Genomic DNA, 126,546 nt, shown 5'->3' with positions numbered 1-126,546 from the left:
ACAAACATACGCGCCCCAGCTGGGCGCAGCCATACTGGCGTGGGCAACTCCCCCGCGGGCTGGAGCGTGGGCCGTTTGTGGAACGCGCGGACTACGTTTCCCAGGATGCCCCGCGGGAGCGCCGGGCCGCCGCGCGGGGCCTTATGGGCAATGTAGTTCCAAAATAGTCGATCGGCGTGGTTAATTTACAAGTTACCTGATGGTTGGAAACTGTAGGGCTTCAAGTTTGCCACGCTCTTCCGAAGACATTTCCCAAACGTGTCTCCAGTGAAAAATGTTCTGCGTAACCTGTGCACCATCTTCAGTGTTTATTTTGTCTGCACCAACTCTAAGTAGCATACACAGGAATACATAAAAACCTTAAAGATGTCCTCTCGCCCCCTTGGACACGTTTAGTGGACTATTTCAATGGCCTGTTTAGGCTCTACCACTGGCCTCTCCCCTGTCTAGTCCAGCTTCCATCCAAGAATGGATGAGAAAGAGGGAGAACAGCGTTTTTACTTCAGCGAAAGGTTTAAGAGATTAAGAGCAGCTATAGTGATCGATGAAATTGCAAGGCAGGTGTCAAAGTGAACCCTCGGGGATTTGTACTTGGAACATTTTAGGGAGATTCGTGTGGCTGCGCTGTTCAGGAAGTGTTGACAGGGAAAGAACTGGAGACAGAGGACCAGCTAGGAGGCTAAGGTTTAGATTAGGAAACCACAGTGGGAATGGCTGTTCCCAGTTAACAGTCATCACTGGGCTACCTTGGCAGCCTCCTCTTCATGATGCTCCGCGGCATTCTGTCCTGCCCTTTGAATATTTCTCCCTTGCCTGCTGTGCTTCATGCCCCTCTTCCTAAAAGTAGATATTCTTCAAACTTCCATTCCCTGACCAAGAATGAATGCCAGAAGATTAGCTCCAGGAAGACACAGGCTCTCCGTTCTGCAGAACTGTATCCCAGCCACCTCAACAGTTCCTGGCTCATTAAAGGCTTTTAATAAATATTTGTTGAATGAATGAATGAATGAATGAATGGCCTGTTAAAACCACCATCCTTCTCCTCGTCCAGCATCAAAGTCTTGTAGCTGTATTTGAAATTTCATCTTTTTGTCCATGAAGTGTGACTCAAAGTATTGCCTGGACAATGCTTCTTTCATTTCTACAGCTCCTTCTCTGCCCATCAGACTCTCGCTGAGCCTCACCTGCATTAGGCCAACAGCCTTTTCAGTGGACTCCCATTTTATCCATACCATCCTACATGTCACTCACTACAAGATCCACTTTGAGGTCACATTTTTTTTTTTTTACCAAGAAGCTCAGTGTTTTCCCAGTGTCTTCTGTAGAAACTCCTCATTTTGATATTCTTAGTCCACTGTGGTCCCAACACACTTCACTCTGTATTTCTCACCACTCACCTGTTTCCTAGCTAAAGTGTTTCCAGGGGTGCTCTCTGCCTTCCTGCTTCAGTGACTGTTTCATGTTGTCCTCTCTGTGAGGGATATCTGTCCTCCCAGATCCTCCCTTCACTGCCTTCAATGAAAGCCATCTCAAACTCTAACTCATCCATAAAGGTTTTCTAGATCTCTAAACAAGATCTGACCTTTTCTTTCATTAAGCCTTCAGGATTATGTGTAACTCTCTTATAACCCATGAATCTGGCAATCACATCTGATCATTTTGTCAGTATCTCCAAGTCAGGGGTCATACCTTTATCTGCCCTGTCGTCTCTACAGCAGTTAACACTAAAAATATGAGTTACATTATCATTAATAACACCAATATGTGGCTTTGTAGTTTATGGTGAAATTTTAGAATTTTTTAAAAGGATGTATTTATTTATTTGAGAGAGAGAGAGAGCATGCACGTGTGAGTGGGAGGAGGGGCAGAGGGAGAGGGAGAGAATTTTCAAGCAGACTCCCTATGGAGCTGGGAGCCCAATCCTGGGCTTGATCCTAGGACCCTGAGATCATGACGTGAGCTGAAATCAAGATTGGATGCTTAACTGACTGAGCCACCCAGGTGCCCCTTTATGGTGAAATTTTAAGTCCTTTATTTGCTCCCCAGAAAATTGGAGTTGAACCTATAAAACTATTGACCAGACACTGCGCTCATTAAGGTTTCACACAGGTTTTCAGCCTTGTGAGGGGCTGCGCAAGAAAAGTTAACGATGTTTTTAAAAAGTTGTGAGCATTTATATTGCAGATGGTTTCTAAGCACTATCTCATTTAATTCTCATAACAATGCCTCATGGTGGGAACTGGTATCATTCCCATTTTATAGATGAGGAGACTGAGGTTCTGGGAGGTATGTAATTCCTACAAAGTTACACAGAATCTCCAACCAAGATTTGAGTCCTCGGGATCTGTCTCTAGGGCTTGCACTCTTAATCACTGATTCTACCTTGGGAGCACTGCTACCAGCCTGTTCAATATGCTTCTCTCTTTCTTCTTTACTAACAGACCCCAATTTTATAGGGGGCACGATTTCCCTCTCTGAGTGGTCACTGACACAGTTCTAGCCAATGAATAATAATGATAGCTAACCCTTACATAGGGCCGTGGGCATGCCAGGCAGGAAATGTGTCTATATACTGTTAGCCTTAAAGATAAAAACTCTCAGTTATTTTACTAGCAAAAATAGGTTTATTTGGGAATAGCAGAAAATTATATTCTATTCCGGACATGGAAGCTATGGCAAAACCATAGGCAAGTTCAGAGAACAAAAGAGAAGAATGGTGCTTTCATAGGGGGAAGGGGGTTGTTGGAAGGGGCTGTTATAAACAAAAAGTCCACTAGAATAAACTGGAGGTTCTAAGTGCCGTGGTTTTTCATTGGCTGAGTTGTGGCAGCCCCTCATTGGCTGGGCTGTTGCTGGGCAAGGAGACAATCCTTCCTCCTCCTGCGGGTAGTAGAGCATAGGCATCTTCCTGTTGGGAATGCAAGGTACTGTCTCTTCCTGTTGGGGTCTGCAATTGCAGACGTGGGGTAGGGTGGGAGAGCTCCCCCTTCTGGCCAACCGACTGCATTTTATTTTATTTTATTTTTTAAAAAGATTTACTTATTTGAGAAAGATAGAGCATGAGCAGGAGGGGTAAAGGGAGAACAAGAGAGAATCCAAAGCCAACTCCGTGCTCAACATGGAGCCTGAGTTGGGGCACCATCTCAGGACCCTAAAATCATGACCAGAGCTGAAACCAAGAGTCTGACAGTTAACCGACTATGCAACCCAGGCAGCCCAACCAACTCCTTTTAAATGAGGTTTTCTTTATTGTTTCACAATATGAATTTATCTAATTAAGTGTCCACAACAATCCTGTGAGGTGTTATAATAGCAGAAGCCATTCTTTGGGGCTTCCAGGAAAATTCTTTGAAAAGAGACTCTAGTTGTTTTGCCCTTACCCCTCCTTCTCTTACCCTAGAGATGTAGACACGATGGCTAGGGCTCTGGCAGCCACTAAAAGCATGAGGATGCAGATCACTCCATAAAGAGAGAAGGAATCTAGACTGCTGATGACATTATAAAGCTGTCCTATCAGTCCTTGAGTATTTACCTCTTGATTTCTTTTCTGCAAGAGAAAAAGTATGCCTTCATTTAAGTTACCGTGTGGTGGTGTCTCTGGCGTTCAAAGCTGAATAAAATTCCTAACTGGGACACAAGGCTTCAGGAGGGCAAAGTGAGTAGAGAAGAGCAAGAGATAAAAACTAAAAATATGACATGTCATTAGAGTGATATTCTTTCCTTGCGTGTGTAACTTGTATAAAAGTTAAGCAGGACAAATCCAGTGATGCAGGAAGTTTTAATCCCTGAGAGATGTGGATGCAGTTTACTAAACCACCACTTCCGAGTAATGGGGAGAAACTCAGCAGGCAATACTCACCAGGATCTAATTTTCTCCTGATTAAAATTCAGGATCAGGCTACTGGGTGGCTCAGTGGGTTAAGCATCAACCTTCAGCTTGTAAAGGAATATTATTCAGCCTTTAAAATGCTGATACATGCTATCAAATGGACACAAAAGGACAAATACTGTATGATCCACTTATATAAGGTACCTAGATTAGGCAAATTGATAGAGACATAAAATAGAATGTTGGTTTCCAGGGACTAGGGGGAAGGGGGAATGGAGAGTTAATGTTTAATGGGTTGCACAATGTGAATGTACTTAATGTCACTGGATTGAACACTTAAAAACAGTTAAAATGTTAATCTTATGCAATGTACATTTTACCACACTAAATCAAAAAAATTTTAAATTATTTTTAAATCAAATATAATGTATTTTGTGCAACTATAATCACTATCCATCTCCAGAAGTCTTTCATCTTGCAAAACTGAAACTCTATACCCGTTAAATAATAATTAACCATGACCCCCTACCCCCAGCCCTGGCAATCACCATTCTACTTTTTTAAAAATATCCCCTTTACCCCAATGCTCATGCTTACCATAACCATTATTTTTGTCACTATGAGTTCTTAAAAAAAATTTTTTTTATTGTTATGTTAATCACCATACATTACATCATTAGTTTTTGATGTAGTGTTCCATGATTCATTGTTTGTGCATAACACCCAGTGCTCCATGCAGAATGTGCCCTCTTTAATACCCATCACCAGGCTAACCCATCCTCCCACCCCCCTCCCCTCTAGAACCCTCAGTTTGTATTTCAGAGTCCATCATCTCTAATGGTTCGTCTCCCCCTCCGATTTCCCCCCCTTCATTCTTCCCCTCCTGCTATCTTCTTTTTTTTTCTTAACATATATTGCATTATTTGTTTCAGAGATACAGATCTGTGATTCAACAGTCTTGCACAATTCACAGCACTCACCATAGCACATAACCCTCCCCAGTGTCTATCACCCAGCCACCCCATCCCTCCCACCCCCCACCACTCTAGCAACCCTCAGTTTGTTTCCTGAGATTAAGAATTCCTCATATCAGTGAGATCATATGATACATGTCTTTCTCTGATTGACGTATTTCGCTCAGCATAACACCCTCCAGTTCCATCCACGTCATTGCAAATGGCAAGATCTCATTCCTTTTGATGGCTGCATAATATTCCACTGTATATATATATATATATATATATATATATATATATATATATATATACACCACACCTTCTTAATCCATTCATCTGTTGATGGATATCTTGGCTCTTTCCACAGTTTGGTATTGTGGACATTGCTGCTATAAACATCAGGGTGCATGTACCCCTTTGGATCCCTCCATTTGTATCTTTGGGGTAAATACCCAGTAGTGCAATTGCTGGATCGTATGGTAGCTCTATTTTCAACTTTTTGAGGAACCTCCATACTGTTTTCCAGAGTGGTCGCACCAGCTTCCATTCCCACCAACAGTGTAGGAGGGTTCCCCTTTCTCTGCATCTCCACCAACATCTGTCGTTTCCTGACTTGTTAATTTTAGCCATTCTGACTGGTGTGAGGTGGTATCTCATTGAGGTTTTGATTTGGATTTCCCTGATGCCAAGCGATGTTGAGCACTTTTTCATGTGTCTATGGGCCATTTGGATGCCTTCTTTGGAAAAATGTCTGTTCATGTCTTCTGCCCATTTCTTGACTGGATTATTTGTTCTTTGGGTGTTGAGTTTGATAAGTTCTTTATAAATTTTGGATACTAGCCCTTTATCTGATATGTCATTTGCAAATATCTTCTCCCATTCTGTTGGTTGTCTTTTGGTTTTGTTGACTGTTTCCTCTGCTTTGCAAAAGCTTTTTATCTTGATGAAGTCCCAATAGTTCATTTTTGCCCTTGCTTCCCTTGCCTTTGGCGATGTTTCTAGGAAGAAGTTGCTGTGGCTGAGGTCAAAGAGGTTGCTGCCTGTGTTCTCCTTTAGGATTTTGATGGACTCCTGTCTCACATTTAGGTCTTTCAACCATTTTGAGTCTATTTTTGTGTGTGGTGTAAGGAAATGGTCCAGTTTCATTCTTCTGCATGTGGCTGTCCAATTTTCCCAACACCATTTGTTGAAGAGACTGTCTTTTTTCCATTGGACATTCTTTCCTGCTTTGTTGAAGATTAGTTGGCCATAGAGTTGAGGGTCCATTTCTGGGCTCTCTATTCTGTTCCATTGATCTATGTGTCTGTTTTTGTGCCAGTACCATACTGTCTTGATGATGACAGCTTTGTAATAGAGCTGGAAGTCCGGAATTGTGATGCCGCCAGCTTTGCTTTTCTTTTTCAACATTCCTCTGGCTATTCGGGGTCTTTTCTGGTTCCAGACAAATTTTAGGATTATTTGTTCCATTTCTTTGAAAAAAGTGGATGGTATATTGATAGGGATTGCATTGAATGTGTAGATTGCTCTAGGTAGCATTGACATCTTCACAATATTTGTTCTTCCAATCCATGAGCATGGAACGTTTTTCCATCTCTTTGTGTCTTCCTCAATTTCTTTCATGAGTATTTTATAGTTTTCTGAGTACAGATCCTTTGTCTCTTTGGTTAGATTTATTCCTAGGTATCTTATGGTTTTGGGTGCAATTGTAAATGGGATCGACTCCTTAATTTCTCTTTCTTCTGTCTTGTTGTTGGTGTATAAGAATGCCACTGACTTCTGTGCATTGATTTTATATCTTGCCACTTTACTGAATTCCTGTATAAGTTCTAGCAGTTTTGGGGTGGAGTCTTTTGAGTTTTCCACATAAAGTATCATATCATCTGCAAACAGTGAGAGTTTGACTTCTTCTTTGCCAATTTGGATGCCTTTTATTTCTTTTTGTTGTCTGATTGCTGTGGCTAGGACTTCTAATACTATGTTGAATAGCAGTGGTGATGGTGGACATTCCTGCCACATTCCTGACCTTAGGGGGAAAGCTATCAGTTTTTCCCCATTGAGAATGATATTCGCTGTAGGTTTTTCATAGATGGCTTTTATGACATTGAGGTGTGTACCCTCTATCCCTATACTCTGAAGAGTTTTGACCAAGAAAGGATGCTGTACTTTGTCAAATGCTTTTTCTGCATCTATTGAGAGGATCATATGATTCTTGTTCTTTCTTTTGTTAATGTATTGTATCACGTTGATTGATTTGCGGATGTTGAACCAAACTTGCAGCCCAGGGATAAATCCCACTTGGTTGTGGTGAATAATCCTTTTAATGTACTGTTGGATCCTATTGGCTAGTATTTTGGTGAGAATTTTTGCATCCATGTTCATCAAGGATATTGGTCTGTAATTCTCCTTTTTGATGGGGTCTTTGTCTGGTTTGGGGATCAAGGTAATGGTGGCCTCATAAAATGAGTTTGGAAGTTTTCCTTCCATTTCTATTTTTTGGAACAGTTTCAGAAGAATAGGTATTAATTCTTCTTGAAATGTTTGGTAGAATTCCCCTGGGAAGCCATCTGGCCCTGGGCTTTTGTTTCTTGGGAGATTTTTGATGACTGCTTCAATTTCCTTAGTGGTTATAGGTCTGTTCAGGTTTTCTATTTCTTCCTGGTTCAGTTTTGGTAGTTGATACATCTCTAGGAATGCATCCATTTCTTCCAGGTTATCTAATTTGCTGGCATAGAGTTGCTCATAATGTGTTCTTATATTGTTTGTATTTCTTTGGTGTTGGTTGTGATCTCTCCTCTTTCATTCATGATTTTGTTGATTTGGGTCATTTCTCTTTTCTTTTTGATAAGTCTGGCCAGGGGTTTATTAATCTTGTTAATTCTTTCAAAGAACCAGCTCCTAGTTTCGTTGATCTGTTCTACTGTTCTTTTGGTTTCTATTTCATTGATTTCTGCTCTGATCTTTATTATTTCTCTTCTCCTGCTGGGTTTAGGCTTTATTTGCTGTTTTTTCCCTAGCTCCTTTAGGTGTAGGGTTAGGTTGTGTATTTGAGACCTTTCTTGTTTCTTGAGAAAGGCTTGTATTGCTATATACTTTCCTCTTAGGACTGCCTTTGCTGCATCCCAAAGATTTTGAACAGTTGTGTTTTCATTTCATTGGTTTCCATGAATTTTTTAAATTCTTCTTTAATTTCCTGGTTGACCCATTCATTCTTTAGTAGGATGCTCTTTAGCCTCCATGTATTTGAGTTCTTTCCGACTTTCCTCTTGTGATTGAGTTCTAGTTTCAAAGCATTGTGGTCTGAAAATAGGCAGGGAATGATCCCAATCTTTTGGTACCGGTTGAGACCTGATTTGTGACCTAGGATGTGATCTATTCTGGAGAATGTTCCATGGGCACTAGAGAAGAATGTGTATTACGTTGCTTTGGGATGGAAAGTTCTGAATATGTCTGTGAAGTCCATTTGGTCCAGTGTGTCATTTAAAGTCTTTATTTCCTTGTTGATCTTTTGCTTAGATGATCTGTCCATTTCAGTGAGGGGGGTGTTAAAGTCCCCCACTATTATTGTATTGTTGTCGATTTGTTTCTTTGCTTTTGTTATTAATTGCCTTATATAATTGGCTGCTCCCATGTTAGGGGCATAGATATTTACAATTGTTAGATCTTCTTGTTGGATAGACTCTTTAAGTAGGATATAATGTCCTTCCTCATCTCTTATTACGGTCTTTGGTTTAAAATCTAATTTGTCTGATATAAGGATTGCCACCCCAGCTTTCTTTTGATGTCCATTAGCATAGTAAATGGTTTTCCACCCCCTCACTTTCAATCTGGGGGTGTCTTTGGGTCTAAAATGAGTCTCTTGCAGACAGCATATTGATGGGTCTTGTTTTTTAATCCAATCTGATAGCCTGTGTCTTTTGATTGGGGCATTTAGCCCATTTACATTCAGGGTAACTATTGAAAGATAGGAATTTAGTGCCATTGTATTGCTTGTAAGGTGACTGTTACTGTATATTGTTTGTGTTCCTTTCTGGTCTATGTTGCTTTTAGGCTCTCTCTTTGCTTAGAGGATCCCTTTCAATATTTCTTGTAGGGCTGTTTTCGTGTTTGCAAATTCCTTTAGTTTTTGTTTGTCCTGGAAGCTTTTTATCTCTCCTTCTATTTTCAATGACAGCCTAGCTGGATATAGTATTCTTGGCTGCATATTTTTCTTGTTTAGTGCTCTGAATATATCACACCAGTCCTTTCTGGCCTGTCAGGTCTCTGTGGATAGGTCTGTTGCCAATCTAATGTTTCTACCATTGTAGGTTACATATCTCTTCTCCCGAGCTGCTTTCAGGATTTTCTCTTTGTCTCTGAGACTCGTAAGTTTTACTATTAGATGTTGGGGTGTTGACCTATTTTTATTGATTTTGAGAGGGGTTCTCTGTGCCTCCTGGATTTTGATGCCTGTTTCCTTCCCCAAATTAGGGAAGTTCTCTGCTATAATTTTCTCCAATCTACCTTCTGCCCCTCTCTCTCTTTCTTCTTCTTCTGGGATCCCAATTATTCTAATGTTGTTTCATCTTATGGTATCGCTTATCTCTCGAATTCTGCTCTCATGATCCGGTAGTTGTTTATCTCTTTTTTTCTCAGCTTCTTTATTTTCCATCATTTGGTCTTTTATATCACTGATTCTCTCTTCTGCCTCATTTATCCTAGCAGTTAGTGCCCCCCTTTTTGATTGTACCTCATTAATAGCCTTTTTGATTTCAACTTGGTTAGATTTTAGTTCTTTTATTTCTCCAGAAAGGTTTTCTCTAATAATGTCCATGCTTTTTTCAAGCCCAGCTAGTATCTTTAAAATCATCATTCTGAACTCTAGGTCTGACATTGTACTAATGTCCGTATTGAGTAGGTCCCTGGCAGTTGGTACTGCCTCTTGTTCTTTTTGTTGAGGTGATTTTTTCCGTCTTGTCATTTTGTGCAGAGGAGAATAGATGAATGAGAGAACAAAATGCTAACAGGGTAACGATGTCCCCAGAAAATATACTCTAAACAAATCACTTTCCAGAAAGTGGTCGCTTTTCTGTTCAGAGAGTTGTTGCTATTCTTTTCTTCGATCTCCTGTTGAGTTCATAGGTGTTCAGAGTGGCTTGATCCCTATCCAGCTGAATTCCTGAGACCAGATGAAATCCAGGTCTACTCCTCCACAATCTTGCTCTGCCCCCTTTTCCCAGCCTTCTTGCTGAACAACACAAAGACCAGAGCAAGGCTCTGCTAGGAAGGGCCCAGGCCAAGGTCCTCAGCAGAATGGGGGTCTGGTGTGAAGCAGCTGAGGTCTGTAGCACATCTCGCTTCTCCCACCTCCACATACTTGCTTAAGCCTTTCTGCCTCCCAATGTATTGCTCTTAGAAAGGACCTGCTTAGCTTCTGCCTGCTCTGGAGGGGTGGACCTGTTCTGTGCTCACTTTGTAACCATCTTGGGGTCTTATTGCTATCTAGATGGACACAAACCAGGATGCTGCCCCCCTCCAGACTCTGATCATTGTAAGTGGGGAATCTTGCTGGTGTCCCTCCCTGGAGGAGGTTGCAATGAATTTGCATCTTGGCTGCGTTCCTGGGGATGTGCTTGGGATGGTGCCTTCTGTGCCATTCCTCAGGCTTCTTCTCCTTTCCTAGGTCCCAGCATGCCTCTTGAGCCAACAGGCATGGGTTATGACAAGACCTTTTGTGACAGTTCAGTTGTACGTGACTATCTGTGGGCAAGTCTGTTCTAGCCATGCCAGGAACCACCTTTCACTTAGACAGCCTGTTTCCACATCTATCATCCTCTTGGACCTCCCTCGGTCATGTGGTAGGATAAATATGACCCTCTCTCTGGGTCTCAGTTGAGAAACCAGTCAGGAGATGGGTCATGCCCCAGGCTGACAGGGAGCAGGGCTGGAAGTGGGTGCCAAGCTGTCCAAATCCTGCTCCAGGGCCCTCACCACCTGCTGGCTACACTTAGACTTCTCAGATCTTAACTTCCTAAAAGGCAAGTGACCCATCACATGCTCATAATGCCATTGACCAGTTTCTTCTCAAAAAAGAGCACATGGTTCCTTAAATTTCATATGTGAATTCTCACAACTTGGAAAGAATCCTGAAAATGAAATGTAGGAGGGAGGTGCCTGGGCGGCTCAGTTGGTTAAGCGTCTGACTCTTGGTTTCAGCTCAGGTCTTGATCTCAGGGTGGTGAGTTCAAGCCCTGTGATGGGCTCCATGCTGGGCATGGAGTCTGCTTAAAAAAAGAAAAAAAAGAAAAAAAAGGAAAAAAAGAAATGTAGGAAAAAAACAGGTAAACCAAAGTCTCATTCATTAATCAGCAAACATTTGTGGAGAGCCTACTGTATGCTCGGCGTTCTTCTAGACACAGGACATACAGCAGAGAACAAAACAAATATTGTTCCTGCCCTCAGGGTGCTCCCATTCTAGTCAGGAGAGACGCATAAGTAAACAATAGGTTAGGTAGTGATGAATGAAACAGAGAAATATAAGGAGGGTGAAGGGCTTTCTAGTGTTGGGCTGGGTTATTTAATAATGAGCTCACCGGAGAAGGTCTCTTGGACATGACACTGACCAAAGCCGACATGAAGGGAGAGAGTGAACCATGTGGATATGGAGGACAGGGAAGAGGTGATCTCTTGGCTTGTATCATTAACTAGGGCAAGGGCCTACACAAACTCAAATATGTACTATTTAGGCCTTTCCAGAAAAAAAAAAAATTTGCCATCCCCTGATCTGGAGCAGTGATTCTCAAAGTACAGAAACTGAGGGATCCCTGAGACCCTTCCTGGAGTCTCTGAGATCAAATGATTTCATAATAGTGCTAAGACGTTACTTGCTTTTTCCACTTCATCTTCTCACCATGGTACCGTGGAGTTTTCCAAAGGCTCTGTAAGGTGTGGTGTTGGATAGGCTGAGTGCAGAGGCGGGTGGCAGAGTCCTGCTGTCCTCTACCAAGCCAGACAGACGTTCATATCACAAGGGCTTGCTTGCAGAATGTGTAAAACAATGTCACGCTTCTGACCAATTTTTTGTTTCTTTGGGGAAATAGAGTATTTTTTTCACAAAAGACGTCAGTCATGCTAACTTGTCATGGGCTTATTCTTGTTATTGTAAATGAGTGAGGAAGTCTTTTTTTTTTTTTTTAAAGATTTTATTTATTTATTTGACAGAGAGAGACACAGCGAGAGAGGGAACACAAGCAGGGGGAGTGGGAGAGGGAGAAGCAGGCTTCCCGCGGAGCAGGGAGCCTGATGCGGGGCTCGATCCCAGGACCCTGGGATCATGACCTGAGCCGAAGGCAGACACTTAACGACTGAGGCACCCAGGCGCCCCGAGGAAGTCTTTTTTATATGTGTCAGTTTTAGTTTCTGAAAGAGTTCATCTGGATAGACATGGCCCACATAAACAAAAGTTTTGGGGGGGGGGTCTTCCATTGTTGCCAAGAGGGTAAAGGAGTCCTGAGATGGAAACGTTTGAGAACGGCGGGTCTGGAAGGGTCCAGTTCTTGTATTTCCTTCTGAGCTGCAGAAGTTCCCCCAAAATGCCCTTTCTGTAAAGCAGCAAGCCTCAGTTTCTCGCATGTACAAGGATGATCAGACCTGTACTTTGGGGTTTGAATTGTGTGAGATGATAGATGAGCGCTATGGGTTAACTTGTATCCCTGGAAAGATGTGTTGAAGTCCTAATACCCAGGACCTCGGAATGTGACCTTTTTTGGAAATATGTTAGTTAAGGGGAGATCATTGGCGGTGGGCGCTAATCCAGTATGACTGGTGTCCTAATGAATAGGGTAAATTCAGACCCAGACATACACAGGAAGAAGGGTGAACATGAAGGTAGAGACGAAGTGATGCCTGCGTCTAGCTAGTAATGCCAAAGATTGCCAGCAAACCACCAGGAGCTAGGAGAGAGGAACAGATTCTGTCTTGGAGCCTTCAGAAGGACTCAGCCTTGCTGATGCCTTGGTCTCACCCTTCCCGCCTGCAGAACTATGGGAATACATTTCTGTTTGGGCCAGCCAGTGTGTGATACTTTGTTGCAGAGACCCTAGGACGCTAAGACAATGGGAACCTGTTTTGCAAGCCAGAAAGCATTCTACAGGTGTCAAGGCTCCCGATGCTAGAGCCTCCTTCTTATTTTGACTGCTGGTTGGTCAGTTGCTATTGTCAAATGCCTTGTCACGGGACGCATTCCCATGGTTTTATATTTCTACATTTTCTTCCCTTTTAATCTTTCCACCTCCTCTTCTGTCCCCTTGTATTCCTCCTATACTCTTGCGTTGACAGTGTAGAGCTGGATCTTTCAATTGCTGAGACTTTAGGGGCTACTTTCTGACCACCAGAGTGCTCCTTCGTTCATATCACATAGAACCCAGCTGCCTGATGACAGCCAGAGGGAGCCCCTCCAAGGGACCTCTCCTGGGCACCCGCGGATTACAAACTGACTCACTAATTTTCACAGGCCTCCCCCCACCCCTCCGGGGGGTGGTACAGAGGCAACTCCCGTTTGAGAGATGGGGAAGTCAGGCACAGAGCAGTGGGAATGCACAGCTCGACAGGGGTAGGCTGACTCCAAAACTTTTGCTTTTAACCATGGTCAAAGTGGGAATTCTGGTTTTAGAGCATGTATCTTCAGGATTAGATTCCGTCTCTGATAGAACAGAAAGCTCCCCCAAACAGTGGTTGACCCCAGAGAACGGGGGGAGCTAGATCAGACCCCTCTGTGTCCCCTCAGCTTCCTGCAGGCCACTTTTTAATCCAGCTATGGGCTGCGGTAACCGGATCACCAGGAGCTGGAGTAGGCAGCTCCGTTCTCTTGTTTCAAATCTTGAATTTGGCATCTGCTGACACTTCCTCTCGGAGAAAAGTTGAGGAAGCGGAGCAGGGCTAAGAGCAATTCGTCTGTGGACATCATCCCCATGCTGTGGAACCCAGAAAACTCAGGACAGAGGCCTGCCACCAGCCTCCAGGGCCCTCACAAGCTGTCCTCCAAGTGTGACTGGGTTTGGGAAGGGGAGGCTGAATGGTGGAGAGAAAGAGAAAAATAAACCCAGAAGCTCAGGTGAAATCTGGTAAGAGACCTCATTGGTTCAGGTTCACTTGAACCATAAAAATGGTTAAATATTAATTTAGGTTCTTTTAAACCAAGGGGCAAAATTCAGAGCAAGGAGAGGTGAGCAGGGGCTATAAAGAGCACTAGTTTGTTTAGGGAAAAGAGCCAGGAGCCCGTGAGGTTTAGAGAGCCTGAACTGTTTATTCTTGTTGCTACCTGTACTCTCCCCCAGATGGCCTGCCTCCTCCACATGTTTCAGAAAGTTCTCCTCTTAGTGCTCTGGGCGGGGGTTGTAGGTGACAAGCTGCTGGTGGTCCCTCAGGATGGAAGCCACTGGCTCAGTATGAAGGACATAGTTGAGCTCCTCAGTCAGAAGGGGCACAACATTGTGGTGCTGGTACCAGAAGTCAATTTGCTTCTGAAGGAATCCAAGCACTACACAAGAAAAAGCTACCCATTGCCATTCTATCAGAAAGAGCTGGAGAATCGTTACCACTCTTTTGGAAACGATCACTTTGCTGAGACATGGCTCCCGAACGCTGCTCAGATGGAGTACAGGAATAGCATGATGGTTATTGACATGTACTTCACCAACTGCCAGAGCCTCCTGGAGGACCCCGGTCACCCTGAGTGTCCTCAGGGAGAGCAAGTTCGATGCCCTTTTCACAGAACCAGCCCTACCCTGCGGGGTCATCCTGGCCGAGTACCTGGGCCTGCCCTCTGTGTACCTCTTCGGGGGCTTCCCATGCTCCCTGGAGCATATGATGAGCAGGAGCCCAAACCCTGTGTCCCACATTCCCAGATGCTACACTCAGTTCTCAGACCAGATGACGTTCCCCCAACGGGTGGCCAACTACCTCGTTAATTACTTGGAGACCTATCTGTTCTAATGCCTGTATTCAAAGTATGAAGACCTCCCCTCCAATATCCTCAAGAGAGATGTGCACTTACCCACCTTGTATCGGAAGGGCTCCGTTTGGCTGTTAAGATATGACTTTGTGTTTGAGTATCCCAGACCGGTCATGCCCAACATGGTTTTCATTGGAGGGACCAATTGCAAGAAGAAAGGAGTCCTGTCTCAGGGTGGTAGTTTTATTTCTTTTTGATTGCTCTGTTTCTTAATGCACAGACATTGTTCTTACACGCTCAATCTTCCCTCACTCATTGCGCTCTTAGCCAACTGTCACCTGTGAGGGCTTCCTGAAGAAGGGGATGCTGGGCTCAGAGTAGAAGGGTATGGATCTGAGGCTGAGGTTCTGAATGATGCTGAGGCTTTGGGTGAAGACAGGGGGCATGCCTGGCAACAATAGGAGGTATCTTTAGCTAGGTCATCTGGGACAGTTACAGAACATAGAATGAGCCTTAGAAATTTCCAGTCTAAATCGTACAACCACCTGTTGAAGAAACAGATGAAGGCTTGAACAAGAGGATGCATTGCTGAGAGGACAGTCCATGGGGAAACCCATTCTCCCACCTCTGTAACATGCTTTTTTCTGGGCCCACAAAGCAGAGATCATCAAATGGCAGCTAGTGGACCAAATCTGCCCAGAGGCCTGTTTTTTGAATATGGCCCAGAGCTAAGAATGGTTTTTATATTTTTATTTCATTTTTTAATTTTTATTTTATTTGAGAGAGAGGGAGTGAGAGGAGAGAGCAAGTGTGTGGGAGGCGGCGCAGAGAGGGGTAGAGGGAGATGGAGAAGCAGGCTTCCTGTTGAGCAGGGAGCCCAATGTGGGGCTCGATCCCAGAACCCCGGGATCATGACCTGAGCCAAAGGCAGACACTTAACCAACTGAGCCACCCAGTCACCTTGTTTTTATATTTTTAAAGGGGTGTTAAAAACAGCAACCACGAAGAATACGTAGCAGAGATGCATGTGGCCCACTAAGCCTACATATTTACTACCTGACCTTTTATAGAAAAAGTATATTGACCTCTGACCTAAGGCAAATGCTCTTAGATGCCTTCCTGACATATGGGAAGAGAGCCCAGAGCTACTATGGAAAGTTAAAAACTTGTGAGTTCTTTGTTTTTGTTTTAATATTTATACCTTTGAAAGGCTTCAGATCACTTTTCCCAGCAGAATTCTCTTTTTCAATGCATTTTTCATCAGAAAGAAAGCCTCAAATAGGTCCCAGAGACCCTCATCCCTCTTCTTTCACATCTGACAATTTCTTTGTTAGCACGTTGGACAGTTGGTCCTAGCCCTGAGAGCTGGCAGGAGCAGGGGCAATGAGCATAATTGGACTGGGTCCAGGAAGCGTGTGGCACAGAATACAAATCCCACATGCCAGGAAAATTTAACCAAGTAATTAATAAGCAAAAATATTATAAGAAACATTTGGCATAAAAAGGAAAAGAAATCACTTTTTTGGTACCTTTCATCCCGACCATCCTATTTTTGCAAAAAGAATTAGATTTAGTCATATTGCAAAGCAAACTGTAGTGAATGCATTTTTTTGAACATCATGAACTTACATTGGCATCTCAGCTGTTACCCAAATGTCCACCATAGAGAACCTTCTGTATTACACAATATGTAATTATCAACTTGTATTTTTATATTAGGAATTAAAGTGATTAAAGAGTTTTTTGTTGTTGTTGTTAGATGATCAAACGATTTCAACACTGTGGGGAAAAATGTGTACTTGACGTGATGGAAATGTTTTGGAATCATTTAGAGGTGGTCGTTGCATAACACGGTGAATGTACTAAATGCATTTACCGTTCACTTAAAATCGTTAATTGTGTTATGTGACTTCATCTAAAAAGATTACTTAAAAAAGAAGATACATCATAGATCAGGAAAAATAAAGACCTGATGTATAGCTGGAAACAAACCAACAACAACAAAACAAACCCAAACACTCCTTAGGAGGCAAATAACTGGATCAGGCAACACATAGCCCACCATACAAGGGTCCACTAAAAGTTTAGAAACATATTTGACTTCAGAAATAATCCAAGAAGTTCAAATTAATAAACAATGAAATTCGATTTTGCTCATTAAATCAGCAAGCATGTTTTATAGGTAACTATTGGCCTACCTACAAAACAACTATAATTAAGTTTCTTATTACGCTTTTGCTAATGTCCAGAGCCTTTTGAAAACCAGAGCCTGGTGAACACTCCTTGCAATAATGCTATGATTCACAATCTGGGGAGGTGTGCTTATTCTCAGGGTCACCTGTGTGCTGCCAGGCTTGTGTGTAACAGAGCACGAGATCACTCCCCAACACCCACAGTAGTGCGACTGACTACAGCTCCTCCTGCCTCCTCTGCCCCAGGCGGGACTTGGCCCTCTCAGAGGGCTTCCTGGTTGCTTTTACACAAGATGCTCCCAGAGAAGCTGCTCAGGCACCTGGCCGATGGTTCGCATTGGGGAGACCAGATGTCCTGAAGGCACTTATCCCGGTCCCCACCCAGGGCCTCCTTTCCAACCCCGTGCACCCTGTCCCTCCGCCTTTCCCTCTGCCCACAGGGGCTCTAATCCAGGCCAGATGCTGGAACACTCTCTCCGCTGTCCTGGTTTCTTAGTTGAGACTCATCTGTCCCATGGCTAATCTCTTTTCCTTAGGTTTCCAATATCTCCATTTTTAAAAAAGTTTTATTTATTTAAGTGATCTCTACGCCCAACATGGAGCTCGAACTCATGACCCTGAGATCAAGAGTCAGATGCTCTCCTGACTGAGCCATTTTAGAAGAGTTTGATGTGACATTTCAGTATTAGAAGGGCCGTTGAGGTGTTTTCCTTAGAATAAAGGAATTCAGAGATAAATCCTAGTCTCTTCCAATTGCAAAGCAGAGAACTGCTCAAAGCTTCAGGGACAGGTTTTTACTCTCCCTTTTAGGGGCCACACAGACCCAGGGAGCTCAGGCTCCCGGACTAGCACATCCTCTCTGCCTAGCCTGCTGTGGGAGGGAATGCACCAGAGTCCAGCCCTAGCTTGAGCCAGGGTGGGAGAGGACCAGGTGTCCCTCCCCTGCTGGCTCCAGGGATCCCTCCTTTGTTCCCATTCCATTAGTAGAGTAAGGACTATAAGACTTGGCTTCAAGTCCAGCTGTGTGGCCAAGGCAGGTGGCTTATCTCCGGTGTTCATTTCTCCATCTGTGAAATGGGAACGCTCTAGAGGTCAGGGCTGGGGGCAGGGAAGATAGAGTTTATGGGAAAACTTTGAAACTGTAAATACAACACATGCAGGACAGGCTGCTTTAGGCTGGAGTAACAGGATGCAGGCCCCTCAGACAGGAGAGAGTCCAGTGTTCCCATACGTGAGCAAACCAAATTTTCCAGGCAAGCCGAGTGAGCTGCCTGAGGCTACCAGCTGCAACAAGGGGCTGAGGCAGGGTAGAACCTACCCCCTTGTCACTGTCCCACTCGGAGGCCACATGTTTGCCCAGAACTCTTTTCCCAGCTATACAAGACCTAGAGGGTAGCAGCCCCATGAAGAGAAGGAAGGAGGGAGAAGGATGACTCAGCGGATCTGAGGAGCTTCGTTCTGGCCACATGGCCTTGGACTTGAGTCTTCTCATCTCACAGTGGGGCTGACAGCAGGTGCCTCACTCCTCACAGACTGCTTGAGGATCATGAGGGCAGTGTGTGAAGGGGCTCGGTGGACTATCAGGGGAAGCCATGGCCCCTGCCCCTCTCTTTTCTGGACCTTCACTCAATGCAGGCTGAAACATTCTCTCTGCGAGCTGATACGAACAACATGACTTTCTCGCACCATTCTTTGGGGAGCATTTTCTCAGAAAACTAGATCCCAATTCCTCAGGACTAGTTCTTCTGTTCCCAGGTTGTCTTGTGTTCTGGAGTCATCTAGATAGTGGTTCTCAAATAGGGGCAATTTTGCAACCCTGGGGGATAATGTCTAGAGACATGTTTGGTGTCATGATTAGGGGATGACACTGTCTAATTTTAGAGGCCAGGGGTGCTGTTAAAAATCCTTTGTAAAGCACAAGAAATACCCACCCACCCACACCCAACAAAGAATTATCTGTCCCCCAATAGTGCCGAAGTTGAGAAATGCTGATCTAAATCAATGCCACGTGACTATCAGTGACTTTTACCAGCAGGGCCCCAGCTGGGTGGTAAGGGGCCCCAAGGATCCTTTGCCCACTCCCTGAGCCATCTGGTCTCCTTTCAGGGGTCTCTACAAGTAATAGTCACTAGGGCTGCAGCCTCTACATTTATTGGTTGAGCTGAGGATTGAATCCCAGGCAAGTCAGGGGAACAAAACCCCAAAATGCCAAGTCATTCTTAATAGGTACTTTTTAAAGTACATGACTTAGGCCAATGTCTACAATGTCTTTTGTGGTTTGTTTTTCTTTCAAAAAGGATTTTGAAATGTGTTTATCTTTATGACTGATTGGACACGCAGAATATTTTGACAGTATTATTTCTGTTAATAAGTAATTATCCAGAGTAGCTAAATGTTAGCAGGAGTCAGCATTTTTTTTTAAGATTTAATTTATTTATTTGACAGAGAGAGACACAGCGAGAGAGGGAACACAAGGAGGAGAACTGGTAGAGGGAGAAGGAGGCTTCCCGTGGAGCAGGGAGCCCGATGTGGGGCTCGATCCCAGGACCCTGGGATCATGACCTGAGCTGAAGGCAGACCCTTAACGACTGAGTCACCCAGGTGCCCCTGGGAGTCAGCATTTTTTTAAAAAAGTATTCAACATGAGTATCTGAAAAACTCGAGAACCTTGCTTGATTAATAATTGACATAATTTTTTTTAAAAGATTTTATTATTTATTTGACAGAGAGAGACAAAGGGAGAGAAGGAACACAAGCATGGGGAGTGGGAGAGGGAGAAGCAGGCTTCCTGCGGAGCAGGGAGCCCGATGTGGGGCTCGATCCCAGGACCCTGGGATCATGACCTGAGCTGAAGGCAGACGCTTAATGACTGAGCCACCCAGGCGCCCCAATAACTGACATAATTCTAAGAGAATGAGATTAAGTGGGTTTAAAAAAACAAACAAATAACTTTCCTGAGCTATAAGTCATGGATCATACAATTCATTCATGGAAAGTTTACAGTTCAGTGGTTTCTAGCATATCTTTAGCAACCATCACCACAATTGGTTTTGGAATGTTTGCAATCACCCCTAAAAGAAACTCCCACCCCATTAGCAGTCACACTTCAGCCCCTGGCAATCACTGATTTATTCTTCTGTCTCTACGGATTTGCCTATTCTGATCATCTCAAATAAATGGGAATCACAGAATATGTGACTGGCTTTTTTAACGTGGCATAATGTTTTCAGGGTTCATTCATGTTGTAGCATTATTTTTTATTACTGAATAATATTTCCTTCAATGGATATACCACACTCCATGTATCTACCCATCAAGTCAATGGACTTTTGGGCTGTTTCTATTTCCTGGCCATTATAAATAATGCTGCTGTGAACATTCACGTGCCAGTTTTGTGTGGACATATGTTTTCTATTCTCTTGGGTATGTACCGAGGAGTGGAATGGCTGGGTTGTGTGATAACTCTATGTTTTATCTTTTAGGAACTGCCAGATTTTTTTAAAAGTGCCTGCTCCATTTGTTTTATTGCAGCAAAATACACATAAAATAAAATTCACCATTTTAAAGTGTGCAATTCAGTAGTGTTTAGTATAGCTGGCATGTACACCATCACCACTATCTAGTTCCAGAAGATTCTAGTCACCCCAAAAGGACACGCACATACCTTTTAAGTAGTCACTCTGCATTCTGCCCTCCCCAACCCCTAGCGACCATCAATCTGCTTTCTGTCTATAGATTTGCCTATTCTAGATACTTCACAGAAATGAAATTGTACAATAGGTGGCCTTTTGTATCTGACTTCTTTTTTTTTTTTTTTTTAAGATTTTATTTATTTATTTGAGAGAGAGAATGAGATAGAGCATGAGAGGGTCAGAGGGAGAAGCAGGCCCCCCGCCGAGCAGGGAGCCCGATGCGGGACTCGATCCCGGGACTCCAGGATCATGACCTGAGCCGAAGGCAGTCGCTTAACCAACTGAGCCACCCAGGCGCCCTCTGACTTCTTTACTTAACGTAGTGTTTCAAGGTTCATCCATGTTGTAGAATGTGTTGGTACTTAATTCCTTTTTTTTAAAAAATAAGATTTATATATTTATTTGGGGGAGGAGGGGCAAGAGAGAGAGAGAGGGAAAGAGAGAATCCTGGAACATACTCCCTGCTGAGTGTGGAGCCTGACACGGGGCTCCATTCCAGGACTCTGAGACCATGACCTGAGCCAAAACCAAGAGTCGGACGCTTAATGGACTGAGCCACCAAGGTGCCCTGGTACTTCATTTCTTTTTATGGCTGAATAATATTCCATTGTGTGGATGGACCACTGTTTGTACATTTATCAGTTGATGGACATTTCTTTTTTTTTTTTAAGTTTTATTTATTTAAGTAATCTCTGCATCCAATGTGGAGCTTGAACTCACCATCTCGAAATCAAGAGTCGCATGCTCTTCTGACGGAGCCAGACAGGTGCCTCTGCTGCTGGACATTTATTTTATTTTATTATTATTATTTTTTAAAGATTTTATTTATTTATTTGACAGAGAGATAGCGAGAGCAGGAACACAAGCAGGGGGAGTGGGAGAGCGAGAAGCAGGCTTCCTGCCAAGCAGGGAGCCCGATGTGGGACTTGATCCCAGGACCCTGGGATCATGACCTGAGCCGAAGGCGGACGCTTAACGACTGAGCCACCCAGGCGCCCGCTGCTGGACATTTATGTCATCAGTTGATGGGTTTACACTCTTTGCCATTGTGAATAGTGCTGCTATGAGCATTTGTGGACAAGTTTTTGTTTAACAGTTGTTTTCAGTTCTTTTGAGTATATCCCCAGGAGCAGAATTGCTGGATCAGATAGTATTTCTATGTGTAACTTATGGAGGAACTGACAAACTGTTTTCCATAGTGCCTACACCATTTTATATTCCTACAAGTAAGGTATGGATATTCCAGTTTCTCCACATCTTTGCCAACACTTGTTATTTTGCATTTAAAATTTTTTATTATAGCTATCCTAGTGGGCAAGAGGTGATATCTCATTTTTATTTGCATTTCCCTAATGACTATTCATGTTGAGCTTGTTGACTGTTCTTATATCTTCTTTGGACAATAATCTATTCAAATCTTTTGTTTAGTTAAAAAATTTGTTTTTGGGGCGCCTGGGTGGCTCAGATGGTTAAGCGACTGCCTTCGGCTCGGGTCATGATCCCGGAGTCCTGGGATCGAGTCCCGCATCGGGCTCCTGGCTCAGCGGGGAGCCTGCTTCTCCCTCTGACCCTCTCCCTTCTCATGCTGTTTCTCTCTCGCTCGCTCTCTAATAAATAAATAAAATCTTTTAAAAAAAATTTGTTTTTGTTGTTGTTGAATGTTGGAGGGAGTAATTGGGAGGATGCTCATGCTGGTTTACCTGGGGGCTGGACAGGCAATTGGAGGCTTCTCAGCTCCTTTGCTGTCCTTGGGATGTATGTTCTGCCCACCATTCTCCAGTGGGAGCTGTTTCCAAGGATGTAACCTTGAGAGAGTCAGGTGTTGTTGATGGTATACTATCTGGATCGTATAGATGACTGAACCCAGTTAAGGCCTCTATGTAAACTTTTAAGATTTGGCAGGCAGGGGCAGAGATCTACTGGTCTTGTGGCCACTCAAGACAAGCCCTGTGAGTGAGTTCCCTTCCTTATTACCCCTGCCACCCACCATCTGGAGTGGCCTGCCTCTTTCTTTAGTCTCTCCTTACCCTCCGTGTATGGTGGCCAGTTCGTGAGCCAACAATTGGTGAACCAGCCAGGAAACTGAAGAAATGGGCCTTGGGAAAGAGTGTCAGGAGCATTACAATGTTAAATCTTCCCATCCCGTCTCCTTATTTATTCTGTCTAGATTTCTATCTTAGAGTTGCTAAAGAACAAAAATCCAACTGAGTAAATTTGCAGATCTAATTGGCTTTATTAAGGATTCATGAATTGGGCAACATCCCATCCAGGAAGTAGAGGGGAGCTCTGAGGCATTGTATGAAAGGGTGGTTTTCATGGGAAGGAGGGTGGGGTAAGGAAGTTATTAGTGAAAGACCCCTGTCCCTAAACAGAGTAGTAGAAGACTGGAGAAGAGGAGTGGAGTCAGAGCTTGACCCGAGGCTGGGTGACCACTACCTCCTGTTCTGAGGAAAGCAGGCTCTGGGGGAGGGCGCTCTCTGGTCCCACTGTGTCATTGATGAGGGTTGTTTTGCCCATTTACGCTTTAGATAACAGCAACTCTTATTCTGCGAAGTAAATACAGAACCCTCAACAAACCCTTGTGTTGTCCTCATGTCTCCAGCGCAGGATCCTTGAAATATTTCCATATTTGATGGCTGCTTCGAGTAGATCCCTGACCATTGGAAGAGATGTCCTGGTGTGGAAAGGGAACAGAATCAAAGGGCTAGTGCCTCCCTTCCTGTTTAGAGAAAGCTGTCTTAGCAATGTTATATATTCTTCTGGGTGGGCTCCATGTTCCCCATACATGGGAGGAAAGAGTTTTAGAGATCTCAGGTAAGGTCACATCCAACAGAGAGGTTACGCTTGGAGGCTGGGGCATTGGTGACTCCTCAGAGCTCAGAAATAGGAGGACATCAAATGAAATGGGCATCCACAGCCCTGTTTTGGGAACTGGATAAAAAGCAACAGAGTGAATTAGAGTGTTCCCTGGAGAGAGCAGCCAAGGCAGATGAGCTTTTCCGTGATAAGGGAGATTGATCTCTCCCTGCGTGGAAGCAGAAGGGTAAGGCCGGTGGTGAAAGCGAGGGATAGATCTAGTATGTAATGATTAACACGAGGAGGGCATGCTGCCTGCCAGTTACCTGCCACTCTAAGTGGCTCAATGATAAGATAAAGACAAAGGAAATAAAGGCGTAGGAGGCATAGCCTGGTCTGCAAAGTCAGCTGCTTCGGGCTTCTGTGGACATGGCCGCAAGATTCCTGGTTCCCCTGCCAGCACTCGTGGGGCTATTGCTCTTCCTGTGCGTTGGACCGGGGGCTGAAGGTGGGAAGGTGCTGGTGGTGCCCATGGATGGCAGCCACTGGCTCAGCATGAAGGAGGCCGTGCAGGAACTCCATGGCAGAGGCCACCAAATGGTGGTCGTTTCGCCAGAGTTGAACATGCATATCAAAGAAGAGGATTTTTTCACCCTGACTACCTATGCCATTCCATACACCCAGGATGAATTTAATCATCTCCTGCTGGGCCAGACTTACCTGGTTTTTGAAAGAATGCATTTTCTAAAGATGTTTTGGAACTCTGTGGAAAGTTTAAAGAGTGTTGCTTTGGTTTTTCAAAGGTCTTGTGAGGAGCTCCTGCGTAACAAGGAGCTGGTCAGGCAGCTGAATGCCAGCTCCTTCGATGTGGTTTTAACTGACCCCGTTTACCCCTGTGGAGCAGTACTAGCTAAGTACCTGTCACTACCTGCTGTGTTTTTCTTGCGTTCCATTCCATGTGGCTTAGATTTTGAGGGCACACGGTGCCCAAACCCTTCCTCCTACATTCCCAGGTTATTAACAATGAATTCAGACCACATGACGTTCCCGCAAAGGGTCAAGAACATGCTCTACCCTCTGGCCCTGAAGTACATTTGCCACATCTCTTTCACTCCTTATGCAAGCCTTGCGTCTGAGCTTCTTCAGAGAGAGGTGTCAGTGGTGGACGTTTTCAGCTTCGCATCCATGTGGCTGTTCCGAGGAGACTTCGTCCTGGACTACCCCAGGCCAATCATGCCCAACATGGTCTTCATTGGGGGTATAAACTGTGGCCACAGGAAGCCATTGTCTCAGGTCTGTATTGGTGCTTATGTCCAATCAATGTTCCAGGTGGAACACGTTTTTTTTTTTTTTGGTTGTTGTTGTTTTTGTTTGCTTGGTTTTTGTTTTTAATTTACTTCCAGGTGCTTACTTATCTGCCAGTCTTTCTAAGATTTCTACCTCTCATTCTCCTAACAGTTCGGTGAGATAAACGTTAAAGTACCTCCACTAGGGTAGTAAAGGTTTGCAATGGTCACCAAAAGAAATGAGAGGCAGGGGTGCCGGTCTGTGATAGGATTGACAAGCACTGGTGTGAGTCAACCAAGACTGTCCTTTCGTAAAGGCACCTTTTTCGTGGTTGTGCAATTTTCTCCGACTGTGTAGGAGCAGGGATGCTGAGTTGTGAGCTGATCCATCAGGGGTTTTTGCTTGTGGGGTGTTTGCTTGTTGAGGAGAAGGACAAAGGAACCAGCAAATTGCGTTTGTTGACACGATAGTTTTTAGTGGCCCTGTCTCGGAAGGGACTAGAGTGTGATCTGATCACAGGAGACCTAAACACCAAAAGGAAGCAGACGTGTCAGAGAGCTTGAATAAATTAAGTGGAAGTGAGACGATGTGGAAGAGATAAGAAGGGGTCTGTGTGGTCCAAGAAAGAAGTAAGTGAGTTCAACTTTTTAGAGATGGAGCTGTGCTGACAAGTTTTCTGACCAGGAGTTGATGTCAGGGATATAACATGGGGACAATCAGAGTTGGATTGCAGGTTGGATAGGTCTTATACTTAGGATGCTGAAGTCATCGAAGGATGGTGGGAGGGACTTGGAAGATCAAACTATGAGCCTATAAACCCAGTGAAGGGGGCGGGCAGTGATGAAGAGAACAGAGTCTAAAAGGGGAAGGGGATGTTAGGAGGAGAAATCAAGAGTTGGACTACTGCGCCACCCAGGCGCCCCTATACCACGTCTTTATCCATTCACCTACTTTATTTTATCATCCATTCTATTGATGGACATTGGGGCTCTTTCCATAATTTGGCTTTTGTAGATTATGCTGCTATAAACATCAGGGTGCATGGATTCCCTTCAAATTAGTACTTTTGTATTCTTTAGGTAAATATCTAGTAGTGCGATTGCTGGATTGTAAGGTAGTTCTATTTTTAACTTTTTGAGGAAACTCCATACTGTTTTCCAGAGTGGCTGCATCTTTTAGTTTTCCTATGTGAATATATTCTCTGGAGTTAACTGCACTCTTTCAAATTCTCACTCCCATTTTTCTAGCTGAATGGGCAGGTGAGCAAGTGACCTAACTATTCGGGCCTCACTATTGTCACAATGAATACACAGTAAGTATTTTCTATTATTATTATTTAAAAAGTGCCCAGCAGGACAAGGTATGTCATCTGAAGACCTTTAGATATGTTTGTGCCAAATTTATTGGGTACACGAGAGATCGTTGATACTGAAATTCTCAAGTATTATATGTGATAGGCATACCATTATCACTTTTATTCCACTACATTTTTTTTTTACTTTGAGGTCTTGTCACTCTTATTTATTTGGTTTGGTTTACCCTTAAATGTGACTTCTTTTAAGTAGTTTATGGAAATTTTCTCCAAGTATGAAAGATCAAAGCCTAAGTCTTCCATATTTTTGCTCCTTTTCTTTCTTCTTTAAGATTTATGATGGGTTCGGGGCACCTGGGTGGCTCAGTCAGTTAAGCATCCGACTCTTGATCTCAGCTAAGGTCTTGATATCAGGGTCGTGAACTGAAGCCTCACGTTGGGCTCCACGCTGGGCATGGAGTCTACTTAAAAACATTTTTTTATGATGGGTGAAATTATTTTACTGGTTTTCTCAAAGAAATAATTTTGGGAATTGCTTATTCTTTTTACTATTTTTGTTTTCTATTTCATTAATCCCAGCTTGCTTATTAATGATTGTCATTCTTGTGTCTTTTGGTTTATTTTATAGTTATTTTTCTAATTTTCCTTAGGTAAGCATTAAGTTCCTTTCTGTAAGAGTTTTCTTTTCTTTTTTTTTTTTTTAGGATAACTTTTTTTTTTTTTTTTAAAGATTTTATTTATTTATTTGAGACAGAGAGAATGAGAGACAGAGAGCATGAGAGGGAGGAGGGTCAAAGGGAGAAGCAGACTCCCTGCCGAGCAGGGAGCCCGATGCGGGACTTGATCCCGGGACTCCAGGATCACGACCTGAGCCGAAGGCAGTCGCTTAACCAACTGAGCCACCCAGGCGCCCTGTAAGAGTTTTCTTAATAATGAAACATTGAAGTTCATAGGACACTTTCTGTCTCCTAGGTTTTGGCATTAATCATATTTTTTTCTTTCTTTTGTTTTGTTTTTGGTCATTTAATTTTCTGGTTTGGCTTTCTTTAAGTCCACGGCTATCTTCAAACCTGTTTATTCCCACATAGTTAAAATTTCTTTTAGCTATCTCTCTCTTATTTTTTTTCTAATTATTTTAGGTTTTAATCAGAGAATGTTTCTTATATAATCCCTACATTAAATAATTTGATAGGTTTTCTTTGTGGTCCAGTACAGAATTGCCCAATGGAAGTATAATGCAGGCCATATATATAATTAAAAAAATTAGTAGACATGTTACAAAAAAGGCAAAAAGAGGGCTAAAATTAATTATATCTTAATCAAATATATCTAAACATACTTTCAACATATACTCAATATAAAATTATTGAGATATTTTATATTCTTTTGCTTTCATACTAAGTCTTCAAAATCTGATATGTATTTTACACTTACAGCATATCTCAATTTGGACTGGCCACATTTCAAGTGCTCAGTAGTCACATGTAGCTAGTGGCTACTGTATTGGATAAGATATGATTAACATTTGTAAATGTCCCATAGATACCCCTAAAAAATGCATATTTAAAAATTTTATTTAAAAAACCTCAATATGCCCAATTCTTAAAATGATGTCTTACACTACTTCCTTATTTAACTGTGTGCTCCATGGGAAGGGGCTAGTGAGTCCTTGGAGAGAGTCCACTGCAGGGTCCTCCAGATGGTCATCTTTGCACCAGAGAAAGTGCTGTTTTCTCTACTCTGAAAGCCTACTCAAGCTATTCCATAAATGAGGAATACTGATATACAGGACTGTGATTTTGGAGCCAAGACATTTTTTTTTTTTTAAAGATTTTATTTATTTATTTGAGAGAGAGAGAATGAGAGAGAGAGAACACATGAGAGGGGATAGGGTCAGAGGACAAAGGATGCGGTACTCGATCCAGGGACTCCAGGATCATGACCTGAGCCGAAGGCAGTTGCTTAACCAACTGAACCACCCAGGCGCCCCTGGAGCCAAGACATTTTTTAAAAGCAGTTTTCAGTTTTGAAAATTCTTTAGATAAAATGCTTTATGTTTCTGTAAAAGAGAAACTTTCCACTCAGCAGCAGTAATCCAGATCTCTAACTGAATGCTGTTTGTTTCAACAAATGCTGTTAAAACCCCTGGCAACCTGCAATCTACTGTCTTCACTAACTTGACCACTCTAGGTACCTTATATAAATGGAATCACAGTATTTGTCTTTTTTCGACTGACTTATTTCACTTAGCCTAATGTCCTCAAGGCTCGTTCATGTTGCAGCACATGCCAGAGTTTCCTTACTTTTAAAGGCTGAATAATATTCCATTGTATGGATTGACCACATTTGCTTATATATTCATCCATTGACTTGTGGGTTGCTTCCACTAGAGCTGTTAAGATCCATGACTTCTGAGTGATCCCCGTACGCCAGTCTTACTGGGCCCAACTTGAAGACTTTCCTGACCAATGGAGACTTATGTTAACCAATTGGATAGACACAAATGCACTTATTCTGTCCCATACAGAGTGGTGATTTTTAACCCTTAATTAGCATAATCACCATGAAATTGTGCACCCTCTTTTCTATCACTTCAAAACTCTTGACATCCCTTCTCTCCCTACTCCTCCTCCCCTCCCCACCAACAACTATGAATATCTTCATTGGTCTGAGTTCCCTAGCCTAGCAAGGAAATGAACTGATTTTTTAAAAGCCCCAGTACTGTTTTATTCTGATACTTCGTACAGTTAGTGGGTGAGAAGCACTGCCTGGGTACCTCAGTGACCATTTGATGTAGTTTTAACAGACTGTGTGCCCTCGTGGGACAGTAGTGGCTGAATCCTATGTCCCTGCTGCATAATTGTTCGCATGCCATTCCATGGGGATTGGACTTTACAGGCATCAAATTCAATTTCATGTATTCCTAGTTAAACAGTGCGCTCAAGTCACACGACCTTCCTGTAAAGAATGTGCTGCATTTTTAGTCTGTCTAGTTCAGTTTCCTTTTTGCTCCCATGCCTTATGCCAACTTTTCCTTAGACATGACCAAAGGGGATGGCACAATTTGTGATGGACCATCCCAAGGCAACCATGCCCAAAATGGTTTTCACTGGGGGTATAAACTGTGCACAAGAGAAATGTACTCTCTCAGATGTACGCTGCCTCACCCAATCTGTACTCCAAGCTTTCCAATATTCTTGGCTTTTGTCAACCTAATTTGAGATGAGATACATCCTGCACGCGGCAATGGGATGGTTTTGTGTAGTCTTACAGAAACACTTTCCACATTTTCATCAATCATAGTTGTAGAACCAAGTTGGGTACAGGCTAGCAATCAGATTTGTATTAAGGTTTTGAGTTATCACTACCTTTTTTTATTCTTCTTTTTTTTTTTTAACCTGAATAAAGTCCACAGGATGCTCTTGACTAATCATGTAACTGTGAGTAATTCACTTAAGTATTTTGCTCAAGCCTTTGGAGGGAACATGTTCCTGCTTACATTTTCAGTCCCCTGAAACGGATTTCAGACTTCTGACCTCCAGATCGTTAAGAGAATAAATCTGCATTGTTTTAAACCACCAAACTTGTGGTAATTTGTTACAGTAGCCATAGGAAATGAATACACCCACTTTGCCAGGTTTACGCTTTTTTAAAAAGCCTAGGCTTACTATATTTAAACGGAAAACTCTCACTAGTCACCAGCATTTATGTGGGACTAAAAACCATCCTTAAGCCAGAAGTATTAGTGTATTCACATCTTTTACTATTATGTGTTGAAAAAAATTGAAGTAAAACGATTTATCTTGGCAACGTTAACTTCAGAGAAAACCACCCGGCTGACATTTCAAACAAAATGGAGAGGCAAGGTTCAAGGTGCTGTAACATTTTGTCCTAGTACCAAGAAATCATCACTGCCTGCCTCGGGATTATGTTTAATAAAAAGCAAAGTGCACACAGATATTTACAACAGCTTTAAAGACAAACAGAGGTCCTATTCGTGTAGCCCCAACAATAACAACAAACAGGCACCGGCATGACTGTTTATAAATTCTTGAGAACAGCTGTTCTGAAAGTAGAGTTCCCTTGTAATCTTCAAAAAAGAAAAAAAAAAGAAAAAAAAAAGTCCAATTCCTCACAATGTGCTCTGCATTAAAGTGCACCGCAATTACTTGGTGTCAATGCGCAGCAACTGCTCTTTGCCATTTATTACCAGGGACTTTAACTCTCCATCTTCCTCCACCTCCACCCTTTCTTGGCCATTCTCAGTGATTCTCTTGGTGGTGACTTTTTTGCCATTAACGATTTCGGTGGAAGTCGACACGGACTTGAAGTTGCTGGACCCACCACTACCACAAGACATGGAGAAGGAGGAGAGGCCTCCGCTCCCCAGGGAACCAAAGGCACCAAAGGCACCAAAGGCACCAAACCCTGTATCAAAAGAAGAAAAACCACCCCCAAACGCCGGAAATCCACTGAAGGCCGCCAAGAAGGGAGTGGGTCCTCGGCTTCTGCTTCCCCGGGAGCTCCTCCGACCGCCCACCATGTTCCCTAGCGGGTCTCCGAAGAAGTCGAACGAAAACGGGTCGCGGCCCCCGAAGAACTCCCGGAAGACCTCAGCCGGGTCGCGGAAGGTGAAGACGTACTCGAAGGGCTGGCGGCAGCGCCCGCCGCCCCCGCCGCCCCCGCCGCCGTCCCCCACTCCCGCCTCGCCATACCGGTCGTACGCGGCCCTCTTCTTGGCATCCGACAGGGCCTCGTAGGCCTGGGCCACTTGCTTGAACCGCCTCTCCGCCTCCTCCTTGTTCTCAGGGTTTTTGTCGGGGTGCCACCTGAGCGCCAGCTTGCGGTAGGCTTTCCTGATGGCCTCGGACGACGCCTGGCGGGGCACGCCCAGCACCTCGTAGTAGTCCACCATGGCGGAAGGCCCGGCGCGGCCCGCGGGCCACTGGCACGACGAGGGCTGTTGCGGGCTGCCCCCGGGGCACGGGCCCGAGCGCTCGGCGAGACCAGGCCGCCCGGAAGGGGCGCCCTTGTGACGTAGCCCGCACCTCATTGGGCGAGACCGCACCCCAGGATGCACTGCGCGGGGGGGGGCTTGCCGCTCTTCCGCGAGGGCCTCTGTGGCGTGTTTCGCACGGGCGCCGACGCCCCGCCCATCGGGGCCCCGCCCACCTCTGGCCCCGCCCCCCGCCCCCCAAGCGAGCTGTGCTCTCCAAATCGCGCCCCGCCACGCTGCCGGCGCGGGAAGAAGAGGAAGTTGGTGGGAGTGAGGTGGTCTGTGGATGTGGCGGCCGGGGGGAAGGATTTTGCTGAAGCAGGCTTTCTGTCCGGCTCCTCCTCCGCCTGTCGGGGTAGAGTGATGGGGGTGCGTCTCGTCTGACCTTGTGCTCAAGGACAGCCGCATCATTTGTCCAGAACAGCAGATCTCCGGTTTTTTGGCTTCAGGACCCTTTTGCTTTTTTTTTTTTTTTTAAGATTTTATTTATTTATTTGAGAGAGCGAGAATGAGAGACAGAGAGCACGAGAGGGAAGAGGGCAGAGGGAGAAGCAGACCCCCTGCTGAGCAGGGAGCCCGATGCGGGACTCGATCCCGGGACTCCAGGATCATGACCTGAGCCGAAGGCAGTCGCTTAACCAACTGAGCCACCCAGGCGCCCCCCTTTTGCTTTTTTGAATGTAGGTTATATCTATCGACACTTACTCCATTAGAAATTAAAGCAATGGAAAAAACTCGTTAGTCAATTTAGTAGCAATGAAACCTTACGTGCTAACATAAATCATATTTTTATGGGAAAATCACTTCTTTTAAAAAAAGATTTTAGAGAGCGCGGGAGCGCGCATGCGCTTGCGCGAGGGTGGGGGAGGGGCAGAGGGAGAGGGAGAGGGAAAGAATCCCCAAGCTGACTCCGCTCTCCTCGCAGAGTCTGTATGGGGCTTAATCTCAGGACCTGGAGAGCATGACCCCAACCGAAATCAAGAGTCCTGTGCTTAACTGCCTGAGCCACCAAGGTGACCCCAAATAACTTTTTCAAAGCAAAAAAATGAGTGAAGAGTGGCATCATACTACATTTTTCACGTTTCTCTGGTTTAAGAGAAGAGAAGGGGATTCTTCTCTCTGCTTCCGCAGTCAATCTATTGCTATATCACAGGTGATGTGGCCACGGAGAAGCTCCACTGTACCCTTAAGAGAGCATGTGAGGGAAAAAGCCAAATATCATTATGGAAATAGTTTGACTTTGCAAAACTCCCCTAAAAAATTCTTGGGTATCCCCAGGGTGTTCTGGCCCATAGTTTGAGAACTCCTGGTCTAGTTTATCAAAACGATTAAAACTTGCTGGCCATGCTCGTAGTGCTGTTGGTCGACGTTGGTGCAGTAATTATTTCCACTAAAACTGCTGTACCATGACCATGACTTTCTTTTTGGCATTTTTGGACATCTGACCTCTGTCTACTTTCTCCTTATTTTCTGACACTATATTTTTTGCTTTGATAAATGACAAGGCAGTACCAATAAAGGTCACTTAGTTCTAAGAGGAAAATGATTAACCAGTGAACTCTAATATTTCATCATAAAGGGTAGTAGATCCAATGAGGCACTCTATGTCACTAGGACAAACCTCATGTCACCTTGAGGGGCTGAGTACGATCCTGGAGCTGGCAGTAGGAAGTGGACTGGGAGTAGAGTCTAGTGTGAACAAAGCCATGTGGGAAAAGCCTGTTTGGGGAAGGTCAAGTGATCCAGAATGAGTGGAGGGAAAGGGGCAGAGGGGTCGGGGTCGGGTGAAAGGGCTGGAGAGGAGGAATGAGCTTGGACAGGTGGGCTGAAGGTCCATTCCAGGGAATTTTGAGGGCAAGGCTGAAGAGTCTAAATTTTATTCTGGGTCCTAGGAAGCTGTTGACCAAGGTTTCAGGGATGGTGGTGGGGTGGGGCAGTGCAGGGAGCAGCTGATGCTGGAACTCAGAAAGGGTAGATAGGGGTTGGGGGCCCCCAAACAGGACTATGGCAGCTGGGTCTCAGAGACAGTGGATTCAGCACTTGCTTGCTTGGATATGGGGCCTAGAGTGAAGGAGGGAAGTGTCACATCTATACAAAAACATTTACTGAGTGCTTACTGTCTGCAAAACCAGGGACTGGCACCCAAGTGAGTGATTCCAAAGCTGAAACCCCGCTTGTAAGGGCAGAGTCATGTCCCCAAACCATCCAGGTACACAGAGGCCTCAAAAAGTCCCAAGGCTCTGTGTGATGCAGAAAAGTCATAAAATCATTACAATGGTGACTGTGTGTTTACAGCTCTTTTGCTACAGGTAATTTACATTTGAACTCTTTTCACATTGGGAGTTAAGAATTATTGCCCCTAATGTTTAAACTGGACTATGAATTTCAGAATTGCAGATAGGGGCACACCAGTGGGTTGAAGCATCGCTGCCCCTTTTCTAGCCGCCCAGAACCTTAGCCCAGGAGAAGGGAAAGTGCTTGGGGTGGGGTGAGGCTCTGTGTGGGTGGGGAGCTTCGGAGTGCATGTGTGTTTGAGCATATGTGTATGCGTGCACCCATATATAAGCATATGGGAGCCTGGAGATCTCTGGAGGAAGGATAGTGGTACAGGGAAAAGGGACTCTAAGTACCTGTTCTAAGTACCAGAATGAAGGGGTCCCTGTGAATATGCCCCACAGAACACCACAACTTTAAGAGTTAGCAGTTTCTCCATGACCTTCCTATCAGGTCCCCGAATATGGGTGGCTAGTGATGTCCACGGTCAAAATATTGAGATCTGTGCTCCCATCCTGGGATTGTAACATACAGCAACAGATCCCCAAAGGACAGGGCGAGATGATCGGTTCTCTCTGCACTCAGATTCGCCTTTTCTTTGGGAAGGGCATTTCTGTTTGCGACTGCCATACTTGCTCCCTGACCCTACCCTTGAGCTTTTGGGGCACCAGCTAGTGCTGGGTATTACTGTGTGAGCACATCTGCCTTCTCCCCATTTATTTCGATTGGGTAGTGACTGTGGGGATCACAGCTTTACTTCTGGCTCCTAGTTGGCTGTAAATTTTGAACCTAGCCCTAAGATCTGGATAGTGCTAGAGGCCATGGGGAGTTGTGGTTAAGAGCAGGGTCTCCAAGCTCTGACACTCAGGGCTGCGTTTCAGCTCTGTCACTTAGTAAATGCAGGACTCTGGCTGGTCGTATTTATCTCTATGAGCCTCAGTATCTTCCTTCGTAAAATGGGAATAATAGTATCTGCCTTTAAGGGATACTTTTAGGGGATTACATAAGATGTGTTGTAAAGTGCTTAGCACCGTACTTGATACGTAGTACATACTCCATACATATATGTTCTTACTGGTTTTGTCACCTTTCCCCTTTGCTTCAACCGGGTCATCAGAATTTTTCAGAGTGCTCTCGCTGCTGCCTGTCTGAGCAAAGGCACGTCTGTCCTGAGAAAGGCCTTCTGCACATGTACGCTCGAGTGGGCTTCCCTTCCCGCCATTCACTAGCCAGCAGCATTCGTCTCCTTCTTGACATGCTTCACAGCCTCTGACATGTCTATCTGCTTTCGTTGTCAGTCTGTCTCTTCTGATGGAGCCCGAGTTCTGGGGAAGAGGGAGACTCATCTGTGGTGGTCTCTGTGGGCACTCCCTAGGCCTGGTGCTGTGTAGGACTAAATAAGTATTTTGTTGGACGAATGCATCAAAATGATGATGGGTTGGGCAAGACCCTGAGTGACCGTGGGGAAGGACATCCTGCAAGACTGTTTTGGGCCAAAAGTAGGCTTGCAGTGTCATGCTCTTCTCTTTCTAAAAGGCATATTCTGCTTTCTATTTCATTCCTAAAAAGGAAGTCTAATTTGTCACCACATAACCTTTTTCTCCCCTCTTGGTCCATGGAAATACTCATTTAATGCATTCAAAGGTGCTGAAGCTGCTCTCCCTTCTCTGGCGCCTCAAGAATGTGGTTTGAATGGTTGGTAAAGAATTCCAGCCAGTTAAACTGTTGTTGCCTATCAAGAAAGCTAGTACGCTTGTCGGGATGAGCACCGGGTGATGGATGGAAGTGTTGAATTGTACATCTGAAACCAATATTACACTGTATGTTAACCTAACTGGAAATAAAATAAAAACTTAAGAGTAAAGAAATAAAAAATAAAAATACTTGGGGGAAAAAACCCAGAAACCTAGTAAAGCTCTGCCCTCGTTAGCTCTGAAGGTAAACTTCCTGCTATTTTCAGCTGACTGACCAGCTTTAATCATGTGATACAATCAACCATTAACTTTGAGTATAGATTGGTTCTTGCGACAGGAAAGTAGGAGAGGACAGATTTTGGCAGGAGAGAGTCTTGGTGGCAAAGGCAGGGGAACCATGGCGGCAGGGTCCCGGGGTCCACGTCCGCTTGTCCTGGGCCTGCTGCTGTGCGCACTGAACCCCACTGTGTCCCAGGGTGGGAAGCTGTTGTTGGTCCCGGTGGACGGCAGCCACTGGCTGAGCATGCTCGGGGTCGTCCGGCAGCTGCACCAGAGGGGACATGACATAGTGGTCCTAGCTCACGAGGCCTCCGTGCACATCAAAGAAGGAGCATTATACACCTTGAAGAGGTACCCTGTGCCATTCCGAAGGGAGGACGTGGAAGCGGCTTTTATCAGACTTGGGCACGGTGTTTTTGAGAAAGAGCCTTTGCTGCAGCGTGTGGTCAAAACGTATAAGAAAGTCAAGGAGGACTCTGCCCTGCTTTTGTCTGCCTGCTCCCACTTACTGCACAACAAGGAGCTAATGGCCTCGCTCGCGGAAAGCAACTTCGATGCTGTGTTGACAGACCCTTTCCTCCCTTGTGGCCCCATCGTGGCCCTGTACCTGGCTCTGCCTGCCGTGTTCTTCTTGAATGCGCTGCCGTGTGGCCTAGATTTTCAAGGTACCCAGTGTCCCAACCCACCATCCTATGTGCCCAGGGCTCTGTCCCTTAACTCAGATCACATGACCTTCCTACCGCGGGTGAAGAACATGCTCATTTTCTTGTCAGAGAGCTTTCTGTGCAATGTGGTTTATTCCCCGTACGGACCACTTGCCTCAGAAGTCCTTCAGAAAGATGTGACTGTCCAGGACCTGATGGGCTCTGCATCTCTCTGGCTTCTCAGAAGTGACTTTGTCAAGGATTACTCCAGGCCCATCATGCCCAACATGGTTTTTGTTGGTGGGATCAACTGTGCCAGCAAAAACCCACTGTCCAAGGTGTGTATTTGAGGGGGAACTTTACAAGTCCATATCCTTGCAAGTACTTTGGATGGATGAACTTGCCCTCGATATATGCTGAATGAGCATGCTGAAATAGTCTCAAATGCCCTCTTTCGTTAGTTTCTACCTTACAGATCTCCCAGGTCTGGGTTGTAATTTATATGTCTTAGCCATCCTCTTCTGGGTTATTTCTTTGTATGGGACACTTTAGGAAAGTATACTTTGGGCATTTTCTTCTGTGTCCTCCAGTGAACAGTAATCAGTTAGCTGCGACAAAGGTTAATTGTCATAAGCACAGAGCAATGAGTGTAGGGATCCTTGCAGAGAACACAAATTTGCATGCACCTTGCCCTTGACTGGGTCAGACACACAAGGGTCAAGACTGCTGAAATAATTCTTTGACATCTATGGGTCCTGATGGCAAAAGTTGCTTTTATGTTTCTGGTTAAAGATCCAGTTGCTAGATATTCTGATAGGAAGCTCGCTCCTGCGGTCCCTTCTCTTCTAATAAGTAAATATCAGACAATCAGATTCTGGCATTGGGCAGAAAGGTCCTGAGTTTCATTCTCTGCAATGCTTATGAGTTAATTGTTTCCCATACAGAATTTGAGGTATGCAAAAAAGTAGCATTCACATCCTCTTCCAATCTCAACGGAGGTGATAGAGAATAACAGGAGAACCTCTGTCAGATGAGGGGTTGGGAAGAATTTTCCAAGGAGGTGACATTTCAGTGGGCATTCATTTATTTTTCAAGTATTGGTTGAGGATTAACTGGTAGCCCAGGTACTTTGCAGCTGCTGAGTCTGGCTCCTACTAAGGGACTGTCATCACCCTCAGAGAGCACTGAATCTTATTCCCAGAGTGACTCCAACGTGATTCACATCTTAAATGATCATGTCATTGTCATGTTATGTCACATCTTAAATGATCATGTCATTGTCATGGCACGGAGAAACTATGGGTGGCAGAAAAAAAAACACCACATGAGAAATCCGGTGCTGTGTGTTTGCCTCCACCCCATTGCTGCATGACAAGATCCTCTCTATGGGGCTCTGATTCCTCCCCCATAATGTGAAGAGAGATCTGGTGACCTCCTCAGATTTCTCACCAATCAGATTCTGACACCCCATGGCCTGTTGGAGAAGGGTATGTCTGATGGGGTGGTCTGGTTAAGAAAGATAGAGATGGTGTTGATTTTTTGGAAAGCAAAATGAGAGAACCGCACGTTCTAGAAAACCAGTAATAATTCTTTCATATATAGGAAAAGGTGAAATATTACCGAACCAGGGGTCACATAATAGATCAAAGAAAAGAGAGCTAGTCAGCATGTCTAAGAGTGGAATTAAAGAGGAATATTTTTGGCATCATTATATAGGATCCAAGTGAAAACAACTGTGTTTCACCTTTGCTTTGAAATGTAAAACTTTGGAGATGTGCATGCATAAACGAAATTCCATTTGAAATAGAAGGGCTTGCTTATAAATCTGCATGGGTATTCTCCATTACACTGGCTTGCTTTCTATTCCTGGGACATTGCAAAATCTTTCCCTGTTCAAGACCCTTTGACATGATGTTCTGTCCTTCTGGGATGCTGTGCCTGAATTTGTGAGGTGGCTGTCTTATTTTTTAGGTCAGCTGTAATGGCACTTCTTCAGGGAGTCCTTCTCTCTAAGATAGGATCCTGTGCTCTTTCCTTCATAGCACATCAAGTACTGTGATCATCTCATTTAGATAATTGTTTATTGATCGTCTCTTCCATATATGTTGGGGGCAGGGATCACTGCTGCCCGTTACCATACCCTTAATACCTGGTAATGGGTTTGCACGTGATTGATGTCTCATAAATATCAGCATCTTGGGCATATAATTAGCACTTGCTAAAAGTTTGTTAAACGAATGAATGAGAACCACGAAAGGGTATGAACTGAGGACTAGTCACCAGATAGGCAGTAATCTCCCCCAGTTCTTTATACTCCTACAATTACATAAAACATATGTGCTTGTTTTTTTTCTTTTCTTTTTCCTTAGGTGATTTTTTAACATTTAAATTCAATTAGCCAACATATAGTACATCATTAGTTTCTGATGTAGTGTTCAATGATTCATTAGTTGCGTATAACATCTAGTGCTCTCGTCAGATCATGTGCCCTCCTTAATGCCCATCACCCAGTTACCCAACCCCCCACTCCCTTCCGTTCCACAACCTTCAGTTTGTTTCCTGGAGTCAAGAGTCTGTCATGGTTTGTCTCCCTCTCTGATTTCTTCCCATTCAGTTTTCCCTCCCTTCGCCTGGCGTCCTCTGTTCTATTCCTTATGTTTCTCATATGAGTGAAACCATACGATAAGTCTTTCTCTGCTTGACTTATTTCACTTAGCATAATCCCCTCCAGTTTCATCCATGTCGATGCAAATGGTGGGTATTCATCCTTTCTGATGGCTGAGTAATAGTCCATTGTATATATGAACCACATCTTCTTTATCCATTCATCTGATGAAAGATATCTCAGCTCCTTCCACAGTTTGGCTATTGTGGACATTGCTGCTATGAACATTGGGGTGCATGTTCCCCTTCAGATCACTACGTTTGTATCTTTGGGGTAAATACCCAGTAGCGCAATTGCTGGGTCGTATGGTAGCTCTATTTTCAACCTTTTGAGGAATCTCCATACTGTTTTCCAGAGTGGCTGCACCAGCTTGCATTCCCACCAACAGTGTAGGAGGGTTCTCCTTTCTCCACATCCTTGCCAACATTTGTTTTTCCCTGTCTTATTAATTTTAGCCATTCTAACTGTTGTGAGGTGGTATCTCATTGTGGGTTTGATTTGTATTTCCCTGATGACAAGTTATGTAGAGCATTTTTTCATGTGTCTGTTGGCCATATTACAAAGCTTTGATCATCAAGACAGCATGGTGTTAGCACAAAAACAGACACATAGATCAAAGGAACAGAATAGAGAGCCCAGAAATGGACCTTCAGCTCTATGGTCAACTAATCTTTGACAAAGCAGGAAAGAATATTCAATGGAAAAAAGACTGTCTCTTCAATAAATGGTGTTGGGAAAATTGGACAGCCACATGCAGAAGAATGAAACTGGACCATTCTCTTACAGCATACACAAAGACAAACACATGTACTTGTATTGAAATTTTTGTTGCTTGTTTTACAAAAAAGGCAATAATATATCCCTATGGCTCACGTATCAATATGTCATGGATATCGTTTTGGTTCTAAATATTATATCTATTTTTTTAATTGCGCCATGTTTCATGGTATTTACATGCCACAGTTTATTCTGTTAACCATGTAATCTTGTTCCCTAGGAAGAACACTGAAGTTTATATTCCAGGGCCTTGCTCTTGTTGTTACTTCAAATATCACCTTACCAAGGATCAAGCTCTTTGTAGTTTTCTTCACATTTGTTCTGTTCCTTTCTTGTTCAGTTTTTCTTAAGTATTTTACACCTTTTTTTTTTCTTTTGTCACCCCTGTGAATGTGATAGTTTTTCCATTTCTGTTTGTAGCTGGTTATCTACTCACTATTCAGCCCCAAATCAAAATTGAGCCTAATGAAAATATTGATTTCATCATTAAAAAAAAAACTAGCATGCAGACTTTCATCAGTAAATAAAATATGGTTTCTTCTGTTCTGAATTCTATGCCAGGTATTGGTCTTATTGAATTCACTAGAATGTTTAAAAACAATTGAATAATTTCAGGAATCACAAGGATTCTTGTCTTGCTCCTGATTATAATGAAGATTGATTTTCATTTCATCATTTTATATCATGTTTGCCATTTTTTTTGGCAAATAGTCTTTATGTATTTAAGTGATTTCCTTCTTTACTTTAGGATGTTTACTAGGAGGGTCTACAGGGCTTTATCTACCATCTTTCTCAATATCATAGTTTTGTCATCATTTATCGATACATTTTCTTTGCCTGAAATTTGTCTAAGTGCTGAGCTCTAATGATTATGCGTTGGCTGCAGCTTTGTTTGGTGCAAGCAAGCCTTGGTGTGAGGATGTCTTTGTAAGTTGTACTGGATGGCAACCCTCTTTGTCTTACTTAATATTTTTAATTTGAAATTCCACTTTTTTTGGTATTAGTATTACCACTCCTGTATTATCTTGTTTACCTTTCCCTAGTGCCTCTTTGGTACCCCTTTGTCTTCAAGATTTTTTTTTTTTTTTTTTAAACACAGAGCTGAGGGCGCCTGGGTGGCTCAGTTGGTTAAGCGACTGCCTTCGGCTCAGGTCATGATCCTGGAGTCCTGGGATCGAGCCTCACATCGGGCTCCCTGCTCGGCAGGGAGTCTGCTTCTCCCTCTGACCCTCACCCCTCTCATGCTCTCTCTTTCATTCTCTCTCTCTCAAATAAATAAATAAAAAAAATCTTAAAAAAATAAATAAACACGGAGCTGATATTTTTAACCTGGTTGGGAAACTTTTGCCTATTTGCACTTAATTTAACAATCGCTAGATTTGATTCTAATTTTACCAGTTTATTTTAATTTTACTTGGTCATTTTCCCTTTTCCTGGCAAGTTGCTGTTTATTTTCTTTTTCCCCCTTGGTTAATTAAAGAATGCTTTTCTATGCTTCCATTACTCTAGTGGAAATTGTCCTGGTCCCAGTGCTCTTAGTCAAAGTCCTGAACTTCAAGAATAGAGATACAACCTTTAGCTGATAGAGTCCATATGGAAGGCATACCTGGTGTTGGGCATGTCTGGGATGCCTGGCAGATAAAAGATAGTAGGACAGTATTAAGAACAAAGCTCAAGGATTCTAAGCTGTCCTTCCCCGCTCAGGGTGAGAGACCATCTTTGGGGACGTGTGGGGATTCAGAGATGATATCCATGCATACATGTTGGGTCTGAGGGAAACAGCCAAACGGAAGGTCAGTGAGAACAGAGACTTGACAATGGCGAGGAGAAACACTGGTGAGCAGGGAAGCTGGCAGGCTTTGTCTGTGGCTCTGAATCCGTAGTGATAAAGCAACAGTTTTCCGACATGGCAAGTGCTTACCAAGCATTTTGAGAAACAGATGACATTTGGGAAGAGAAAATCTAATAAAAGCCTGGAACTCAAAATACTAAACTCTCAGCAAAAGTTAGGACCTGTGTTAAAGTCATCGACAGGGTGGGCAAGTGCTTTCATGTCAGAGGGGGCCTTATCTTTTTTGGAAGGGGTAAGAGGTGGGGCAATGGAGGGTTATTTTCGTTAACCTGTCGCTTCACTCTTTGGCCACTCTAGAGTCTGTGAAGTCAAGGCCAGGTTTGGGGAAGTTTTGCCAAGTAGAGTGTGGACCTCACCAATGTTGAATTCCAGAAGAGCTGGCCCAGAAGAGGTGTTGGCCGTGATAACACAATCTCTGCAGTTTGCCCTTCTGTGATCTGTAGATGAACCTCTGTGACATTTAAATTTTAGTCTTGCTATGTACCTTTGGGTGTTTATGGACCTTTGGGTTCCATTTTATGATAATCACACCCTGCTGGGTGCTGAGTGGGTGGGGGAGAGTGTACAAGGAGGGGAAATCAGATGTGGCCCTTTGTAGATATGGTTAAAGTAAGAGTGGGTTTCATGAAGAAGGGAAGGTCCTAGGAAGTGACGTGATCTGTTTACCTTCACTCAGAAAAAAAGAGCTCAAAAGGTACTTGGAGATGAGCTTTCTTTCTGAGGAAAGAAGGATGTGGTGTAATCCAGAGGAGGAAGGACTTCAGGAAAACCGTCCTTAGGATGTTTTTGTCATAGACCAGAAATGCAGCGTGGTGGTGGGGAAGATGATGCTGGCCTCCCTGACCTTTTGAATGAGCCCAATGGAGAAGGCTGGGACACACCTGCTAGGAGCCAGAGGCTTCGAAGAGAGCTGGTGGGGGTGGACCAGGCTGGGGCTTTATCCCTGAGGAGGGCTGGGCAGTGTTCGGGCTTTATTGGTCATGCTCTGAACCAAACCTGAAAGAAGTCTCTTAAAATCACATGTGCTGAGCCCTGTGGGAAATGCTTTCCATGTCACACCCAGGGTGGCCAGTGTTCTGGTTTGAACAGAACTGAAAGTCCCGTATCTCAGGAAACCCCTCACTTCTGGGCAAACCCCAGCACATCATACAGTCTCATTAATGTCCTTGGCATTCTTGGGAAACTTAAAATAATTTGGAAGGCTCTAGGGGAGTTTTTAGATTTTCTAGATCATGAAAAGCTTACAGTTGGGGGAAAATTGCCACACTCACACATACTCTATTTCCTCTACATGGAATTGCCAGTCTGTGTGTGTGCATGCCCCCACACACGTGTGCATGCAGCTGTGTGCCTGTGTGTGTGCATGTGTGTATGCCCAAGTGCGTATGTATGTTTCCTGAAGACCACAGTACACTGGAGTTGGCTTCGAAGGTTGGGGCCAGATCAGGCTAGGCTGAGATTATTGCTGAGGGTTGAGTCTGGGGGCTTCCTTCCCCCTAATGTTGCTGTTCTTCTGATTGGATCATCTTTTTCTTGCTTCCTCTCAGAGCTTTTGTCTGACATTCATCTCTAAATTAGTCTATTCCTTGTTACTTTAGGGGTAGAGGCTTGATAGGTCATAATCTGTGATCTGTACTTACTAGTGGGGTCCCAGCCATCACTGTCTCTCACCCTTATACATGCAGACACTTCTGAAGATCCCATCCCCCTGCTTCATCCAAGGGAACCATGGATTGTCCATTTTCTAGTAGTTGTAAGTTTCATTATTGACTAGAAAACCACTCACAGTTCATTTCTTATTCCTTGGGTCACCTGGCTCAGAAGTTTCTTCAGAAACAAGTCCCATTGCTTTGTCTTGAGTTTTGTCCTTACGTAGCCAAGACTGTAATGCCCAATGGTGGTCTTGGTTGGAGGAGTCGGAGCAGCCTTATAATTGCAGTCTTCCTTGGATGATGGTGATGGATATATTGCTAGAAGGGATCAGCTTCTGGAATGGGACAGGAACACTCTGCGGAGGTCATGTGCTGGGTGGGTTGAGACTCACTGCTTGTTTATCCTTCCCATTGGTGGCTGGTACTCAGGGTTTGCTCACATGCCCTTGACCCTCTCTGAATTCTGCAGAAGGGGCTCAGATCCTGGTGCACCCTTGGCAAGGTTTTCTGTCCCATTTTGTATCTTGCATACCTAGAGAGAAATATTTTGCTTTTTACAGTACATTATGAAGCCAGCAAACAAAGATTCAGATATCTTTCTGTATGTTCTTGGTAAGGCAGGAAAGTTGACTGAGACTCTTCAGAAATCTCTTCTCCAGGAAAGGTGGGAAATTGCCTGGTTGACTGGTTAAGTTTCAGCACTGAGTTGACATGAATATGATCCCTAATCACCCCAGTGTATTGGCTGCCATATGGAAGACTCTGCTGTAGGCTGTGGGGAAGCAAGAATTGTTACAGGCTGTCTTGGCTATTTGAGGTTTTTTCTTAACCATGAGCCTCATCTTCAACACTATTTGCAGCTTTCTGCTTTGGCTCCATTCATTCTTTCAAGATAAAAGGAATATTCCAGAAGCCTTGGAAAATAATATACATATTTACTGTAGATTTTCATAAAGGGGTGGTGCAGGAGTTTTAGAGTCTGCAGAAAGCTTTCCGAAATCCTCCTTGGACAGCTTTCCTCTCTCCCAAGGTCTCCCTTCACTGATCTGCTAAATGGCGCTCTCCCTTCTCTTTGATGCTCATTCGCCTTTCCCTCCTCCTTCCGTACTGCCTTCTGCTCTCTCCTTTAGTTCCCTTCCTGAAAGCCTGTTTTCTCCAAGACCCTCCCAGCTGCTTGAAGCCCCTGGAAGTGGATCTGGTCTTAGCTCTGATTGCTTTTCTTTTGGGAAATGAGCATACTACCTGGATTCTGCATCTCAGAGAAGGAGAGAAGAACCCAGGAGACAACCTAACATGCAAGAAGCCTTCCTCCTTTGGAAGGGAGTAAGGGGAGTGGGGGGGGGAAGGCTGTAACGTGCACTAATATTTTGTATCTCTAACACACACACACACACACACACCCCTTTAATCACGTTCTTAAGATGAAGACATCTGATTCATAGCTGAATGTATGCAGTTCCCGAAGAAGGTGAGAAAAAATTAACTGGAAATTTCTCTTATGGTTCTAGGAATTTGAAGCCTATGTTAATGCTTCCGGAGAACATGGAATTGTGGTCTTCTCTTTGGGCTCCATGGTCTCAGAGATTCCCGAGAAGAAAGCTATGGAAATTGCTGATGCTTTGGGCAAAATACCTCAGACAGTAAGAAGATTCCATACAGTTCTATCTTTTTTTTTTTTTTAAAGGAAATATTTTTTTTTTTTAAGATTTTATTTATTTATTTGACAGAGAGAGACACAGAGGGAACATAAGTAGGGGGAGTGGGAGAGGGAGAAGCAGGCTCCCCACTGAGCAGGGAGCCAGATGCGGGGCTCGATCCCAGGACCCTGGGATCATGACCTGAGCTGAAGGCAGACGCTTAACCATCTGAGCTACCCAGGCGCCCCTCCATACAATTCTATCTTCCCAAGAGTTGGAACCCCAGACTTCTAGTATCGATGTTAATCCTATTAGTTGGACTTTTGGTTTGGGTTTCCCTGCAACTTCCTAATTATTAATCCAAAGTTCTTTTTGCCATGTCACTCTCAACTACTCTGTTAAGCCATGGTCTATGTGACTTGGAGGTCTCGTTTTCTCTAAGAAACTCAAAAGTGTACTAAGGAAAATTTATTTTATTTTATTTTATTAACTAATTTATTTGTAAAGATTTTATTTTTTTAAGTAATCTCTATATCCAACCTGGGGCTCGAACTCACAACCCCGAGATCAAGAGTTGCATACTCCACTGATTAAGCCAGCCAGGGGGCCAAGGAGAATTTATTTTAAAGATAAAGTAAACAGGATAATGTACAGGATGGTGTTTCTTCATATTATGTAGGAGTATTTCCACAAAAAGCCTGCTGGTCAGGACACTGGATTCATTTCTTATATTTCTGCTTCTATAATTCTACATCCATTCACTTTATTAAGTAAACTTCCCTTTGAAGTGCAGAAAAGTGCAAAAGTCGTAACTGTACAACTTGATGAATTTGCACAAATACACAGAATGTTACCAGTCCCCAAAGCCTTCCCAGTCCCGACACCTCCCACCCTTGCCAAGGTTATGTTCATTCAGAGGACTCCACATTGTAGCTACTATGGCAGATGTTTTTGAATCATTGTGTTCCTTAAACTCTGTTCTTGTCTCTGCAAGGTCCTGTGGCGGTATACCAGCACTCCCCCACCAAATCTCGCGAAGAATACAATACTTGTCAAGTGGTTGCCCCAGAATGATCTGCTTGGTATGTGGGCAGGATTTGGTGTGTTGGTCAAACCCAAGTGAAATTAAGGAAGTGGCTTGCGCCAGGCTGTTCTAAAGGATTGTTTAGCTGGAAAATATTATGGCCAAAGTGTTCCACATTGCTTTTTATCTGGTAGGGCATCTCAACCCACATTTTCCTCTGCAGACTTCTGCAGGAGCCACATGTGGGTGGCCCTGAGTCCTCAGAGCGCTTTCAGAACCTAGATGGTGTCAGACTGTGAAACTCGGTGACTTGACTGCTGGCGTCCCTCCCTGCTTTGCTTCTCAGGTCACCCGAAGACTCGGGCCTTTATCACACATTCTGGCTCCCATGGCGTATATGAGGGAATTTGCAATGGCGTTCCAATGGTGATGCTGCCCTTGTTTGGTGATCAGATGGACAACGCGAAGCGCATGGAGACCCGGGGGGCTGGAGTGACCTTGAACGTCCTGGAAATGACTTCTGAAGATTTAGCAAATGCCATAAAAACTGTCATCAATGACAAAAGGTAAGAGAGAAGGTACAGAGGAATACTGCGTGTATTTTGGCCATCTCATTCACAACAAATACTCAAATGTGAAAACAAATGAATAAAAACCCAATTTATAAGTAAGATGATTTGGGGATTATTATTATTCGTTTTATAAGAGGATGCTTTAATTCCTATGGAACTTATCATCAAAATGATTTTAAATATTATTTCCCTCAGTAGGATTAAAACTTCAATTAATTAAAAAATATAGTCACCAAGTAGACATCTGATCTGTAAGTTCCTGCAAAGAGAGAAATATTCCATTACAAGAAGCAGAGTGTCCATAAGATAAAAATAAGCCAGGAGCTTAGAAGTACAGCTCTCTCTAGCACTGAAGCAAATGAGAAATTTTGTTCATGGGGATTTATAAGTGGGATGGGGTCATTTGATAGCGCAGACAAAGGCTTATAATAAAAGCAAAGATCAGTCTGTTCAAATGTGGCTCTGAAAACAATTCAAGAGGCAAAAGCCATCAGATCAAATGATCTGTGCATGAAATTGATCGTATTGCTGTCAAGTTCCCTAGTAACAGACTGGCCAAAACCTTATGGGAAGAGGTAATGGCCAGGGGTGGCCTTCGTCCAATCCTTGATGTGTGCGTGTGTGCACGTGTGTGTGTACGTGTGTGGGAGCCTGTGCATACGTGTGTGTCTAAGAGAGTGTCGGGAGTCTTGACCCATAGTTGCTTCATTTTGAAAGAGACGTCAATCAGAGGGACAGGTGTGAAAAGACTGGAGTGTGTTCAGATGGGAAGAGACATGCCACAGGGTGGCACGGTAGGCCTGGGCAAAGGAAAATGGAGAAATGGGGCGCTCACGTGTGTGGTGCCAGGGGATGAGAAAGAAAAGTCCACATAACCCTGGGGTAAATGCCCAGCGCGCCCAGAGCGGCGGGTAACATCCCTCCATCCTGATGGGCCTCTTCTGACAGCTCAGCTTGCCGGCATCAGGCCGTGCTGCCCCCACGTCGAATGCACTGAAACCCCGACTTTTCTCCACGCGCTGACAAAAAAACTCATTCCTGAGGTTCGCACTAGTAGTACAATTTTGATCTTCTGTTGAGTGGTACAGACAAGTACCTGGAACCTACAAATGACTTGGTAGAAGTTCTCTTATCTTTAAAAGAAACTTCATCAATCAGCTTAAGTTACCAGCAAACTTCATCTATTTGCTCGGGAGTCATCTCTGCCTAATCGTGAACCTCCATGTTCCCAACATGCCAAGCTGGGACATAAAATAAAGACAAATGGAAAAATTTTGAACATCAGATGATGCACCCAGGCCATAACAGGTGCTCAGTAAATGGTGGATGAATGAATGAAAGTTCTAGAAAATCTATTTTGTTTAAGAGAAGATTTATATAAAAGGAAGATGTTTAACAAGACTTATGGCCAAATATTATTATCATAGTATAATAATGTATCCAGATATAATGACAGGCCTGTTTAAAGATAGCAGTTATCATGACTGCTCTTGAATAAGATTGGATAAGAGTGTCTTACTCTGGTCTTTCTTCTCCTTTTCCTTTTTTTCCTCCTTCTCCTCCTTCTCTTTCTTCTTCTAGTGCATCCACAGTTAAGGGTCAAGTCATCTAACCCAGTTCGGATTTGGAGGTTCCGATTCAGCTATCCACACTGTCCAAAGCCAACAAAAATCCGTTTGTTGAACAGGCTGCATAGACACAGTCTCGTCCTAACGTTAGCACTTGGATGGTGTGACGTGTCACCACCTTGCAGATGGCACTTATAAATCGCTTTTGCTTTGACTAGATGTGATTGTTTAAAACCGTGAAAGGAAAACTGCTCATAATTTCTGGCACACCCTTTTCTTTTATTTCTTTCTCTTACTGTAAAAGTATCTAATTTCCTACAAAAATACCAAGAAAAAGAAAAGAAGAGAATAGGAAGTAAGGTTCAAATAATTTAATACTATAATTTTGGCTTCCAGTTTTCTTTCTACATTTTTTTTTTTAAATTTCAGAGATAAAGACCATTGTGTGTGTGTGTGTGTGTGTTTTCTGTCTATAATGGAAACACATTTCCTCTGCCAAGTTTAGCAACTTCCCAACCACAGCAAGCCTAAAGGGAGGATGGTTCACTGCAGCCGATGTTCCAGACACTCATAACTGTCTCTGTGTTTAGCTATAAGGAGAACATCATGCACCTCTCCAGGCTACACAAGGACCGCCCCATTGAGCCCCTGGACCTGGCTGTGTTCTGGGTGGAGTTCGTGATGAGGCACAAGGGGGCTCCACACCTGCGCCCTGCAGCCCACGATCTCACCTGGTACCAGTACCACTCCCTGGATGTGATCGGCTTCCTCCTGGCCATTGTGCTGGGGGTTGTCTTCATCACTTATAAATGTTGCGCCTTGGGCTACCGGAGGTGCTTTGGGAAGAAAGGACGAGTTAAGAAACCTCACAAATCCAAGACACACTGAGAAGTAGGTGGGAAATGAGATGACCCAAAGGTGCAACCAGAGGCAACGTTAAATTCATGTTCTGCTTATTAAAGAAATACTTAGTCCTGAATGAGATACCCCTGAGTGTTTTCTTAAAAATAAAAACAATCTAATTGCTAGTGATACCTACAGGTCGAGACACGTGAATGGTTTCTGCCCCCTCTAGTATCTTTAACCTGGACTACCCTTGTCATCTTTAAAATGACTTGCCAAAAGGGTCGGACAGGTCCCTCCTGCACTTTGCATTACTTTTCTTACTTAGAAGTGAGGCTTATTTGGGGGGCACAGGTTTCAGAGGTCCTCCCCACCCCCACCCCGCAACCCAGGAGGACGGTTCTAACATCATCGTCTGGCTTCTGTAGACTGTTGTGATCAATTCCTTCACCAGGACAGCAGGTCTTAACTTACGCTCGTGCTTCACAAATGTCACTTTGTGTATTTAAAGAAGGAGACGTTTGTTTATTCCCAGGGCACAGTGCTTTGTACTTGAAATAAATGAATGACTTAGATCTTTTGAGAATTGTGTCTGATTTCTGTCTTTAGGGAAAAGAATGGTGTATAAAATTGATGAGTGATGTGTTCAAGAGGATAATCATGGCTTGTGGCAAATGGATCTCATTTGAGAAAAGCCCAAAGTAGAGTGTCTCACAAGTGTATTTTCTCTGATGTTTCCCACAAGTGAAAACATTAATAAATTCATATAAATTATATTTCTTAGGTGTTCTTCTCTTCCTTGTTGTAGCATTTCTTGGTTAGCCACATGTGCTGATTGCAAAAATGATACATGATTATGACAGAAATTAGAAAAATACAGAGGTGCACACATACACACACAAGAAAATAAAAATCTGGTAATCGTGTTCCCCAGAAATAACCACAGTTACTATTTTGGCAAATGCATATCCTTATAAAATACTGCAGCTACACCAAATATATCTAGCACTTTCTAACACTCTTTTTCACTTCACCCTACTGGGAATGCCCACCCCACACTTTTCTATAACATTTAATTCATTTTTAGTGGCCAAGAAGTAATTATTGCTTGGCTGTGGCAGGATTGATTTAACCCAGACTTCTGGGTGGATTCACTTTTATTTTCTTCCATAAAAGAGCCCTCCTTGAATAGCCCAGTGGCTAGGTCTTTGCACATCTTTGTGACTGTCTCCACCAACTTGCTGGTTGTCTAAGCCTGGGTTCCCTTGAGGCAAGGGTTCCAGGGCAAGTAGCTTATTTGGTAAGTGAAGGAAGCCCTGATATGGGAGTGGGAAGTGGGACGGGGAGTGAGGGCCTCCAAGAAGCTGTTCTCCTGTGGGCGGCTGGAGCTGAATCCCTCTGTTGACGCTGGGGGCCAGTGTAAGATGCCAGACTTATCCCACCTTAGCGAGACACCAAGTCCTGGGCTCTCTGAGCACCTGCCCTGTCCATGACCGGCTGCTCCCAGGTCCTGTTAATTTCCCTTCGCCTCCAGTAGGCCACGAGGGCAGGCAAGGGGACCCTAAAGGCCAGAAAGAGCCCCCCGGGAGAGAAACTGAGGTGTGGTGTTGGAGGCGGGCCCTTGGGCACTAACACAGAAGGACGCAGGGATCTGGGTCGGGTTGCAACCCTGAGCAGATGGCTTGAGTTATTCCCAAACTGCACGCAGAGAGGTGCTATCCGTCTGTGGCAGAGCCATTTCCTGCACCCTCTTTGGTGTAAAGTAATATCTTGAAGGAAAGTATCAGTTGGTAGATAAATAGTGGGATCTTGTTTTAAATTTTTTAATAAGATTTATTTATTTTAGAGAGAGAGAGAGGGGAGGGAGGAAGAGGGTGAGCTGAAGGAGGGGCAGAGAGAGAGGGAGAGAGAGAATTTCAAACAGACTCCCCACTGAGCACAGAGCACAGAGCCCAACACAAGGCTCTATCTCACAACCCTGAGATCACGGCCTGAGCCAAAACCAAGAGTCAGAAGCTTAATGGACTGAGCCACCCAGGCACCCTGCTGGGGTCTTGTTTTTTTTTTTTTTTTTAATTTTATTTATTTGACAGCAAGAGAGACAGCGAGAGAGGGAACACAAGCAGGGGGAGTGGGAGAGGGAGAAGCAGGCTCCCCGCCGAGCAGGGAACCCGATGCAGGGCCCGATCCCAGGACCCTGGGATCATGACCCGAGCCGAAGGCAGACGCTTAACGACTGAGCCACCCAGGCACCCTGCTGGGGTCTTGTTTTAAATGTGTTTTTATTACTATTATTACTTCAAAGTTTGTTGTTGTTGTTGTTGTTTTTAAAGCTTCTGAGCCATTTGTGTTTCTTTTTTGGAGAATATCCTTCCCTGTCTTCCTATGGGTTGTATTACCCTGAGGATTTGTTCAGAGAGTTTACTGCATTAATGAGAATATCCTTCTGACCTGTACTGTATTTTCTCCCCTTGTTCTGTGCCTTTAGTTTTGCTCACACTTTTGCGTGTTTGTGTGTTACAAGTAAACGTTTTAAATGTGTAGGCTTCAGACTGGAGCTGGGGCCACATGGATAGCTAGTTTCTCCTGACCCTATCCCCATATATTCCTTCCCTTGGCTGCTTTTGGAAGCTGTTCACGCCAGACCCCTCCCCACATCTTTGAGCCTTGCAGGGCCTCATGGACTATGTCCACCGTCCTTTAAGGCCCTTCTTGGTCTGTCCAGGGACCAGCTCCTGGGCTTACTGCCTGCCCTTGGTTCCCTGCCACCCCCACCTCTCCGGACCTGAGCTGCTCTGGCCTCCACCAGCTGGTGCTCCTTCACACTTTTATTTCTCTGGCCCCTATGTCCTCTTGTTGGGATATCCTAAGAAAAAAAGGGGCCTTTTTGTAAGGAGGCAGACTTCGTAAGGATGTGGGGCTCATGGCCGGACCTCAGTGGTGCCAAGTGGAGCCTCTCTTGCCTGGCCCGGTCCCTGCACACGCTAGGGGCTGGTCCTACTCTTCCTTCTCCTCTTGGCCTTGTCTGCTCCTCAGTCCCCAAGATCCCACAGGACCAAGGAAGACTGACCAGATTCTCTCTTACCCAAAGGGGAAGAATCTGATTGGTCCAGATCAGGTGTCCACTCCCGGTCATCCAATCAGGAATGTTGAGGGAGGGATTGCACAGGGAAAACATGGCCAGGGGGAGCCATAACTGACCCCCAGGGTCAGGGAAGAGGGAGCCCAGTGAGCTGGGGAGATATTCCCAAACGTGTCCACTCCATACGTACGTTGTGCCCATTTTTTCTACTTCCTCCCTTGGCGCTTTCATGCATTTAAACCCACAGGTTTCTACAATTCAGTTTTTTCTTATTTTCAAGGTAGTTCCTATAGAAGGTGGGAAGCTCAGTTGAGTGACAGCACGTAAGAGTGAGTGACTGATTTCGTGAATGGACTGTATGGGAGTCAAATATTATTGTCCTAATCTGAAGAAAAAAAAAAAACCCTGGAAAGTATTTTTATTTCAGAAAACCAAGCAGAACCCACTTCTTTCTCCCTGATCTCATCGTCTCAGTGTCTTCTCTGGATAGTGTGTTTCACTTTTTGCCCTGGCTAACACACTCATTATGTATTCAACCAAAAAATGGCCCCATACTCCACCCGTCCTGATCGCCATTGCGATGCAGCTTAGCAGCTCTTCCCATCGAGAGGCGGGATCCATTTCCCCACTGCCTCGAGACCTGGCTGGCCTGGGACCTGTGTTTGGCTAGTAGCATGTGGTAGAGGGGCAGGTGCCGTGTTCCTGCTCAGTCTCGTGGAAGCCCACCGATCTGTGAGAACAGCCTGGGCTAGCCCTGCTGTGGGACAGACATGTGTCCCAATCACCCTAGGCACTTCAACCCAATAGCTAGCCAGTTGCCAGAACTGCCAAGCTGTGGGAGGCTGTCCTAGACCAGCCAGCCCTCGCCCAGCCCACCAGCTGACTGCAGATGGAAGAGTGACTCCATGGCTGGATATGGCCCAGATCAACAGAACCACCCAGCTGACCCGGAGATTTATGAACAATAATAAATGGTTGTTTTCAGTTATTAAGCTTTGAGGTGGTTTGCTACACAGCAATAGCTAACGGATGTGTTCAGTCCTAGCTCTCCATGCACAATCTTCCATGTGTTGCGTCTTTAGACTGTCAGAGGACATGGGTGTCCTACCCACCTCTGTATCCACGGCTACCCGGAGAGCTGGTCAGTGGCACACAACAGGCAGGCAGGTAGCGTCTGCGGAACGGAATGGCACCCATGTCACTTGAGTGATCCCTGAAGGAGAAGAGCAGGCCCAGAGGAGAGTGGGAGGAGGCAGGGCAGAGGTAGCTATGAAAGAGGGGCAGGGGATAACGGTCTTCTTGTGCCTGTTCCATATTGGTCAGTATGTCCCCAAAGGGCAGAGAGAGGAACAGTGCAGGACTTTATGGGGAAGAAGAGTTTGGCACTAGGCTGGGGAAGCTCGTTTTCCAAGCATCCGGCTTCAATGAAGTAGAGATGGGCTAGGAAGGGTAACGAGCACCCTGGTATCAGGTGTCCAAGCAGAGGCTGAGGAACTTCCTCTCAGGAGGGTGAACAAACTTTGAGCGGGAATTTTAACAAAGCAGTCTTGGACTGAGGTGGTTCTGAGTCTTGTTCTGTTGCCCTGTAATGCATAGAAAGGTTTCCAAAGGCCAATATTTCATTGCTCAGACTCTTGATCTGGCCTGTCTCACAGCTACAACTGACAGGGGAACCCTTGGGCCCCACTTTGAGCTCAGGGAAATAGGGTCCTTGCCCACTCCCCTGTCCTTGAGATGCTTTATCTTCTGAGTATTCTACCAGGGGGAATCCCCTTCCCCATCCCGTAATCTGTCCAGTCCTCTTCCCAGGACCCCTGTCACCCACCCCACCCCAGCTGCTCTGACCACAGCTTCCCACCCTGAGGTCCTATGACCACATGTTGGAAGAGGTCACTGAGAAGACATGACTGCCAGTTGGCCTGTGAGCTGGGCCTGGGAAATTGGAGGCTCCCCATCCCCTCTCCTGTCCTTGGAATGAGGGTTCTGCTTGCCTTCCCACTACCAGAGGCTGGTCCAAGGACACGGCCTTGAGGTGCTGATATGGTGTTGAGGTCATCTGGATGGTATACGTGACTGAACCCAGTTAAGGCCTCTGTATAAACTTTTAAGATGAGGTTGGCAGGTGCAGGGATCCATTGGTCTTGCTGCTGCCCAGGATGATCATCGTATGTAAGTTCTCTTGCTTATTAAAGCTGCCACCTACCAACCCGGAGTGGCCTTCCTTGGGTCTCTCCCTGCCCTCTGAGTACAAGGGTCCAGCTTCAGGTTTCACCCAGGAAGCCCCCGTGGAGCTTGCAAACCAACAGTGCATCCCCAGGGGACTTGGTAGTGACTCGCCCCCACTGCCTCCATGCCCCTTTCCCAAACAGGCCACCGTACTTTACCACACATGTGGGTAACAGAAACGTTTAGTGACAACATAATGCGAGGTTTTAATCACAGGGCCCTGTGCACTCCTTAAAGCCCTCACTTGATAAAGACTCAGGAAGGCAGTTAGATCTCAAAGTTCCAAGGGTCCGCGACCTAACGGTGATGGTTCTAATGAAACCCTCCCACCCGGCCAGGGGACCCATTCCTCACCCGCATCACGACTGAGAAGCCAACTGTCCCACTTCTTCAACAACCCCTCCTGCTATTGTCCACATTACCGTTGATGTGTATTAGGCAAAGAACGGGGCTTTTTCTTGTGGTATATTTTTGTTCCATCCAGGAGAGGACTCCGAGGAAAGGTCAGTATTTAGGTCCCAGAGTAGCTCTTTAAAGGATTCCCAGGAGGGAACAAGCACAGGACAGATCTGGGAGTGTTCAGCCCTCCATTTTGACATCTGTGTTGTTTGCCGAACCTTAAGAAGCTGCTGATGTTGCAAAAGCCCCTTGAGAGGAGCAATGAGGGCAGCTGAGGTGGATTTCTTGTTAATCATTAGTTTTCAGTATTGAGAGCGGAGAGAGGAAGGGCCCTTCTTAACGAAGTGTATTAGTTAGCTACTGCTGTGTAACAAATGAATTGACTTTGTGCCTTCAAACAGTACCCATCTATTATCACACAGTTTCTGTGGGTCAGGATTCTGGGTGCAGAGGGTCTCACAGGCTGCATTCAAGGTGTTAATGGGGCCGCGTCCTTCCTGGAGCTCGGTTCTCTTCCAAGCTTATGTGGTTGTTGGCAGAGTCCAGTTCCTTGTGGTTGTAGGACTGGGGCCCTCATTTTCTTGCCACATGGCCCCTTCCACAGCAGTTTGTGTCATTCGGTTTCCATTTCAATGCTAGCATGAGAATCCCTCTCCAGTCTTGTATGAGATCGTGTGACCATGGGAGAGGCTTCCCATCACCTCTGCCACGGTCCACTGCTTGGAACATGGGTCTAACCAAGTCACGGTTCTGCCCACACTCAAGGGGAGAGGGCCATACAGGGCGTGACTCACCGGGGGTCATCTTAGGGTGTGTTGACACACCAACTATTTTACAAATTTTGTCTCCCTTAGAGGAAGTTGAGGAAGAGATGACAGAAGCAGCCGCAGACTCAAATGAGGACCCGTCAGAGGAAATGGAGGACCTGGAACCTCTGGAACCAGATAACAGAGGTAAGAAAGTCGGCCCCACCCCTGCATTCCTGCCCCCCTCCACCGCCCCCTGTCCTGGCCACCATCTCTTTGGGGGCGGGTCTCAGCCTCGGTCTCAGTTTCTCCTTCTGCACGGTGGACAGGGAGGCCCGGCTCAATCACGGGGAGCTGAAGCTGTGCGGTGTTGGGAAGGCCTGGGCATGGGAGCACCTCCCGTGACAGCCCTCTCAGCACCACACCTATGCTACCTTGTCTCAGGTACTTTCCAACAAGTCACGAACCTCCTCAACATCATGGATAGCGGGTCAGCCAAGACGGACACTGCCGGGGCAGGTCCTGACATGCGGAAGACGCTGGCCTCGGTGATAATCACGGAGAAGGCCACCACGGAGCCCTCGGTGGTGATGAACGCTCTCATCCGCTGCCTGCAGGTGCCGGAGGTAGGGCCTGCTCGCCCTCGGCCACCCCTCTGAGCCCAGCCACGGCTCAGCGCACGTTACTGACTATGGCAAGCATGGGGCCAGGTGCTGGGGCACAGAGATGGGCGAGACTGTGAGGTTCTTACTCGGAGGACCAACGGGGGCCCGGGGCTTTCGTAATTTTTAAAAGCTGCCTTATTCTGACACAGTGGGTTTGGGAGCCATTGTCCTAGGGTGCGCGGACTTAGTTACAAGGTGTTGAGCAGGACTGAAGCAGGTGGACACGGGGCAGCACAGACATACCAGAGCTGGATGCAGGACCGGCTTGGCCAGTGGGGAGACTAGCTGGAGTCGGGGCTGGGGTGGAGGATGTTGGAGGGAGTGATGGGAAGTGTAATGGAAAATCACAGTGAGCCTTGTAAGACAGGGCAGAGTTTGGATCAGAGGATCAGAATTCCCTGAAGAGCTTCTCAAAAACCCAGATGATTGAGCCTGGCCCTGAGACTTACCAATTCAGTAAGGTCTGTGGGGATGGCCCAAGAATCAGCATTTCTAACGCCTTCCCAGGTGATGCTGATGCTGCTGGTCTGGAGACCACACTTGGAGAGCTGCTGGATTTTAGATTATCCTGTAGCCTTTCGAGGTGGGAAGCACAAGAGTTCTTTGTAGGAGTTCTTAATTTTATAGAAAGATGTGTGCTGGCTGAGAGGAAGGTGGGCCAGAGTCTGGGAGCATAGGCAAAGGGTTTTTGTAACAGACTTATAAAATGTAGGTTTTCTTATTATGCTGATGTCAACACTCAGGAGGCGAGGGCAGGCCACACCATGCAGGACCCCAGGAGCCAGCATCAGGGTTGGCCAGGAGGCAGAGGGAGCAAGGAGAAAATGTGGACAAGAGTCTATACTGTGGTCTCTGTCGGGGAGGATGGGGCAATTTGAATAATTGAGTTATAATGGGCCTTGGGCATGGGGGCTGTCCAGGTCATCTGCACCTGGCTCCCAAGTGTGAGAGTCTGATGGGGGAGGCTCTGGATTGGTTGGTTTGCATTTGAAAAGCATGCTCTGGGCTGAGTTGTTTGCTCTCTGTGGTAATTGGCTCATCCTGGGAGGGGCTGTCTCCCCAGGATCAGCGAGGCCCCAAGATGTCAGGAAATATAAAAAAAAATTAAGTACAGGATTAATACCCAGGCCATAATCAGTGATAAGTGGCAATAAATAGACAACAAACAAGTAGGCATATTTTAAAAATGAACACGTTTCAAAGATTTGTTATTCATTAAATAGTGAAGGAACCGGCAACATATTAAAATCTGTTAAGATGAGCATTTTACTTATAGAGATTTATATACTATACCCGACAAAACTCATTTACGTTGCCATGTACAGGAATAATGTTTGTTGCTATGGAGGAAACATTTGCATTGATACCAGTTTCTTAAGACTGAGCTTCTGTCCCCATGGAGCCATAACCCAGTCTAGAGGATCACGGGAGATCAAGGACACGCTCTCCTTGAGGCCCCATAATCCGAGAGCCTCTGCAGACTCTGCAGACGGTACCCAGACCTCCTCGGGTGCCTGTTTTATACTAGTTTCCAAGTCTTGGACAGTTTTTGTCTTGTGACCATAAATATTCTCCAGAGATTCCTCTTGATCACAGATAAGGCTGGTCTTGTAATTTACCTGACGGTTTACGTAGGTGCTACAAGAGTGTTAATTAAGCATACAGACCTCCTTGTGTTCTCTTTGAAAATCTAGAACATGCATTCTCAACAGGGGTGATACTGTCCTGAAGTGGGTAAAATGGGTTCTGGGTTTGGAGGGGGCATGAAGAAAACCTTACTTTTTAATGTATAAAACACGGAAATGTATATAGCCCATAAACAGATACATAATATATTGTGGTGTTAAGGTTTCATGGTGGGGGAGGGGGAAATTAGGAAAAACTGTCTAAGAAGGATCTTTAGGGAGCAATAAAAAAAAAAAAGATTGAAGGACACTGGTCCAGGGCCAGGCAGTACTGGACAGCCGAGGTCCCACAATTTTCTTCCTTCCAGTGGTTTTCATGAGGAATCTCTGATTGGAGTTTAGAATTGCTGGTTTTTTGCTCTGCCAAGACCAGGCAAACAAGGCCCAAACTCTCTGGAGCAGATTTCACTAGGAGAACATATACATTTGGGTGAATTCTTTTCTTCTTGAGGTGCCCACACTTTCCAAGGCCTCTGGGCTGTTGGGAAGTGACCGCCCTCTCACCTGAGAGCGGAGGTCGCCTTCCCAGGGCTTTGCAGGCCATGGCCCACGCTCATCCTTTAAAAGCGGCTCATCATACCTGATTAAGTAAGAGTTATTCTCAAATGTGGATCTGCAGGCATGGTCTGGGTTGTACTGTCTATTTGTCCAATTCTGTCTTAAACCAGGTCATTTAAAATGGTGATAAGGCTATCTAGGAATCAAAGTAGAGTAAGAGGCACTCTTCCTGGCCTCAGGTGCTCCCACACCTGGGCGAAGGGCAGGGCAGTCTGCTTTCTTGGACTTTCAAGGGGGCTAGTGCTGGAGGGCACCTCTCTCCCAGAATCTCCAAGGGGTCTGAGCCCTGTCCTACAGAGGTCTCATTACAGAGGCACGGCGGATCACATCATTGGCTATGGTTCATCCACTCAGATTCCAGCCCCTCTGAAAGGTCCAACCCTTTAATTAAAAGGTTGGTTCTCCAGGCAGCCAGCCCCCATCCTTAGAGGCTTTCCAAGTCACCTCATTAACATACAAAGGACACTCTAAATTGCCCTCTTCACTTAGGAAATGCCAAGTTTTATGAGGTCTGCACCAGAAAGGGGACAAAGATCAAATATACGTATCTTATAAATCACGGGTACATGGGAGGAGGGCCGATGGAGGAAGACGATGGTGGACTGTGCTGGGGGCAGGGCGGGGTCCAGGATCTTGCCACTCGCCATACTTGTTTCCCAGATTTCTACCCAGCGCAAAGTCAACATCTACAACATCCTCCAGGAGATCATCCAGCAGGAGGGGGAGCTGGAGGAGCGGGGAGTCCAGAGGCTGGTCACCATCGCCTCCAAGGAGATGAGGCAGACCCTGGAGGTAGTAGAGCCCTCCCCCAACCCCCAACCCCCCACCAACCCGGGGGCTGGGCCGTTGGTAGGCATGGCCTGGGATGCGCAAGGCCCTTGTCCAGTGACCTCAGGGGGCAAGAAGAGGCTGAGCCCAAGGAACACACGGGGCTGGAGCAGGTGTGGGGCAGGAGGGTTTTCGTGAAGGCTGAGCGGATGGTGGAGCCCCACGTCCCTCTCCCGTCCCCTGCAGGTGGAGGGCTACGTGAAGGCAGAGGTGGCCAGTGACACACTGGTGGCTCTGTCCCGAAACCACTTCAGCATGGTCATGTACGAGCTGCAGCACCACCTCAAGCCCCTCAACCTCACGGACGAATTTGTCATCATCACCTTGGCGAAGCTAGCCAACGGCAATGGTAGGTGCCTGCGGGTCCTCAGCCCTGTGTCCGGCCCCGTAGGCCAGCCCGGCGCCCCCTCCTGGCCTCTGCCTCTCTCTTCCTCTCTTTTCTACTTTTTAAATTTTATTTCGTTTTTATTTTAATTCTGGTTAGTTAACATACAGTCTTATATTAGTTTCGGATGTACCATATAGCGATTTAACAATTCCATACATCACCTGGTGCTCATCACGACAGGTGCATCCTTACTTCCCATCACCAATCCCACCCACCCCTCCCTCTTTTCTTATCTTTCTCTGACATTCCTTCTTTCCCTTTCCATGTGTCTCTCTCTGCTGTTAAGATTCTCTGTGTCCCTGCCTCTCATTTCGGTATCTTCATTCCTCTGTTATTCTTTCTTCAAACCTTTCTCCCTCTCGGGCTTCCCCCCCTGCCAATTCCACAAGCGGGTGCTGAGCTCCTACTCTGTGAAAGGCTGCGGTCAGTGCTGGGCCACGCAGTGAATATGAGGTGCCGGGTCCCGCCCCATAAAGGACCGTAAACAAGTCAGCAAGAGAATGGGTGATCATCATATGAGATGAGGCGTAGGAAGAGAAGAGCCTGGTGGCTATTTGAGATCAGGAGGAGGGAAGGGATTTCACCTCTGTGGGGCCCTCCCTGAGGTAGCAACATTTCAGCTGTCACCTGAAGGGATGAGAGGATGGTAACTGTGTGAAGAACCACATATGCGTCACGTGCAAAGGCCCTGAGGCAGGAAAAGGCTTGGTTCCTCTGAAGAACTGAGGGGTTACCATGGCTGTAGTTAGGGTGGGGGGAGATGGTATAAAGAGGGGTTGGAGAGGCTGTCAGGGCCTGGGGGGGTGGCGTGTGGTGGAGTCTGGACTTTATTTGAGGGCCCTGGAAAGCTGTTGAGGGATTCAAAGCTACAGTTGCCTTGTGGAAGGTAGGTTCTGGGAAGACCATTCTAGCTGTTGTGTGGACGGAGAAGGGATAAGAGGTGTGTACCTGAGAGGCGCTGGTGGCTCGGGCTGGGGGGACTTTGGGGAGCGGCGGACAGAAGGGAGATACGAAGGAGACTCCAGTTGATGGGACTTGCTGATGAAATGTGTGCTGGAGGTGAAGGAATAACTGGAAGTGGCCGAGGATGACTCCCAGGCTTCAGGTTTGAGCGGCTGGCTGAATGGTACGTGCCCTGAGTTCACATGCATGTGGGACGTCTGATGAATGGGGACAGGGAGCCAGCTGGTGTGTGGATGCAGAGCTCGAGGGCAGGTGGGGGGCCTTCCTCACAGGGTCCTCAGCATGCGGGTGGTGCTCAAAGTGGCCCATGCCTTCGGAGCGGCGCAGAGAGAGGAGAGGTGAGGCCAGCACCCGCCGGGGAAGCCCAGCGCAGGGAGAGAGCTGACAGGGACTCGGGCACAGTGTGCGGCATGGAGCGTGCGAGGCCAGTGCCTCAGGAAGGGCCCAAGGGCCCATGTGTCCCGTTTGGCATGGGGTCTGGTCACACGGGGCCGGGTGGGTGGAGAGAGACGGCAGAGAGGCAGTGGGGCCGGGAGGACTAGCCACTGTGAGGGGGCAGCTGGAGGGACCGGGCCTGGGGGGGGTGGTTCCCTTCCTCCCCCCCCCGCCCCCGCCCAGCCCCTCCTCGTTCCCCCTCCCACCTCTCGGTTTCCCTCCTCTCTCTCTTCTTCTGGTCCGTCTTCCTCACTGGCTGTCTCCTAGTTTCTTCCTTCATCCAAGGACATTTGTGGGACACCTAAAGAGCGGGGCATGTACCCCCGTGAGCCACACTGGGTCTCCCCTCCCCAACTTGCGGCTCTGCCCACTCTTCCCTGCGGCTGTCTCTGCTTCTTCCTCCTCCTCCTGTCTCCTTGTCCCTGGCTCCTTCCCCCTCCACTTGTTTCTAGCGCCTTTCTTTCCCATCGCACAGATGTCCATGCTGTTTCCTGCGGCCCTGGCCACGCGCTCTGCCCGGTGGGGGCTGGAGGCGGCAGGCGGCGGGCTGTCCTCTCGCCTCGTCCCCGCTGACTCCCTGCCCCCTCTCGCCCCACTGCACAGTGTTTGAGTTCATGCCATACATGGGCATCACGCTGGCCACCATATTCACGATGCTGAGACTCGCCACTGAAGCCAAGATGCGCCAGGTGATCTGCAGCGGTACGTGTCCGGCCCGGTCACGGGAGGAGGGACCGCGGCAAACAGGTGGAGGGGTTCATTGAACAGGAGGTGGGCTCTTCATCTCTTCCCAAACTTTGGCCGAATCGCCCGGGTTGCGTGGCCTCTGATTGGCTCTCGGGGAGGGGGCGAGGCACGGGGGGCTGCACCGCGGCACGTGCTTTCGGGAGAAGGCGGCTTAGCGGGAGCAAGTCGTCGCTGTGACTCAGTTTAGCTGGCTCTGTTTCAAGCATTTCAGGAGGAGGCTGGGGAAGGACGGCGGGATTCACAGGAGAGGGACCAGGGAAAATGGCTCTATGGTGGGCCTGCCCAAGTCAGGCCGAAGACAGGGTTTTCCCGGCTGGCTGAGGCCATCGGGGTCACCTGCTGGTTCCAGAAGTGTGCGAGTGCGCTCTCCTGGAGGAGGTGGCCTGGGCGGACCTGGTCCCCCTCCTGCCCCTCTGGGCTCACTGCTGCCCCCCCACTTGGCAGCCATGGAGACCTTTTGTGAGACGGTGCAGTTTTACCTAAAGCATCTCGAGGACAGCGTGTACCCTGTGATGACCGAGGATCAGTTTGCCATGAAGTTGTTCCCCATGTACCGCTATTTTGTGACCGTGTGGCTGAGGAACCACCACCCTGAGGTGAGAAGCACCTTTCTCGGGTGGGGGGGGAGGGTCCCGTGGTCCCCCCAGGTCATGGCTCCCCAGCCGGTGTGGCTAGGAGGGCTGAGAGACCACTGGGTCCAGCCTCATTCCCGGAACCCGGGAGAGAGACAGTGACCTGATAAACAGAGTTGCTGAATTGCGTGGGCCCTGGATCCTCAGGAGGCCGGCTTGAGAAAGGCCCTGGGATTGCTGGATGAGGGTCCCCGTTACAGCGCCTTTTACCTAGGGGAGCTATTTCCACATCAACTCTGTGTTATGGGACTGTTTTACAGATGAGGAAACTGAGGCACTCAGAGAGGTTCTCCTAAGTGACAGAGCTGGGACTTGCAGGGGCAGTCTGGCCTCATTGCCTGCCTGTGGGGTCTCAGGCGGGGGCCTTGAGTACTTCCTAGGTCCCCTCTGTCACGCGTCCTTGACTCTCTGGATGGGGTGACGTCACTGAGCCTTGCTGGGGGTCCTGGGCTCCTCGGGTAGGTGAAGCTGGGGGTCCTCAAGTCTTTGAAGCCCATGTTGAACCTCCTCCTGCCCAACGATGACCTGCGGGATCAGTTGTATGACTACATCCCCCTGCTGCTGGCGGAGTACCGAGGTAACCTGGAAGCGCTCTTCATCACGCAGGTGAGAGGTCGCTGGGCGGCAGCTGGCCTGCAGGCTTGGTTCCGGGGGGCGGGGCGGTGTCACCTGGGGAGAAGCTGGGCCTGGCGCTTGTTGGGTTTTTGTTGTTCCGGGCGGAAGGGACGAGATCCTTAAGGGTCTTGGAGGCAACGGCAAGGTTGTGTGTTAGTTTCCCGGGGCTGCCATAACGGAGAACCACAAAGTGCGTGGCCTAAAATAACAGAAAACGGATTCTCTCATAGTTCCAGGGGTCGAGGTGTTGGTGGGGCTGCGATCCTTCCGAAGGCCCTGGGGAAGAATCCTTTTTTGCCTCTTCCAGCTTCTGGTGGCCACATCGTTTCTGTGTGACACCCCCCCCCCTCACGTGGTCTCTTCTCTGTGTCTGCCTCTGTGTCCTCTCCTTTTCTTATAAGGACACCGGTCTCTGGACTTAAGGCCCACCTTAAATCCAGGATGGTCTCATCTGAGACCCCTAACTAATTACATCTGGAAAGCCTCATTTTCAAATAAGGCCATGTCCTGAGGTTCCAGGTGTACATGCATTTTGGGGGGACCCTTTAACCCACGACAGCCCTTAACCCACATAAGATGGAGTCTTGGCAGGGTTCTGCATGGAGATGTGACCTAGGCTGAATGTATTGTAAGGGGATCGCTCATCTGCAGATGAGGCGTGCTCCTCAACTCTAAAAGCAAGGAGCAGAAATTAATGTGGTAGATGTAGGGGGCTACAGTGTAGATCACTCTGGCGAAAGAACGGGATTCATTTCCAGGTAGAGAGAAGAGAAAGGGGAAGAGGGCCTTGAATGCCATGCTCAGTGGCCTCGCACAGCACTTTGCAAGCTTTACTGTGTGTAGGCATTCCTGGGAGGCTGGCTGAAATGCAGGGTTGCATTCAGCAGGTCTGGAGCAGGGACCGAGAGGCTGCATTTCTTTCTTTCTTTTTTTTTTTTTTTAAGATTTTATTTATTTATTTGAGAGAGAGAGAGAGAGAGAGCACATGAGGGGGGGAGGGTCCAAGGGAGAAGCAGACTCCCTGCTCAGGAGGGACTTGATCCTGGAACTCCAGGATCGTGACCTGAGCCGAAGGCAGTCGCTTAACCGACTGAGCCACCCAGGCGCCCTGAGAGGCTGCATTTCTAACTAGCTCCCGGGGGATGCTGATACCACCAGCTGATGGGCCACGCTGAGTAGCAAGAGTCTAGAGTTAACTGACCCTGAATCGGCAGAAGGTCATCTGCGATCATCTGCCTCTCCATTGTAGGTCTTGAGGCAGATCCTGGAAATGTCGGTCACCACCAACACTCCGGTCCCCCAAATGCAACTTCACACCATTTTCACAGAACTCCACATCCAGGTGAGGCCGGCAAGCTTGGCTGGGCACCAGCGTCGTCAGGGTGGATCAGCGGGAAGTGGGTTGCAGCAGGTGGTGTGGCCGACCAGGGCAAAGGGTGTGATGGTAGTGGCCCCCCCGCCTCGCTCATCCGGCTCCTGTATCCCACCGGGGTGCGAGGCGGGGGTGTGCACGCGGCTCTGGCACGACGGCGCTGGGCCGTCCCTGCACTTGCACGCCCACGCCGGGCGCGATCTCCACCCTCCCTGCACGCCCGCTCCCCAGGTGTGTGCCAAGGCTCCTGCCCACGAGCAGTACAGCAGCCAAAACCTGGCGGAGATCGTACACTGCTTCATAGCCCTCGGTGAGCCCCCCTCCCTGTCCCCCGGGGCCACTGGGAGCCTATGGGAGCGCCAGCCCCCGTGAGGCCTGGGCCCAAGGCGGCCTTTTCTGGCTCATTCTGGCTCCCAGGGCATGAGTAAAGCTGTCCTTCCTCCTGCAGCCCGGTCCTACCCCAAGGAGCTGATGAAGTTCTTCCTCAGTCAGATGGAGATGAGCAAGGAGGCCATCCGCGTGGGGACCCTGACACTGATTAGGGCAGTGGTGAGCGCAGATGGTGAGCAAGAGCGGGACGCCAGGGGGGAGGCCTGGGAGGCAGGTCTCACCCATGCCTGGGCCTTCATCATTTCCTCTTTCATAGACACTACTGGGTGGACCAAGGTTGCTTCATATTTTCTGCCCTTGAACCTCACCAGCGCTGTGACCCCCATCTCCCGCACCCTCAACCCTCTCCTCAAACTCTGAATCCCAGCTTCCACCTGAGTCTGAATTTCCGACTGTTAACCTGAACCCTAGAACTATCCCCCAAATGTGAAATCAGAGGCCTTAAATAAGGCCTAGTTATATCGTGTAGGTGTAGTCCTAAAGCCCCACTGTCCCAGTGCCCAATCGTAGTCAAAACTCCTTATTCTAAATCCCTAAGCCCAAACTCTGAACCTGGCCTTGCCATCAAAAGGGAAATCCTGTCCCCAACAATGACACCAGCTCAGACAGCACCTTTGTGTGAATTGGAACAAGGCACCCCTTGCTGGCAGCATGTGGCCCTGCAGGTACATGATTTGTTTAGAAGAGCATGGGCCACTCCTGTTCAATCTTTCAACTGGGTGCCCTTGTGCAGTACGCAGACTGGGCAACTGTATATGAAGCACATTCTGCTGATAGTAAAGTCTTCTCTGAAAAAACCCGCAAATTTAAGCAACAATGAGACCATTTTTATCTGTCTGACAGACAGAGATGATAATGACTAGTGTTGGCCTAGCCATTTTTCTCTAAGAGGCCTGATAGTAAAAATATTTTTGGCTTTACAGGCCATATGGTCTCTGTGACAATTACTCAACTGTGCAAAAGCAATCATAAACTGCAGAGTGTGGCTGTGTTCTAATAAAACTTTATTTACAAAAACAGGCTTAGGGCTGGTTTTAGCCTGCGGGTTATACTTTGCTAATCCCTGTGCTAGAATAACAAGAAACTAGTTTCTTGCACTTTATTGACAAGGGTGTAAATTGATAAAGCATTCTGAGTGCTCAGTTGCATAGAGACCAAAACTTGGGCTCATCCGTCTAACTTTCTGACCATTGTCCGAAGGAACTCATTGCCCAAAGAACTGGACAACGATGTTCGTTAGCACGTTGTGCATAAAAGCAAAACGTTAGAAGCAATCTAAATGTTTTTCTATAGGGAATTTCTGGAACAAATGATAGTTTATCCGCAGAGTGGAATATGACTCAACCATAAACGGTGTAGTCAATCTATACTTTTTTCATGGACAAGATGCCCTCTCTATATTAAGCACACCAGCATGGTATGGGGCAGTGTATGCAGCATGACCTTGGTTACTTGCAAGAAATCTATGTGGTTATCTTTTCATAAATGAGCTTAGGGACGCACCTGAACTGTTGAGTGGTTACCTTTTATTTTAATCTTGCAATGAGCATATACTATTTTTATTTTATCTTTATTATTTATTTATTTATTTGACTGGATGGATTTTATTCAGAAAATAATTTTTGAATAATTTTCTAACTCCTTAGGAAAAAAAAAGGATGACAATGTGTTTTCTTACTGCTTACATCAAAATATATTCAATTTGGAGAAGATTTTAATGTAAAAGCAAAACTCCGTAAAATGTTAGATTGAAAATACGTACGTTGGGATGGCAAAAGGCTTTTTTTTTTTAAATTTAAATTCTATTTTTAAAATCAGAAAAAAATTTTCTACTTTGCAGATAAAAACTCAAAACTGTATCATGCTCCCTTAGGGCCCGATTACCTGCTACTTTCCTCTTATCCCACTTCCCTCTTTCTTCCACCAGCGTTGACCTGTAGTAACATCTAGTCTGAAGTCTAGTGTCAAGTTGAGCAGCTAACTGTAAATCTGTCCATACTGGACATCTCCAGAACCTTCTCATGGCTCTTTCTTACCTCTCTTAATCTTCCTTCTCCCCGAATCGACTGTCTTCAGATGTATGACTAACAAGCACTTGCAGAGCACTTTCTTATGTGCCAAGCACTGTGTTGGCTCATTACTGCCCACAGAAGCTCTGTGAGAGAGGTACTATTATTAGCCACATTTTATTTTTTTTAAGTTTTTTTAAATTAACATACAATGTATTATTTGTTTCAGGGGTACAGGTCTGTGATTCAAGTCTTAACACAATTCACAGTGCTCACCATAGCACATACCCTCCCCAATGTCCATCACCCAGCCGCCCCATTCCTCCCACCCCACCCCCCACTCCAGCAACCCTCAGTATGTTTCCTGAGATTAAGAGTCTCTTATGATTTGTCTCCCTCTCTGATTTCATCTTGTTTCATTTTTCCCTCCCTTCCCCTGTGATCCTCTGTCTTGTTTCTCAAATTCCTCGTATCAGTGAGATCATATGATACTTGTCTTTCTCTGATTGACTTATTTCGCTTAGCAGAATACCCTCTAGTTCCATCCACGTTGGTGCAAATGGCAAGATTTTGGGGTTTTTTTGATGGCTGCATAATATTCCATTGTATATATATGTGTGTGTGTGTGTGTATGTGTATATGTGTATATGTATATATATGTGTGTGTGTGTGTGTGTGTGTATGTATATATATATATACCATATCTTTATCCATTCATCTGTCTGTGGACATCTTGGCTCTTTCCATAGTTTGGCTATTGTGGACACTGCTGCTATAAACATTGGGGTGCACATGCCCCTTCATATCACTACATTTGTATCTTTGGGGTAAATACCTAGTAGTGCAATTGCTGGATCATAGGATAGCTCTATTTTCAACTTTCTGAGGAAACTCTGTACTGTTTTCCAGAGTGTATTAGCCACATTTAAAAAAAAGATTTTATTTATTTATTTCTGTGTGTACATGCGCTCACATGCGCATGAAAGTGAGCATGAGTGGCGGGGGAAGGGGCAGAGGGAGAAGCAGACTCACCGCTGAGTGAGGACCCCAACTTGGGACTCGATCCCAGGACCCTGGGATCACGACCTGAGCTGAAGGCAGACGCTTAACCGACTGAGCCACCCAGGCGCCCTATTACTATCCACATTTTAAAGTAGGGAAACTGAGGCACAGGGTTGCTGAGGAGTTCACCTGAGGCCACATGGCTAGGATGTGGCTGGCACAGGATTTGACCCTGGGCAGCCCGGTACCACAGCCCAGGCTCTGCACCGCTGTGCTTTGCAGCCTAGGCATGCCCACAGTGTGCCTGGCCCTGTGTGCCCACCTGAAGGAAGAGCAGGTGGGGACCCTGCTCTCAAGGAGAGTCCACCTGGGTTCCAAAGAGAATCACAAAGCAGAGGCCAAGGGAGCGAGGCACAAAAACCATGCTGTCCCCTGGCCAGGTGGGGTGGGACAGGTGTTGAGAGGACAAGGAGGTGGCCAGCGAGGCTTCTGAGGGAAATGTCCCTGAGCTATGGTGGGAGTCAGAGGCTCTCAGGAGGTGTGACGTGGACGAGCCCCCCGAAGCCTGGCTCCCGGGGGAAGGTGGTGGGCAGGCCTGGTGTTCTGGAAGTCTCGCTACTCCCGGGCATCTCCTGAGAGCCCAGCTCTGAGGCTGGTGGCCCTCCAGGCTGGTTTTCCTCTTTCAGAGCCCAGAATGAATATCAGGACCATCTACCTGGCCATCCGGGTGGTCAAGAATGCCCTCTGTGACACCCGCTTCAAGGTAACAGGGCGGAGACCTGGAAGGGGATGGTGTTCAGGAAGCAGAGGGAAGTCCTGCAGGTGGCCCTTACTCTTCTCCGGCTCTGTGGGTGGGGGCTGCCTGCCGAAGGCCCTTTGCTGGAAAACCTAGCTTCCTGGCCAGCACTGAGTAGGGCTGGAGAAGAGAGGCCCCCCTGGGGCTGTGTCCTGCTCCTGAGACACTTGCTCTCATCAAGGACCTGGAATTTCCCAATGAGGGGGCTCAGCCACTGTCCTGGACAGAGGAGAGGCTGAGTGAATCCAGCTTCATCCAGAGCCACGTGGCTGCCTGAGGGTTTTATAAAAAGCAACTGAGTTTGAAAAAAGCAACTGAGGAATACACACTATACCCTTCAAATAAAGGCTAAAAAACCCCCACAGCCCAGGCTCCACTGGAGCCAAGACCACCTTGGAATGTAGCTTCAGTTCTGGCCGTAGGCCCTGGAGGCCGTGGCACATCCCCTGGGGAGGGGAGGTCCAGGAGGGTGAGGGTCTGCACAAATGGGAGAGGGCATGAGGTGGGGCAGGGGAGGGATTTGGGCTGGAGATTTAACGCAGAGCTCTTCTCAAAATGTGGAGGCTGTCAAGGGAAGACAACCACCCCACATAGCAAGCCTGAGCCCAAGCCTGGGGAGCCCAGGATGAGTCAGCCTGTCCCCACCAGGGCTGCCTGAGGATGGAGCAGCCTGTCTAGGAGGGAGTGTGCTCTGGGCTCAGACAAGGCTCCTGGGTGGCTATGTTGCCCAGGAGGATTCCCTGGATGGGGCAGGGGGTGGTGGACGGAGTGGGCAGTAGCCCCCAAGGCCCCTTCCCACCCAGAGCACCCCCAATTCCTAGCTGTCTCATGGGACAGGATTGGGTGTAAGGTGCCAAGCCCCCCACCCTGGAGCTCACCCCAGTTCCTGCTTGTCCACCGCCCTGTCCCCTCAGGTGAGGATGGCTATTCTCCGCATCATCGGCCAGTTGGCTCTGTCTGGCTACCAGGACAGGATCAAAGGCTGGGGCCTGAAGTACGTGTCTGTGCAGCTGACTCTTTCCACCTACAAACTGGTGAGTGGCCCTGATAGGCAGACCCGGGTGCAGCTGGTCTTTGGAAGTGGTTTCCAAAGCGTTGAGGAAAGAATCTGCTTGCTGCACCCTGTGCTAAATCCCGCACGAATCTACCTTCATGACACCAATGCCCGGGCACATGGCAACTGTAGGTAGAGGTGTGTGCAGTCTATCTAGAAAACTCTGGAGACCCGGCATCTGGGCATGGAGCCTCACAGGGGGTGAGGAGACCACACCCAAGACTGCAGCAAAGCCCCGGCCGGTGCATGAGCAGGGACCCCCTTGATTCTGGCTTTCAGACAAATCACCGGGAGAACTTTTATCAGAGGAACCTGGAGGAGAAGATGGTCCACAAAGTCACCATGGACACCGTGAAGATCATAACCTCTTCCGTCAGTGGGATGACCAACGTGAGTGTGGGCCGGGCCCCTGCAGCTGATGGTTGACTTGTGTGCGCCCCGCGCCGGGCTCGGAAGGGAATGGTGCATGCCCAGAATTCCACGCTGTTGCTTCTCCCATTCCCACTGTCTGGGATGCCTGGAGGGGCCCCGATCTTCCCACTGCCTGAGCTCTTGTTCTTGAAGATCCGGTTCCAGAGCTGGGTCCTTGATGGGAACTTAGTCCCCCAGGGGCTGAGGCGGTGCCTGGCTCACAGTGGGCCTCAATATGTACCCATTGACTTATAGCCAGAAATATGTCGATTACCTTAAAGCCCCTTCAGTCCAGGTGTGTGTGTGTGTGCGTGTGTGTAGAGATGATTTTAACGGATTAATTCCACAAGCATCCAGTGAGTTCCTACTATGTGAAGACATGAAGGCATATGCTAGAAGGCTCAGTATAACCCCAAGGAGGTCACAGGCTGAAGGGGAAACAGATGTGCCAACTTTTCATTGCAATGCAGTGTGACATAGCGAAGAAAGTAGAAAAAATTTACCGTGATAGCACAAGGAAGGTTCACTGTCCATTAAGTGAGGCCTTGGGCTGGATGCTCCCTGTCCGGGGGGCGGTTTACCTTAATACCAGAGGTACTGAGAAGAATCGTGGGAGCTGCCAGTCGTCGAGCAACTGCTAGGGCAGGGGGGCTGTGCGGCGAGCCTGACGGATCTCCTACGCGGCTGTAGATGCCCCAGCTAATGCTGCCCTCTGCCCCCGACCCAGGAGTTTTGGGTGAGGCTCCTGTGCTACATCATGGAGACGGATTACACAGAGGCCTTGACCCCCATCTGCATCAGCCTCACAAACCTGGCGGAACGCCAGCTCCACGCCGAGGACATGGAGGCCAGCATAGCCCGCAAAAGCAGACACGGTGGGCAGCATCCTGGCACTAGCCAGTGGGACTGGGCAGGTGGGCCACTCCGTGTCCTGGGACGTTTCCCTTCTGCATTTTCCAGGAAGCGGCCGGGAGTCCCAGCCAGCCAGGCCAAAGGCTCCCCTTACCATATCTGAGGAGGTGTTAAAATTGGGCAAACTTCCTTTGGCAGTTCGTTCCCCATGTCCCCTCCTCCCACACCCCGTCCCAGGACCCCTGCCTGTGGAGATGCAGCCTTTCTCCATGTGTGGCTTGTCTGGGTCTCTGTGAGCCAGCGGGTCCCATCCGAGTCCTCTGCAAACCATCGTACCGTGGCTCCCCCTTACCCCGGCCCCCGATTCAGCACTGTCAACAGTAGACACTCAAAAAAGTGACTGTCACCACTTAACGGTGGGGTGACACTGCTCTTCCAAGAGGACTGTTCTCATGGGCCTGGAGCTTGGCTGGATGGGTGTCGCTGGTGGTGGGTGTGATTTTAGGAGTCTTATAGGACCCAGGGATAGCAAATGGTGGGGGGTCTTCTTCATGACCTTACCTGGACTCTGGCTAGGCCCTCCCCTTGACATCTTCTAAGCCCTAGCCCAAAGCACAATTCTCCCCTCTTCCCAGGATAAACCAATTAAAATGATGTTCCTTATGGACAGATCACTGGTCCCTGGGCCAATCCATTCTTGTTCTGGGGACAATGGGATGATGTTGGGGAAGTACCTTCCAGGCCAGCACCATTCTCGGGCTCAAGGGCATGGGGGCACGGGGGCATGTCCTGGTATGAACTGGGCGACTGGAGCAGGTTCGCATCTCCTTCTTCCTTAGTGGACCTGCCTGCACCCCAGAAACTGTTGGCCCGTCTCCTGGTGAGTGACTCACCCAGGCCTGACTGAGGCCATGGCCTGTGGCCCCTCTCCCTTCAGCTCCTAATTCCCAAAGCCTCCAGAGGGAGGAGGGAGCTAGACACTTGGTAGGACAGATCTTTCTGGGTCATTGTCATTCCTCTTGGGTAGACGTGGCAGGGGCAGTGTGCTCGGATGCCCAGGGACCTGGTGACCAGATTCCTCTGCTCAGCCTTTGAGCAGGCCCAAAGCATCCCCAGGAGACCGTCAGTGGCCTGCCTGCCCCCGGGAGTCCTGTACCTATGCCTTCTCCTCTTTTTCTTTTTTTTTTTAGAGAGAGAGGAAGGGGCGGGGGGAGAGGGGCAAAGGGAGAGGGAGAGAGAGAATCCCAAGCAGGCTCCATGCCCAGCACAGAGCCCGACATGGGGCTCGATCTCATGACCCTGAGATCATGACCTGCCAAAATTGAGAGTCAGATGCTTAACCAACTGAACCATCCAGGCGCCCGGGTTCTCCTCCTTATGTTGACTGTGGGCGTTAATCCACACTCCATGGAAGCCTGGGTGGGGAGAAAGCCCACTATCTTACCCCTCTTCTCCTTTCTGGGAACAAAATGCCCCACTGGAGTCTTGGTGTTCCCCAGGTGCTGATGTCATCCCCCTACAAGGGGGAGGGCCGGGGGATAGCCATGCTCAACCTCCTGAGGACGCTGAGCCAGAGCATTGCGCCCTCCATGGCTGACATGTGGGAGCTGGAGATCCCACTGCTGCTCAAGTACCTGGAAGGTGAGGCATCCGGGGCACCAACCCCAAGTCAACTCCCCTCCCAGTGCGCATGCTGGAGTACGAATCACACGGCTTGAACAACAGGAACCAAAGCTCAAGGTGGACCAGTACGGCCTATTTAGGTCCTTGGAGAAGTGGGGAGGGAAATGAGCATGTGCTGAGCCCATCCATGGAGGGCTTCGCATGCCCGACTAAGGAGGCTGGTCCAGAGGGGAGCAGCAGAAGAAAGCAGCATGTGTGCACCTTCTTTCTGCAGAGCATACTGAGTTTACCTGGAATCAGAAGACCTGGGAGGACAAGCTGATTCAGGTAAAGACGTGATCCACCTTGCTGAGGTTGGGTCGGGAGAAAGGGGAGGGGTGCATGGGAAGATGCTTGGTGGGGTTGGCACGTGGAGAGCTTAGGAGTCCCTAAAGGACACCTCTTCCGTCAGAGACGACTTGGGGAGTACCAAGCATGTCCACAGCTGTATCCATCAGCAGGAGAGAACAGAGAGCCTTCTATCCTGGGGGACCAAGTGTTCAGGAAAGCAGCACAGGGGTGACCCTCCTCCCTCCAGCCCCCAAACCACAGCTGTTCCCCAGGCCCACAGACTGTTAGCACTGGGTTGGGGTTCAATGGGTCGAGCAATCTAGAGATTGGGGAAGGGGGTTAGAAAGGGTGAGTCACTGCTCAATGTCACAAAGCACTCCTGGCACTGCCCACTGACATCTTCTGTCTCTTTAGTTTCTGAGAAACTCCCTTAAGAAGACCCGAGGTTCCAATTGGAGCTTGCGTCTGAGCAAAGAGCTGAACAACCAGATTGAAAGCTTCGACAGCCCCTCCCTGGAGAAGGTTTGTGATCACAGTGTCAGGGCAGTTCAGATGGGGAGGGGACTCCAGGGATGATGGAATGGAAGCTCAGGTTGTGTGTGAGACCAGCTGTACCTGTGGCTGTCTACAGGGTCCTGGGAGGAGAGGTGGGTGGTTTAGGCCAGTGGGTTTTCGTGTCTTGTTTTGTTTTGTTTTTCCTCTAAGAATCTGCTTTGTTGAAGCTGGTGGGGGGGTCTCTTCTCCAGTCTTCCTGACCTTCTCACTTCACTCTCCACCTGATGTGGTCTCCTAGCAGAGTCCAACAGGCAAGGATCAAGATGTCTGAACAGGTTTTGGCAGTGAAAATGATGAGGATGACACTGAACCACAGAAGGCTAAAGGGGTTGCTGAGTTCCAGCTCGGCAGTGAAGATGATGAGGCTGGAGGGGCAAAGAAAGTGTAGGCAGGCTGAGCTTTGGAGCATGACTTTCAGCTGTCCCCACCTCACTGGCAGATTGCTGGATGTTGTTACGTACACCTGACCCATCCAGCTACTGGCTCATGATCATGTGTGTGTATTTCATTGTAAAAAGGTCTTTATAAAACTGTGAACATTGTTAAAATCAGAGAAGGTCTCAATTAACGGAAAGGATCCCATGTTCACAGATTGGAAGATGATATGGTCAAGATGGCACACTCCCCAAATCTCTCTACAGATTCATTGTGACCCCTGTCATAAACCCCAGCTGGCCTTTCTTTTTTGTTTTGTTTTTTATATTTTAATTTATTTTAATTTTTAAGATTTTATTTATTTATTTGACAGAGAGAGAGAGAGACAGCGAGAGAGGGAACACAAGCAGGGGGAGTGAGAGAGGGAGAAGCAGGCTTCCTGCGGAGCAGGGAGCCCGATGTGGGGCTTGATCCCAGGACCCTGGGATCATGACCTGAGCTGAAGGCAGACACTTAACGACTGAGCCACCCAGGCGTCCCTGTTTTGTTTTTTTAGAGATTGACAAGCTGATCCTATATTCATGTGGGAATACAAGGGGCCCAGAACAGCCAACGTAATTATGATTGAGAGGCCAAAGTTGGAGGACTCAAACTTTGCAATTTCAGGACTTTTTACTACAGTAAACAAGACAATGTAGTACTGGCGTAAGGATGGGCAGACAGGTTGATGTAATAGAAAATCAAGAATGCAGAAATAAACCTCACACTTGCTGTCAGCTGATTTTGGACAAAATCTTCTTGGATATGACACCAAAAACACTAGCGAGGAAAGAAAAAATAGATAACTCGGACATCATCAAACTAAAAACTCTTATGTTGAAAATCAAACCATCAAGAAAGTGAAAAGACAACCCCCAGAATGAGAGAAAATATTTACAAATTAAGTCCTTGGTAAGGGACTTGTCTCTAGAATATATAAAGAGCTCTCCTCACTCAATAACAAAAAGATAAGCCCAGTTCAGAAATGGGCAAAGTATATGAATAGACATTTCTTCAAAGAAGGTACATACATGGTGAATAAGCACATGAAAAAAACTGTTCAAGATTATCACCATTAGGGAAAACGCAAGTCAAAGCCACAAGGACATACCACCTCACACCCACTAGGATGGCTGTAATAAAGAAGACATAATAACAAGTATTGGTAAGAATGTGGAGAAATTCGAACACTCCTAAACTGCTGGTGTGAATGGAAAACCAGTTCCTTGAAGTATTAAATACAGGGTTACCATATGACCCAGGAATTCTGCTCAGAGTTATATATGCCCAGGGGAAATGGAAACATACATCCATACAAAAATGTATACATAGATGTTCACAGTAGTGTTATTCATAAAGCCAAAAAATAGAAGCAACCCAAATGCCCACCAATGGATGAAAAGATAAACAAAATGTGGTCTATCCATACAATGGAATATTATTCATTAAAAGGAATGAAGTACTGATTAATGGTACAGAAAGGATGACCCTTGAAGACACTATGCTAAGTGACAGAAGCCAGACACAAAGGAATGCAAATCACCACATATTATATGATTCTGTTTACTTGAAATGTCCAGAATAGGCATCATTTTAGAGACAGAAAGTAGATTAGCAGTTGCCAGAGGCTGCAGGAAATGTGCAGTGACTGCCAACAGGTATGAGATTTCTTGGGGGAGGGCGGTGATAAAAATGTTCTAAGTTTAGATTGTGCTGATGGTTGCACAACTCTGTGAATAGACCACTGAATTTGTAAACCTTAAATGGGTTAATTTTATGGTATGTGAATTCTATCTCAATGAGATGTCTAAGAAAAAGTATTTACAGGTCTCAACCAAAAACTGTGTTTGTTCAAATAGATAGTCTTTATAGGTGAGCATGTAAAATAACAAAAAGCAAGGATATCTTACAGATAATCTTCTATAGCTAAACATAAATTTGTAGGTTTAAGATTTTATCCGATATCAATTTAAGGACAGATGTCCATTTGGAAGAAAGTTGTATATAGGATGTGAAGGCCATCTGGCTGCGACCTTTGTTACCCCATTGATTGCTGGGTTGATTCGGGTTATCTGGCTGGCTAGCTGGGTATCATGTCCTCCCTCCCTGCTCCATGTGTGTCTCTCCTGAAGCTGAATGCCTGGTAGAAGAAGATGACCTTCCTCCATGGAGGAGGACCTTTCCTTGGTCAGGGGCATGCAAGTAGCTGCGCTCCCCGGCTAGAACCTCCAAACAAGCTCTCAAGGTCCATTTATAACAGAACATAGGATTGTCAAGCTTCCAAGGCCCCAGACACATCCAAATGAGGCGCTGCACGTGGTGATCTGCCTTTCTTAAAAAGAAAGTTGTATATAGTATTTGATAAGCAAATGCATAGAATTCAACCATATTTCAACAGATCACCTAGCTTAGGGAAAGTCAATCAGTAAGTAGGATTAGAAAACTTAGGAAGGCACAGTTGGATACAGGGGCTTAAGGAACTTCACCAGGACCCTCCTGTCTCTTCACTGCTCAACTGGCACCTCTAAGATGGGGCAGGGTGATCACCAGTGGCCTCCAGACCTGCAGCCCCAGTTGTCAGAGCCAGTCTTCTCCCAAAATTGATATGCAGAAATCATTCTCTCCCACATACAAATAAAGCAAAAATATGATTTGATGAAGGAAGATCCCATTCCAAGTAGCAACACAATGTAAATATGTAATCGAATAAATTATTGACCACGTGACATATGTGAGGAGCACAGAATGGCAAGGAGGTGCAGGGACACTGAAAGAAATGGGATGACATTGACACAATCTTTTGTTCCTGGATGGGAAGTCTCAATGTTGGAAAGGCATCCACATTGCTCAAATTAATCTGCCGTACATTGTACTCCCTGTCAAATTCCCAAAAGGAGTTTTTGTGGACACTGGACAATTTTATGGAATTTGACTAGATTATTTCCAAGTTCACCTGAATTGTTAAGAACGTATTGACAATAAAGCTCGCGAAGGAAGGATTTACTCTCTGGGAACAGATCAGAGATTGAAGTGTACGAAATGAAAGAAAACCATGGAACGACTAGGAGAATACGTCAATGAATAGTTTTTTTTAATCTTGAGTGGAGTAGGCCTTCATATGCATGAAAGGAAACCAAGAAAGACAAAGGAAAAGAAAGACACTTTCCTCTGTGAAAATGAACCTTTTCTGTGTGACAAAACAAAGTCACAATAAATAAAATAAAAAAGGAATGGAGACTCTGGGGGGAAATACAGCAGTAGAGTGATCTGGGGTTGAGACCTCTGGTACGCGATCCTTAAGAAAGGAGCCTCAGACCATGCTTGATTTTTTTTTTTTTAAGATTTTATTTATAATTGATTTAGAGTGAGTCGGGGGTGGGCAGAGGGAGAGGGAGAATCTTCAAGCAGACTCCGTGCTGAGCGCAGAGCCCAGTGCCGGGCTCCATCTCATGACCCTGAGACCATGACCTAAGCTGAAACCAAGAGTCAGATGCTCAACCCACTGAGCCACCTAGGTGCCCCAGACAATGTTTGATTTAAAATCCTGGTTCTACATGAGAGACTATGGATTCTGAGAAACAAACTGAGGGTGTTAGAGGGGAGGGGGGTGGGGGGATGGGTTAGCCCGGTGATGGGTATTAAGGAGGGCACATACTGCATGGAGCACTGGGTGTTATATGAAAACAATGAAGCGTGGACCACTACATCAAAAACTAATGATGTAAAAAAAACAAACTAATGATGTATTGTATGGTGACTAACATAGCATAATAAAATTAAATTTAAATAAAATAAAATAAAATAAAATCCTGGTTCTGCCACCTCCTGCTTGCTTTTCCATGTCCCAAAACAGCAACCGTATCTACAGTCTGGACTTGCTGCGTGAGTTAAGTGAAATAAGACATGTTTGTTCTTGTTGTTTTTCCAAATCTACACACGAAGTTCTTCTTACAAGTAGAAGAAAAAACAGGAAGAATAAGCAAAGAATACAGCAGGGATTCAGAGACTGGATGGTGAGAATGTGCAAAGTTGATCAGCATGGCTCATCACCAGGTGCTCTTAGATTTGTTAGTGTGAGAGAAAACGGGTTCAACCGCTATGGGAAGGAAATTTGGTCTCCACCATTTATAATATGCTGGCCTGCAAGCAGTCCAAACCTCCAGAATAACCTAAATGTTTATTTTAAAGACTCTACGACATGCACAGATATCTGCGCATTAAAACAAACGATCTAGAGTGCCAGGTAGGGGACTCCCCACGGCGACAAGCCCTGGAGCGCAGAGCGGAGAGGCCAGAAGCTCCTTTTGTCCCTCTGCCTCTCCAGGGCTTTCTGTATCGGGCCCTGGGCTTTGCTCTGGCCACAGGCCTGGAGGCTGACAAGGTGGAGGCGCTGCTCCTGGAACTGCTGTACAAGACAGACTATGGCAACGACTTTGACCGGGAGGTGAGGGTGCCCTGCAGCCCCCTCCTACCCACCAGACCCCTTTGCTCCTAGGGGTTATGGGCACATGCATGCTTGGGTGTGCGTGAGCGTAGGCGTGCATGTGTGTATACTGGTGTGTGTGTGTGTGTGCGTTCGTGTGTGTGCCTGTGTGTGTAGGTACATGGGGGGAGCTCCTCCTCTGGCCCCTGCCCGCCGCCCTCACCCCAGCTGGCCGGGTCTCCCTGCAGGGCGTGATTCTGTGCTTTGGCCTGTGTGCCCGAGGCCAGGTGAAGACAGTGCTGAATGTGCTCCATGACTTCGAGGAGAGGATCCAGGAGTCGGAGCAGTCCTGGCAGATCGGCGCTTGGCGGGTAAGTCACCCTCCCTCCATAGTCCGGTCTCCGGGGGCCTCGTAGACCGGTGCCGTCCGCACTCAGCCGAGTTCTTGCTAGATCTCAAGAGCCAACTCCCCTCAGGATCACCTGGAGGCCTCCTCCAACAAAGCTGTTGCTGGTGGGTAATCGAAAGAGCACAGGGTGGGCCTTTTCAGGACCCAGCTATTACAAAGGAGTGCTCACTGTGGGCTCCTCAGAGCAGCAACAGGGGCAACCCTGGGTGCTGGAGCGAATGCAGGGTCCCAGGCCTCATGCAGACCCAGTGGATCTGAAGAAGCTGCTCAAATAGTGCTCAGTGGGTACTTTGCACGTGTTGGGAGCTCTGCCTCAGTGAATCAATGGCCCTCGGGTGGAGGGGCTTTCATGCCCACTGTCCTATAGAAGAGAATGCTGAAGCTTGTCCAAAGGCATGCAGCTGGCCAGTGGTGAAGCCATGGGCCGGCCTCTGGAGGCTGCCCCTCTCTGCCACAAGACACAGAGCCACAGACTGGCTGAGGCCCCGATGGGCAACCCCCCAGAGTCATTGATGCCTCAGAGTTTGGCCTTGACCTAGAACCCTTGCCCTCGGGGTCTGGTAGTTTGGATGGGGAGAACTAAGAGTGTCTCAGGCTTTTGGCCCAGCTTCTCCCGGAGATGTGGATTTCTATTCGAGGCCTGGCAGGGCATGGGCACCCCTGCCCACCCTCCATGGTGGGTTTGGTGGGTTTGGTGGCCTACAACACCTCATCCTAGGCTTGTTCCCACTGGATTCCCAGTGTCACGAGAGCCCCTGGAGGAGTGTCCAGGAGGCCTCTGTTTAGCGGTGTCCACACAAACCACCTGCTCCCGGCTAATGGCATCTCGCTGGACTGAAGCCTCCATGGGGGTCGGCCCTGGTGGGAGCGGCTCACCACTGTGTACCCAGTGCCCAGCAAATCGTAGGTGCTCAATAAAGCTATGTTGAATGAATGAGTAAATGAATGAGCGTTTCAGGCACCCGGAAAGCTATCAGTTGACGCACTTTCTGCTGACTCTACGGCTCCTTTGGCCACGTGACCAGAGACTGTCCATGTGCAGCCAGGGCGGCCCTGCTCACCCTCGGAGGGGCAGTTGAGCAGACCCCCTTCCCCCACGCACATCCAGTGGTCCTTCCTCTTCTTGTTGGGCTTGCAGAAGGACCAGCCCTGGAGGCGGGAGACGGTGAAGAGCGCCCTCATGGTGATGTACAGCTGCGTGGCCTCGTACTGCCACCCCCAGATGCTCCTCACCCACGTGGACAACCCCATCACCGCGAAGATCATTCATCACTACTCCAGCAGCTGCCAGGTAACCCCAGAAGCCACCCCCCCATCCAGAGCCAGGCTGGTAGAGAGTCACTTGCCTCGTTATCTGCACACCCCATCCCCACCCAGCAGACAGTCAGGAGTCCGACCCAACACCCAGCTTTTGGGAAGCCCATTGCCTCAAACTGTGGTGTTCTCTGCTGCGGGGGGAAATGGGGGACCTCCTTTGCCCGCAGTGCTGGGCGGGTGAGCGTGGGTCCCAGAAGTCACGGGATGAGCACCCCCTCTTCCCAGCCTTGCTCACTCCCTCTGCCTTCCTCTCTCCTGACACCTGACCGAAGCCCTTTAACAAGGGACAAGAAGTGGGGCTGTCCTCAGGGAGGCCGAGGGACTTGCTACTTTCTTGGAATGGCAAGGAGGCAGAAACACAGAATAAAGCAAAAATTATTTCATTATTGTTTTTAAAATTGTGGTAAGATACACATACCATAAAATCTGCCATTGTAATCATTTTTAAACACGTGGTTCAATGGCATTAAGTACCTTCACGTTGCCGTCCCCCCACGACCGTCCCCACCGGCTGTCTGCAGAACTCTTCGTCTTCTGGAACTGAAACCCCACACCCATTGACCATATGCTCCTGCCCCCCCTCCCCGGCCCCTGGCAACCCCCATTCTACTCTCTGTCTCTATGAATTTGACTACAGGAATCTCAAGGAACTGGACTCACACAGTATTTGCCTTTTTGTGACTGGCTTGTTTCATTTAGCATAACGTCCTCAAGGCTCATCCATGTTGTAAAAGCAAGAACAATTTTATCTCAACTTACTCCGTCTCTGTGGTGACCCACAGGGCTTGGTGTCCGTGGCCAGTGAAGGTGCCCCCTGGTGGGCATGGCAGTCCTTCAGCACAGGTTGGGGGGCCCGGACGGAGATGGTGTTTTCAGATGGGCCCAGAGGTCCGTGCCTTGTCCAGCTCCTGGCTGGCATCCTGGCCATGTGGCAGATGCTCGGCCAAGGTGGCTGAAGGACAGAATGAGGCCTGCCATCTCTCAGAGTGCCCCTGACCCTGCCTCTTCTTCGGCGTGGACAGAGGGTCCTTATGAGGGCTGTGGCTTGGGGTCTTCGGGCTCACTCACAGCATGCTCCTTCCTTGTCCTCTTCTTGGTCTGGGCACAGGACATCTGCCTCAAAATGGCCTTCATGAAGAGTGTGGTGCAAGTCACCAACGCCATCAAAAACATCAAGGACCTGGAGGACTTTCAATTTGCCCAAAAGATGACGCTTACTGGCATTATAATGGTAAGCTGGTGGGGGGCTTCCTTGGTCTTGGGCAGTTTTGGGGTCTAACTGCTGGACAACTTCTCCTTGGTCAGAGGTTTTTAGAGCTCCTCAGGGCGTCTGAGGGACAAGGGGGCTGCAGGGGTCCCTGAAACCCCTCGCTGTCTCGATTCGGCTTCCATCCAACCATAGGAGTTCTGAGTACGAGATTTGTCTATCTGACAAAGGATGTGATGGCCAGGAATCTGGTGGTGCCCGGAGGTGGCTGGTTCAGGGCTGGGGGACGGAGGTCCACTGGGTCTGCCCCTCCGTAGCCCCCGTGTTTCTCCATAGGGAAGATCTAGGGGGCAGGTTCGGCTGCAGGCAGGTCTCAAAGCTCTTTTTGCACAGAGCTTCAGTAAATTCTAGAAAGATGTCGACTGACTAAGGGCAAGAAGCCATGGCAGAGGCGGATGGAGGTGTGGGCAGCCACTGCCCTTCAGCCCCAGGCCCTCCCCACGCCCCTCCAATGCCGTGGTCCCTGGAAACGCTGCCCCTGCGTCGGAAGCCGACCCCGAGGGAAGTGAGGGATGGATGAACAGGAGGCCCCGAGAAGGGAGAGAACACTCCCGCTCCCGCTCTGGGCCAGAAGCTGTCCGTGTGCCATTTCACGCTAGCCGGCCACAGTCCCGTGAAACAGGCCTTGTTTTACATGTGATGGCTTGGGCAGGGGAAGCGTTTGCCCGGGGACACACAGCAAGGAGGCAGCAGGCCTGAGCGAGAAGCCCCCGGCCTGTCTGGAGCCCCACTCCTTCCCACACCAGATTTGGCTGCCTCCCCTAAAATGCTAATGGCCAGGTGATCCTAAAAAGAGAGAATGTGGTATGGGGTGTCTGCACCCCATACAGCGCCACGCCCTGAGGACGCTCACTGTCCTCACCGGCGGGCTCTGGGCGGCTCGTTCACCGCCCTGCTGTGCTGGGCAGGCCACCATCAAGGCAGAAGCCACCGACAGCCTGGTTTCTCCCGTGCGGACCATGGCGATGGAGGCCCTCTCGCACCTGAGGTGAGCTGGGCCCCTGTTCCGGCCCCAAGTGTCTCCGAGGGTAGGGGCAGAGTCTGAGACCACCCCTCAGTGCTCCTTGGCGGGTCGCACCTACTTTGCCTCCCCGCCTCTGTAGCAGGGCTCTTGGGGGGCAGCTCTGGGGGCAGTGGGCCGCCCTAGGAGACGGGGTCTGCTTCCACCAGGTCTTTTCCCTAATTCTCAGCAGTAGTTCAAGTTGGGCTCTTCTCCTGGGTTGGGAGGTGACTGGCAGGTGGGTGGGTTGTTCCTTGGTCCATTAGGGGTATTTTGAGCAAGAAATCACACAATGACACTGAATAGGATAGCAGGGAGATAGCATCCTTCTAGTTGGGTTGGGCAGGGTCAAGGAATTTATTGATTGATATGGTACTGATACAGTTAATACAAAGTAATATAACACCCCAGGTTTGCCTTCCTGGAGCTGTCCATTCACTGGCGGGGAAGGGGGAAGAAGTTATGTAACATCAGTGTTTGAAGTGGTTGGGTGGTCTCTGGGAATTCAGCACCTGTGGGGGCAGATGCATTATTTAGGCTCATAGCAGAACTACCTGTTGCTTTTTTTCCACCCCCTGTTGCCTTAAGAGGCCGCACATAGGCAGATTTTAAGTAAATTTCACAAACATCTCTTTGGGGACTTAGAGGTAAGATGAATGCATACAGAAGGAATTATAGGTCAGAGCTGAGTGTTTGTGGGTGAATAATAAGAACAAAAATCTAAGACCAAAGAAGGGGGGGGCTACTAACAAGATACAATTTTGTCGATACGACAGGGGCGATCGGAAGGTTTTGGCATCTGACACAAAATAGCAGGATTTGGGTAGGAGCTAGAAGCTCCCGGCTGGGCAAAATACAGGACCTCTTTGGGGGGCAGGAGTTTAAAGTTAAGCAGAATGGTGGCTCCCAATCCTGGAGGCACAACAGAGCCAACCGGGGACCTGTGAACAATACTGGTACTCTGGCTCCACCCCAGACCTTTAAATAAGGATCCCTGGAGCCTGGACGTGGCCCTTGGGCACCTCGGAGCTTCTCTAGGTGATCCTAGTATGCACCTAGACTTGAGAACTATTGATGAAGGGATAGGAGAAGAATGAGCTAGCATGCATCAAGTACCACCCCTGAGAGTTCACTAAAGCTCAGATGGCTGGGCTCCATTCGGAGTTTTTGATTCAGTAGCTCTGAGGTAGGGCCAGAGAGTTTGCATTTCTAAGAAGCTCCAAGGTGGTACTGGTCCTGCTAATGCAGCTGTTACACTTGAAAATGCTTCGGCCAGGGCCAGCCTGGGAGGCAGAGTCTATGGTTACAGGCAGGGAGGAGCAACGGAAGGTTTCTGAGCAGGAGAGGGACAGGCTCCGAGCAGGCAGCAAGTGGGAGAGCTGACCTTGGGCCCCTGGCTCTCCCCATCCATCACAGACCCAGTCACTGGATACTGGGGGCTGGGTGGACCCAGCACCCCTGGGGAAGGATGCATGCCTGCACCTCCAGCCAGGGAAGCTGGCCTCTCCCTCCCTCCCTGGGCAGTGGGGTAGCAGGGTCTCAATTCCCCTCTGACCTCTCCTCTTGTCACTTCTTTCCTTAGCAATCTGAAGCCTTTCTACTCCACAGAGGAAAACAATGAGCTGATGGATATCAGTATTCATTCTGTAATTTCTCTCCAACCCCCAGCAGAGGACAATGAGTCCATTCAGGTAGGTCCCTCGGGGCCACCGCATTTTCTGGGTCAGGACTTGGAAGTTTACAACAACTTGGGCAGTGCTGAGAGCCCACCATCCTGAACCGCCTGTGAGTGGTTAAAGGCAGCAAAGTGCAGTAGGCCCTATTAGTTAGGATAAGGTAATGCTAACTGCTGTAACAGCTAGACCCTCAAGTCTCCATGATCTAACAAGATCTTCACTCAAGTGAAGTCCAATTGGTGGTGGGGGTGGAGATGGAGCTGCTGCAGGCAGTTATTTGGGAACCAGGCTGACAGAGGCCCCACCATCTTCAGTGCATGGCCGAAGGTCCCCTGTGGGTACTGACATCCAGCCTGGAGAGGAAGAGCAAGAGTATGGAGGATTTATGAGCCACTCTGCCCACCTTTCATTGGCCAGAACTCAGTCACATGGTATGACTAGAGGCAAGGGGTGCTGGGAAATGTAGTTCCTAACTGGATGGCTGTTTCCCAAAAACAATGTGGAGGAGAATGACAGACCTTTTGTGAACAGGTAGCCTTGAGGTCCTGGTCCCGGATGAGGAGTCAGAAGAACTGGGCTATGGGGGTTCAGTTTCCTCCTTGGTAAAATGGGTTCTTCTTCAGAGGTTGTCTTATATGTCACATGAGACTATGGGTATAAATGACCCAGTCTGAGCAGAAGTAAAGGGATGATTTTCAGACCACCTCAAACTTCTCAGCCCTGGTATAGATCCTTGCAGAGTCCTGGTGGGTGGCTGTGCACAACCCCTCATTGCTGCCCAGTGCTCTCCTCTCTTGGCCATAGACCCTGTATGCAAATGTGAAGCATGCCCTGGAGCAGCTGATGGAGAGCCTTATGCAGAGGCAGCTGGACCCCAAGGGGCTGCAGGAGATGGTACACGTGAGTTCCCTGGTGGAGGGCCAGGAGCCAGGGATGTCCACCCCTCCCAGAAAGCTGGCCTGAGGGCCAGAGTCTATGGAAAACTGGGGTATGTGTTAAGATTGCTTTAGTAATTTTATTTTGGTAAAATTTCAGATTTGCTGAAAAGTTATAAGAACAGTGTGAAGAACTCCTATATACCCTTCACCCAGATTCACAGTTCTTAATAGTTGTCACATTTTCTTTTCCTCTCTTTCTCTTCCCTTCTCTTTCTTGTTTTACACACACACGCGCGCGCACACACACACACACACACACTTCTTGAACCATGGAGAGTTAGTTGCAGACATCAAGAACAAGAAAACAACAGTACAGTGATCAAAATCAGGAATTGTAATGTTGATAGAATGCTATATTTTAATCTATGGCCAATATTCAAATTTCATGAATTGTCCCAATAATATCCTTTATAGCTATTTTCTCCGATTCAGGGTCTAAACTGGATTACACAGTGCATTTACTTGCCATGTCTCTTTAATCTCCTTTAATCTGGAACAATTCCTCAGTCTTCCTTTATTTTCCATAATCTTGGCATTTTTGAAAGGTACTGGCTAGGTTTTTTTTTTAATTGGGTTGTTTGCTTTCTTATTATTGAGTTTTCGGAGGTTTTATGTATTCTGAATACAAGTCCTTATCAGATATGTGATTTACAAATATTTTCCCACAGTCTGTGACTTGTGTTTTCATTGATCTCACAGTGCCTTTTGAAAAACAGAAGTTTTAAAATGTGGACGGAGTCTAATTTACCATTCGTTTTCTTTTATGGATCATGGTTTTGACATTCCATCTAAGAAATCTGTGCCTGACCTAAGGTCACAAAGATTTTCTTTTAGGAGGTTGCAGTTTCAGGTTTCACAAGGAAGTCTAGGATATATTTTGAGTTAAGTTTTGTATATGGTGTGAGGTATGGATCAAAGTTTGTTTGTTTGTGCACAGACAACCAGTTGTTCCAGTACCATTTGTTGGAGAGAATTTTCTCCATTGAATTATCTTTGCATCTTTGTCAAAAATCAACTGATCATGTATGTGTGGGTCTGCCTCTGGCACCTCTTCTGCTCCATTGATGTATTTGTCTATCTTTACACTGATGTCATCCTGTCTTGATTACTGTAACATAATAAGTCTTGTGCTCAGGAGTGGGTAGTATGAGTCCACTGACTTTGTTTTTTGCTGCTGTATCCCATAAATATTCATATGTTGTGTTCTCATTTTGTTTCAGTTCAAAACACATCTTATTTTCTCTTCTGATTTCTTCTTGGGCCCTTGGTTATTTAGAACATCCCAAATGTTTGAAGATTTTCCAGAGATCTTCCTGTTTTTGATTCCCGTTTTAAATCCATTGTGGTCTGAGGACACACTTTGTATACTTTGAATCCTTTTAAATCAACCCAGACTTACTTTATTGCACAGAATGGTCTATCTTGGAGAATGTTCTTTGTGCATCTGTGTACTGTGTCTTGTGGAGTGTTCCTAAATATCAGGCCAAGCTGATTGGTAGTGCTGTTCAGGTTTTCCCTGTCCTTCCTGACTTTCTGTCTTCTTGTTCTATCGGTTTCTAAGAACGAAGTACTGAAATCTCTGACTCTCCCTGTGGACTTGTTTCTTTCTCCTTCAGTTGTGGTAGTTTTGCTTTATGTATTGTTAAGCTCTGTTACTGTGTGCATGAAACATCTAGGCCCTGCAGTGCAAGGCTGGTTATGCTCTTGGACTTTGACCTGCAGGCAAACATTTAGAGTAGGGCCAAACACATCAGCCAAGTGCCATCTTGGTGAGGATAGCGGGGACACCCTCTCTGCCCACAGCTTCATCTCCCTCATGGGGGTGCCTGGAAAGAGAACCAGAAGTGTCTAGAGCTAACCAACACCTCTGAAAGTCAGACTCTGAGTGGAGAGACGAGGTGGGCAATGGCTGGCTGGGAAAGGCTGGTGTTGGGATTTTAATGGCCCCTTCTGTGTTCTGGGCTCTACCCATAGCTCCTGGAAAGGTGGATCTTGTCGGAGAAAGAAGGGGAGCGGGAGAAGGCCATGAAACTCCATCTCCATCTCATGCAGATCTATGTGCAAAGCATCGGTGTCTGCGTGAGTCCCTGAGCACCCGATCCCCCAGCTGGCTGCTCTGGCATCCACAGAAAAGTTCCTGTCTCTATTCATGAGAAGAGGGAACACTTTTGAAATCAAGTTCTGCTCCCTGCAGAGTCCCTTGGGAAGAGGCTGTCTTGTTTGGGAATGGCAGAGGAGGCCCCACGAGGAGCTAACCCTGAGGCTCTGTGGGTGCCAAGAGAGGGGTGGGCCGTGGCTCAGCATGGATCCAGGTTTGGTGGGGCCTGAGGCTCATACAGCGGTGAGGGCCCTCTTTAAGAAAAAGAACACACACTTACAAATATCACATTGGTTAGGAAAGGGAATATCTACTTAGAAAATAAATCCCAACGAAATCACAAATTTTACAGAGCTTGACAAGTGCCACAAACATCACAAAATCTGGAAAAACAATGAGGTGTTTTTGTTGATTAACTCTCTGACCTGGCTCAATGAGACCTCTCTTTGTACATTTGTTGGCCTCATGCTCTTTGATGGCTTGGCCTTCAGTGATGGCGTTGGGAGAATGGTGTCCCTGGGGCACGGGGCCTGGGGTGTGGGGACGGCCTCAGGTCGGGGGACTGGTGCATGGTGAGAACAAGATGAACAGCACCCCTGGTGGTCTGGGAGCACCATTCAGGTGGAGGCCCCGGGCCCAGCAAAGCGAGGCCAGAGCCTAGCCTCATGCTAGGTTTGGACCCAGATGCTGTGCAGAATGCATTGTCTGGAGTCTCTGACACAATTCTCAACATCTCCTGGAAGAGGAAGCCCAGTGAATTATCTCCCCTTTATGGATGAGGAACACAAGGGCGCAAGGCTCCGCACCCTGCCCAGGTCACACAGCTAGTGAGCGGGGGAGGCCAGATTTGAACCCAGGGCTCAGTTGCAGGAACAAGGCAGGTGCCCTGATACACAGCCTGGGCCTGAGGCCAGAGGGGCAAGTCCTGAGCCAGACTCCCCGGATCCTGGCTGCTGAGCCTCCAGGGGCGCCGCTGGGGTGTTTTCCAGCAGGGCTCACTCTCTCTGGCTGCTTGTTACGCTGCCCCTGGGCAGCACCAGGTGTGCGTGAGCAGACAGAGGGTGTGAGCCTTGAGGTCTCCTGTCCCTCAGATCCCCCTGAAGCTGGGGCAGTTTGGCTCGCTGGTCGGACTCGTCGCCCCTTGTACCTGTGACTCCCATAGAAGAACCCGCATGGCCTCCATGGGTGTCCTGTCCAGCCTGCTGGAACTTCATGGTATGGGGAGGGCGAGACATCAGGACATCGAGGTTGGAGGGAGGTCTGAGAGCAGGGGAGTCAGCTGTGGGGCTATCCTGGGGGAGCATGGACTCTCGCTGAGTGGTGGAGAGGGTGCAGAGCTTGCTCAGAGGCCATGGAAGTTTCCAGAAGGAGAAACTTCCTTCCAAGGACATAGCAGAAGTGACCAGAGATGAGCTCAGGGGTGAGTGCAGGGTGGTGAGCTTCAAAGGGGGAGACTTTGTCTCTGGCTTGGTGGCTGGTAGCCTCCCAGAGCTGTGTGTAGAGGTGGTTTGGGGGAACAGGACAATGAAAACAAAAGCAAGAAGGGATGGGATGTCCAGACACTGAAGGGTGGCCCAGGCCCGCGGAGCCAAGGAGCCCTGTGGGCCAGGCCAGGAGGCCACCCTGATGTGGCCTGTAGATGGGCCCTTCGTCCTTCTGATTGTTTATATTCCCAACAGCAAGCCAGACCTGCTCCTCATGGGACCCTTCCAAGGAGTTGGAGCTTGCAAAATGTAAGGAGGATCTCCAGGGCTTGGATGTGGAGAAGATTTTTAGTGCATCTTCCAGAATCGCCAAGGTGATGAGCTGGGAAGGCGGTGTGGGCTCCTGGGCTGGACTCTGGTGCTTGGACCATCTCTGGGGTGTGGGACCTTGTTCAGCCTGGCCAGGCAGCCTTCCTCTTCCTCCCGAGGTCGCAGTTCCCATGGCTTTTGGCCCAGCTCATGCCCTCTGTACCTAAATGGCCTGCAATATATAAAATCCCCACTGTGGTGCCTGGCACATAGTAGGTGCTTAATTGGCCCCGCCTACCTTGTCTCCATCTCTATGGCGTGCTGCACTTGGGGTGGAGGGCCCCAGAGAGAATTAAACACAGAGCCTCGCACAGAGGTGTCAGCACACGGGCACACTGATGGCTGAATGCCCAGAGCCACCCGAACTCTGCAGAGAGGCCGAGTCACTTCTGCCTTGGGGGGCAGAGGCAGCTTTCTGGAGCAGGGGGCTTAGGGGTGGCAGGAGGAGGTTGCAGGGTGTCAGGGCTCAGGGCACACCCTGAGTGAAGGCTGCAGGACAGTAGAGACAGGATGGGGCACGTTTGGGTGGAGCTTCCTGAGCGGGGTTCAGGTGGGGTGGGTGGTGTCAGGTAAGTGAGGTGTGGGAGAAGTTGGGGGCACATGCCGGAAGACTTGGAAAGCCGGGCTGAGCTTTGAGTCTTTGAGGTAGAGGAGTAACATCCTGAGAAGGTCGGCGACTGGGCGGGGCAGGGAGGTGGGGAGGAGGCCCTGGCAATGGTTTGAGAGAGGATGGGGGGCTGGGCTGGGGCCGTGGTGCTGGGCAGAAGTGGGGGGCATGTCAGTGGTGGCAAGTTGGTTGTTGGACCCCAGGAGTGGTCTGCTCTGGTCCTAGGTGGCTTGCATGCAATTTAACTGTGATGAGGTGGTCTCGCTCATCCAGAAGCTCTGTGAGAACATCGGGGCGCTGGACCTACAGCATGATAAGGCCTCCGTCACCTGGATTGGCACCTTCCTCCAGATGCGGGCCAAGGAACTGGAGGACAAGGTGGCAGAGACGTGGCTGGGCCACTTAGGGCCTGGGGCTGTCCAGTATACCCAGGCTAGAGGGACAAGCAAGGGCCCAGCTACGCTTGCTGAGGTCTCCCCAAACCCTTCCTTGTAAAGAGGAGGAGGAAGTAGAGTTCTAGAATGAGAAAGAAACAAGGTGAAGGTAGCCCAATTAGTAGGTGGACAACAGACTAGAGGCCCATGGCTCGCTCTCCTGGAGGGTACTGCCTTCCACACAGAAAACCTGATCAAATCCGGGAAGAGACCAAAGGATGCGCTGGTGGTTTAGCCTCCCCATCATCCAGTTGGGGAAGGGGCCCTGGAGGAGGGGTGTGCAGTGGGCAAGGGCAGAGGGCCATGGGGGTCCAGGCTGTGCTGGTGATGCCTGCCCCTCCCCAGGTGGCCGAGATCCTGGGCGCCATCCTGGTCCAGCTGCCCGCGGTGGATCACCTGGAGGTGCGGCGTCTCCTCATTGAGGGCATCCTCCTGCTGGCACACTACCACCAGGAGACTGTCCTCACGTCACTCCTGAGGCAGCCCCTGCCCATGGAGAGGTGGGTGCCTTGGACAGGGAGTCACAGCCCCCTTTGCGCCCCACACCAGGCCCACCTCGCCACCATGGATGTGTCCCAGAGGACAGGGCCCTCGAGCAGTGCCAGGTCTGAAGCTGGGATGGGTCCAAGCCTCTCCCCGCATCTCCTGTGGGAGGTACAGCCTCTGGGAACCACCGACCTGGAGCCCCAACGTCACAGTTCCGTCCTCTGGAGCTGGAGTCCAGATCCCGTAGCTTCTCATGTGTCCTGGTCATCCCCTCTGGACTCTGCCCACAGCAGCCCTTTCATTCCCTGCAGAGGACAGAGCTCCCGGCCCCCTCCAAGTTTGGGCTTCCCCAGGATACACCTGAGGATGTGGTCACCAAGGCCTGAGTGGGCCTCTGGAGGAGCTCCACTCCGTCCGTCTTTCTTTCTTTCTTTTTTTTTTTTTTAAAGATTTTATTTATTTGTTTGACAGAGAGAGACACAGCGAGAGAGGGAACACAAGCAGGGGGAGTGGGAGAGGGAGAAGCAGGCTTCCCGCTGAGCAGGGAGCCCGATGTGGGGCTCGATCCCAGGACCCTGGGATCATGACCTGAGCCGAAGGCAGACGCTTAATGACTGAGCCACCCAGGCGCCCCTAGTCTGTCCCTCTTTCCTTCCACATGCGGCCCTGAGAGGGAGGTCCAGGTGCCCCTCAGGTGGCCTCCCATTAAAGCAGCCTGACCCCCCTGCTTCTCGGTGTTATGTGCAGACAGCTGAGTCCCTGTGGCTCTGTCATGGTGTCCGGCAGCCTGCACGATCTCACCAGCCTGGGGGAGTGTGTTTAGGATGGGACCAGGACTCACAGAAAGGGGTGGTCAGGTGTCCCCAGATCAGCCGAGACTGCCAAGTGAAGTAAAGCCTTGAGACTGTAGGGGGAGGGACAGGTGGTGGGTGTCACTCAGCATGCTGTGACATGAATAGAGAGGCCTCAGGTCAAGAACCTCGAGGGCTGCCCCGTGTGAAATGCAAGCCTGGCTTCTCATCAGGAGGGAGGACAGGGCGGATTGCTTGATCTAGTGGGGGTTAGTGGCTTTCAGAGCAGCGCTGGGGTGGGGGACAGTGTGCAGCGTGGCCTTGGTGGCCGGGTGGTGCGGGCTGTCCCTGCACTGGTTAGCTCTCGCTGTGTAACAAATTGCCCCGAGCTCGGAAGCTCAGAACAAGCCCTGTCCTCACCTCACAGGGTCTGTGGCCAGGGGTCTGGGGACGGCGGAGCTGGGGCCTTGGCTCCCCCAGGCTCATGTGGTTATTTCTTGCTGTTGCAGGCTGACGTCCTGCTTTCTTGTTTCCTTACACCCCAAGGGCTTCTTCATGGGAAGCGGTTGCTGGTGAGCTCATGGGCCCACCATCCGTTCAGTTCCTTCCACCAGGCTCCAAGCCACGTGAACCCCCAAACTCACCTCCCCGCACTTGTGCATTTGGTTTTGTGGATTCACATAGGCTGCCTGCACCTCTCCTTGTTCGATTTGATCTCGGTGGACTTGCCGCTTTAGCCCTTTAGAGCCCCCTGGCTCCCCACTCCCCTGTACCTACGCACACCGGGCCTGTGAAGTTGCTGTCCTGGGGACCTTCCCTTCTCAGCAGAGCCACGGGCTTGGACTTGGGGATGGGGGGCCTGTTTCAAACTGTCGTCTGGCACCTAACCTCTGCAGGCCCCCCTTCCTCTTGTGTGGGCTACGGAGCTGAAAGCATCTTCCTCAAAGGTGTGTTGGGAGGAGGAGGTGCTTTGCGATCAGCCAGCTGCTTAGGACCAGCCTGACAAACTGGGTACTTGGCAGCTGTTGCTGGATGGATCTATGAAGTCAGTACATAGGAGGCCTGGTGGGGACCTCTAAGGTCATCTAGCGGTGGGGCTGCGTGTCCGAGGGCGCCGTGGCAGAGGAAGGGAGCTGAGCATGGAGTCACGGACCTGGGTTCTGGTTATGTGACCTTTGGCAACGCACTCCACCTCCCTGAGGTTCAGCCTCCGGAGTCCAACCCCTATTTAGGGGGCTGCCTGGGGGTCCAAAGAGGCTCTTACCTGCCAGGGCCCAAGGCGGGAGACCCACAGTGGCTTTGTCTCCTGTCTTTGGTTAGCCACCTGACGGAGGTGTGGCTGGCTGTGGCAGAGAACGTGCCCTTTGCCTGGACGATGCTCCATGGGCTGATGGGCCGGCTGCAGTCGAGGTTCACCCCCAGGGCCAATGCCACGTCCAAAGCTGACATCTGGCGCCTGGCTGCGGTGGATCCTCTGATGGTGAGTCACAGGGGCAGGCCCCAGGGCTCCTTGGGGGCTCTGAGTAGGAGCCCTGATACCCCACCCCTTCTCCCTGCAGACACTGTGCACCATCCACCTTCTCATCCAGAAGATGGATATGGACGACAAGCTCCTGGACCTCTTCCCAGACCTCGCCTATACCCTCCTACTGCAGCTCAGCAGTAGCCAGGGGCCAGAAGCTGTGTCGCCTGTCCTGAAGACATGGAGACTGGTCCACACGGGGACGCTGCCCGAGGAGATCAATTTGCAGAGGTGCTCTCGATGGTGGAGGGGCATGGGGTGCAAAGCAGTGGGCCTGAGCTGGACGCTGCCTCTTCGAAGTCAAGGACCCCAAGAGTCACCTCCACCACCTCCAAGAGGCCTTGTGGTCCTCTCTTGGTGGAGAGAAGTTTCTGGAAGCAGATCTTACAACCTTTCCTCACATGAGTCCAGCATGGTGTGGTTTTCTTTGTTTGCAGATGCACTCCCTCATGTGATCTCCCTTAGCCCCTTGAGCTAGGCCCAGCAGGCATGGGGACCCCCGTTTCTCCGACCTGGGTGTGGCGTTTGCCCTGCGGTGGGTGCTCCCAGTGGGGCAGCTTCGTCGGGCTATAGTCGCACCTTCTTCCAGGATCACGATCAAGTCCATGCAGCTTTTGTTCAGAAGACTCAACAATGAGCAGCTGGTTCACACCCTGGAGGAGCAGGGCGTGTGGGCCCTCCTGCAGAGCAGCTCCACATTCCTGCAAGGGGTGGGCCTGCTCACCAGGTGGGCACCCAGCCTCCCAGGCCTGGGCAGCGGGACTTGCGGGGCCATCGTCTTCTTGCTGGAAGGTCTAGGTCACGGCTGAATGCCTGGCTTCTGAGGGACTGCCAAGTTGACCCATGTTCCAGACTCTGGGACGGCAGCGTGTAGGGCAAAGGGAATCTTTTATTCCAACCCTTTCTGCTCCAAGACAGGAGATGTGAAGTCAGAGGCAGGGTGGGGCTCACCCAAGGCCACACGGGGCTTCCAAGCTGGGCCAGGACGGAGAGCTACTTCCTGGGTCCTGGTCACTCATGAGTGGCCCTCATTCTGGTCCCTTTTTAGAAAAAATAATGAAAAGTAGGTACTCCAGCGACACCCTGACCAAACCCCCCTGGCGAGGAGGGAGAGGCCCAGAGAGGTTAAGGGATGTGCCCTGGGGGGTGCGTGCCCGCAGAGCAGCTCTGCAGGGCAGCGGCTGAGAGGCCTTCCCCACCCCTCGGCTGCATCCCCCCTGCAGGCTGTGCATGCGGAGCATGGAGGGGTACAGGCAGCGACTGTCGGAGCTGGTGCTCAGAGGCATGGACTCGGATGTCCTCAGCTGCTGCATCAGCAGCACGGCGGTCTGCGTGGAGGTGAGGCTCAGGGCGCAGAGGGCTGGGTGAGCTGGGGCGGGGGCTGCTGGTTTCCCCCCACCAACGCCCTGCCCTGGCTCCTCTGAGGGGCAGGAGCCCAGGCTCTGAGGGCCATCTGAGTCAAGGGGCAGGTGACTGTCCCACCCCCCAGGGGACATGAGTGATCAGGGTGCAGACTGTGGGGAAAGGGGTCCCGAGACCTGGGGTGCACAGCTAAGTGAGGCGTGCTGGGCTGAGTGTCGGCAACACCCAGGGGCCCGGATGAGGGCACCGTGGCTCTCGCCGGGATCGATGGTGCTGGGGAAGGCCTTGTGGGAAGGCCTTGAGGAGCCAACAAGGCTTTGCCAGGCAGGAAGGCCAGGGAAGGGGGGCGGGTGACGGCCACCGGGGCCCAGTGACCCTCCTGAGCAGTTGAGGCTCTTACAGGGTCCTGCGGGAATTGGCCAGAAAACTTTTAGGAGAAATGGTGTTGACTGCATGATTCCCGATATGCCCAACATCCTCCTAGTGTGGGGTCGGCAAACATTTTCTATAAAGGGCTGGATAGTAAATTTCCCATTTTGGGGTCACCAATTTGGTGTTTAGTTTTCTAAACACGCACGCACAGACACACACACACACACACACACACACAAGCCAGAGGCGTCCCCCTTGGCCTGAGGTCCGGACACCTTGAGTGCTGGGAGCTGGTTGTGACTCTCTGAGTCCCGGAGGAGTGAAGCTCATGCCCTTGCTGAGACCCAGTGGGCCGGGCTCCTGCACGCGGGAGCTGCTCTGCCAGGTTCACTGAATGAACCTGTTCCTATAGGTCACGCTTACGAGGCTTTCCCCACACATTTCCTCATGAAGCCTCACAACAGCTCTGTGAGGCAGGCCCCGGTGTCAGCCCCTTCTTGCAGGTGGGGAGGCCGAGGCTCGGAGGGATTCTACGTGACCGGCCAGGGGCCCCAGCTGGTCCAGAAGAGCTGGGGCTCTGGGTCCTCTCCTATTCACAGGAGACCGCTCTGTGCGTTGGATCTAGTCACACGTCCGGTCTTGTGGCTGAGAAAGGGGCCCACAAGGGACATAGCTGTCAAAAAGTTCTCTCTTCTAGTTCATGAGCGACCCGGTTCTGTACCAGGAGAAGCTGCTGAAGCCCACGGTGTTGATGCTGGAGAAGGGCGCGGACCAGGAGGACGAGGCCTTGAGGGTGCTCTCGCTGCGTGCCCTCGGCAACATGGCCCTTGGCGCCCCCAAGAAGGTGCTGCGCCCGACCCTGAGCCCAGGGGCCCGGCGTGCAGGGCCCGGCGGGCTGAGGGTCTGGGGCTGGTGTGTTCTGGTCGAGCGGGGAGGTGAACCAGGTGGGGACTGAAGCTCCTCGCGGTCCCCCCGCCCCCCCAGGTGAGGCAGTACCGGAAGCTGTTGCTTGAGAAGTGCCTGGACTCCCTGAGGGAGCCCGTGAACACCAGCGTGACCTCCGAGGGCATGGAGGCCCTGGCCAAGATCCTGGCTGAGCTCCGGGAGGGAGACATGGGGTCCTCGTTTGGCATCATCTGTGAGCAGTGCAGGGCCTTCTTTGACAACGTGAGTCTAGTTTACTGCCTCACTGGGCCCTGGCTCTCTGGGTTGGGGGGGTTCCCCAAATGCCTCCTCAGCCAATGGCTGAGCACTTCTTCTCCCCTAAAGAAGAGCCATGCTCAGGGACAGAAGGGGCCGCAGGTCTGCCTTGGCGCCAATGCATCCGCTAGCTGGTCCTGGGATCTTGTGAAAGAACACCAGAAACCCTTGCTCTGGGACTCATGGGCCCCCTCCCCCGCTGTTAGGGTGTGAGCTTCCCCTTCGAATTCCTTGCAGCCTACAGCTGCTCTTCGGGCACCTGGGAGGTACCGGGCGGGCCCTCTGCCAGGCGGTGTGCCCTCGCCTCCGACACGGCCCTCCCCTGGGGAAGAGAAGGTCACAGGTTCCAGAGAAATGGTGCCCAGTCCTGAGAGCCCTGCAGGAGAGCCTCCACCCTGGTGGAACGATCCAGAAGCCTTTGCAGGGGCCAAGGTGGCTGAAAGGGTCCACGGAGAGCAGCTAGGGCTTTGCTGGGCTTCCTGCTTCCCGGATTTCAGGACACGTTTGTGCATCTTGGCCACAGGAGAGCGAGCTGCTGCGTTTAAAAGCCTTTGTCCTGTTCGGGAAGCTGGCGAAGGTGGTCAGGATTTCCAAGAAGCACTTCTTCAAGGAGGAAGTGAGAAGAGCCTGGATCCCCCTCATGCTGCACTGCCAGGACCCCTGCCCGGACGCAGCCCAGGTAAGATGCGCCCTCCTCCCTCCTCCCTCCAAAGTGTGGGGGCCACTGGCCCCAAAAGGAGAATGTGCGAGGGGGTCTCTGCCCCGCCTCTCTCGGCCAGCCCGGTTCCTCATGCCAGGCTGGGGAGGGGGCCGTTCAGACGACCCGCAAACCGCTCTGTGGGGGCACATGGCGTAGCTTTCTTCTCTGGTGGCTGCCTGCAGGCATCCTCTGCCCCATCGCCCTTCTCTTCCAGTGGATTCTATAGCTTGCCATCACTCTTGGGTGTGATGACTTGGTGATGCTTAAAACTCACCTTAAATCCCTCCTCAGCGGCTCCCCGGGGGGCAGGCCAATGCTGGGGCTGCTGGGGGTGGCGAGGGAGGGGTGCCCGGCCTGGCCCTGCACACCGCGGTTCTCCTCCCTACGGAGGCCCAGCTCCTCTGCTGTTTGAGCTCCTCCCCCAGCTCCCACCTGTCTTATGGCTGCCCCTCACCCCGTGCAGGCCCCTGACCCTGACGTCTGTCTTCCTATGTGGACTGGGGAGGGACACGGGGAGGGGGCTGAGATTAGGGGCTGTTCTGCCGCCTCCCAGTGAGCTGCGGGGTACTCAGCAGCTCATGCTCCACCAGCGCCTTGGTCTCCGGTTCTGGGGTCCCAAGAATCCTGCGGGGGTCCACGCAGGGCGGGGTGGGGTGGTGGCACGTGTAGGTTGGTAAGGGCATCCCTCCCGACTCCTGCTCTGCCTCGGGGACACTGATGACCCAGGCCATGAATTGTCACCTCTCAGAGATGCTTTCCTCACAAATCCATCACTGGCTCACACTGTTCTTTCACGTTGTCTCAGCAGCTGTCCCGTGGGGCGGGCTTCAGGGAAGGAAGACCTAGGAGGGTGACCGAGAGTGTTTAATGAAGAAACAGCCAAGAGGGGCCGGGGCAGGGGGACCACGTGGGTGGCAAGTCCCAGGGCCGGTCCTAGCCACACTGCTGCCACTCCCATCCCCGGGGAATAGCCAGCCAGCCTCTCTCCGCGCCCCCCACCCCGTCTCCTGTCGTAGCCTCCTGTGGCCGAACCCCGCTGGGGGCTGGAGGCCAGAGGCCAGGGGGCCTGGTTGCTGCAGTGCTCAGAGAGGGCCTGGGGATGAGAAAGCTCACCCTGGTGCTACCGGTCCCCGCCAGGCTCCTGACGCCAACGTCCTGGAGGGGCGGGACCCAGGCAGGGCTGCTGAGGGCACCGAGGTGCTAGCAGAGGGGGCAAGTGGGCTGCATCTGCCTCCAAGGGGTTTTCCGTAAATGCACACATAGCCACTATATAGGCTGGCAGGGCTCCGGTCCCAGGTACCCTTCTGTGGCTTCCTGAGGCTTTTCTGGGGCTGCCCTCTGGCCCATCGGTGGAATGTCAGCCCGCCATGTGAGCCCCCTTGGTCTGCCTGACGCCCTCCCTCCATCCTTGGCCCGGTGTCCCTCCAGGCTTGCATGGCCACCATGTTTCAGTGTATGCACTTCTGGGGCTGGAAGGCCCTGGAGAGCAGCTCGGGCCGAAGGGACAGCAGTGCGGCTGATGAGATGACCGTGTTCCAGACAACGCTGTGCTCCATCCTGGTGAGGAAGCTGAGGGCCACGGGCCTGTTGGAGGTTGGCCGCTCTGGGGCTTGGGGTTTAGGGTCGCAGCTGCTGTAGACTTCCGACCCTGTGCTCACCTTCTGGACGTGAAGCGTCAAGACCAGCACCTTCCAACAGAGCCACAATGCAAGCCACATACCCATACGTTTTCTGGTAGCTAAGAAAAGTGAGAGAGGTGAAACCAAATTGAATAATAGATTTGACTCAACCCGATGGATCCAAACCATTGTCATTTCAACATGTAATCAATGTACAAATTATTAGTGTGATATTTTACATTTTTGAGTTTCTGTCATCAAAATGCAGGAGGCTCTTCATACCTAGTTCAGACGGGTCACATTTCAAGTGCTCAAGGGCCACATATGGCCAGTGGCCACGGTATTGGACAGCCACGCCGTTTGCAGACAATATCATCTCTTCTCTGGTCAGATGGAATGTAACAGGGGTCTGAAGTTCCTTGAGTTGTCTAGCTACTAATTTGCTGTGTGGTGCTGGGATGAGCACTTGCCCTTTCTGGGCAGACCCTCCCACATCAGACAGATGGGAACACACTCTGTGAGTAGCCGATCTCTAGGACCTCATCCTCCATGGCTCTGTTCATCCTGTGTCTTTTGCAGACTCAGAAAAAACCTGCCGTGCTCTACAGCTTCTTGCTAGAAACAATGACCTACGTCAGTAGTAACTTGCCAAGGATCAGAACTGCTGCCTGCAACCTGGCAGGTGAGTGAGAGGATGTCTGCTGATGCGGGAGGGACATTGAGGGCCAGCCCCGCACCTGGAGTGGGAGGGGGACAGGCAGCAGGGTAGGGCCAGACTCAGTGGAAGTCCCCTTCTCTGCGTCCTATCCCACTTTGCTTCACACCTGCCTGATTCTCAATTAGGCATCTTCAGCAGAGTCCTAAACAGTTATCTCAAAAGGTAAAACAGACTCTCTCACTGACCTAATATTTGTGTGATGAGCATTTCGCTGGCTCTCGTTTTAGGAATTATTATGAAGCAGATGTCTGCACATCATCTGAGAAAACTGGACTTTCTGACATTAAGGAATTGTAAGTAGTAGAGGCTCAATCATACTGATTGGGGATCTTAGAGAAACTGCCCGGGGAAGAGCCAGCCGACCCTTGTGTAATCGGGGCGCAGAGGGATGCATGAGCCTGCAGAGGGCTTTCCAGGAAGACAACTATTTGGGCGTGGAGTCCTTTCGTTCCCCGGGCCTCCTGCCCACCTCCCCATCATAAATATTTATGAAATGTTTCCACCCTGAATCCTTCCACTGATCCACACGGCGCTCGGGTTCTGTGGATGATCTTTCTGTCCCTGGTAGAGACGTAGCGGAAGCTCAGATGGGGGACGTGTGTGCAGACACAGCCCCACCTGCCGTCCTCTGCCTGCAAACACGGGGTTCCCCTCTGCAGCCCACATGAGCCCCGCGCTGCACAGGTGGCTGGGGCAGAGGGGGGGAAGGCCTCCCACCAGCTGAGCCGCCCAGGGCGGAGGGCCCGGCTGCACCAGGTCCTGATTCTCTCCTGTCTGTGCTCACTCTCAGCTCTCCAGGAGCTGCAGCTCGACTCGGACCCTGGGGTCCGCAAGGCAGCCCTGGGGACTCTCAGAATCTTGGATACGTGTAGCCAGCACCCGCTTTTGGCTTCCCCCGGAGGATTTTGCTAGATGGTTCGAATGTGAAGTGTAAACTGACTCCTCGGAGTGCCAAACCACAGCCGGACTGCAGCAAGGCAAAACATTTTTAATTTAGTTTGTTAAGAAAAGCATCATTCTAAAGTAATCAGCGTCCCTTTCTTTCCTCCCCTTGAAATAAACCTCCATTGCCATTGGGAGCGCAGATTTCTGACTGAGGTGACAACATGCCAGAGCCAAGACAGCGGGGCAGAGGGAGAATTTGGTCCCAACGCTTCCCCGGAGTGTGCGAGTGTCCGGCAGCCCCCTCGGCCCAGAGGGTCTGAATCCACCTTGGTGCCGTCCGCTGCCGGGCATTGTGCCAGACAGTGAGGGGAGGCAGGCGCTGTCCAGCCTCGGCCCCCCAGAACCCCACCCTTGCGCTGCCAGGGACTGTGATAGGCATCCGAGTAAGGAGGGCGGCGGCCAGGGTGTGGGGGGTGGGGGTGGCGGAGGAAAGAGCTACGGGGCGTACAACCAGGCGTTATCCCCTTCGTGGCCGAGCAGAACATCTCCAGATGGTTCCTAGACCTAAATTTGAAAAGCAAAGATGCAAGACAATAGAGTATTTTTAATCCCGAGACTAGGTTTTCTCTAAAAAGTTAACAGCAGATGCCAGAAAAAATAAAAGGGTTAAGCTATCCGACTCGGTTAAAATGTAACTTCTATACAATAAGATGCCATAAAGTTAAAGGACACGTCACAGATGGAAGAAGTTACTTGCAATTTATACAAAACTAGATTGGTTTGTATAATTGAATCGGCATCCAGGATATACCCAGATCGGTAAGAAACAAGGCCAATGAAAGAGAGTCCTGAGAGGACACTTGAAAGGCCAGTACCCCAGAAACACAAACCGCAATACGTTTCACACCTCCCCCCAACACCCCACACCCCCTGGAGTGGTGCCCACTGGTGGCAGTAATGTGGGAAAGGGGATCTCTTCTATCACTGGACAGAGCGCTAACTGGAATAGCCATTTGGGAAAGCGGTTTGGCAACAATTAGAGAAGTTGAAGACACACCTCTCCACGACCAGCTCACCTCCAGATGTATGCCACAGGTGAGCCCACGTACGCACTCAAGGATCGTGGCTGCACACGTCCTTAGAAGCAGACACCCCAGCAGGACCGTGGAGACCAGCTACCTAGACTCTTGAAAAACAAGACACCCACACCCATCAGCTCCTGTCCAGTGCAAACACCTCGTGGTGAAGCCAAGTTGCAGAATACGTGCAGTACTAAACTCTGCATGTTAAAAATACAGACCATCCCACCTACAGTCTATGGCGTCCTTTATTGGCAGATCCTATAAATTACCCAAGACCCATGCCTGAGCTCTTCTACCTTGCCTTCTTCCACTAGATGACACCCAAACCCCTGATATCCCAGCAGTGAGGCCTGGCTGGGCCAGAGAACAGTAGCATGAGCCTGCTGGGTAGGAGGCGGGAGGTGTGGGGGGGCAGGTGGGGGTGTGAGCAAGTGCTTCGTCAGGGACGCCATGTGGCTGCGAGGTTTGGGACCATCCCAGGACTGTCTGAATACAGCACGTTTTTAGCCAAAAACATTAAGATGTTAGGAATTCCTTTTCAGGGGTGAGTTAACGTTTCAATTTTCTACTGCTAATATGGAAGAGACCAAGTCCCTGCTTCTGAATTCAAACCTTAAACCATCATATCTGGGGCTTACACGGGTTTTAGAGCAAACACGGTTCTCTAACGACTGGGAATGGAGAGCTTTCTGAGGATGTGTCTAGATTTTAAAAAGAACACATGGGGAAAATAGACCTATAAAAGATCACATGAAAAATTTTAATTGAGCAACTTTATTCAAATAATTTCTATACCAAGAACTCAGAGTCATTTCAGTGGGACCAGTTTCACTGAAATTTGCTTTGAAGGGCAGATAAGTGAAGCCAGTTCTCACATATTCTTGAGGATTAAACATACACACACAGTAAGGGGGAAGAGGGACAAACTCTTAAAAATAACTTGGTTATACATCTTCAGCGTTCAATTTTTCTAAGTACACAGTCACTTTTCTCTTCCATCTTGAAAGATGTGTTCTTTCCTTTAGAAAAAAAAAAAGACAAGGAAAATGATTTCAGTAAAATTCCACTAGGATTCCTGAGCCACTGAAATCTTACCTGTGTCGTATTTGTCCCACGGCATATACATAAGCATTTGTGGGCCTCTATAGAACACGCCGCCATGCTTAATAAACAGTGTCAAGGATGTAAAAACCCACCGGAGGGTAACCGCCGCCTGGTGGTTACGCCCCCAGGCTTCGGCTCCTGGCCTGGCCTCCCGTGCCTGGGTGGACTCAGGAGCCACGAGGCTTCAGCTACATTCCCTTATTTATAAAATGAGAGACAGAACCCACCTGTTGGATGAGACCTATCTCATCAAGGGTTCGTGTGGGGATTAAGGAGGGAGGGGGTGAGAAGGTTCTACACGGCCTGGCACCCAGAAAGGGACTCAGACGTCAGCCATTAACATTCTTTCTGTAGTCACAGCTCATGAAGATTTGGGCTCTTTCCTCAAGACGTTTATAGTTTAAGTAGAAAAAGAAGAAAAATGTGGAAAATGGTTGAGTATGTTTATATCACAGTTTTAAGACAAAACCCTCCAGGGGGCAGCCACCATGACTTATCAGATTCCAGGGAGGCCAGGAGGGCCCCACAGAGGGCTGAATTCTCCTCCAGGTGCTCCACCGCCCAGCACAAGGCATGGCTCACGGCTGTGACCTTGGCAGGCCGACCCTGCTCCACACGCCCTCGCTGGGCAGGTGAACGAGAGGAGACTGCCAGGCATTGAGAAGGTAGATCTCCTAAGGTGGGAGGGGTGGGTCGGGCGCAGCTGAGGCAGAAGAGGGCGGGGGAGTGACTCCGCCGAGCTCCAGGGGTCGGGTCAGCAGGGCTTGACATGCCAGCAAATCTGGGGACGAGGTGGGCAAAGCCACAGAGGTGAGCCTGAGGGACAGGACGATGCAGAGGACAGGTCAGGAGGAATGCCGCGTGAGCAGGTGCAGGCTTAGGCCAGCGGGGCTGGCTCTCACTTGAGGAGCTGCCTTCGGCGACAACCCCTCTCAACTGAGAAGGAAGGTCATCCTGAGAGGTCACATGGGAGCTTTGCTCTCAAGTCTCCTTGGAGTGCCTGCCGTGATCCCTGAAAGCCTCGACCCCACAGGACTCAGCACGTGGCTCCAACTTACCCTGCTGGTGGTCTGGTTTGAGACGGGCGCAGGCAAAGAGCCCCAGGCCCAGACAAAAGGGAAAGCCCCGTGCTGTGAGGGAAAGAGCAACCAACCCAGTAGGGCCCTGCCCATGGCGGGGCCTTCTGGGGTGTGGGCCTCTCTCCTGGTCTGGCTGGGCCAGGCGGACCCCTCCCTTTTTGCTCCAGCTCCACGTCGGGCCTCACCTAAGGTCCCTGACTTCATTCCTTGACCAGAAAGACCAATCACAACACAGGTCTGCTTATCTGACAAAGGCGATGGCGTGGTTAAGGCCACGGGACATGGCCATCGGGAGGCGCTGCTGGAGAGAGCGGCTTTGGTGTGGCACAGCTAGACGGCAGGCTGAGGAAATGGGAGCAGCCGAAGGATGTGGAAGCAGAAGGAAAAAAGACCAGCCCATGATTCCGGCCTGGAGGAGCCAGCGCCGGCCACCACGCGTTGCGCTCATGCAGGAAGGATGAGCACCCAGCCCCAGCTGCAGCCAAAGCACGCTAAGGTTTTCGGAAATACTCTCTGAGAGGGGAGCCATGGGGGTCTGAACGCTGAGAAGCGTGAGGAGGCCAAGGCAGGGAAGGACCAGCGGGGTCACTCAGGGGTGGCGACAGTGACAACTCGGGGCTCATCTCTGAGAGGAACGCACCTGTCCCTGGGAGGGATCATAGCGGGGGAAAGAGAACACGGGACGTTTAGGGCAGATGTGGTCCATCTGAACGGCCGCCGAGGGGGGCCTCCCATCTGCTGGGGGCCAGGAGGGAGGAGAAGTTGTCGACGCGGCCTCACCTGCCCACACCACCAACGCATAAAACCCCAAACGTGCGCTCACTCAGAAGAGTCACATCATCCGAATCCTGGCCTGGGACAGAGGCGGGCACTGGAAAGCCTGGCGCTCATGGGAAGACGCTAAACAACCCACAGTGACTTGCTCCACCCCACCTTCTTGTATTTCGCCTCCCAGGAGAATGGCGCATGCATGTTGAGTGGTCCGCACAAACCAGACCGTGGGACGAGGTGGGACCTCCATGCCGAGCACAGAGATCGTGCGCAGGGCAGCAGCATGTGGCCCGAGCCAGCCGCCCCTGCTGGCCCCGTTAGGGAATCCAGAAATAAAAGCAAAGTCACTATTTGCAGATCAGTTCTGCTTTACGACGGCTATTTTCTGAGTGAGACCAGGATTGGCTGGGAAGGACACAGTTTGACAAGGACAGACAGAGCACCCTAGTGAGGCTTTTTAGGAAAGTCCCCTAAGTGCATTGCAGTGGGAAAGGTGTAAAATGTTCCCGGTAAGAACACTTTCAGCCCCACCCTGATGCATCTTACACATGCCCAGGTTCTGGATATAAACGCTCCTTTCAGAGGAAGGGAAAGAATTTGGGAGAAAGTTTGGAGAACGGACACAGAAGAATCCTACTGTAAAACACCCACATTCAACCAACAGGAACGCACCTTCTTTTCCCAGGGGGGCTGTCGGGAGCTGGCTGCTCGATGGCTCGGCCCAGCACATGCGATGGATCCTGGGAGTTGGCCCACTGTCCATACAGCAGGGAATCTGATAATCGGCGTCTCTTCGGAGGGGACTGGAGGCCCCTCGGGGCAGCGAGCCCAAAGCACATAGACGGTTGGGCCTCAAGTGTGGTCGAGCCCAGAGGACTTTCTACGCTCCACTGGGGTGATGCTGACAGCTTCGGGGGATCCTGGAAGCCAGCGTCTGGGTCTGATTTTTCCAGGGTGCCTCCTTTGGGACACTGAACTTGCACACTTGCTCTCTCTGGAGATGTTCCACCACGTAAAGGGGCCTGTATCCGCTGCGGTGACTGTCGGCAATACTGTTGATAGAACTTGTCAAATTTTTCCTTTATTTCGTTGTAACGACTCCTTCCACAGAGCAGAGGCCGTCCGCCTGCTACGGAAGCAGTTTTGCTGGGTGATACGGACTTTCCAAGTGTTTGAAGACTGTTTGCTTGAAAAAGAAGGTCAAGTGTCTGCTCCGAGCAGCCTGGGCCCTGCACGGAGCTGGTCTCTGAAAGCGAGGGAGGGGCACCCCTCTTCGGTGGGCATCTCGCTGCTCCAATAGCTCGTTCACCCAGGTCTCCGAAAGCCTCATGGAACCTCCTAGCTTCTGCTCTGCTGAAAGGCCCGCTGAGCCCGCGGGAGTCGAAGCTCGCGGGATCGCCCCCATACACGGCCACAGCCGAGGGTCCCGGGAGGCAAGTCAGGCAGGGCTGCTTCCCGGGACGTGGGCAATATTCCTGATGAAGCTTATCAAATTTGATTTCAATTTCCCTGTAACGATTCCCTCCCTTGCCTGGCAGTATTCTGGGTCTGGAAATGATTTTTACAGGAGAAATTAACCATTTTAGTGCCATAAGTCTATTTTCCTGACCACGATGATGCACTGCACTGGCTCCTCCGTATGTCGACAAAGAACACCTCCGGGGCATTAAACTCCGCAACCCCTTAAGCTCCTTCCAACTTGGATCTAATTCGCGGCTTTCGGGTTTGTTTACTTCAGGGAAAGCTTTTTCCAGTTTTAAACCCACCTTCTGGTCAGAAGCATCTAGTAAGTTCTCGCAATCTCTTAACACTTCCCCGTCCCTCAGTGGCTCAGAACAGGGTGGGAGTGTCTCCTGGGAACCCCTTCGAGAGGGCCCGCCTCCTCGGCAATGCGTCCTGTTCATTCTGTTCTTACACTTGTGCCTCCTTCTGGAGCTCCAGCTGTGAGCGATGAACGATGTTTTGGTGGAGATGATGCACGACGGCTTTGTGCTCAGCAGCCGGCTCATCGAGTGCAGCATGCCCGCGTACAGGTCGCTGATCGTCACATCACAGATGTTGTCGGCCTCGAAGGCTGGGCTGCTTGAGGAGCTGTTCCCCCCGGCCCCCGGTAACGAGAGACTGTCACTTCTAGGCACGATGGCCAGGTCTGCCGAGCAGGGGTGTGAAGGATCACACTCTCTGGGACGTGAAGCTGGCTTGACTGGGCCGCCAGGACTCCTTCCAGACACACAGCCACGGCTTCCTGGAGGAAAACACACATAAGGTAAAGTGCCACTGTTCAAGACTGTCATCTCAGAGACCACGGAACTAAAGGGTGGAGGGTGACGAGGCTTTTTTAAGCAATACAAAAAAGCAAGAGAAAAATTCCATGAAAATGTGGGGATAGATTCTTCTCAGAGATTTCTTTCTAGCTATCAAACTTAAATTTCAATACTTTCCACCCAAATTTCCCCAATGGGGTCTTTCCTCCCCAGGTGATGGTGTACATGTCGGATGCCTTTTCAAAGTCTCAGGAGAAACCAATGACACTGTTTACCTGCGGGGCTGGGGGGTGGGGAAGACACAGGACTCCCAGATACACCCCTTCGTGCAGATTTGACTTCCACATCATGTGCAATGTTTTATGTATTTAAAAAATAAAATTAAACCAAGAAGGATAGGGAGAACTCTAAAAGTGAAAACAGATCCAGAAAGAACTCAAGTGCTTATCAAATTGATGGTAACGGAAAGAGGGAAGAGAATCCAAATGACTTTGAACACCATACTCAAAACACGTAGCCTCAGTGGGATACTGAGGATCAAAGAGCTGCTTGGAACTCCAGAACCTTCTTTAGCAGGTTGCCAAGCAAGTGGTAGCAGGGGCCGTGACTCTGAAATGGCTTCGCGCCACATGACCAACCAGACGAACGGAGGGTTGTGGTGCTGGCAATCACTGGGGGTGGGGGCAACCGTGGAGTCAGGGTGAGGGCACGAAGTGCTCAAAACATGGGACGGGCCAAAGGACGTGGAAGCCAGTGAGAAGGGCTCCTGCAGCCTACATGTGGGACAACTTGAGCATCAGTGGCTTCTAACACGTGTGAATTAAAAAAAAAAAAGTTCAGGGACTTGTATTGATTCTAGAAAAGTTTTTTGTTTTTTTTAAAGTAAAGCCATGTGGGGATAAAGGAACAAAATTCAGGAAAGAAGTGAGACTGTGCTTGTTTATGGAAGAATGCCAACAGGTGTACCCAGGAGGAAAGGCAGGACCGGGAGAGGGAGGGTTTGCTGCATGGACTCAGGCAGGTATTAGGGCCCGACGCCAAAACCGCGGGGTGGGGGGGTCTGTGGGGAACCAGGCAATCTCAGAGGGGCACCCACAGATGACTCTGAGGAAGTGAGAAACCTGGAGGGTCCTCCCTTAGCTAAGTGCCCAGGCTCGAGCGTCACCAACAATGGGACAGGGTGACGGGCCATCCTCGGAGAACACATCGTCACCTATGCAGTGTTTTTGCCAAAAATGGTTAACATGAACTTAGCCTTGAGAAAGTCCAGAGGAGTCCAAATTGAGGGACGTTCTGCAAAACTACCGGTGGCCGGGACGATTCAGGAAAGTCGTGACAGGAGACAGCCCAGGAGCCTTCTAGCCTGCGGGGACAGCTACACCCTGGCCTGGGCCGGGGTTTCCCTGTTCTTAGGAGACCGGGGGGCACTTAGGGACAGCACATAAGTGAAAGCAAGTCGATGTGCACGGTATGGGTGTGTGGGAGCAGTGGGTGGATAAGCAAATGCCACAAAACGTGGATTGTTACATGCAAGCAAAGGGTGTTTATCGTAGGAGTCCTGAGTTTCCGGAGATTCAAAGTTTCAGAACGGCACATTGGGATAAAGAGCTAATCAGTACTTAGCATGCCAGAGTCTTAGGGGAAAAAAGGCAGTTCATTGGTTAAATGTGACTGATTTACGTATGAAGTGCTGGTGTCTCTGTTTATGTCAATGAAACATGCACGTGAGCAAAAGGGACACGGTTCACGCAAAGTTTCTTTGTCGTGCTCACCATGGGCAGGCCTGGCAGGTGAGGCCCAGGAAGGGGTCGGTGTCACACGGGTGTCCTCTCCATCTCCGTCATCAGTACACTGAAATCAAAGCACATGATTTTAACATGTGGGGGCGTCCTGAGACGCCCCCCACCGCCAGCGCTGTGCCCCGCGGGATGGCGTGAGGAGCCGCTCCTCCCCAACCGCAGGCCGTGCATCTGAGCTTGGCAGCAGACGTGACAAGTGTGACCACAATCACAGTGGCTGCAGCCTCCAGCGGTGGTCGGAAGAGGTGTCTGAGTAAAATCTGGGAGCTTGCTCCACGTGGTCCCCAGGGGCCCCCCAGAGGGCCACTGCTGCCATGGACCGCCCCCCGCTGCTCTAGGATAAAGGGAAAGGCCGTTTCCAGTACATCCACCCGTTCGATGGTCCTCAGCCACGGCCTTCTCACTGGCCAGCAGCACAATAAGATAAGGTATATGTTCCTGTGAAGTTTGCTGCCTTCGAGATAAAGGACTCAACCCACCACCCGTACCTCCTACTTACTGGACACGAAAATGTCCTTTCTCTATGAGGAGATCCTGACAGAACTTCGAAAGCTAGAGATGGCGTCCTTGTTCTTTGTGGGGCCAAGCTCTGGGAGACTGGCTGCGGAGGAGCGCAGTGGGCACCCACCCCGGGCGAGGGCCCGGCAGGGCAGGCCAGACCCCAGCATGAACCCCCCGCCACACAACCTCAGATCAGGTGCAGCGGACACCTTGCTGCCAATGCCCGGTCACCCCAGAGCCGCGGGGAGGTGGGAGCTCTCGCCTCCCCGTCACTGCCCCCAACGTGGGGCCCCTTACATTTCTAGGAGCTGCCCCAGAACAGAGAGCAATGGAGGGTGCACCCCATGAGTTTCCCTGATGGCCGCTGATCCCGGGGACCCAAGCGCTTCCTCAAGAACGGAAGACTGCAAGCCCGGGAATGAAATGGTTTATACACTTGCTCAGGAGGCTCCTTCTGGGCCCCACGGAGGGTGAACAAGAACCTGATTAATGGACCTTCAGTTATCAGCAGATGCATGCCGGGAAGCACGTTACCTCTGAACACCCTTCATCCTGGAGCAGTGCATCCACTTGGGTCAAGTATTTCCTCCTCAACTCGTTTTTCAAAGGGCTCCAAGGCACTGCAGGCTGATGAAGAAGGGAATCAGTATTCGTAAGAGCTTTTGGGTCTGGTTGGGCTCTTGGGTTCTGGAACAAACTGGCAAGTTAATTAATTGCACATCGGTAAATGAAGGTCCTCAAAGTCACTTTTCGCTCCTTGCTGTTCGTGCAAAGTGGTCCAGACCCTCTGAAAAGCCACCTGACCCAGAAATCGAACTTGAGATAATTTACCCAGTGGCAACCATCCAAAAGAAAGTAAAAAAAAGACAAAAAAAAAAGAAGCCTGTGGAGGTTTAGGACAGCATTACTAGAACAGAAAATAATTTAAAACAATCTGAATATTCTCAGGTGAGTTCAGGACTCAACTATGAGAATCAGCCCCGATCAGTACATTCAAGATGCTCGCATTTGGCTCAGGAGGGAGAACAGCTGCCTCTCCATTCGCCTTCTGCCTCGCGCCGGGGAGAGGGCGTCTCGACCTTCACTCTGCACCCGAGTGGGATGCAGATGGGGCATAACACAAACATACATTGTCCAGAGTGTTCCTTATTGCTGGGGCCACCTACTTCCCCTTCACAGCCGCCCCTATGTAATACTTCACAAAGTACCCACGCTCCTCCCCCAGGGTCACGACCCACTCTAGTTAAACACTAGAAAGTCACACATCGGGTATATGGGCAAACTCTGCATGAAAAGAGCAATTTTAGAGAAAACCCACACACTAGCTATTCCAGCATCTGACACTGGGGCCAGGAAAGATGCTCCTCTAGACTATGTTCTTTGTGTATTCTCGTGTATCCCAGTGGAGGGAAGGTGAGATCCTCCTGATGGATGGGGAGGAAATAGGTGGTTCTGGGACCACTAGGGCCACTCTGGGGGGCAGACAGAACAACGGCCTGAAGACATGACCTCGTGACCACATGGGCTTCCAAGGGCTGATCTGGAAATACCTCCCAGAAACAACCTCCTTATGACATTGCCTCTTCGGGCAAAGGCCAGCTTAGAGCCTAACTTTCAATATCGCGTGCTCGGTCAAAGGCCTGGGCACATTGTGAATTGTGATTGTTCTATGTGCAGACAGAACATCATCCAACGGGTATGAAAGTTCAGTAAACCGAGCTTGAAGCGGGGGCAGTGACAGTTGCCGCATGCTAGACAGAAGGAGCCCCTCGCTGCCTTGGGGCATCTGAAGGAGGACCAGAGACATGAGGGGTAGTATTAGCAAAGAGTGAGCCTCTAAAGAGGACAAGAAAGACACTGGAAATGAGGATGTGCCCTGGTACCCCCGAGCCCCGGCTCGGTCCCTTTATTCCAACAGGCAGGTCTTACCATGAAGGACCCAGCAATCACATCTTCCTGATATAAAGATGTATCATCATTGCTTATTGAATCTAAAAGCAAAAAAAGGAAATCTAAATCAGCATTTTAAAGAAAGCTTGCATTTTCCTCTTAAGGATAGTTTTTGCACCACTAGAGTATGTTCTAGGGTGCTCCCTTTAATAAGGACATGGCCATCTGTCGCTGTCCTGATTACTAGTAATGCAACAAACCCACTCTGGTTTTTAAAACAGCCTTGGAAGAAGTCCTAGTGAGGGATCTGGACTTTAGACGCTGTACCAGGGACCCGTGCCCCTCCCGACCCTGCCGCCTAGCACAGGGACACTCACCCATATCAGAACAGGAATATGACCAGAGAAGCAGCTTTCTTTTTTCTTTTTTTTTTTTTTTTTAAGATTTTATTTATTTATTTGAGAGAGAGAGAGTGTGTGCAGGAGCAGGGGGAGGGGCAGAGGGAGAAGGAGAAGCAGACTCCTTGCTGAGTGCGGAGCCCAACGTGGGGCTCGATCCCAGGACCCTGAGATCATGACCTGAGATGAAGGCAGACGCCCAACCGACTGAGCCACCCAGGTGCCCCTGGAGAAGCATTCTATCACCTCGAGCTCCTTCAGTGGCCTCTGATTCTAGGGGCTCAGTCCTTCTGGCCCGTGCTGTCCTATTCCGTGATGACGTAAAGTTCCCTACCTGCTGTCTGCTATGTCAGCCACTGGCCACAGTGGCTGGTGAACACTTGGAATGTGGCTCATGAGGACAGGGAACTTAATGATTAAATTTTATTTAATTTTCAATTCATTTGAATAGCCATAGGCAACGAATGCCACCATGCTGGACAGTGCAGCTCTCGGATAAACGATTTCTAATTGTTTCAAATGGTCCAGAAACTCATGGACCTAAGGATTTATGGAGTTGAAATTGGGATCAAAGAGTAAACACCTTCATTTAGGTTTTTCTAGTCCTACTGGGCAAGACCACCCAGTGTTCCCCCGAAGGACTGAACCCATTTTACAGCTGGCCCGGAGGGCTGGGCAGAGCGCACAAAGCCTGGGGAGGACCAGTGCCGACAGGAGATGGGGGTTTCGGACCAGTTACAAAGTCTGACATTACAGACATACCGTCTGGTTAACTGCTACCCGGAGAGGAGCCGGTGTATGGAGCCTGGGTGAAGGAGGGGGTCTGTTCTGATCTGGGGGTCAGGGGGCTTCCTGGGGGCAGTGAAACATGGCAGGCAGGTCAGGATTCTGCTCTTTATCCTAAGAGCAATAGGAAGTCACCGCAGTGCTTTGAGCAGAGAAGCAGCGTGACCAGATGGGCGCGGTCACAGATGCCAGGGGGCAGGGCTGGTACTGTGGGGGGTGCAGTGGGACACGGGGGCAGAGCCGCGCGAGGGATGGGGGGAGACAGAGGCACAGGAGGGTGACATCTTGGGTAAGAGGGAGGGAGGGGCTGGGTTTCTGGCTCATCCTACAGATGTGCCGAGGGCAATGCTGCTGGGTTGACCTTTTCAGTTTAGATGTGCCAAGTTTAGACAAAGTATTCAGGAAGAGAAGCTGACAGGGTCTGGGCTGGAGGTCCAGAATGAGGGGCTCAGACCAATCTCAAGAAAGGGCATCTGGTGGAGAGGGAAGGTGGGCTGGCAGGACGGGAGAGAAAGAAGAAAATCCACAGGACCACCGGCTAATGCCAGGATTTCCAGAAGCTTCAAATGCTACCAAGAGGGCACTGGGACAGAAGCCACAGAATACCGATGGGTCAGCAATGGGGTGGTTGGGACCACTGAGAGTTACGCCTCCAGATGGAGTCGGGAGCCAGAATGGAGCTGGTGGAGTGCATGGCAGGTGGTAAGCATGAGCAGCCCCTACAAGTTGGGTTGTGAAGGGAAGTTGAACCAAGGCAGGTGACTAGAGAGGGGCGCGGGGCGGGGAGACTGGTCAACTATGCTCTGTGTGCTTGAGGTGAAATCTGAGCCTGTTCAACACCGACGGGCTGCGCCCAGGGCAGAGGGAGACACCAAAGAGAGAAAGACGGCGGTGATCGACAGATTCCCCAGAAAGCCGGCTGGGTCAGGGTTTGGGCAGCAGGACTGGTCTGGGAAAGGAAAGGAGGCCCCTCTGAGGACAAGGAAGGAGGACAAGGTGATGCAGAGGCAGGAAGACGTCACACAGAAGTCAGCAGTTCAAACACTGCCCTGTGGGACAAATCTGAAGTCTCATGAAATTCCTGAGATTAATTTTTTTAAGGGGGGGGCGATAAGTTAAGAAACGAACGGGAGGGTGCACGTCCATTCTTCAAGAAGGTTTGAGTGCTGTTTAGGCGTCATGTACCATGGATGTAACTGAGCAAGACAGAAGGAAGTAGCAGGCACTTTAAGACACTCTGGTTTTTGGGCGCCTGGGTGGCTCAGTTGGTTAAGCGACTGCCTTCGGCTCAGGTCATGATCCTGGAGTCACGGGATCGAGTCCCACATCAGGCTCCCTGCTCGGCGGGGAGTCTGCTTCTCCCTCTGACCCTCCCCCCTCTCATGCTCTATCTCATTCTCTCTCAAATGAATAAATAAAATATTTAAAAAAAAAGAAAAAAAAAAAAAAGACACTCTGGTTTTTAAAACTGCCTTGGAAGAAGTCCTAGTGAGGGATCTGGACTTTAGATGCTGTACCAGGGACCCGTGCCCCTCCCGTCCCCGCCGCCCAGCACAGGGACACTCACCCACTGCCAGGACCCGTGTGCCAGGCACGGGAGGCGCCGGACCTCTGGCGCTCGCCTCCGCGGGGCTGCCGCCACTCCTGCTGACCGTCTCGACTGGGGAGTCCTCAAAAGCACAGAAGTGGATCAAGGCAGGCTCGATTCAGTAATAACACACTTCAAAGCCGCTGTGAAGTAACAACCCTATAGTCCTTCCTTTAGCATGTGAGAGAACAGGGTTTCGCGCACTTCTGTTCTAGTACTTTCCCGCATAAAGGACCTTGAGACTCCCCGTCGATTGGAGGGGCCCCCCTCAGAGAAGGAACGGCTCTCTTCCTCTGGGTGTGCCCTGGGCTACTACTCCCAGAGCCACTGGGATGGTGAGGGACAGAGCAGGGGAAGCGAGGAGAAAAGGCGGGAATGCAGGGGCCAGACCGCAGCCCAGGTGTGGTGGCAACACAGAACCCAGAAATCTGAGAGGCCGTGAGGGACTTCCTGTGACCTCGTCTGTGACCCTGTGTGTGTGAAGCCAGCTCTCAGGGGCAGTCAGCCGTCCTGACCAGGACTCACGCTGCAGAGGGCGGCCGGCAGGCCACGTGCTTCTCTCCGCAGCCTGGTCTCTACCACCGGCCTCGCTAACAATCCTGACAAATGCCCTCAATGGGTTCTCATTAGCAAAACCTGAGAATTCAAGACACCAGACTGGCTAAAGTATCTTAGGAACTCCCCCGCCCTGCAAGAACAGGAGTGAGAATGTGGTGAGGCCTGTCCCTTCAGGGATGATCCTGAGGTGTCACCTCAGATCAGGGGGCGTTTGTGGCTGGCTGTGAACACAGCGTGGTAACTGAATCTTGCCTTGGGGAATGTCGCCTCCTTTGCCTCAGGTAAGAAGGGACTGAACCACCTAGAACAGACAGGAGAGACTGGAGGGGCCTCTGGAGCTGTTTCGTGGCTGCCGTGTCTGGAGGTGAGGCCGAACTTGATTTGAGAACTAGGGGGAAGCAGAGCCATGGGCACTGACCTCCCAGCGACCGGAAGCTCTGGGGGCTACAAAGAGAACCCAGGCCTTGTGTTAGGACCAGACCGACAGGTCAACACACGCACAGCCCACTGTGGCTTACTGCCTCCCACAGCCTCCAGGCACCATCTCGGGGGTGCGGTGGGGGGCAGCTGAGTATCTGGCTGTCTGAGGAAAGAAGGCAGATTTGGGCACAGTCATACACAGTAACTTCAGAGGGGGGGCTTGCAGACATCTGAGTGGTCAGCACAGATGATGCCCAGTTTTCTAATCCTAGGAGAGGAGCTTCCAATTCTATAGACCCCAGGCAGGGGTGCTCCTACACTCCCAGCAAAAACCTTAAATACATGTCCAGATGAAAACACTTGGCTACCGGGGCCATTTAAGCACTGGTCTGATAGGTGGGCATCACTACTCCGCATAATTTAGAGTGCGAATCCTTTGACCTGATAATCGCACTTCCTGACAGCTATTATATAAGGGATAACATTGGCGCTGGGAAGAGACAAGGATGGTCCTCCAAGGAGTACTTCTAACAGGGGTCTTATAAATAAAGTTTCACAGGAACACAGCCATGCCTGTTCACATATGGCATATGGGAGCCTTCCCCTCATAATACAGAGCAGAGTAGCTGGAACCACACGGCCAGCAAAGCCTCAAATACTTCTCACCTGGCCCTTCGTCAGAAGTGTGCTGATCCCAATTTATAATAAAGGAAGGTGCAAACAGCTAAATGCCTATCCATGAGAGCAGTTGTAAAAAAAAGGTAATTGAATTATACAGTGGATGATGAAAAGAAATGTTCACAATGTATATTATGTGGAAAAAAAGAGGATAAAAAACATGTATTATGAGCAGGAATTATACTAAAATATCATTAGTGACTATGGAAGTCAGGTTGATTTAATAGTTACATGTACTTCTAACATTTCTGCAACTACATGCATGATGTGTGTGATGAAAATAATCGGGAAGAAATTTTATTTCAGAATTGCTGTTAATGGCTTGGGAATCCTAACCCTGACGTTTTCATTCCGGGGTACAGGCTTCTTGTCTGAGAAACAGTCATTAAGGGGATACCGGACGTCCTTGCAAAAATTACTGTAGCAAGGCTCCGTCCCAGCAGGAAGGCAAGCTGCTGCAGTGTGCGTGGATAAATTCAGGGAAAACCACAGCCGGGTTTTGGAAGGTAGCTCCATGGGAGAAAGAAGTGCAATCCTGCACCCTTTCCCTAATCTCTTCCCCTTGCAGAAGAGAAAAGAGGCCTGTTTCTTTCCTCAGAGGAACTGGGTCGGGTCTTTTCTGCAAGGACCCAACAAAGCAAGCTTGCAGCTGCGGCTGAAGCTGGGGCGGGAGTAGGTTTCTCCCGACGGCCAGCCCTGAACATGGGGCTGTTGTTAAGAGCCCCTCGGCCTACAGCAGAGGGAACGGCGACTGGTCCTCCTGGTACCTGACAAGCAACAGAAGCGAAGCTTCTCAGTAAATCCTTAGAGGAAAATGGGGTAGTTCGGGCGAGAAAGCCAGAGATCAGGAGCCCCGTGGTGACCTCCGGAGGCTCCCGGCGCGGTCACAGCTGAGCCGCACCTTTATTCACATCAGCGTGTGTAGACGATAACATTTGACATTAAATACCTGGATGTGTCCTTTGTTTCTCTCCTTTACTAGTCCTCCGCCCCAAATTCTCAATCCTTCAGAAAAGAAATAAAACAAAAATTACCACTTAAGCAATCCTGACTGCTGAATTTCTGTTCAATCTATGTCAAAGAAAACCAAAGTGACGGGCAAAGGACAGATGTAACACTGAAAGAAAGCCCTACTTCTGATATTCTGTTGTTTTTCATCTTTGTGAGGTTGGAGGTTTTTTTTTTTTAAATTAAGATTAGACAAAAACCTGTCATTAATGTAGGCAGCAGCTCGTCCAATTCTGTCATTAAACCAGAGTTAAACGGGAACAAGGAACACACATAGGCCAAGTATTGTCCTTAAAATAGATATATTGAGAGCAAACTATGTATTGCATATAGACTGGAAACACTGTTTGAAGGCAATCTCTCTATCCCTTGTACAGGGTGCTTTCTGAGGGCAATCTATATGTACAGAGCACGGCCCAAGCATGCAGGTGAGCACTGAGATATGGGAGTCCTGCCACTTACTAGCTAGCAGGACCTGGACAAGAATACTTAATCTCTCCCTAAACCTCCCTTTGCTCCCAGGTAAATTCAAAGTGAATAAGAAGGGATCGTTGGTGGGGCGCCTGGGTGGCTCAGTCGATTAAGCGTCTGCCTTCGGCTCAGGTCACGATCCCAGGGTCCTGGGATTGAGCCCTGCATCGGGCTCCCTGCTCGGCGGGGAGCCTGCTTCTCCCTCTCCCTCTGCCTGCCTGCCTACTGATGATCTCTCTCTCTCTGTCAAATAAATAAACAAAATCTTAAAAAAAAAAAGAAGGGATCGCTGGGTTGAGATTGTTCCTACTGATTAATAGCAAACCTTTGCATGGTGCTTACAATGTCCCAGGCTCTATTCTAAACACTGCTCATGTATATCACATTTAGTATTTACAACTCACTTCTATGGAACTTGTGGAGTACTCCTAACTCCCTAGGGGGTAGGCACTCACCAAGTTCATTGTACAGATGGAGACACAGAGGCAAGATGTAGGTCAAGTCACCAAGCCCAGGCCGCTTAGCCAAGTGGTGGGGCCAGGCTGTGAACCCAGGGGAGTGACTCTCTGTGCTCCTGCCCACTGTGCCATGCGGCCTTTCCAGAACAGAGTGATGCTGAGCAAATGTGCTGAGTCAAGTCAAGGTTTTGCCGGTGTGGTTAAGTGACATGGAGCTACTTCCTTAACCTCCTTCTGCTGCATCTCTGCTAGGAAACAATGATCCTAAGAACAGTACCCACCTCAAGTGTTGCTGAGAATCAAAAACATGAGACTCTCAGAAGCATAGGGCACACGGTTAGCTGTCAACCCATGTGGACAACTATTATTCCCCTACTGTCTTCAGCATCATCAGCGTGGGTGTTAGCTACACTCTACACCCTATGGCGTTGCCTTAAATCGCGAATTCCTGCCACAAGGTGGTCTGCTAGCTCTAATCAGAAAGTACCTCCCCAGGCTAAGCAACAGGTCAGCGGAACTGTGTCATCATCAGCCAGGAGCACCTTAGATCTACTGAATCTGCACCCAGCACTGCTGCCAGAGGCCCCAGAAATCTGTGTTTTAACGAGCTCTCCAGGAGGCCTTGGTGCTATAAAGTCTGAGTGCCCTCAAGCTGTTCGATGCTTCAATTACTGTTCTCCTCAAACTGGAGTCAGAGTGAGTTTCACTGGTGGAGTTAGTGGTGCTCTAGGTATATGGAGGGGCCAAAATACTCCCGGCACTGCCCATCCTTGCGGAGACAGTGCATAGGACCAGAGTGAAGCCTGCTGATGGCACCCTTAGGAATGATTCCTACGTGGCCCTGTGTCCTGCCCTCCGGTTAGATTTTCATCGCCTGACACGACACCTGATCTCAGCCAAAGGGCCAAGAAGCGATTGTCATCGCCCGACAGAGACCAGAGAGTAAGTGAAACCTGGAGCTGGAATATCTTAGCTTCTGTCTTCATGAACTTTCTACACAAGGTGCGGCTGGCTCACCTAAAAAGGCAGACAGTTAACACTTTAACTTCAGAAGCTGATCCTATGAAACTTTTAGTGCCTGTCTGTCCAGTGCACAGCAGAACTGGATCTGAGATTTGCCTTCATTAGTAGGTCAGAATGAGCTGGTAATCAGACTGAGTGGGTGGAACTGACCTCTTAACCTAGTTACCAAAGAGAATCCATGAGATTTAAGTCAGCTTACAGCATCAGCCACTAAACAGAATGGCTCCTTCTCCCTACATTCAGGTCAAGTTCCAAGTGCTCAGAACCTCGAAGAGGACAGTTAATACTCCAAGTCAAATAAGTCAAATAAGAGTCCATAGGGGTGTTTACTAGGGCCAGGCCCTGTTCCAAGAGCTCCACAAGCATGCTTATGTGACTTACAACATCCCCACCAAATAACCCACTGGACAGATGAAGAAAAAGAGGCACAGCCTCCACTGTTAAAGCACCAGCCTAAGCGGACAGGCTGAGTGGCCAGGCAGGGGCATTTTTAACCAGCGTGCATCTATGCGTCCGCAGAATTCTGTTTTAACAAGTAATTCTGCCGGAAATTAGTAATTTAAGTATCTTACAGGTTCAAGGGAATTAGTAATGTTTTAGTTGCTACTAGGTGAACAAGGTTTATTTTCATAAGAGAGCAAGGACAGCATTTCAAACTCGGGGAAGACGCTGTTCTGGTCACACTCTTAACTGTAAATATTCAGAAGGTGGGAATGACTCCGTACCCTGGGGTGTCTCATAGGTCAGCGTGGACATCTGCACCAGCGGGGCATCCTCGAAGGGCTGGTTGTACTGCGGAAGAGACAGGGGCGTCCCCTCAGGTCCGAGGGCCACGAGGAGGTCCCGACCCGGGCGAAGGAGGCGCCAGCGCGAGGCTGGAAGTCTGGAGGACCCCCCAAACCCAGCTCCCTCCCTCTCGCCCCCCAACCACCTCCCCCCTCCCCCCAACCCTCCAATCCCATCTCCCCAACCCCGCTTCCTCCTCTCCACCCCCGTCTCCCCTGCCCTTCCCGCCCTGTTGGCCCCGCGCTCGGCCGCCTCCATCCTTACCCCAGCCCCCAACCCCGTTCTCCTCCATCGGCCTCGCGCCCCGACTCCCCCACTCCAGTGGGCCTGTGCGGAGGGGCGTACCTTTTCTATCAGTCGCTGCATGTGCCTCTGGAAGCGGCGGCGGCTGTCCCGGAGCTGCCAGAGCAGCGCGTCCTCCCCCAGCAGCTGGTCCTCCATGGTTTCACCGAGACCCACGCCCGAAGCAGAACGGCAGCCCGCGCCCCGGTTCAAATAGCGACTCCCGCCCCTTCTGTGGCCCCTCCGACTGCCTACTGGCCGGCGCGGAGAGGCCGGGCGCTGATTGGGCCTTTCAAACGCATCTACGCATCTTACTCCCGGCCAATCCGCGCCCGAGTTTCCGGCTCGGCCCCGCCTACGCGCAGGGGCGAAAAGGGGAGGGGTGGGGTCTGCCACCGCGCCTGCGTTCCGAGGCGGCCCAGCGGGAGGCCGGCCGGCGAAGCGCCTGTTGGTCGGCGGTGCTGCTCGAGGGTGCTGTGCAATACGTACGGTTCCTCCGTTGTGCGCTTGAGCTGTCCGGGTGACTTGCGGGGTGGGTCTCGCCGCAGTGTGGGGGCCGCCCCTCTCAGGGCCGTGCGCAGTTAGGACCCCGGGCGCGGGGGGGGGGGGGGGGCGTGCAAGAAAGACACCACCAAATTACCATTACAGAAGGAGGGAAGCGAACGTGTATTTAGGAATACCATAAATGTCCCAGGATCCAAGAAAATATCATATTTTTATTAACGTCCTGGCGCACCTTTTTTCCCCTGCATATTTTCGAGTGCTTACTCAGCCTCTTCATTGATACCAATTGTGTAGTATTTTCTCCAGAGAGAATGGAAAGATAATTCAGTCTTTTGCATAGCTGATAGAATTTATTTTATGATTGACATTTTAGATGTTTTATTCAGCTTCGTAGGTTGGCCATATTTATGTGCTTGTGCCGACGTGATTACCAGTGTGTGACTGAAAAGAAGGGGGGTAGCTAGACTTAATACTGGACGAAATCAACTTTAAAACAGACTGTAATAAGAGACAAGGGTGTTACATGATGATAAGGGAGTCAATCCAGTAAGAGACATTACATTTGTAAATACGTATGCACGCACCATAGCCCCTGGACACGCAAAGCAAATATTAACAGACTTGAAGGGAGAAATAGACCCCAGTATGATAACATAGTAGGGGACTTTAATATTCCACTTACGTCAATGGATATATCATCCAGACACAAATCAATAAGGAAACATTGGCCTTAAATGATGTGTTAGATCAGATGGATTTGGATATATATGGAACCTTCCATCCAAAAGCAACAACACACATTCTTCTCAAGTGCACATGGAACATTCTCCAGGACAGGTTGTGTGTTAGGCCACAAAACAAGTCTTCATAAATTCAAGAATATTGAAATCAACAAGCACCTATTCTGACCACTGAAACTAGAAATCAATTACATGGAGAACACTGTAAAGTTCCATAACTTTGAGCACCATTCGGTCCCTTAGATGGGGATCTTCACCTCCTCTCAGCTTGTACCCCAATCCTCTCAGGCCATCAGGCAGAAATTAAGGGAGAAGTAGGGGCTGAGAACTTTGGAGAGCATGGAGTGTAAGTGTCCAGGAAATGTATTGTGATGGGCACAGAGATATGCCACCTGGATCTGCCTTGGAGATGCTCAGCTGCTGGGAGGGCTATCTGCAGGTGCTTTCACCTGTCAGCCTTTTCAGGGATTACCCCTCAGTTGCAGAGAAGCTCCTCACCCATGGTGTGCAGCCGAGGGTGGCCCAAATTCACTGACAGATCTAGATGGGAATATGAGGCCTGGGCCATTTCACTCCAATGGAGGAGAGTCCTGATGGTTCATTCCAGCTCCTGAGCTCTCCATGGAATCCGTGGAGGCAACCTGTCCCATCTTGATACCTTCCCTCCCTTTGACAGTTGTCAACCTGAAGGGCACTTCCTAACAAACACCCTGCACAATTACTCAGTCTTCCAGTCTGATCTCTGCAGGACCCAACCTGTAACAAGGACCTTGCCACAAGTAGCCACTGAATCTACACATTCAGTTTCTCGCTTTTTGAATTTTTGCAGATAGGCTACATTTTCTTACTCCCCCTCCCTTGGGAGTGTTCAGAAATTTAACATGCTCTTCCCTGTTTCCACACAAGTTAGTTTCAAACATTTTAACTCATCACATTTAGAGATTTGAGACTTCAGAATTGGCCTCTCCTGGGGCTTGGTGCCCACTCCTAGGAAACCACTCCCAGATTTCAGGGCTAACCTCCCTCACTGCACTGACTGTCCAAGGATCTGCCTCCATCCCAGGGATTCATGGGCAGCTTCAGGGGAACAATTTCTTAATCTCAAGTTCATGTCTTTAATTGAAATTCCCCAAACACACCCACTTTGGCCAATCCCCTGTGAACCAACCAAAGCCAGGGCATTGGCTCTTTTCCTTCTGGCCAGCTGGTCTCCCAGTCTTCTCTGATAGAGTTTTACCCATCCCATGGTCCAAAATGGTGGCCCAGCTAAGGAAGGAGCCCTGCAAGATGCTTCTTATTTGATACCATTCCCTACAAACAACCTGCCCCTGTGTAACCAGCCTAAACATGTGACCTCAGGACCCCAGAGTGGCTACGCAAACTCCCCCCTGCACCGCTCCCATGTAACAGGGGAGGATCACAAGTCAGCTCCTTCCCTGGTAGCAGAACTGGCGGATGCAGCACCCAGGGTCTCACAGGGTTTCCATAGCAACAGAGATGAAGGCGTGCTCAGCCCTGCCGCAGGATCTCCACCCCCGGTTGCACCTGCATGGTGCCCTCTGCTGGCCTGGCCAGAATTTTCAAGCCTCTAAGTGCTGTTCAAAATTATGGGCATAGGAAATAATTCTCACCGGAATTATTTTATGACTGCTCTCATAAAATGTGTCTAAGTTTTTATAAAATTTTTATATAATAGATGGGTATTTGTTCTTCAGAGTTTTCATGCATATAATTCTGTGTTGGAAAGGTGTGGAAATGTCACCACCATCTGTGGTTGAAGCATAGCTTTGGGCTGGTCCCAAAGTTGACAAAGCAACTGCTATGTAACAGTGAAAACGTCGGTCCGAGATGAATTATCAACCACAAGCATCAAAGCTCCATCCGTTAGGCTGCCAAGAAAAGGGTTCACTCTCTTAGGTGGCTCTGGAGCCGATGGAAAGGGACTGTAGTGGCCGACAAGTTGGCTTTCCAAGAGGTGTCAGTCCAAGTTCACAAATGGTGCTTAGTCTTTGATTTAATGAGTCTACTTTTTGAAATCTATTTTAAGTAATTAAGGCTGTTGGCAAAGATTTAGCGTAGGATCTTTAGTGAAGCACTGTTTATAAAGTCCAACCCTAGATGGGTGGCTGAATAAATGGTCACAGATATGCAGTGTGTTCCATTCATAACAATTTTGAGAAACTGTATATTGGCATCTGAAATGTGTATTATTTTTTTAGTATAAAAGGTTATAGGCCGGTATTATGTATCTGCATTTAAAATATACATTGTATATTTTAAAACTTTGACTATGTATGTATCAAAATGTTTCTAGTGTTATTTCTGGATGATGGCATTATGGATTATTTTTAATATTAGTTTTCCTTAGCTACATTTTCTAGAACAAACAGGTATTCTGCAATTATGAACGTGCATGTAATAGAAAACACAGCAGATCTAGTCATATGTTTTTGCCTTGGCTCTACAAAGTTAGAGACCACTTATCCAAACAAGACATGCATGGCTCCACACATTCTAAAACTGATATCATACAGCTGGACAACGTTTTATCATAATGATACCTCACCTCCCAGCTTTTACCCGGAAATGGTTTTTTTTCCCGGAAATGGGTTTTTTTCCCCAGGAAAAGTAGGGCTCCAGCTCTCTTTGGTGATATTCCCGCCTCAGCTTCATGTGGTGGGAAATTGCTTTTTATTCTTCACCTTAGGCTTTTTGCAATACGAGCACACTTTCAGGGTCATGATAAATGTGTTTTAATGGACTATCCATTTTAAAAATCAATGAAAAGAATTTATATTAAAAATAGAAGGCAATTAGATTGATTTGGATGACCTATTTTTAATCAACCCCATTATTTATGGATCTGAAAACTCTGAGGACATCTTTCTCTGAAACATTCAAGGATCAGCTCTTCTGTTATTATGTGTGAATAGTTTTAAAACAGGAGGCACCAGGTTAATTGATAATTTGCTAGATACTTAAAAAAAATTACTTACCTTAGAAGTGTTCCAGGATTATCTCTCTTCTTTGACAAGTCATTGCAATTCTCTTTCCTCCCAGGGTCGATTGCGGTCCCCTCTGCACAGAAAACACCCTGTTCTGGTTTTTGCAAAGTTTTGGTGCATCCAGTCCTTACTTAAAGTTAACTTTTATGTTCATTCATAGCGTTAGCTCTTCTCTCAACTACCTTTATCTCTCATAGCGTTAGCTCTTCTCTCAACTACCTTTACCTTTTTATATTTAACTACCGTCACCATTCTTGTAAGGTTATTTCCTGCAGGAGATAAGAATTATTTCTGTGTCTCTCTCATTTATCACAATGATTTCTTAACATTGTTGTAAAATGCGCAGAACGTAGGCTTTTTAGGAATTCTCACCTGTTTTCTCATCTTCCATATTTTAAATGTCTTGCTTAATATCCCAGGGTTTTTTTTTTTCTATTGCTGAGTGGGATGTGTATTTTAGAACTCTTTATGAATTTTCTTAGTTCTATTGTTTTGGAAGTATTTGACAAAAACAATAACTCCCATTTCAATTCCTACTCCTTTCCATGGTCCATGAGTAGTGTTTTTTTTTTTTTTACCACACATTGAATTTATTATGAAAATGTTACGTTCTTCATTTGCAAGTCATTCCTCTGAAATTAATGAAATAATCTGCTACTGTTCAGAGGAGGAGAAACTACAGAAACCATTGTCTCCTTTATTTGGAACATTTGTTAGTTATTTGCAGTAAGTGTCCTTGAGCCTGATTGTCCATCCCTGAAGGAACTGTGAACTCCTCATATCTTGAAGATGTCGACACAAAATGAGCAAACCTTTTAGAATCTCTAAAAGTAGGAAAGAGAATTTTATTCGAGGCCAAGTTAGGACAGCTGCCTGGGAAACACGCTCTTCACAGGAAGAAAGTGCTCCAGAGAATGAACAGTTTTTACAGGATTATATATGTTTTACATCTTGTAAAATCTCAAAAGATTATAGATTAACACATAGGCAGGAATCATGAGTTTCCCTGTCAAGGAATGCAGGGAGTAGGAGCATTGATCTGTATCCCAAGGACAAGATGGTTTTCCTTAAGGCTACTCATTCACAAAGCAGATGTACTATTTTGTGACGGGGCATAAACCAGGCTTTTGGTTTGAACAAAATTTATTTGCACTCATGTTGACTTGGAAAGAAATCTAAAATAACTTCCCTTGTATATCAGACCTTTAGAGAGTTTTTCTGTTATTATTTGAAAAAATCTTAGTTTTGGTTAGGTATAATTTATGTATAGTAGTATTTATTGATTCAGTGTAGGGTCTATGAGTTTTAACAAATGCATATCATGTAATAGCCCCAGTGATCAAGATATAGAAGAGTTTCATCAATTCCCAAAATTCCCTTGTGCTTTTGTTGTCAAACCCTTACCCACCCCCAGGCCCAGGCCACCACCTTAGAGTTATTGATTTCAAGTGTAATTCTGTTATGGTCAGAGAATCACACTTTGCGTGATTTCAGTTCTTTTAAATTTGTTGAGGATTTTTTTTTTTATGGTCCAAAATATGGTCAATCTTGGCGATTGCACACTTGAAAAGAATATATATTCTGCTGTTGTTATATGTCAATTAAGTCAAGTGTGATTGTATTATTCAGGTCTTCCATACCCTTACTGATTTTCTGTCTACTTATTTTATCAATTATGGAGAGAAGAGTTTTGAATTTTTCAACTAAAATTGTTTGTCTAGTTCTTCATTCAGTTCTATCAGTTTTCACTCTGTGTATTTTGAAACTCTGCTGCTATCTACATCTGGGATGACTATATCTTCTCAGTGAATTGATCACTTTACCATTTTATAATGTCCCTCTTTATTTGTGGCACATTCTTGCCCTGAAGTCTAACTTGTCTGTTATTGATACAACCATACCATCTTAGGTTTGATTAGTGTTTGAATGGTATATCCTTTTCCATTCATTTTTATTTAATTTATTTATGTCTTTATGTTTAAGACAGATTTCTTATAGACAGACTGTAGTAGGATATTGCATTAAAAAATTTAATCTGGTATCTGCTTATTATTTAGTTAGTTTAGATCATTTACATTTAGCGTAATTATTGATATGGTTGGAATGCAATCTGCCTTCTTCCTGGTTGTTTTCTCTTGTCCCATCTTCTTTTTGTTCTCTTTTCCTCTAGCTCATCTTACTTTTAGATTAATCATTTTCTATGATTCCATTTTATCTCCAGCTATTGACGTAAGCATTTTTAAATGGTTGTCCTACGGTTTACAACATAATTTTTATTTCTCACAGTCTACCTTCAAATGATACCATATCACTTCAAATATAGCATAAGAGCCTTAAAATGGTATACTTCCAATTCCTCCGTCCCATCCTTTGTGCTATGATTATCATGTAAAAGTAAAACTTTTACACATTATAAACCCTATAACTCATTGTTTCTATCTTTGCTTCAGACAGTTAATTGTTTTTTAGAGCAAATGAGAATATGATTTTTTTATATGTACTTTCATTTTTACCATTTCTGGAGATCTTATTATTATTTTTTTAATCTGTTATCATTGTCCTTCTCCCTAAAGAGTTTCCCTTAACATTTCTTAAAAAATGACTACTGGCAATAACATTTCTTGGCCTTAAAAAGTATGTATTTTTTCTAGGCTTTTTTTGGGGGGGGCAGTCTGAAAAGCTCTTTGTTTGGTCTTCAGTGTGAAAAATAATTTCGATGGGGTCTGCAGCATAGTGTAGCAGGTGCGTGGGACTCTGGGTCAGTCTGCCTGGTTCAGAGCCTGCCTCTGTCACTTCCTAGGTGTGAGCTTGGGAAAGTATTTACCCTTTTTGTGCCTTTGCTTTCTCCTCTGTGGATAGGAAAAGCACCCTTCTCATGGGGTCTTTAACAGCTGCTGAGAATGGCGTAGCATGCACCCGTTGTCTAACTGGCTTGCTACTGATGAGTAGATGGTTCTCATCTTTGATCTCTAACTATTGAAAATACAGAGCTCTGCATTTTCTTGTTCCTGCATGCCACAGATTGAGAAGTGTGTGGAAGCGAGCAGAGTTAATTCAGAGAAAACGAATCGGTGATTGCACGTAATATTTGATAGACCTTGCCAAACTGCCGACTTTGGGGTCTACTAGTTGACAGTCTGAGAAGAAATGTCCTCCTCAATGTCTTGTTTTATCAAAATCTTTGACCTTTGCTCCTCCAATCTGCTGATCTAGATAAACTTTTAGCTCATGTTAGTTTTCCTTATTATGTTGAGCATATTTTTATAGGTTTAATGGCCACTGTTTTTTTCTTTTCCTGTAAACTGTCCTTTTTTTGGCCCTTTGCCCGTGATCGGCTCTGCTTAGGGGATCAATGGGCCTCGAGGGTGGCCCTGACTGAATGACTCTTTGAAAGGGTAATGTAAGGGGATGAGGAGGTGGGTCCAGGGGCAATCCACTTCCTATAAAGTACTAATAACAATAACCCTGGTCATGGAGCAGACTGGGCTAAGCAGCTTACATTGTGTCTTTCAATCATCTTGGCAAAGGAAGGGGACAACCCATGTTGAAGTCCCAATTCTGCTTGTGATAAGGCCATCTTGGGTGATTTATCTGAGCCTCAGTTCCGTCATCAGGAAAATGGGAATAGTGTTTACTTCATGGAGTTGTGTTAATTCAATCAGACAAGCTATGTAAAAGCAGCTGGTCCAGTGCTTGACTTGAACTGTGATGGCTGCTAAGGAGCATAGTTTGCTGACTTGCAGGCGTGGGGCTGGGGAACAGGCAGAAGAGAGGGGCTACTTCTAAGTCTCCTTGCAATGCCCTGAGTGGCAGTGACAGGAGCCTGTGGATCCAAGGTATGTAGTTAGAATGGAATCTGGGTGGAGGCGCCATTTTCCAATTAGCATCCCAAATCTCAGGCCTGGAAAGAACTACCAATTTATTTCAGAGAATAGTCCTTGGATCTAACTTTAAAGTTTTGAAGAGCCAAATGGAAACCAAATAAGTATTAGCACAAGTATAAAGACAGAGATTTCTAAATGGCTCTGGAGTGGGGGCTTTAGCTAAATTACTTTCCTTCTCCCCTTTTTGGAGGGCAGCCCTTTTGCATTTTCCAAGTATCTACTTTGTGCTTGCTTTCTTGGCTTTTACAGGACACCTACCCTGTTGTGGATGGAGCCTAATGGACCATTTTGCCTCAGAAAGGTCTGACAATATCACACTTCTTTGCCACAAACTTGAATGGCTGTGAACGGGCAATGTTGCTTTCAGGCTGTGGCTTTCTTCCTTATTGGAGTGTGAGGCTTGCACTAAGCTTTCTGATGGCTTTGAGGACCATGGCAAGGAAATTTCTGAGCTGTGGTGTTTCCTTGGGCTGCATTTCCTCTAGCAGCTCATCTGTTGGAATAATGAGGTTCAGCTCTCCTCCATTTGTTGGGGATTTTTACATCCATCTTGGTGTCTACTTGTTCTTTGAATACAAGCCTCAGGAAGGGGAGAGTGTCCATT

The 126,546-nt window shown here is 48.6% G+C and overlaps 4 protein-coding genes across 5 annotated transcripts; 2 read left to right on the top strand and 2 right to left on the bottom strand.

The window, feature by feature from the left end:
* The first annotated feature begins 23,799 nt into the window (after positions 1 to 23,799).
* LOC118011719 (UDP-glucuronosyltransferase 1-1-like) lies at positions 23,800 to 48,664 on the top strand. Of its 2 annotated transcripts, none has more exons than XM_035006567.1 (5): positions 23,800 to 24,686; positions 44,334 to 44,465; positions 45,457 to 45,544; positions 45,833 to 46,052; positions 48,217 to 48,664. In XM_035006567.1, the coding sequence occupies exons 1-5, from the start codon at positions 23,823 to 23,825 to the stop codon at positions 48,512 to 48,514; spliced, it is 1,602 nt and encodes a 533-aa protein (XP_034862458.1). In that variant the 5' UTR covers positions 23,800 to 23,822; the 3' UTR covers positions 48,515 to 48,664. The 2 variants fall into 2 exon arrangements, with proteins under 2 accessions (XP_034862458.1, XP_034862457.1); XM_035006566.1 differs by lacking the exon at positions 23,800 to 24,686 and adding an exon at positions 35,354 to 36,217.
* On the bottom strand, positions 29,909 to 30,985 carry DNAJB3 (DnaJ heat shock protein family (Hsp40) member B3). Its single transcript, XM_035006568.1, has one exon. The coding sequence runs from the start codon at positions 30,905 to 30,907 to the stop codon at positions 30,158 to 30,160; it is 750 nt and encodes a 249-aa protein (XP_034862459.1). The 5' UTR covers positions 30,908 to 30,985; the 3' UTR covers positions 29,909 to 30,157.
* Positions 48,665 to 54,204: 5,540 nt separating the features above from the next.
* On the top strand, positions 54,205 to 99,088 carry MROH2A (maestro heat like repeat family member 2A). Its single transcript, XM_035006564.1, has 42 exons — positions 54,205 to 54,292; positions 55,031 to 55,129; positions 55,367 to 55,548; positions 58,491 to 58,622; positions 58,845 to 59,007; positions 61,048 to 61,146; positions 61,636 to 61,787; positions 62,286 to 62,429; positions 63,688 to 63,780; positions 64,042 to 64,120; positions 64,259 to 64,372; positions 67,898 to 67,974; positions 68,922 to 69,041; positions 69,341 to 69,451; positions 70,200 to 70,347; positions 71,164 to 71,204; positions 71,824 to 71,965; positions 72,222 to 72,274; positions 72,692 to 72,799; positions 77,571 to 77,690; positions 77,918 to 78,040; positions 79,217 to 79,369; positions 80,504 to 80,626; positions 81,571 to 81,650; positions 83,245 to 83,353; positions 84,143 to 84,238; positions 86,251 to 86,355; positions 87,466 to 87,589; positions 88,054 to 88,172; positions 89,000 to 89,152; positions 89,554 to 89,708; positions 91,806 to 91,965; positions 92,045 to 92,238; positions 92,597 to 92,734; positions 93,231 to 93,345; positions 94,439 to 94,585; positions 94,726 to 94,908; positions 95,465 to 95,620; positions 97,070 to 97,201; positions 97,840 to 97,942; positions 98,206 to 98,271; positions 98,769 to 99,088. The coding sequence occupies exons 1-42, from the start codon at positions 54,205 to 54,207 to the stop codon at positions 98,888 to 98,890; spliced, it is 5,121 nt and encodes a 1,706-aa protein (XP_034862455.1). The 3' UTR covers positions 98,891 to 99,088.
* A 1,615-nt stretch (positions 99,089 to 100,703) lies between these two features.
* HJURP (Holliday junction recognition protein) lies at positions 100,704 to 117,968 on the bottom strand. Its single transcript, XM_035006814.1, has 9 exons — positions 117,873 to 117,968; positions 117,467 to 117,533; positions 114,731 to 114,786; positions 112,105 to 112,207; positions 109,393 to 109,454; positions 107,998 to 108,090; positions 106,936 to 107,014; positions 103,572 to 105,144; positions 100,704 to 100,964 (listed from the first exon to the last, which is right to left on the bottom strand). Exons 1-9 carry the CDS (start codon positions 117,966 to 117,968, stop codon positions 100,928 to 100,930), a joined length of 2,166 nt encoding a protein of 721 aa, XP_034862705.1. The 3' UTR covers positions 100,704 to 100,927.
* Positions 117,969 to 126,546: the final 8,578 nt, after the last annotated feature.

This window comes from Mirounga leonina, unplaced genomic scaffold, assembly GCF_011800145.1.
Source record: "Mirounga leonina isolate KUSES-001 unplaced genomic scaffold, KU_Mleo_1.0 Mir_151, whole genome shotgun sequence".
NCBI classification, from domain to species: Eukaryota; Metazoa; Chordata; class Mammalia; order Carnivora; family Phocidae; genus Mirounga; species Mirounga leonina.
This window is presented reverse-complemented; position numbering and strand designations above follow the sequence as displayed.

Excerpts from the sequence above, each read along its gene's own strand:
- MROH2A (XM_035006564.1), top strand. The coding sequence starts at position 54,205 with ATGTGTATTAGGCAAAGAACGGGGCTTTTTCTTGTGGTATATTTTTGT. Across the intron at positions 55,130-55,366 it reads TCTGGAACCAGATAACAGAG|GTACTTTCCAACAAGTCACG; the intron begins GTAAGAAAGTCG and ends ACCTTGTCTCAG. Across the intron at positions 83,354-84,142 it reads AGGACAATGAGTCCATTCAG|ACCCTGTATGCAAATGTGAA; the intron begins GTAGGTCCCTCG and ends TCTTGGCCATAG.
- LOC118011719 (XM_035006567.1), top strand. The coding sequence starts at position 23,823 with ATGGCCGCAAGATTCCTGGTTCCCCTGCCAGCACTCGTGGGGCTATTG. Across the intron at positions 24,687-44,333 it reads ACAGGAAGCCATTGTCTCAG|GAATTTGAAGCCTATGTTAA; the intron begins GTCTGTATTGGT and ends TTATGGTTCTAG. Across the intron at positions 44,466-45,456 it reads TGGGCAAAATACCTCAGACA|GTCCTGTGGCGGTATACCAG; the intron begins GTAAGAAGATTC and ends TGTCTCTGCAAG.
- HJURP (XM_035006814.1), bottom strand. The coding sequence starts at position 117,968 with ATGGAGGACCAGCTGCTGGGGGAGGACGCGCTGCTCTGGCAGCTCCGG. Across the intron at positions 117,534-117,872 it reads TGCAGCGACTGATAGAAAAG|TACAACCAGCCCTTCGAGGA; the intron begins GTACGCCCCTCC and ends TCTCTTCCGCAG. Across the intron at positions 114,787-117,466 it reads GACCTATGAGACACCCCAGG|GATTGAGAATTTGGGGCGGA; the intron begins GTACGGAGTCAT and ends TCTTTTCTGAAG.
- DNAJB3 (XM_035006568.1), bottom strand. The coding sequence starts at position 30,907 with ATGGTGGACTACTACGAGGTGCTGGGCGTGCCCCGCCAGGCGTCGTCC.